This window comes from Astatotilapia calliptera, chromosome 6, assembly GCF_964374335.1.
Source record: "Astatotilapia calliptera chromosome 6, fAstCal68.1, whole genome shotgun sequence".
NCBI lineage: Eukaryota > Metazoa > Chordata > Actinopteri > Cichliformes > Cichlidae > Astatotilapia > Astatotilapia calliptera.
In genome coordinates this window covers 11,015,314-11,139,309 of record NC_137427.1, presented here as the reverse complement: position 1 = coordinate 11,139,309, position 123,996 = coordinate 11,015,314, and the positions used below count along the sequence as shown (strand labels likewise).

At 39.0% G+C, this 123,996-nt stretch overlaps 3 protein-coding genes and 2 long non-coding RNA genes across 7 annotated transcripts; 1 reads left to right on the top strand and 4 right to left on the bottom strand.

Annotated features, from left to right (window-relative positions):
• Nucleotides 1-8,455: 8,455 nt before the first annotated feature.
• On the bottom strand, nucleotides 8,456-65,333 carry LOC113023847 (uncharacterized). Its single transcript, XM_080302207.1, has 88 exons — nucleotides 65,178-65,333; nucleotides 63,019-63,214; nucleotides 62,737-62,899; nucleotides 62,042-62,136; nucleotides 61,722-61,810; nucleotides 60,971-61,053; nucleotides 60,772-60,859; nucleotides 60,554-60,659; nucleotides 60,281-60,401; nucleotides 60,071-60,186; nucleotides 59,140-59,286; nucleotides 58,652-58,751; nucleotides 58,418-58,512; nucleotides 58,105-58,296; nucleotides 57,827-57,982; nucleotides 55,313-55,442; nucleotides 55,023-55,091; nucleotides 54,580-54,777; nucleotides 54,366-54,486; nucleotides 54,193-54,281; nucleotides 53,960-54,099; nucleotides 52,641-52,853; nucleotides 51,417-51,480; nucleotides 51,240-51,329; nucleotides 50,887-51,093; nucleotides 50,662-50,737; nucleotides 50,362-50,521; nucleotides 50,101-50,196; nucleotides 49,504-49,654; nucleotides 48,774-48,859; nucleotides 48,156-48,233; nucleotides 47,889-48,044; nucleotides 47,542-47,604; nucleotides 47,337-47,418; nucleotides 47,170-47,218; nucleotides 46,966-47,056; nucleotides 46,779-46,868; nucleotides 46,573-46,675; nucleotides 43,033-43,122; nucleotides 42,093-42,185; nucleotides 41,916-42,003; nucleotides 41,364-41,504; nucleotides 41,028-41,168; nucleotides 40,177-40,217; nucleotides 33,636-33,658; nucleotides 33,097-33,191; nucleotides 32,089-32,284; nucleotides 31,807-31,969; nucleotides 31,114-31,208; nucleotides 30,794-30,882; nucleotides 30,015-30,097; nucleotides 28,010-28,097; nucleotides 27,792-27,897; nucleotides 27,531-27,651; nucleotides 27,322-27,437; nucleotides 26,391-26,537; nucleotides 25,903-26,002; nucleotides 25,669-25,763; nucleotides 25,356-25,547; nucleotides 25,078-25,233; nucleotides 20,388-20,517; nucleotides 20,098-20,166; nucleotides 19,658-19,840; nucleotides 19,444-19,564; nucleotides 18,763-18,851; nucleotides 18,528-18,667; nucleotides 17,945-18,145; nucleotides 16,716-16,779; nucleotides 16,539-16,628; nucleotides 16,186-16,392; nucleotides 15,961-16,036; nucleotides 15,661-15,820; nucleotides 15,400-15,495; nucleotides 14,804-14,954; nucleotides 13,747-13,832; nucleotides 13,125-13,202; nucleotides 12,858-13,013; nucleotides 12,515-12,577; nucleotides 12,310-12,391; nucleotides 12,149-12,191; nucleotides 11,945-12,035; nucleotides 11,759-11,848; nucleotides 11,553-11,655; nucleotides 10,594-10,683; nucleotides 9,653-9,745; nucleotides 9,476-9,563; nucleotides 8,916-9,056; nucleotides 8,456-8,720 (listed from the first exon to the last, which is right to left on the bottom strand). The coding sequence occupies exons 1-88, from the start codon at nucleotides 65,249-65,251 to the stop codon at nucleotides 8,579-8,581; spliced, it is 10,005 nt and encodes a 3,334-aa protein (XP_080158333.1). The 5' UTR covers nucleotides 65,252-65,333; the 3' UTR covers nucleotides 8,456-8,578.
• Nucleotides 65,334-70,912: 5,579 nt separating this feature from the next.
• Nucleotides 70,913-86,319, bottom strand: dennd1c (DENN domain containing 1C). Of its 2 annotated transcripts, XM_026170258.2 has the most exons (23): nucleotides 86,150-86,319; nucleotides 85,662-85,726; nucleotides 85,019-85,062; nucleotides 84,454-84,503; nucleotides 84,241-84,360; nucleotides 84,051-84,120; nucleotides 83,551-83,631; nucleotides 83,391-83,456; nucleotides 81,680-81,733; nucleotides 81,442-81,552; nucleotides 79,847-79,947; nucleotides 79,697-79,742; nucleotides 79,481-79,582; nucleotides 77,954-78,079; nucleotides 77,646-77,747; nucleotides 77,255-77,345; nucleotides 77,126-77,166; nucleotides 76,993-77,043; nucleotides 76,832-76,879; nucleotides 76,637-76,744; nucleotides 75,466-75,548; nucleotides 72,726-72,951; nucleotides 70,913-72,651 (listed from the first exon to the last, which is right to left on the bottom strand). In XM_026170258.2, the coding sequence occupies exons 1-23, from the start codon at nucleotides 86,164-86,166 to the stop codon at nucleotides 71,647-71,649; spliced, it is 2,808 nt and encodes a 935-aa protein (XP_026026043.2). In that variant the 5' UTR covers nucleotides 86,167-86,319; the 3' UTR covers nucleotides 70,913-71,646. The 2 variants fall into 2 exon arrangements, with proteins under 2 accessions (XP_026026043.2, XP_026026044.1); XM_026170259.2 differs by lacking the exon at nucleotides 83,391-83,456 and having other exon boundaries at nucleotides 86,150-86,312.
• Nucleotides 72,837-76,743, top strand: LOC145429205 (uncharacterized). Of its 2 annotated transcripts, none has more exons than XR_013909426.1 (3): nucleotides 72,837-72,977; nucleotides 75,512-75,575; nucleotides 76,597-76,743. It is a non-coding gene; the product is annotated as an uncharacterized LOC145429205 (long non-coding RNA). The 2 variants fall into 2 exon arrangements; XR_013909425.1 differs by lacking the exon at nucleotides 76,597-76,743 and adding an exon at nucleotides 75,814-75,951.
• An 845-nt stretch (nucleotides 86,320-87,164) lies between the features above and the next one.
• Nucleotides 87,165-90,514, bottom strand: LOC113023846 (tubulin beta-4B chain-like). Its single transcript, XM_026170255.2, has 5 exons — nucleotides 90,257-90,514; nucleotides 89,158-89,266; nucleotides 88,948-89,058; nucleotides 88,501-88,745; nucleotides 87,165-88,417 (listed from the first exon to the last, which is right to left on the bottom strand). Exons 1-5 carry the CDS (start codon nucleotides 90,311-90,313, stop codon nucleotides 87,605-87,607), a joined length of 1,335 nt encoding a protein of 444 aa, XP_026026040.1. The 5' UTR covers nucleotides 90,314-90,514; the 3' UTR covers nucleotides 87,165-87,604.
• Nucleotides 90,460-117,085, bottom strand: LOC145429203 (uncharacterized). The gene is made up of 3 exons (XR_013909423.1): nucleotides 116,868-117,085; nucleotides 116,618-116,789; nucleotides 90,460-90,597 (listed from the first exon to the last, which is right to left on the bottom strand). It is a non-coding gene; the product is annotated as an uncharacterized LOC145429203 (long non-coding RNA).
• Nucleotides 117,086-123,996: the final 6,911 nt, after the last annotated feature.

Genomic DNA, 123,996 nt, shown 5'->3' with positions numbered 1-123,996 from the left:
TCACTAACCTCCCTCCTAGTGCACTCCCACAAAATGTCTATTCATCCTCTTTCCAATCACACGTACACACAATTTCCCAGCAGCAGGTTGGGAAACAGTTTAGTCCTGATAAATATTATCTCTTCTCCAAAGAAACAAGTAAACACTGGAAAATCAATAAAGTTTTTTTTTGGTTTTTTTTGTGTATGTAAAAATTGTAAAAATTATGTAAAAATGATCAGACAAGTGGTCTGATCAAAACATATTGAGTAACTTTACATGACGTATTTGGCTGGGATTTTTGAAGTTTAAGCAGCAGGGATTTTTTTTTACAGTAAAATCCTGATGCCAATATCTTGTATTTTAGGATTTCAATGACAGGGAAAGAAAAGAAAGCAAAAGGGATCCTGCCTTTACCCTCAGAACAAACTTATTCTTCTCTGTGCCACATTAACCAAGGGCATAGAGCACTGTTAATGATCCTCCAAAATGCTTATCAATTAAAGGTGGTGGCATTTATATAATGGTCAGTCGATACTACGCTGTAAAATCTAATTAGTTCACAGAACTCAAAAAACTATGCAAACTAATGATGGTAAATTTGATTCTTTTTACTGAATCGAGTTTTAATGAGTCACTCACCAAAGTGAATCGAGTTTTTTGAGTCATTTGATTCACTGAGTCAGTCGACCAGAGAGTGCAAAAAATGTACATTTTCACTCGAACTTAATTTGTTTCTCTTTTCATGTAAATCCTACTGCTAAGATGAATGATTCTAAAAGAAAACAACTATTTTATAGAGCAAAAAAGAGCAAAAACATTTCTAAAATTAAGCAATTTCCTATCAAAATTGCTTAATAAACATTTATTTATTTTTATTTTATTTTAATATATTTAAATTTTTTATTTTATTAGTATTTTCCTTAAATGTGTTAAATATATATTTTCTCATCTAAATGTCCACTGAGCTGTGAGCCAGGGGGCGGTAATGCGCCTTAACATTGGTTGCCAACCAAGAAGAAGAAGAAGCTGTGAGCCAGGAGGGAGGGGATGAGTGAGTGAGTGATTCGTTCGCTCTATGATTCAGCACAGGAGGGAGGGGGTGAGCGAGTCCTGAGTGATTCGCTTAGGCTTACGATTCAGCACAGGAGGTAGGGGGTTAGTGAGTCCTGAGTGATTCGCTTAGGCTTACGATTCAGCACAGGAGGTAGGGGGTTAGTGAGTCCTGAGTGATTCGCTTAGGCTTACGATTCAGCACAGGAGGTAGGGGGTGAGCGAGTCCTGAGTGATTCGCTTAGGCTTACGATTCAGCACAGGAGGGAGGGGGTTAGTGAGTCCTGAGTGATTCGCTTAGGCTTACGATTCAGCACAGGAAGGAGGGGGTTAGTGAGTGAGTGATTCGTTCGCTCTATGATTCAGCACAGGAGGGAGGGGGTGAGCGAGTCCTGAGTGATTCGCTTACGATTCAGCACAGGAAGTGAGGGGGTGAGTAGCTCAAATGTGCTGTTATCATGTTAGCAGAGCGATGCTACTGTGAACCGAGGAGCTATTTTCTTGATGTGAGCTTCTACTCAGGGTTTTTTCTTCCAGTTCAGAGCAGAAATTTTTTTGTTACGATACTGGATGTTGTGTTTTTCTCACCAATTTTAATTATTGCTATTTAATTATAGTTATTTAATTATTTAATTATATTTAATAATTGGGGCGACCGTGGCTCAGGGGGGTAGGGAAGCGTATCTGTAACCGGAAGGTCGGCGGTTCGATCCCCGGGTTCTCTGTCCTGGTCGTTGTCTCCTTGGGCAAGACACTTTACCCTGCCGCCTACTGGTGTTGGCCAGAGGGGCCGATGGTGCAATATGGCAGCCTCGCTTCTGTCAGTCTGCCCCAGGGCAGCTGTGGCTACAACTGTAGCTTGCCTCCACCAGTGTGTGAATGTGAGAGTGAATGAATAGTGGCATTGTAAAGCGCTTTGGGTGCCTTGAAAAGCGCTATATAAATCCAATCCATTATTATTATTATTATTATTATAGCATTGCTGCTAACAGCAACAGGGATGAGTCAGTGAGTCAGTTGGGCTTGTGAATCATGATTCATGAGTCAGTAAAGTGATTCTCGAGTATTGAACGATTCGTTCATGATTCGCGCATGACTAAGGCAAACTTGGTGCCTCAAAAAAATTGAGTAAAGTTTTACTTAAGATGATTAAGCTAGGGCAACTTACCCAATTTGAGTACACTGTACAGTCTCATTAGTTCCCAGAACTCAAAAAAAATATGCAAACTCGTTGCCTCAAAAAAATTGAGTAAAGTTTCCTTAAGATGACTAAGTTAGGGCAACTTATTCATTGCAAGTATGCAGTATTAAGAATAACTTGATATTCTTGGGAGAGTCATAGGAGAGGTGGAGAATAAACTTAACCTGGGTGTCTACTGTCTTGTGCAGTCTGGGAGATGATTGAATGTTAGGGTGGGTACAGTTTCTTCTGCGGTGGGGTCGGGTGGACTGCCCCGGGTCCTGTGGGGCTGGGCGGTCCTGGTGTTGTGTTTAGTATGTTGCTCTGCTTCTTTTGCTTGTTTTCTCTTTTTTCTCTCTCAACAGGTGATCCAGGAGATTTTTTCTCGTCTTTCTCTTTTTAAGTGCCCTTTCTCACTGTCCCCCTTCCCTTCTGTTTTTCTTTTCCTTCATCTTTCTTTCTCCCTTTCCTATCCCTCACTCATGTCTGTCCCGTCTGTAACAACTGAAAATAAAATCAAATAAATAATAACAACAAAGGTTGATCAAATGGACCAATACGGCAAGGCTGTGATGATCCATTTGGCAAAGTAAATCCATTGGGTATCCTTGCTGGTCTTCAGACAACAATTCTGACGGCTAAAGAACCAAATGGGACAGGCAAAAAAAAAAAAAAAGAATAACTTGATATTTCTGACAGTACAATACTAATTATTTACCTACTGACAAACATTTCAAGTTCAACTAAATGAAAAAACAATTTGTGGTAACCTGAATATGATTAACAATAATTAACAACACTTTTTGTAATGACAACTTTTTTTTCTCAAATGCAAAAACGTTTAACAGCCAACATACTGGACACTGTTCTCTTGAACAACAAACAATTACATTGCCATCACTGTTATAATCTTACAATGAAACAAAGTCTCAGATTTAATTATTCTGAAAATAAGTTTAGGCCTACCACAAGTGTGTTTTGTACTTACTTATATAATGAAAATAAAACATATTTATTGTTCTGTCACAAATGCAGTCTAATTTAAACACCGCATTTGTTTTTCATTCCAACACAGGAGCTGGAATGTTGTATTATTTTAAGGATGCCTTGTTTCCAGTCCAGGCATTACTGCCTGAATGACTGTCATGGATCGAGGTGATCGAGTGCCCCTCCGTCAGCCAAACCCATCTGTTCTCTGATTGGATTGTTACATTTGTGATTGACATGACATTGACCAATCAGATGAAAGGAAGACAAATAGGGTCAAAATTCGTACTTGTAACTTGCTGGGTTTTTTTTGGCTAAGTCCACACACAAATCTTTTTTACACACACACAAATTCTTTTTACACATACAAATCCTGATTTACAAGTACAAAACTGATTTACAAGTACAAAATATTTATGACCACATTTTCAATAAATAAGGTGGATGCCTCATTGAATTGCTAAATCGCAATTCATTTTCATGACCTTAAGTGTTTTTTGTGATTTTTCCTTTTGTATTATTATTGTATTACTTAAAACCCAGGACATAATTAGGAGAACTAATTTATTTATAATTAAATAAAAAAATGCTTTATTATTGTGGCGGGCCGTGGTCTGCGATGCTGCTGTAGATGAGATGGACTCACCCAGTAGCGGTTTTAGATACGGGCGACACGGGCTGTTGCCCAGGGCAGCATCGTGGTGGGGGGCGGTATCACGGGCATCGGCAAAAAAAAAAAATGCTCGTACTCATGCTGCCCCGACATCAGTTAGCGCATATTGGGAATGGCATAGGCACCGATCGGTTTTCTATTGCCCATTTCCTGGGAGTAAGGGCACCCCCTCGTTTGCAAGGTGCGCCTGCTGCTTGCGGCGCAGAGAGGGGAGGGCGGGGCGGCGGGGGATTCTCTGACCGGCTGGAGCAGCATCTAATAACCAACTCGCAAAATAAAACAAAATAAAAACAAACCAACAAACACAAAAACACCAGACATTATGATACAGACTTATAATTTGCACCAATGCTTTTTCGAAATTCTATACATGAAAAATGAGCGCGAGAGCCCTCGGTGCACCTGCTTGCTGCTGAAGTCAAAGTAAACTTTATTGTCATCTCCGCTACAGTCCAGTATATAGAGAGATGAGACGACGAGGCTCCAGTTACAGCAGTGCAAGTAAACAAACAATATATATAAGAAGAGTAAGAAAATAAATCTACACTTTAGGACTAGGGGTAAAGGGATCAATAACAATTATAAAATGTAAAGAGGGAGTGTTCGCCCAGGGCGCCTGTTAAGTCTAATTGTTGAATGTTGCCATTGTGTTTCTTAAATTTGTACAGTCTTAGTTCAAGCAGTAGGATCAAAGCCATTCCTTTGATCCTGACCACCTCTCCAACCACTCTGTGCTGGGGGAGGTTTTATTGTAGATACATCCTATCTGGATGATCTGCTTCTTTTGATGTAGGCTTCCTGCGTTTACGACCAGAGATGGGCAGTAACGCGTTACTTGTAACGCGTTACTGTAATCTGATTACTTTTTTCAAGTAACGAGTAAAATAAGGGATTGCTATTGCAAAAACGGTAATTAGATTACCGTTACTTTCCCGTAGGAACGCTGCGTTACTGCGTTACTAAAACCGCGATTTTTTGCGAGAATCTCTCACGACAGTGACGTAAGCGAGTGCGCCGTTAGTGACAACAGCTGTGTGCAGATCAACAATGGATCACATATCAATTGTGGGAGAGAGTATGAGCGTGCAGCGTTTAAAGCGTGGAAGTACTGACCTTACTTTGAGTTTGATTCCATAAAAAGTGACAAAAACATTAGCGTCCATCGTGCGTGGGAAGAAAACTTTTTACAGCGAAAAAAACCCCTAAACTTCCAAGCAAGCACCGAGTGCACTATGACGTAATGGGAAATTCACAGAGAAACTCGCGGATTCTTCAACTGACCGCGGCACACCTGCACCAGGGTAAACCTCCACCTACCGCAGTCCTGCTTTACAGGTGAAAATAGAGCAACAGGACCGCTGAGTCTTTGACTTTATTTATTTTCTGTTGTGTTTTACTTGCATCTATTTGAAAGAGTGAGTGTAAACACAAAAAATACTTTATTTTATGTGCTGGAATGTGTAGAAAATAGGTTTAAATGTTAAACTAATTTATTCAAGTCAGAGAATGTTGCATACAATTACATTTTTGCTTGATGCATAAAGTTAAAAGATTAAAACTGATAAAACAAGTTTTAAAAAGAGACTTTTCCATTTGATTACATTTTGTATGATGGATTATGTAGAAAAAGTAGAATTGGGCTGAAAGATCTATCGCTTTATCACCTCTTCAGGTTGTAAATCGTGTTTTTAAAAAGTAACTAAGTAACTAAGTAATTAATTATTTTTGAAAATAAGTAATCAGTAAAGTAACGGGATTACTTTTTTGGGGAAGTAATTAGTAATTAGTTACTGATTACTTTTTTCAAGTAACTTGACCAACACTGTTTACGACCCTTTGATCAGCAGGAGGTCTAACACACACACACATTCTTCTTTTTTTTTTTTTTTTCACCTTTTATTGTTTATTTTATTTTCACTTACTGAATACGGGACAGACTTGACTGGGGGAAAGAAGGGGAGAAAGAAAGAGGGAAAGAGAAACAGCTGAGAAGAGGGACGGGGGAGAAGGGCACTCTCTGCCCTTCTCCCCCGTCACACACACACATTCTTACAGAAGTTCACACATATACATGAAATGCTTTGTCTTAGAACCAAGGGGGCGTGGCTTTGTTCTGACGTGGTTTGTGTGAACTGTCTCTCAATAAAAGGTAGCAGGAGGAGGTCAGATCTGGGGGTCATTTTCGTGGTGGACACAGACGAAATTTCGAGTTACTTTTCTCAAAATTCTGAATTAATTTCAAGTTAACAAAATTTATTAATTTAAAAATTTTTGAATTAATAAGTCGAAACTCAAAATTACGAGATATGGATACTTTTTTTTTTAGTGGCAGAAACGGGCGTTCATAAATAACAGATTAAATGCTGTGTTGAGGCTGTCATTTTTAGCATCTACATGGATGTTAAAATCACCCACAATAATTATTTTATCTGAGCTGAGCACTAAATCAGATAAAAGTCTGAGAAATCTGACAGAGACTCTGTGTAAGGCCCAGGTGGATGATAGATGATCACAAATAATCAGAATCAGAAATACTTTATTAATCCCGAAGGAAATTATAGGTTACAGCAGGCAGCACGCTAATGGCGCATGCGCACTTACAAAGGAACCCTCCGACCAAACTTTATACAAACATCACATTGGGAAGACATGTCAGAGAGGTAGGCTGATAGGAAAAAACAATGAAAATACATAACATGAGGTGAGAGGAGGAGAAAAAAACTCCACTCAGACTGAGCTCCTAATGGGAGAACAGTTTGAGAACAGAAAAAAAACACCCCAGCACAAAAAGCACATATCTGTCAATACACCATAGACCGCATGAAATGATGGTGGTTTTTCCTTTAGTGCGAACAACTGCATGTGAATTTCACAGCCTCTCTAGCAGTCCGACACTGGTCTCTCAATCTCCCATTGGAGAGCCGTGAGCTTCTCCAGGATGTTATCAATCTTGCTCTCAAAGAGCAAATTCTGAGAACTCACAACCACCGTGAGCTTCTCCAAGATGTTATCCAATTTTCGCTCAGTCTTAGTCTGAGTGTTCACAGCAGCCTCAAGCTTCTCCAAGATCTTATCCGTGCTGCGTTCAATGAGCCCATTTTGAGAAGTCATGACTCGTCCCATCGCTTCAATCACAGCAGGCAGCCTTGTGGGGTTTTGAACAGCCAATTCCACTTTCTTTAATCTTTGATAAGCCTGGGCCAAGCCAGCTCCGATCAGCAAGAACCCTGTTATCATGGTTCTGAAAAGGTAGATGTCTTCAATGTCCTCGATCGACAGTCCCGCCAGGCACACGGCCCTCCAGTTATGCCACCCGTCCATCATGTATCCGGCAGGGAACGTCCCTCCAGGACACTCAGGCTCACCCGAGCCCAGGTTCCTCGTTGAGAAAAGGGTGTCAATTGCATTCAGGGACCAGTTGATCAAATCCATAATTCCTATTTTAGGTTTTAGAGAACAGACTGTGAGAGTGTTCCAGGGCAAGAGTAGAAAAGTAGACGAGACTAGACACAAGAAGCCAAGCAGGGAAGATAAGGGTAGGGGAGAGGAGAAAAGTGCGACCGCCTTCCTCAAGAGCCAAAGAAGAATGTTTTTTGAGTTTTGCAACTGGGATGGACAAGGCTAAGCATCAGGCTTTCAAATGAATTAAAAGTCTGTCTTGGTCTTTGGTTGATTAACAGGCTGGTGAAAATTTGTCTGAAAATTAAAATAAATGTCATGAACCGAAGTTCAGTACACAAGCTGGACCCAGAAGCAGAGACAACACGGACAGGAGTACGAAAAATAAACTTTATTTCAACTAAAGGTGTCCCGGAAGGGTCAAAGGAAAACACGCGAGAAACTAGAAAAACCAAGGGACCAGGGGATGAGTTACGCAGGAACGCCGTAATCGGGACTGTGGGAGGCTGTAACAGAAAGAGGGAGAGAGTTACTGGGGAGCGGGGATAGCAGCATACGTGGGGGAGAGTATGAGTCTTACAGTCAAAGCGGGGCCGTGGGAGCCTGAGGGAGGGGTGAGGGTCCGCGGGGGAGCTCCAGGAAAGTAGAGGTGATTGGTACCGGAGGCGATCCAAACTCCAGACGGGCAGGTGGCTCAAAAACACGCCGAGCTGTTACCTGAGCGCAAAGGAAAAGATTAGCGTTGTAAATGAGGGTTTTCACAACCGCCTTCCCGTGGGTGTACGTTACCGCTGTGAGACGACTAATGGACTGGCGTGGAGCAGCTGGCTGGGCTGGATCAAATAGTCCACCTGATAATCGCCTGAGATGGGATGCAGGTGTGGAGTTAACAGCCACACCCGTGGGCGTGGGCATCCCATCAGCTCCTCGGACACTGGGCCGCGGACCATGACAATAAATGCCAACATATTTTCTTATTTCTGCAGTTATACTAACTCAGTAATATTTCTATACATCCAACCTTTTTTCTTGTACTTATCAGGTTTATAAGGAGGGCTGGGTGTTTTATCTCAAATGTTTTATTTTTTTGTTGTGCTTGTCATGGATTAGTAAAGTTTCAAATGCATTAAAAATTCGAGAAATTTATTAACCACCATAAACTTGAATAAACACAGAGCCAGTACCAAATTTTAATACATTTTAATCATTGCAGTAAAATGGTGAAACCCTTATGTTATATTGGTTTCTGTTTTACAGAAAATTGTAAAAACAGCAGAATAACAAGATTTGAAATGTTTTTTGTTTCACTAGTCGATGCAGCTAAAGAGTGAGTAGTGCATGACCATCTCCTCCAAGCCCAAGCAGGTATCCCGGTATTTGTCAGTCTGACACTCTTCTGCTGTAGGCCAATACTCAACCCAGGTTCTCTCACCAATTACGTACTCGAATCTGAAAAGAACAATTGAAAGAAAAATAGTGTTTGTGTGACCAATCAGCAAAATACAGAATAAAACAACTGTGATAAATATACACAGTTCAAGTTAATTACATTTATTCACTGAAGGTATGATTAATGAATAGAACTCTGAGATTAGTTTAAATATACACCACACACAAGCACAGCCAGACAAACAATATACTTACGTATTCTTTTTGTCATCTCTGTAAATATCTTTATCTGAGCCCATGATGAGGTAGGTTTTTCCTTGTTCCAGGCTTAAAGCTTCTCTGCAGCGTTGATAACTGAGAAATATGCGCTGTTTATTCAGTGGACCAACATCAAGACTCCCTGTAATTAAGATATGACAGTTGAGAGCAGTGATTTATGAATGACTGAATGTGTTGCTCAAACACAGTGCTGCTGTGTCCATATACATTCCTAGTTGTATCATCATAATACAGTATTATACAGATAATACTAGTATTTTGGCAATATGCTTGTGCTGAGTATTAAATGTTAAATGAGAAAATGGGTATCAGCAAGACAAGCCACACTGACTTACTGATAGTAAATGGTGTCAACCACTAAATGTACCTCTTAGTACAAAAGCAAGCAGCAGTTTTATAAAATGCTCGATTTGTCCTTCAAATTGCCTATTTTTTTTGTGGCTATAATAGAAAATAACCATCACTGCTATCTTAATGCCACAAAAAACAACAACGAGTAATTTCTCTTAAAATAGACGTTTAAAGGATGTAGGTACTTGCCTTCTTTGATGGGGTCCAGCACTTTGACTTTGTGACTGTCTGTGGATAACTCTTCTACAACCTCTTCCACCAGCACTTTGTAAGCTGTGGGCAGCCAAAGTATAGTTTTTAGCTTTTTGCATTACTATATCCTATTAAATAAAACTAAATGTAACCCATTTATGTTTGTTTACCAAAGTCTACTTTGCTGGTCTCTGTACTTTCACAAAGCTTAGCTTGGCGGTCATCATTGGGGATTTTTTCCTTCTTCTGCATACTGCAGTTCTCTGTAAGTACACAATAGGGACAGGGTAAAAATGCAAAGCTAATGTATTCATGTGTGTTGATAGGTGACTGCAGGTATATGAAGGTCGAATATACTATTTAAATCTCATTTGCTAAAATAGGCATCTTTTATAATTGTAGATTAGTGCATAGATCTAAAGTTACTAACAGCACAATAGCTAGTTATGAAGAACAAATGTACTTTCACAGGCCAGAATACTGCAGTGTGAAAGTATACCCAATGATTCAAAAGCTTGCAGAATCACCTTTAGCAGTAATAAGTTTTTTTTTTTTCTCTGAAATCAGTGTCTCACATCATTTGAGGAGTTTTAGGTTTGTGGGGATTTGCCCCTGTATAAGTCTATCATATTCCTGCCACAGCATTTCAAAGGGGTTAGGGTCTGGACATCGGCCCAGCTATCCTGTTATAGATTTGCTGTGTGCTTGTGTTTTTGTTAAGAACCAGTTTTCACCATGCTTTAGCTGTTGGTCAGACAGCCTCCTATGCGACTCAGGAATACTTGGGGATACACAGGAGTCCATGATTGATTTTTCATAACTGTATGCCAAAAAGGCACTGTGACACAGGATCAGCATATCCACAGCTTCAGGTGGCTTCCACCCACCCTCAGGTTTAACCAGTTCATTGTCAGGAAGAACTTGCACCCAAACAAAACTACATAAAAAACACATTTGCTCAAAATTTGACTATTAAAATGAAACCTTTACTTTAATCACACTTCTAATGCTGTGTTCTGTACCATTTAAAGTTATAGAAAAATGCATGAAAACATTTTAATTACTGTTGTAAAATAAGCTTTTTTAATCACATGTATATGATTGTGTTTACCTTCAGCACATGTGCATATGTTATCTCTACAGAGCTGCAGTAGTTTTCCAGCTTCCCTCTCTGGATGGTAGAATTTCACACAGCGTGTTTCTGCAATAAAAAAGAAGGTATTTCTCTATTATTTTGTGACTTCTATGGTAGATATAACAATGTATATGGCAATGACAAATCACGCACACAAATGAACTTAAGTGACATCCCATTCTTAATCCATACGGTTTAATATGATGTCAACCCAACCTTTGCAGCTGTAACAGCTTCAACTCTTCTGGGATGCTTTCCACAAGGTTCAGGAGTGTGTTTATAGGAATTTTTGATCATTCTTCCCAAAGTGTATTTGTGAGGTCAGACGATGTTAGATGAAAAGGCCTAGTTTACAATCTCCATTTTAATTCATCCCAAACCTGTTCTATCAAGTTGAGGTCAAGACTCTGTGCAGGCCAGTACATGCTGCCCGTGTGTCTGTTCCAAGAAAGACCTCACCATTGTAACGGGCTGGCATTGTCTACCCATCCCCGCACATGTATGTACGGACAGAGTAAAGCAGTGGAGACCTGGCTTGTGTGGGCTTATGTTGCTAATGTCAAATAAAGGTCTGTTGTTTGATTTAACTGACTGGCTTTGAGTTATCTGGCTAACCTCCACACAGTATGCCCGCTGGACCTGCTAGCTGCTCCTTCCTCGCCAGACTGCTGTTACACCATGTCTTGATGGACCTTGCATTGTGCACTATAGTGCAAAACCGGTGTGTTGAAACATTCTCATCCCCAAACTGTTGCCACAAAGTTAGGAGTGCGAAATTGTCTTTTTTTAACTGGAACTCCTGACAAACAACCAAACTTTAGACTTGGCACAATGTAGTCAGAAAAGTACAGCTGCTCGGCAGACAGCAGTTTGCATGTCTAGGTGCTTATTGGAACACCTGAAGGTAACAAAGGTAAGATGTTTATAAAACTCACGTTCATAGTATTCATAGACAGATACGGCTGCGGGTTGTAAGACGCCCACCGGCATTTCCTGTTTGATCCTAAAAGCAATTTCCTCTGGTCGTGTGTGAGAAACCTGGGAATTGAAATACAGACACACACAAAAGTGAAAAACATAAATAAACACCAGGGTAAAGGGGAAAGGGGGGATAAGGAGAAAGATTGGTGTGATTTCCAACCTTGTCCAAGTAAATGATGAGTGAGCCTCTTTCTGACAGGACTTTGTTCATCTCATATTTTGATATGGTGCGGCCACGTCCTCTAGACAACTAGAGACACACAAAAAGGCCAAATTTTAAACATTAAGAGGTCTTATTTTTTCTTTAACTGTAACCACATAACGTAATGTGGGTGTCTTTTCTTACCAAATCCAGGTCTTTTGTTTCAACAGCAAAACCAGTTAGTAAGCCAATATCCAAGATTGACATGCCTGCATCACGATCCCTGTTCTTATACCTGTAGAGAGAATGATAAGAATGATTCAAATGACAGCAGAGTTAAATGGACGGGAACAAAAAAATCCAATTAAGCCAAAACTATTTCTAAAGTGTAGTTTATATTGTACTTACATGACCTCTATCCTAAGTTTGTATATCTTTTCAGTTGCATTCTCTGAAAGAATAAGGAAAAAGAAAAAATGAGCACAAACAAATAAAATGCCATAAACTGAAGCAAACAGATTTAATGAGATAAGTAAAATAAAAAGAGGAGATAAAGGACATCAAAGTACCTTCTACGAGATCCACTTTGAGGGTAAAATTCTGGCAGTCACTCTCCTGTTCTTTGGGCTTAGCGTAATACAGTGATACCAACTGTTGCATCAGAAAATGTATGTTTTTATATTGTGTGATAAATAAGTCTTTGTAATACTGTTCTTTTAAGGTTTAAAAAGCCTTGTCTAGGATTCTGAAATGATCAACTAACAGATAACTTACTGTCACTGTTGCTTCTCCTGTTCCCCTAGCAGTCACTGTGATGTCCTGGTTTATATCGTTAATCTGTTGGGATTAATATGTACAAACACACAAAGATGTGTTTGTACATATTATGAGAAACAGAGATAAGCTCACTTTGCTCCCACCGACTGAATTTAAATTGCATTGAATGTCTGTTAGACAGGGAAAAGGAAATAGACCAAAAAGCTTGCAGAGTGGTGAGATGGATTGCCAAAAAGACAGAAACACTAGCAGTACTGAGATTTATTTACTGCTAGAGGACATGTTTTCAGACTGACAAATTGTGCTACATGGTGACTGTGTTTGTGTTGCTTCTTCTCACCTTAGACGTTCTTGTGACATAGTGGTTGTTCTGATTGAAATTGTACTTTTCAGGTATCAACCTTCCTGGCAACTTGATGTCCACATTCAGATCATACTGTGGTTCGTTAGCGTTGATCCAGTACTCTGCTACAGCTTGATAGACCATTATAGTAGCCTGGAGAGAAGAAAAGTGGGGGAGATAAAGAAAGGCAAAGGTTATAAGGTGGGATAATATGTATAAAATATCTGCCTATGATATCTTGATTGACAGGAAGTTTTGTGTTACCTGAGTTGATCCATAGCCTCCTCCCACCTTCTGTTGTGTGTTGAACCATCTCACAACAGGTCTGGCATCTTCAAAGTTCTTTATTAAAACAGCAAAGGACAGGAGTAGAGTGTTAAAATAAATTATGGAAAAACATTTTTCAAAGGTACTTCGGAGTTTTAGGCTTTCTGTAATTAAAGTCCAGTCCAGAAACTTGCCTAATGGAAGAAAACAGCAATGTTTTTCATAGTTCATAACAAAGCAATGTCTTATTTGTTTTCATTTGTGTTTGCACACAATAATAACACAACATAAAACTAAATGGAGAAATTTACATTAAATAAATGGTAATTCGAGTACTCTGGAATGGTATAAAAATGGTATTTTAATACTGTAGAATGAATTTTCAATGACCACATGTTGTTAGTGGGGTTAGGTTAATTGGAAATACTAAATTGAACATAGGTGTGAATGTGTGATTGAATGTGAGTGCGACTGGTTGTCCCCTGTCTATGTGTTAGCCCTGCAACAGACCTGCCCAGGGTGAACCCTGCCTCTCGCCCTAAGCTGGGTTAGGCTCCAGCGACCCTGAAAAGGATAAGCGGAAGCAAATGGATGGATGATATAATTTAGACATGCTCACCTGAGACTTGACAAGAGCAAGAAGAGCATAAGCTGTGGTTTCCAAAGTGTAAATGCCCCCTCTAGGTACAGGCCAGTGAGATAGCTCTGACAGACACAATCACACAAGCACATTTTTATTACTATAATATATCTTGAACACATCTACCTCAGTAGTAAATTTGTGAATATAGTAAAAATGTGAAGATACATATCATCTCTGCCCCTGGTTGCACCTTAGTGAGTTTCTAAGAGAGAGAGTTTCCCCTGTAAAGAGAGTTCCTGTGGATCTGTTAATATTGCAACCCTGGACACACTAACTGACAATTCCTTTTGTTGTCATCTTTGTTTGTAACTTTACTGTAAATAAACTCACTGTCGCTATCACTGGACCTGTTCTGATGTGACCCAAGAGGAACTCACATCTTGAGTCCATTTTCACTATTAACAGTGTGGCGGAGGTGTGGTCCCGGGCGCGGCTGCAGGGGAGGAGTGGTGCAGTGGGCTCAACGGGGCGGTGCTGGAGATGCAGGGGAATACAGCTGATGGCGATTTGGACTGATGATGGTTTTCCTTCCCTTTTTATAGTGAGACGGAGAGGAGTGGAGGGAGAGGGAAATCAGCTGGGACCGACAGCTGTCAGACTGTGTTCAGTCATAACCGGGGAAAACTATAAATAAATGTGGAATCTGGTGATAAAGACCTGTGTGTGTGTGTGTACCTGTGTGTAGTGCATTTCACAAACAACAATTAACGCCAAAAAAATTATTGTATTTTAGCCTATGGTTATGTGACCTGTATTAGAGAAGGACAGGACAGCAATTTAAAAGCACTGTAAATACCAGACCATTCATTTAACTAAGACTTAGAAAAAAAATCCTCATGAACATAGTACAGTTTTTACAACTGGTTTTTTTTTTTTTTGCAATGAACTGAAACAGTAAGGATCATAGTTTACATTTACTGATCTTGTAAACATTTATATAGTCTCAACTCTGTGTGTGTGTGTGTGTGTGTGTGTGTGTGTGTGTGTGTGTGTGTGTGTGTGTGTGTGTGTGTGTGTGTGTGTCTGTACAAACCTGGCGAAACAAACTTGTATAGGGTCTCTTTGTTGAATTTGTTTTCATTAGCCAGTGCATATGATGTCATGGCCACAGCATAAGGGTTGGTGAGGCTGGGCAGGCGCCTCTCCAGGTAGGCCACTGCTTTGTCTATACTGCCTGGGAGACTCTGGGCAGATGAAAAAAGGGAAAAAAAGGCAGATAATGAGTGACAGGATAACAAAACATAAGGAAATATAACATTACTATACTATTTTGGAATGTGGAGCATTTGTTCTTCGTCCTTTTGTGAGCCTCTCGAGTCTCATTAATTGAGAAAGTTAAAATTAGAAATTGTACAACTCAGTATAACATGAGCAATGCACCAGAATTAAGGCTTTTGTATATCCAAGTCATGAAGAGGTGTAGTCTGAATATTTTATGTTTTTATCAATCTATAATTTACAAGATCTTCATACAGACATGACCAGAGAACATATTTGTGAGATTAATTGAATTCTGTCTGTTTTTGCTGGTCTGTGGTTTAAATCTTCAATGCAAGTGCAATAGAAAGTATCACGGTTTGATCATTTTAGATACTTTGTAACAACAATGTTTGCAGGTGAAATACTCACATTGACAGTGTCGGAACATATTGAGCGTGACTCTTGCATTGCAATGAGGCAGAAAGCTGTCATGGAGGCGTCTGAATCTAAGCCGGCCACATCACCCTACAGATGAAGCACAAACATATTATTATTATTTCTAACAGAACTTTTTTTAATATTTATAAAAGCTGATTGGCAGTTGTATAACTGGTTTCTCATTTAGTTATAAGCCATTTTGTATTTTAAGTATAGATGAAGAACTGGTGTTAATGAAATCAGTGCACTCACATTCATCTCTCTGTGGATTACAGCTGTAAATTCTTTGAAAACACCATCAGGTTGTTGTCCTCTGAGAATAAGGTAGTTGACAGCATCACAGATCACATTATCTTGTATTGGAACCAGATGATGGGCCATTGCAAACACCTTGGCAACATAGGCAGTCAGCCTTATAGACAGGAAGAGGGGATACAATAGCTTAATATAATTTATTTGCCCTTACAATAAATTGGCTTTGCAAAATCAGAAATTAAAGCAGCATGTGCAAAATATTATGTATGAATTCATGGATGTTTGTGGGTGCCTCACCAGGTGCTAGCTGGGCGAGAAACAAATGCAGCAAACGATCCATCATTTTTACGGAAGACCAACTCGTTTGTGTAACCTTGATGAAACAATTAAAGAAATAAAACAATCTTTTTACTTCACTGCTATTCAACTTGCATCTGACTCTTATCAATTAGAAACAATTTTGAGGCGCTCTGTGTGTTTATTGTGTTACCAAAGAATTTATGTACATCTGTGAGAGCCTACCAGTTTTTATATGTTGGAGAGCTTCATTACGTTTCTCAAAGCCCACAGTTTCCCATTGGTTGGTTTTGTCCAAATACAAGGTTGCAATAAGAGGCAGGGTCATTGAGATCATGTTCTGCTCTCCAGAGCCCGAGGGTTGTCTGATTAGAGTACCCATTGAGTTGCCGCCAATGGCATTCTCCACCAGCTGAGATACTTGTTCTCTCCCTGCATGCATACACATACAAAAAAGGTTCACAACACCCATTAAGGTAGTCAGTCCCGAATGTCAACAATAACAATATATAATAGAAGCTTCAGGGTGATATAGCCACTGAATCACATAAACTGCATAAATATTAAATATTTCTCACCTGTCACAGAGATCTGTGTGCTAGTAGGTGTGTTTGGAACCAAATCTTTCCTTTGAATTCCACTGTTAAGAACTTCGTTCTGTACACCATCTAAACAGAGAAAAAAAGGTTTTATTAAGGTGAAAATCAGTGTGTGACTGAATAATTAGAATCTAGCTTTTTAATAGATAAACTCACTTTCTCCTTTCTTAACAGGATCTAAAGTCACAATCTTTGGATGTTTAACCAGCACGCCCTCAGGCTGGAAAACAGACAAACATTGGAAGTCATCATTATTTTAGCAAAGAAAAGTGCAGTAGCTACAAAACAGGAAATAAATCCATAATTAAATTAAGTCCTCAACAGTTTGTCTTTCTCAGCCTAACTGCAGCCTTTATGACTAAACTCAGTTTAACTTTGTATTCTTGTTGCTACTTCTCTCGATGTGTGAGAGAAGTAGCCACAGCAGCAAAAATGCAAATGATGTTAGTAGTTAACTTACTATTGCAGCTATAAAATATGTACTTTGTAGTTGCAATAGATACTGAAAGTGTGCTGCTGAGAATAATTAAGTGACTGTAGTGGTTTACAATGTTATCATATGCACAGAGTATTTTTCCTTTAAATTCATAAAATATAACATTATCAATATTAATATGAAGCCAAAACCCTTTACAAAATCACAATATATAAACCACAAATACTGACTTAGCTTGAACTGTCAGCTCTATTTAAATTTCAACTAAACTGTTATCCATTTTTATGCATAATTACTAAACAACATTTACATGTGACTGTAAATGTAACATTTCTCCCAAATGAATACAGTGAACGCATTTCAGTAATATATGTCAATATTGATGATGACCATGATTTTTAGAAGTAAAATATAAAAAATAAAACTGACCTACATTATCATAAGTAGTTTTTCTTTTGGCTAGGTTTTGTCAGTTTGCTGTTCAGTACTGATTGGAGTACTGTACTGGTTCTTCATCTTCCTATAGTCACACTTTAACTAAAATCCTTTTTTTACAAAATAGACACAAAAACAAGCAATGAACTAAAAATGCATTTGATGAGTATGATTATTGTTAATATTTTGATCATTTCTAAGATTATTAAGGGACATTCTTTTGGCAGTGATAATCATGTAGTATTAGAAGAAAAGTTCAGCACATATTGTTAGTCTACAAAATTATCAGTCTGATGTTTGGTCTGGGATTGAGCCAGACTCCAGTTATTGTTTCTGTCTGTTCCTTTTTGTGCCTAAACCTCAACAAACAATAACTTTCAAATTATTTTATTACTACCAATTTTAAATGGCCTTTTCACATTCAGATAAGAAAAAACATTTTTGTTTTATTTAATAGGGAATTGATAACGAACATATTTTTGGGCATCCAAATAGCAAACATTGGTTTTCTTACCACCACCCGCAACATCTTCATGACTCCATCATTGAGATATGAGTCCTTAACAGCTGCTTTAACCTCAATGCGCCGTTCTCCCTCCTTCATGGGAATAATGACAAAAGGTACAGATCGTGTGGTCTCAGGCCCAACAGTGACCTCCTGGCGTTTGGAAGCTGAACTGCACACATGCTCCTCCTCAGTCAAATCGACACGTACCTTTATAAAAGAAAAAGAGCAATGACAAAGTTGGAGAAGAGATTGAAACGTTGTATTTCAAACTGGAAGAATACAAAGATCATGAATAAATACAGAGATTTTTAAGCATTCCTTTAACTTTCTGCAATTTCATTTCTCCTTATTTATATAAAACTAAGTTAATAAACTCAACATGAAAAAGGGATTGTACTCTTCAATTTTAGTTGATGATAAACGAAATATGATAAGCCAACCTTAACTAAGGAAATGTATTCACCCTGGCAAGTGAAAATGAAAATGATTTTGAGAACACAACATGAAAATGCACATGATAAACTCACAAGATGACACTTTTGGACACCACTGTGTTTCAGTCCAGTAATTACTGTGGTTCTGTACTTACAGTGATTTGATCAGGGCTGTAGTTGTGGAGGATTGCTTTAATTTCTATCTGCTCTCCACGGACAGCAGAATAAGGCAGCCTGAGATCAATGAAGAAATCCTTCTTGACAATGACTTCAAATTGATCACCCACACAGATTCCTTAAAGAAAATATGCAGAAAAGAATGACATTTTTTAAAAAAAAAAAGTAAAGGGAAGGCGAAAAAAAAAAATATTTTAGTCACTGAATCCTCACCGTGAGTTCTTGACAGACTGATGCCGGTGAACTGCCAGGTTGTGATTGAATCTGGCAAAGTAACATTTTTCACAAATGATGTGGTGTCACTGAAATATAGAAAAATGTTTACAGTCTGAGAGATAGCTTAAGATGTAGCTTCTACCTGCAGGCGATACGGTCTCTCAATCACACCACCACACAGTACTGACCCACACATATAGTTCTTACACACACACACTGGACATTCTGGACATTGTTTTCACTTCATCACCTAAATCACTTTAAGCATATTTGCACTGCACAAGACATAATGTGGATTGCACAACACTGGTCACTACATTCTTCATTTCCAGTTAATACTTGTACAGCTGCTGTTATTGTGTATATATTTATTTATATTTCTTCATACATTCTTATATAGTTCTATATTGTGTATTTTCTTGTACAGTTATTTTATTTTCAACTTTAATTTATATATTTTATCTTATTCTTTCCTAGTTAAATTTACCCTTTTTAATTTTTCATATTTATTTCCTATCGTATTCATAGCCTTTTCCTTTTTTGTTTTCTTTAGGTCACGAGCAGTTGTCCAAGCATTTCACTACATATCGTACTGTGTATGACTGTGTACGTGACAAATAAAATTTGAATTTGAATTTGAATTTCATTTGTATGTGTTTGTGATTTACAGTGACTCACCAGTTAGGTGTGTTTCTAGGGCAAGGAGGCAATTTGATATCAGACCAGAGCCAACTTTCTGAGAAATTGGTGCGAGTAACAATATCATTGCTGTCCATAAAACTGTTGTCTTCTCCTTCACCTGGATTTTGATTAAAAATGATATAATTTTGTGAATTTTATGACAGGTAGTATGAATGAGATAACCCCTTCCCATTTTGTTTCCATCTCTTACTGCGAGCCAGTTTGAGGTCTTCCTCCCTCTTCTCTGCTCGAAGAGTTTCCACTGCCTTGCAGCAGCGCAGGAAAGCATCACGGCAGCCTTGACCATCAACAATGTACTTGCTGCGGACCTCACAGGTGGATGAAAGGAGGGTTTCCTTCATGCCATCCAGACAACACTCAGTTTCTACTGGGTCTGTATAATTTTTTTAATGAAAACAGAGACGGTTTTAGAAGAAAGTATAGGAACTCTGTTTTACTGTAAAATTAAAAACATATATTTTTAAATATGTCTTTTTGTGAACAGAAAATCTTGTAATGAAGTCAAAAGCGTAAAAAAAATACGTATGACTAATACATAGCCTGTCAAAATTAAAAACAGTGATATGTGTGAAATTATGAATTAATATGTAGTTATTTATGTAAAATATATATTTATATGTATATACTTACATAAGCTGCTTCTGACATCCATTACAGCAGCGTTGTGTTTCTTTCTGTTCACAGGCTGGCATTTAATTTCTGTAAAATGCAACACAGACAAAATATATCATATGAAACAAGCCTGAAACTGAATTTGGTTTTTGTGTTACTAAAATAGGAAGAATATAACACAACCTTTTTTTTTGGACTGTTCAAAAACATGACAGAAATAATCATCATTCTTCAAGGGTTTAACAGTGAAGCCGAAAGAAAAGTATTAGACAATGGTAAAAGAGTGGGATGCTCTGTTGCTTTGTCACCTTGTCTATATGTGGTCTTTGCATCAGTGTTGGACTCAAACAATAGCCCAGCATCAAAGAAGACACCCATACTGTCCTTTCCTCCACCAGGTGTGCAGCCTGTGTCATACTGCTCTACTATGTCCCACACCTACAGGTTAAAGTACAAAAACATACAAGAATGTAAATTGAACAGTAAACTTACAATAAGAGGACTCGAATATGGCTCACAAATAAAAAAAAAAAAGGGCTAAAAAATAAAAAATGTCTTGTTGACATTGTAAATTATTACGTTAAATTCACCGTCATATTTTTAGGGTTTTTTTTTTAATTTTAGATTCACAATAATCTGTCCTCCTCTCCACACACCCTGAGAGCAACAAATAAAACTGGGGACCTACAGGGCTGTCTGGCGTATGTCCCAGCTAGGCATAGTTGTTCTGAGGCACAGGTTAACATGCTGTAACAACATAATAAGTTTCAGGTTTTTTGTATCCATCCGTCCATTTTCTTCCGCTCTTCCGGGGCTGAGTCGTGGGAGCAGAAGCCCAAGCAGAGAAGCCCAGACCTCCCTCTCCCCAGCCACCTCCTCCAGCTTATCCGGGGGAACACCAAGGTGTTCAGCAGTGTCCTGGGTCTGCCCCGGGGCCTCCTCCCGGTGGGACATGCCTGGAAAACGACGCCCAGGAGGCATCCTTGTCAGATGCCCGAACCACCTCAACTGGCTCCTTTCGATGTGAATGAGCAGTGGCTCTGCTCTGAGCCCATACTCCCGGAGCAACTCCCACAGGACCCCTCAAGGGACACGGTCGAATGCCTTCTCCAAGTCCACAAAACACATGTAGAGTGGCTGGGCAAACTCCCATGCGCCCTCGAGTGTCCCATGCAAGAGGATAAAGAGCTGATCCAGTGTTCCACGACCAGGACGAAAACCGCATTGTTCCTCCTGTATCTGAGGTTCGACTAACAGACGGACTCTCCTTTCCAGCACGGACTCAATGTCCCCAGTCTCCTTCGGAATGCTGTTGAAGCTCTGCTGGAGGTGTGCGTTGAAGATCTCGTGGACCGGGGCCTCTGCTAGACGTTCCCAGGACACCCTCACTGTACGTTTGGGTGCGCTGGGTCTGTCCAGCGTCCTCCCTCGCCACCTGATCCAACTCACCAGCAGGTGGTGATCAGTTGACAGCTCAGCCCCTCTCTTTACCCGAGTGTCAAATTCAAATCAAATTCAAATTTTATTTGTCACGTACACAGTCATACACAGTACGATATGTAGTGAAATGCTTGGACAACTGCTCGTGACCTAAAGAAAACAAAAAAGGAAAAGGCTATGAATAAGATAGGAAATAAATATGAAAAATTAAAAAGGGAAATAAATATGAAAAATTAAAAAGGGTAAATTTAACTAGGAAGGAATAAAATATAAATTAAGGTTAAAAATGAAATAACTGTACAACACAAATTAGAATGAAGGGTAAATTTAACTGGGAAAGAATAAGATAAAATATATAAATTAAAGTTGAAAATAAAATAACTGTACAACAAAATACACAATATAGAACTATATAAGAATGTATGAAGAAATATAAATAAATATATACACAATAGCAGCAGCTGTACAAGTATTAACTGGAAATGAAGAATATAATGTCCAGTGTTGTGCAATCCACATTATGTCTTGTGCAGTGCAAATATGCTTAAAGTGATGAAGTGAAAACAATGTCCAGAATGTCCAGTGTGTGTGTAAGAACTATATGTGTGGGTCAGTACTGTGTGGTGGTGTGATTGAGAGACCGTATCGCCTGCGGGAAGAAGCTCCTCCTCAGTCTCTCTGTGTTGGTCTTCAGGGAGCGGAATCGCTTTCCTGACCTCAGCAGAGAGAACAGTCTGTTGTTGGGATGGCTGAGGTCCTTCACGATCTTCCTGGCCTTGGTCCAGCACCGCCTGCTGTAGATTGAGTGCAGGTCAGGGAGCTCGGAGCGGATGGTGCGCTCAGCTGACCGCACAACCCTCTGTAGAGCTCGTCTGTCCTGCATGGTGCTGTTCCCGAACCAGGTTAAGATGTTTCCCGTCAGGATGCTCTCTATGGTGCACGAGTAAAAGTTCCTGAGCACCTTGGAGGGCAGTTGGAAGTCTCTCAAGCGTCTGAGGTGGTAGAGACGCTGTCGGGCCTTTTTCACCACGGTGTTGATGTGACAGGACCATGACAGGTCCTGCGTGATGTGAACTCCGAGGTATTTGAAGCTGTCCACTCTCTCCACTGGGCACTCGTTGATGACGGGGGTCTGGTAGTTCCTCTCCTGCTTAGTGCTGAAGTCCACTATCAGCTCCTTTGTCTTACTGACGTTTAGAACGAGGTTGTTCCTCTGGCACCAGTTCTCCAGATTCCTAATCTCCTTCAGGTAGGCCGTCTCGTTGTTATCAGAGATCAGGCCCACCACGACGGTGTCGTCAGCAAACTTGATGATGGTGGTGAAGCTGGTAGTGGCCACACAGTCATATGTGTACAAAGAGTACAGCAGGGGGCTCAGAACACACCCCTGGGGGGCTCCAGTGCTGAGAGTGGTAGAGGCTGAGACATGTCCGCCCATCCTTACTGCCTGTGGTCTGCCAGTTAGGAAGTTGGAGATCCACTGACACATAGATGAGCTGAGTCCCAGATGCTCCAGCTTGGTGGTAAATGTGGAGGGAATTATGGTGTTAAATGCAGAGCTGTAGTCTATGAAGAGCATTTTAACATAATTCCCCCTTCTAGTGTCCAAGTGAGTGAGTGATGTGTGGAGGAGATGAGAGATGGCATCGTCTGTGGAACGATTTGGACGGTAAGCAAACACACTGGACTGTTAGTGAAGAAATGATGAAGTCTCTGACCAGGCGTTCAAAGCACTTCATCACTACTGAGGTGAGGGCTACAGGGCGATAGTCATTGAGAGAAGCAGGGTGGGGTTTCTTCGGGACAGGAACAATGATGGACTCTTTGAAGCATGTGGGGATCACCGACTGAGATAAAGAGATGTTGAATATCTCAGTGAACACAGGAGCTAGCTGGTATGCGCAGTCTCTTAGGATGCGACCTGGGATGCCGTCTGGTCCTGCTGCTTTCCTGGTGTTCACTCTTTTGAAGGCTCTCCTTACTTCATGCTCGGAGATGACGAGCACGTTTCCGGTGCTGGCAGTATCTTCCTGTCTGCAGCCGTTAGCGCTGCTAGCACTAGCATTGTTGGAGTCCTTAGCTGCAGCCTCGAAGCGAGCATAGAAAGTGTTCAGCCCGTCTGCCAGAGTCACGGCCGCATACAAACACATAATGAATTACATGACAGGAGTAGATGCACCATAAGGCTGGATAGGTTGGTTACTGTCTGGTCCTTGGTGGCATCTTCTTTTGAAAATATTAATTCCTGTTTTTGGACTGTTGACATTGATTTGCTTATGTATAGGATGCATTTTTACGTTGTATAAGATCAATGCTGACTAAGATGATTTCCAATACATTTGTTAATTATGTACTTTTATAACAACATGATATGACTGAAATTACTGACATGACAGAAGCCTGTATATAAATGCCTGCTCTGAAAATGTTAAGCAAGAGGTGTATGGCTAGAATGTACTACATAGAAATAATTGGAGCATAAAAACAACATAACAGGAGGGAATGTTAGAGTTGAATTGTTAGATGTTTGTCATTTTTATGTTTACCATTTGTACAGTGTTTTAACTGATGAAACTCCACTGTCCTTCCCCCCAGGTTCTCGAGGTTCTGGTGGGGGGCTGTAATGTTTTATTGCAGATACATCCTATCTGGAGGATCTGCTTCTTTTGATGTAGGCTTCCTGGGTTTACGACCCTTTGGTCAGCAGGAGGTCACACACACACACACACACACACACACACACACACACACACACACACACATACACACACACACACACACACACACACACACTCTTACAGAAGTTCACACATATACATAAATGCTTTGTCTTAGAACCAAGGGGGCGTGGCTTTGTTCTGACGTGTTTTGTGTGAACTGTCTCTCAATAAAAGGTAGCAGGAGGAGGTCAGATCTGGGGGTCATTTTTGTGGTGGACACAGATGAGGCCTCCCTTGCGCAAATAATTGATCGATCGACTGTCTTGTTTTCTTCATGATGAATAAGTCTCTAGAATTAGCAGGGCTTGTGGAAACACAGACCCAACAAAGTCTCTCAGTAGGACAACAGAGTCTCCAGGTGGAGCATCCTTCAGTGCCCCACACAGGGACTCCAAGAAGGTTGGATACTCTGAACTGCCGCTCGGCGCACAAGCACGGACGACCGTCAGGACCCGTTCCCTGACCCGAAGGCGAAGGGAACAAACCCTCTCGTCCACTGGGAGAAACCCCAACATACCAGCAGCAAGCCGAGGGGATACCAAGATACCCACCCCAGCCGGACACCTCTCACCCGAGGCAACTCTAGACTGAGACAGAGTCCAGCCCCTCTCCAGGAGAATGGTTCCAGAGCCAGGCCATGTGTTGCGGTGACCCCGACTATATCTAGCCGGCACGTCTCAACCTCACGCACTAACTCAGCCTCCTTCCCCACCAGAGAGGTGACATTTTTGGTATGTATGCAATACGTAAATTAATATGAAATCCAATATGTGCAATTTGTTTACTGTAGCTAAACAATTTACAAAATATAAAAAGCAAAAAATAATTGAGAAATGACCTTTTTCTGTGTCAGGCGGTGCTTGTTGTTTAGGACGTAGACACCTTTGTCAACTGCAACCAGTCCCACTGTGGCCTCTGGATTTCCTGTGACTTTCAGACTAAACATCTTGCGAGGCTCATAGGCTGGAGCAGGTCGTGAGGATTCCAGTTTCAGCTAAGTGAGGGTGACATGCAAATTTGTATATGTTAAAAAAATAAGTACTACTGTAGAAATGAGTAACATTTGTGCATTTTGGCTGTAAAGATTCACTCTTTCACAGCTCTTGAGTCTCTTACAGTGCCCATGCAGGTGTCTTTTACATCCACCCAAACAGAGTCTGATACCACTTCATTTGAACTTGTATGATAGTATGCTATGATGCGGAACGATGGCAGCATTTCTTTGGTGATTGGTTGTATCAGGGAAATCAGTACTTGGCCTCTTGTCGTATAACGGCCGTATTTCACTAGCTGACCTCTGCTCTGGATCTGGGGAAATGAAAGATTTGCATATTAATACCTAACACCTTAAGCACACATGTATGTACTATGACCAGTTGTTGCAGAAAAAATAGCTATATATACAAAAACAAATAAATACATCTCTCACCAGATATGTGATATCATGATTTTGATTTGGCTGCTGGTTGAGATTGAGGTTGATTTTTAGATTGTCTGATATTTTCAGCTCAGCTGCGTCCACACCTGCAAATATGTTTCAATAAATGTTATAGTTTGAACACATCTTTTAGTGCCTGTTTCACACAGTATACTTCCACTTCTACCTACAGTAACAATCTTTATTCTTTTACTTGATGCAATGCTTCTTCAAGATTTTTCTCACCTATGTGGATAAAAGTCCTGGTCTTGCTCTGGTACGGTCTTGCTGTCATCTCTGCTCTTGCTTGTTTATCAGGTGTAAGAATGTTGTCATTGGTCACTGCCTGTAATTAAAGACACACACACATAAGCCATACTAAGCATAAGACAAACATTCATGTGCTTTCATTTGCAAGTATACAAGGATCAGTCAGGACCTGTAATTAAAGCCCACCATACATAACCAATGAGCAACAAGTTAAATTAAGTGATAAGTAAGTGATAATCTTTATTGCTTGAGGCCAGCATTTGTGTGAGCAAGCGTTAAAGTGAGCCAGAACAATCCAAAATAGCATTCTGGCAGCCACTGTGCTGCTCTATTATTATTATTAAAAGTTATTTTTAATGCTGTCATTCTTGTTTTTATTCTAAGTAGTTGCAGTAGTAGTGGAAGTAGTGTTGTTTTTGTTGCTGGGGGTTCTTTTTATAGCTTTTTCAGAACTTTAAACTTACAGTTATTCTCAGCTCAGCTGCATTTCCTTCTGTATTGATGGTGAGCCGAGCCATGCCGTTAGCTGCAGTGAATCCCCTGACTGCCCCAGGATTAATCACTACTGGAACGTTTTCTGCTGGTGTTTCATCAGGATTTAAAACTTCAACCTAACATCAGACAAGAGAAACTGAATCATGACCAGTGATGGGCAGTAGCGCGCTACTTGTAACAAACAGCATTGTTACAGTAACGTGTTACTTGTAACGCATTACTGTTTTCCGATTACTTTTTTCAAGTAACAAGTAAAGTAGGGGATTACTATTGCAAAAACAGTAATTAGATTACCGTTACTTTCCCGTAGGAACGCTGCTGCTTTACAGGTGAAAATAGAGCAACAGGACCGCTAGTCTTTGATTTTATTTATTTTCTGCTGTGTTTCACTTGCATCTATTTGAAAGACTGAGTGTAAACACAAAAAACTATTTTTTTTAATGTGCTGGAATGTGCAGAAAATAGGTTTAAATGTTAAACAAATTTCTTCCAGTCAGAGAATGTTACATATACTTAAATTTTTGCTTGATGCATAAAGTTAAAAGATTAAAACTAATAAAACAAGTTTTAAAAAGAGACTTTTCCATTTGATTACATTTTGTATGATGGATTATGTAGAAAAAGTAGAATTGAGCTGAAAGATCTATTGCTTTATCACCTGTTCAGGTTGTAAATAGTTTTTTTAAAAAGTAACTAAGTAACTAAGTAATTAATTACTTTTGAAAATAAGTAATCAGTAATTAGTTACTGATTACTTTTTTCAAGTAACTTGACCAACACTGATCATGACACTTTGTAAAGCAATTATAATTTCTTCAAATGACACAACTGACATATCAAATTTATGACTTCACCGTGTAACATTATGTCAGACTATGCAAATGTAAATAAGTGCTTTACCACAACATCGAAGGACATTCCTGGCTTGAAATATTTTGGAGTTCTTTTAAAGTGGATCGTATAGGGTGATGTAACAATCTGGATACCTCTCAGCTCGGCCTCCACCATTTCACTACCTGTGACAGGGTACAAGAAAATAATTATACATATCACCAAAAATTGTCAGGATTCATAAAAAATAAAACAAAAAACAGTAATTTTTTTCTTACCACTTTCTGTCAGCACACTGACAGATACAAATATGGCTCCCCCTACAAGGCTGTTGATGTCCCTCTCAACTTTTGTTATGTGTTCCCTCCTCAGTGTCACCTCTCCTTCACCATTTTCAATCTAATTCAGCAACATGACAATGTTTATGTAAAAATATGTTCTACACTTATAGCACAATAATACAGTTTCTGAATAGTAGGAGGTATTTAAATTCTTATGTCAGCATTGCTTTATATGGAAAGGTATAAATATGGGCTCACCGGCACTCTCTGAAGAGAGTCTGGAAAACTCTGCTTACTTTGGTCCTTTTTGATGACCCCAAATACCACATAGGCTGTTCCATCCACCTCCTGACCAAACAGATACCTTAAACCATGAAATAAAATTGTGCTTGTGAACAACCAGTTCGAACCCAGGTCAAAATGTAACAACAAACGATCACATATATACTACTTAAATCCACAAAACAATTACATACGTAGCTTTGATTCTGACGGTGAAATCTCTGCTGTTCACGTGGAAGAACTGTGTTAATGGTGTCAGTTTCACCTCAAAACTGGGAAGAACTGCAAGATTAAAATATTTTCTTTGTCAAGTTCAAATTGCTATTTGTATGGTGTGGCGGGGCGTGGCCTGCGGTGCCGTGCAGAGGAGGCGGACGTGCCTGCACGGCATCTGCAATCACGCCCCGCCGAATTAAATATTTTACTGGGTCCTGTGGTTGTGTTGTTGTGATAGTGTTGAGCGGGCAGCGGGAGAGCTGCAGCTCTGTGAGTATTGTGGACAGCAACCGTCAAAGCTTTAATAAAAAGCATCAAAATGCCACTGGGTCTGCCGTGTATGTTTACATATGGCACATTTAAAAACAGTAAAGAAATGTAGTTCAGGGGCCTGTTCTTCGTACCGCGCTAAGTGAGTTAGCTGGATGAGATTGTTGACGATTTCGCGTGATCCTGGATCGTTCGGTTCCCCGAAGCCCATCCGGGACTTGCTGTCATAGCAACAGAGCCGTAAGCGTAAACCTGCTCGGGAGCAGGTTCACTTTATGTAAACAGGATTAGATCGCGGCCACGCAGGTATGTCCGCCTCATTCATACGAAAGCAACAGCGATATTCCACCACTGTTTCACCATAAATAAATAACATCAATGTAACTAAAGATAATGCAGCACCTGATCCATTTATTGATTTCACACAGATACATACAGGTCATTCCCTAAAAAAGGGAAATGTACTATTAACATTCTATTACATGTATGTGATTATTACAGATGTAATTCATATTTCAGAGTAGTAATTGTAAATTACTTCGTGTAATCAAGATGAGAGACCACGGCTATAAAAGCGAAGGTGGATTTGGGAAGTCTGTCGCAGTCATATCCTGTCCGTATACGCGAGCAACCCATTGCGGAAGGTGCAAGATTGATAAGGAGAGTCCTCAGAATTCAGCGTATATTGCGGGACAGACAGGATCCTTTAGCTCAGCGCGACAGTGTGCTCATAGAGAGATATCGATTTTCCCGTGAGGGTATTATTCACTTAACCAACTTGTTGACGAGGGGGTGCAGGACCACCACCTGTCTTTTTTTTTGCTCTGCCCTTTTCTTGGTTGCTGTTATGAACAAACAAACAGAGTATTCCAGGGTCTCTTTCCAAGAGACGACAAGCAATATAAGTGATAAATATTACCATTCTGTAGAATATTCTTATATTTCACTTTTACTTGTTCCCATGTTCTAGTGGGTCCTGTTGTGGCTCTAATGTGAAAGGGGATATAATATAACATATTATAATATAATATAATGTAATATAATATTGGATAATATGGTGTGATATGATAAATCTACCCTACCGCCTACTGGTGTTGGCCAGAGGGGCCGATGGCGCAATATGGCAGCCTGGCTTCTGTCAGTCTGCCCCAGGGCAGCTGTGGCTACAACTGTAGCTGCCTCCACCAGTGTGTGAATATGAGAGTGAATGAATAGTGGCATTGTAAAGCGCTTTGGGTGCCTTGAAAAGCGCTATATAAATCCAATATATTATTATTATTATTATTAAATTACTTACGAGTTTAATTTGTCAGCAACTTTCTGCCAGCCCTCTCTCCTTGCTTTTGCAGCCTTTGCAGTGTTCCCTTGCGTTTTAATTAAACTCTGAAACTCCTGAAATCCCTCACTCAAGAGTTCTTGCTCTGCTGCCGAAAAATACCGAGCGCGCTCTTTCGACATTTTCGCCGACCAATCAAAGGGTTGCCGATCAATGTTTCTACTATCGATGCGTAGCCCCTGTTGGGCCACCCAGTGATCTCACATTACTTCATCCAGCTATACTAATCGTCAACAACAGGTGTGTTCGGGGAACCGGAATAGCGAGCTCAGAGTTAGCGCGATGATTTGATCTTGGATGTTTCATTTGATCTTGGATGTAGTAAGCGACGTACGAAGCACAGGGCCCAGGTACTGTACAGATAATGGGATACTCACCATACTCTTTGACCTCAAATTCTGCAGAATAGATTTGCTGTGGGTTGCTCTGGAATTTTGCCACCACTTTCCACAGTCCAGTACTACACACACACACACACACACACACACACACACACACACACACACACACACACACACACACACACACACACACACACAGATTGTGAGAGAGAGATATATTGATCAATCAAATAGTCCAAGCATTTGTAAAACTGAAGGCAGCACATTAATCAGACTGCAGACTATATTCTACACACAGGATCTAATTAGACTACAATTACCAAATTGTGGAAGTGTATAAGTTATGCATGATTGATTATATAGTAAAATTAATCAATGTAGCACATACTAAACTTCATAATATACACTAATAATAACAATAATAATAATAATAATGTGGCCAGCTGAGTATTCTTAACAGCAAAGCACCCATGCAAAAGTTAAACTTGCTGTTCTACAAAAAAATTAGATAGGGGGAGATCTTTATTGGACACTTCAGCTATACTACACTGTGCTTCAGATGGTCAATGACTACATGTCTGAACTGAGTCATGGTTGTAAATTCTTTCCATCAACAATAACTGTCAGTGAATTTATACTGCAGCATCAACAAGAACAGTTAAGCGAACAGATAAGAGTCACATAAACTTAAACAAAAAACAATGAGCATCTTAAACAGAAACACATATTCGAAAAACATGATGGGAGATAACTAGCCACTCCCCACATGCCACAATAATGATAATAATAATCACAGTAATAATAATAATACTCACCTAACAATTTCACCAAGCTGGAAATCTCCAGAATGAATACCTGATTTTAGAGCGACTATATCAAGTGGTAAAACAATGCCTTCAGGTGTCTGGAAAAAAAATAAACCACTATTAACAGTGCAATGCTAGTGCACTAGTATTGCTAGTGGTGGTTTTGGACAGTGTATTAGTTTCCAAACTAATATGTAAATGACAATATAAAAAAATTCAAGACAAAGTTGATGTATTTTGGTTGTTTTGTTTCTTTGCAAATAAAATATTCGTTTTCCTTGCATAATGTCACTTTCAATTCTGAGCCCATGAAGAATAAAACACAATACCACAAACTCAATGGCAATGGAAGGATCAGATTGGGCTGCTTCATCCCTCTCTACAGGCTCCATCTGGGGTGTCAGTGCAAACATCCTGAAACGAACTGAAGGGAAGAGAAGATGTTATTTTTGCTGCTCGGACAGTGATGTATACATGTTGGGAGGAATATTTAATCAAGAAGTTCAGTTTAGTAATTTCATTTAAGGTCATTCATTTAAAATGTGTCTTAGTCAAACTGAGGGAAATATGTGATTTTTTTCCTTTCAAATCTTCACTGAAAATAATTATCAAACCTTTTTCCAAGGGACTGCATGGACTACACAAAGCAGCTTTCTAATTTGTGTAAGGTGATGCCATAGCCACATAATTACTGTAACAAGCAGTTTTTTGTCTCAAACTCAAAACTAAATTATTGGAGCAGCACCATGTTTCATTAAGTTTATTGAATGGTCCTGAAAAAATATTGAATCTGTATTAAATAAAATAAAGGTAGAACTATGGAAGCATGGAACACACGACACGGGAGCTCTAGTTTTCCATTCCAGCTTTATTCACCTCCATACATCAACTGAGCACATCGCACCCAAACACAACAAAAACCCCTCCTCTAAGCTTGGGTTTGAGTGGAGCCCTCTAGTGGGTCACCACAGAACTACCCTTGTGTGTGCTGTTTCTCAGTCATGAGGTAGCGGTAGACTCACCTTTGCTGTTTGGTGTATAAAGGGTCTTGTCTGTCTGAATGAAGATGTAACCAGACTGGAAGGAAACCATGACGACTTTCTCCAGGAGGCGGTCGGGGAAATGAGCATGTAGGTACACGTACTGCTTCACGTTGGGATCTTTACTGAAGTCTCCTGCAGGGATCTGAAACCAGTATGAAAAGTCTATAAAGACTTGGATGGCATATTCAATGATAATTGAATATTTAATGAAATAGAAATAACAACAATATTATCATACAGTAAACAAATAATTCAACTTACCGTTACTTTCCCAAGCTGCTGAAAGTCATTTGCATTGTTGAGGGTCACGGATGTTGTTGCCAGCCTTTTAGTTTTGGTTGGATGGTTCATCACATTGATTTCAACCCTAACGTCTCCTCCAGTGCAGTCTTGACACTCCACAAAGATGTTTTCTGCAGTTCCCACCCGCAACAAGTTTGGGGCAGACATCACTTGCCTGCAGAGTGGTGGTAACATAGAAAGATGTTAATGATTTTAGTCTCTGTGTAGATAAACACATGCTGTTACTGACTAAAGAATAAATTATTTATTTATTACGTGAAAAACATATTAATAATTGCTGAAATAATTATTTTTAATTAAAAATTAAAGATGAATTATTATTTTTATCTATTTATTTATTGTATAAAGGTTTTATGGACAAATACTTTCAAAAAAAGTATTTACCGGCTGTTTTCCCATGTGACTCTTCTTGATTATGTGATCTATTGATTATCTTGAATAAAGTCCAAAACTAAATCAATACATCTTTTCATCATGCTTCTGGAGTCTATTTGCTTTGTCTGGCGTAATGCACCACTGTGCAAACTCTGGACAAAGTTTAGGACAACTTCTTGTCATCACTTTAAATACCAGATTACCTTGACTTATGTTACATAAGCTGCAGACCTGGCTGCAGCTTCTCATTACACAAAATAACAAATAAAATAAAGTTAGCAATAAAGTTAGTTGGACTGTGGTTTCATTAATAATATTTTTTTTCCATAAGTTTTTCCTCATTCCTTTTCCTTCAAATACCACCCATGCCTTCTTGCTTAAAAAAGAATGTGAAACTATGCAAAATAAAATAATATATTCATGCAAAAATTCAATTCAATTCGATTCAATTCAATTCAGTTCAATTCAATTCAATTCAATTCAATGCAATTAAACCTTCTGTACACATCCAAGATAATAACATTGGCTTTGTTTTGCATGAATTAATTCAACCTCACTGGGAATGTGTAAAAGTACAGCAGGTCTACTTACAATGGAGCTCCATCAGCCACAGAAGTGAGAGAAACAAAGGCCAGAGAGGCCAGCAGCAGCAGAGTCCTCCTCATTATCCCGACCCTTTTCTGCTGCTAAAGTAAACTGTGGCCGTGCAGCATCCTTCTTTTATTCACTAACCTCCCGCCTAGTGCACTCCCACAAAATGTCTATTCATCCTCTTTCCAATCACACGTACACACAATTTCCCAGCAGCAGGTTGGGAAACAGTTTAGTCCTGATAAATATTATCTCTTCTCTAAAGAAACAAGTAAACACTGGAAAATCAATAAAGGTTTTTTTTTGGTTTTTTTTGTGTAATGTAAAAATTTTAAAAATTATGTAAAAATGTAAAAATGATCAGACAAGTGGTCTGATCAAAACATATTGAGTAACTTTACATGACGTATTTGGCTGGGATTTTTGAAGTTTAAGCAGCAGGGATTTTTTTTTACAGTAAAATCCTGATGCCAATATCTTGTATTTTAGGATTTCAATGACAGGGAAAGAAAAGAAAGCAAAAGGGATCCTGCCTTTACCCTCAGAACAAACTTATACTTCTCTGTGCCACATTAACCAAGGGCATAGAGCACTGTTAATGATCCTCCAAAATGCTTATCAATTAAAGGTGGTGGCATTTATATAATGGTCAGTCGATACTACGCTGTAAAATCTAATTAGTTCACAGAACTCAAAAAACTATGCAAACTAATGATGGTAAATTTGATTCTTTTTACTGAATCGAGTTTTAATGAGTCACTCACCAAAGTGAATCGAGTTTTTTGAGTCATTTGATTCACTGAGTCAGTCGACCAGAGAGTGCAAAAAATGTACATTTTCACTCAAACTTAATTTGTTTCTCTTTTCATGTAAATCCTACTGCTAAGATGAATGATTCTAAAAGAAAACAACTATTTTATAGAGCAAAAAAGAGCAAAAACATTTCTAAAATTAAGCAATTTCCTATCAAAATTGCTTAATAAACATTTATTTATTTTTATTTTATTTTAATATATTAAAATTTTTTTATTTTATTAGTATTTTCCTTAAATGTGTTAAATATATATTTTCTCATCTAAATGTCCACTGAGCTGTGAGCCAGGGGGCGGTAATGCGCCTTAACATTGGTTGCCAACCAAGAAGAAGAAGAAGCTGTGAGCCAGGAGGGAGGGGATGAGTGAGTGAGTGATTCGTTCGCTCTATGATTCAGCACAGGAGGGAGGGGGTGAGCGAGTCCTGAGTGATTCGCTTACGATTCAGCACAGGAAGTGAGGGGGTGAGTAGCTCAAATGTGCTGTTATCATGTTAGCAGAGCGATGCTACTGTGAACCGAGGAGCTATTTTCTTGATGTGAGCTTCTACTCAGGGTTTTTTCTTCCAGTTCAGAGCAGAAATTTTTTTGTTACGATACTGGATGTTGTGTTTTTCTCACCAATTTTAATTATTGCTATTTAATTATAGTTATTTAATTATTTAATTATATTTAATAATTGGGGCGACCGTGGCTCAGGGGGGTAGGGAAGCGTATCTGTAACCGGAAGGTCGGCGGTTCGATCCCCGGGCTCTCTGTCCTGGTCGTTGTCTCCTTGGGCAAGACACTTTACCCTGCCGCCTACTGGTGTTGGCCAGAGGGGCCGATGGTGCAATATGGCAGCCTCGCTTCTGTCAGTCTGCCCCAGGGCAGCTGTGGCTACAACTGTAGCTTGCCTTCACCAGTGTGTGAATGTGAGAGTGAATGAATAGTGGCATTGTAAAGCGCTTTGGGTGCCTTGAAAAGCACTATATAAATCCAATCCATTATTATTATTATTATTATTATAGCATTGCTGCTAACAGCAACAGGGATGAGTCAGTGAGTCAGTTGGGCTTGTGAATCATGATTCATGAGTCAGTAAAGTGATTCTCGAGTATTGAACGATTCGTTCATGATTCGCGCATGACTAAGGCAAACTTGGTGCCTCAAAAAAATTGAGTAAAGTTTTACTTAAGATGATTAAGCTAGGGCAACTTACCCAATTTGAGTACACTGTACAGTCTCATTAGTTCCCAGAACTCAAAAAAAATATGCAAACTCGTTGCCTCAAAAAAATTGAGTAAAGTTTCCTTAAGATGACTAAGTTAGGGCAACTTATTCATTGCAAGTATGCAGTATTAAGAATAACTTGATATTCTTGGGAGAGTCATAGGAGAGGTGGAGAATAAACTTAACCTGGGTGTCTACTGTCTTGTGCAGTCTGGGAGATGATTGAATGTTAGGGTGGGTACAGTTTCTTCTGCGGTGGGGTCGGGTGGGCTGCCCCGGGTCCTGTGGGGCTGGGCGGTCCTGGTGTTGTGTTTAGTATGTTGCTCTGCTTCTTTTGCTTGTTTTCTCTTTTTTCTCTCTCAACAGGTGATCCAGGAGATTTTTTCTCGTCTTTCTCTTTTTAAGTGCCCTTTCTCACTGTCCCCCTTCCCTTCTGTTTTTCTTTTCCTTCATCTTTCTTTCTCCCTTTCCTATCCCTCACTCATGTCTGTCCCGTCTGTAACAACTGAAAATAAAATCAAATAAATAATAACAAAGGTTGATCAAATGGACCAATACGGCAAGGCCGTGATGATCCATTTGGCAAAGTAAATCCATTGGGTATCCTTGCTGGTCTTCAGACAACAATTCTGACGGCTAAAGAACCAAATGGGACAGGCAAAAAAAAAAAAAGAATAACTTGATATTTCTGACAGTACAATACTAATTATTTACCTACTGACAAACATTTCAAGTTCAACTAAATGAAAAAACAATTTGTGGTAACCTGAATATGATTAACAATAATTAACAACACTTTTTGTAATGACAACTTTTTTTTTCAAATGCAAAAACGTTTAACAGCCAACATACTGGACACTGTTCTCTTGAACAACAAACAATTACATTGCCATCACTGTTATAATCTTACAATGAAACAAAGTCTCAGATTTAATTATTCTGAAAATAAGTTTAGGCCTACCACAAGTGTGTTTTGTACTTACTTATATAATGAAAATAAAACATATTTATTGTTCTGTCACAAATGCAGTCTCTAATTTAAACACCGCATTTGTTTTTCATTCCAACACAGGAGCTGGAATGTTGTATTATTTTAAGGATGCCTTGTTTCCAGTCCAGGCATTACTGCCTGAATGACTGTCATGGATCGAGGTGATCGAGTGCCCCTCCGTCAGCCAAACCCATCTGTTCTCTGATTGGATTGTTACATTTGTGATTGACATGACATTGACCAATCAGATGAAAGGAAGAAAAATAGGGTCAAAATTCGTACTTGTAACTTGCTGGGTTTTTTTTGGCTAAGTCCACACACAAATCTTTTTTACACACACACAAATTCTTTTTACACATACAAAACTGATTTACAAGTACAAAATATTTATGACCACATTTTCAATAAATAAGGTGGATGCCTCATTGAATTGCTAAATCGCAATTCATTTTCATGACCTTAAGTGTTTTTTGTGATTTTTCCTTTTGTATTATTAATTACTTAAAACCCAGGACATAATTAGGAGAACTAATTTATTTATAATTAAATAAAAAAATGCTTTATTATTGTGGCGGGCCGTGGTCTGCGATGCTGCTGTAGATGAGATGGACTCACCCAGTAGCGGTTTTAGATACGGGCGACACGGGCTGTTGCCCAGGGCAGCATCGTGGTGGGGGGCGGTATCACGGGCATCGGCAAAAAAAAAAAAATGCTCGTACTCATGCTGCCCCGACATCAGTTAGCGCATATTGGGAATGGCATAGGCACCGATCGGTTTTCTATTGCCCATTTCCTGGGAGTAAGGGCACCCCCTCGTTTGCAAGGTGCGCCTGCTGCTTGCGGCGCAGAGAGGGGAGGGTGGGGCGGCGGGGGATTCTCTGACCGGCTGGAGCAGCATCTAATAACCAACTCGCAAAATAAAACAAAATAAAAACAAACCAACAAACACAAAAACACCAGACATTATGATACAGACTTATAATTTGCACCAATGCTTTTTCGAAATTCTATACATGAAAAATGAGCGCGAGAGCCCTCGGTGCACCTGCTTGCTGCTGAAGTCAAAGTAAACTTTATTGTCATCTCCGCTACAGTCCAGTATATAGAGAGACGAGACGACGAGGCTCCAGTTACAGCAGTGCAAGTAAACAAACAATATATATAAGAAGAGTAAGAAAATAAATCTACACTTTAGGACTAGGGGTAAAGGGATCAATAACAATTATAAAATGTAAAGAGGGAGTGTTCGCCCAGGGCGCCTGTTAAGTCTAATTGTTGAATGTTGCCATTGTGTTTCTTAAATTTGTACAGTCTTAGTTCAAGCAGTAGGATCAAAGCCATTCCTTTGATCCTGACCACCTCTCCAACCACTCTGTGCTGGGGGAGGTTTTATTGTAGATACATCCTATCTGGATGATCTGCTTCTTTTGATGTAGGCTTCCTGCGTTACTGTAATCTGATTACTTTTTTCAAGTAACGAGTAAAATAAGGGATTGCTATTGCAAAAACGGTAATTAGATTACCGTTACTTTCCCATAGGAACGCTGCGTTACTGCGTTACTAAAACCGCGATTTTTTGCAAGAATCTCTCACGACAGTGACGTAAGCGAGTGCGCCGTTAGTGACAACAGCTGTGTGCAGATCAACAATGGATCACATATCAATTGTGGGAGAGAGTATGAGCGTGCAGCGTTTAAAGCGTGGAAGTACTGACCTTACTTTGAGTTTGATTCCATAAAAAGTGACAAAAACATTAGCGTCCATCGTGCGTGGGAAGAAAACTTTTTACAGCGAAAAAAACCCCTAAACTTCCAAGCAAGCACCAAGTGCACTATGACGTAATGGGAAACTCACAGAGAAACTCGCGGATTCTTCAACTGACCGCGGCACACCTGCACCAGGGTAAACCTCCACCTACCGCAGTCCTGCTTTACAGGTGAAAATAGAGCAACAGGACCGTTGAGTCTTTGACTTTATTTATTTTCTGTTGTGTTTTACTTGCATCTATTTGAAAGAGTGAGTGTAAACACAAAAAATACTTTATTTTATGTGCTGGAATGTGCAGAAAATAAGTTTAAATGTTAAACTAATTTATTCAAGTCAGAGAATGTTGCATACAATTACATTTTTGCTTGATGCATAAAGTTAAAAGATTAAAACTGATAAAACAAGTTTTAAAAAGAGACTTTTCCATTTGATTACATTTTGTATGATGGATTATGTAGAAAAAGTAGAATTGGGCTGAAAGATCTATCGCTTTATCACCTCTTCAGGTTGTAAATCGTGTTTTTAAAAAGTAACTAAGTAACTAAGTAATTAATTATTTTTGAAAATAAGTAATCAGTAAAGTAACGGGATTACTTTTTTGGGGAAGTAATTAGTTACTGATTACTTTTTTCAAGTAACTTGACCAACACTGTTTACGACCCTTTGATCAGCAGGAGGTCTAACACACACACACACACACACACACATTCTTTTTTTTTTTTTTTTTCACCTTTTATTGTTTATTTTATTTTCACTTACTGAATACGGGACAGACTTGACTGGGGGAAAGAAGGGGAGAAAGAAAGAGGGAAAGAGAAACAGCTGGGAAGAGGGACGGGGGAGAAGGGCACTCTCTGCCCTTCTCCCCCGTCACACACACACATTCTTACAGAAGTTCACACATATACATGAAATGCTTTGTCTTAGAACCAAGGGGGCGTGGCTTTGTTCTGACGTGGTTTGTGTGAACTGTCTCTCAATAAAAGGTAGCAGGAGGAGGTCAGATCTGGGGGTCATTTTCGTGGTGGACACAGACGAAATTTCGAGTTACTTTTCTCAAAATTCTGAATTAATTTCAAGTTAACAAAATTTATTAATTTAAAAATTTTTGAATTAATAAGTCGAAACTCAAAATTACGAGATATGGATACTTTTTTTTTTAGTGGCAGAAACGGGCGTTCATAAATAACAGATTAAATGCTGTGTTGAGGCTGTCATTTTTAGCATCTACATGGATGTTAAAATCACCCACAATAATTATTTTATCTGAGCTGAGCACTAAATCAGATAAAAGTCTGAGAAATCCGACAGAGACTCTGTGTAAGGCCCAGGTGGATGATAGATGATCACAAATAATCAGAATCAGAAATACTTTATTAATCCCGAAGGAAATTATAGGTTACAGCAGGCAGCACGCTAATGGCGCATGCGCACTTACAAAGGAACCCTCCGACCAAACTTTATACAAACATCACATTGGGAAGACATGTCAGAGAGGTAGGCTGATAGGAAAAAACAATGAAAATACATAACATGAGGTGAGAGGAGGAGAAAAAAACTCCACTCAGACTGAGCTCCTAATGGGAGAACAGTCTGAGAACAGAAAAAAAACACCCCAGCACAAAAAGCACATGTCTGTCAATACACCATAGACCGCATGAAATGATGGTGGTTTTTCCTTTAGTGCGAACAACTGCATGTGAATTTCACAGCCTCTCTAGCAGTCCGACACTGGTCTCTCAATCTCCCATTGGAGAGCCGTGAGCTTCTCCAGGATGTTATCAATCTTGCTCTCAAAGAGCAAATTCTGAGAACTCACAACCACCGTGAGCTTCTCCAAGATGTTATCCAATTTTCGCTCAGTCTTAGTCTGAGTGTTCACAGCAGCCTCAAGCTTCTCCAAGATCTTATCCGTGCTGCGTTCAATGAGCCCATTTTGAGAAGTCATGACTCGTCCCATCGCTTCAATCACAGCAGGCAGCCTTGTGGGGTTTTGAACAGCCAATTCCACTTTCTTTAATCTTTGATAAGCCTGGGCCAAGCCAGCTCCGATCAGCAAGAACCCTGTTATCATGGTTCTGAAAAGGTAGATGTCTTCAATGTCCTCGATCGACAGTCCCGCCAGGCACACGGCCCTCCAGTTATGCCACCCGTCCATCATGTATCCGGCAGGGAACGTCCCTCCAGGACACTCAGGCTCACCCGAGCCCAGGTTCCTCGTTGAGAAAAGGGTGTCAATTGCATTCAGGGACCAGTTGATCAAATCCATAATTCCTATTTTAGGTTTTAGAGAACAGACTGTGAGAGTGTTCCAGGGCAAGAGTAGAAAAGTAGACGAGACTAGACAAAGACACAAGAAGCCAAGCAGGGAAGATAAGGGTAAGGGAGAGGAGAAAAGTGCGACCGCCTTCCTCAAAAGCCAAAGAAGAATGTTTTTTGAGTTTTGCAGCTGGGATGGACAAGGCTAAGCATCAGGCTTTCAAATGAATTAAAAGTCTGTCTTGGTCTTTGGTTGATTAACAGGCTGGTGAAAATAGCCCAATTTCTAGAAATGAGAGCAGCTGGGTACTGTCTCTCCTAACAAGACCAGGTTTCCTCCAGAAAGTTTCCCAGTTATCTAAAAAGCCCACACCGTCTTTTGGACATCATTCAGAAAGACAGCAATTTAAGGAGAACATAAAACTTTGGACATGGCAAACGTCAAGGAACACGGGTTCGAGTCTGACCCGTGGCCTTTTGCCGCATGTCTTCCTCGCTCTCCCTCTGCTTTCCTGTCGTTTCTTCACTGTATTTGTCTGAAAATTAAAATAAATGCCAACATATTTTCTTATTTCTGCAGTTATACTAACTCAGTAATATTTCTATACATCCAACCTTTTTTCTTGTACTTATCAGGTTTATAAGGAGGGCTGGGTGTTTTATCTCAAATGTTTTATTTTTTTGTTGTGCTTGTCATGGATTAGTAAAGTTTCAAATGCATTAAAAATTCGACAAATTTATTAACCACCATAAACTTGAATAAACACAGAGCCAGTACCAAATTTTAATACATTTTAATCACTGCAGTGAAATGGTGAAACCCTTATGTCTGTTTTACAGAAAATTGTAAAAACAGCAGAATAACAAGACTTGAAATGTTTTTTGTTTTACTAGCCGATGCATCTAAAGAGTGAGTACTGATTGACCATCTCCTCCAAGCCCAAGCAGGTATCCCGGTATTTGTCAGTCTGACACTCTTCTGCTGTAGGCCAATACTCAACCCAGGTTCTCTCACCAATTACGTACTCGAATCTGAAAAGAACAATTGAAAGAAAAATAGTGTTTGTGTGACCAATCAGCAAAATACAGAATAAAACAACTGTGATAAATATACACAGTTCAAGTTAATTACATTTATTCACTGAAGGTATGATTAATGAATAGAACTCTGAGATTAGTTTAAATATACACCACACACAAGCACAGCCAGACAAACAATATACTTACGTATTCTTTTTGTCATCTCTGTAAATATCTTTATCTGAGCCCATGATGAGGTAGGTTTTTCCTTGTTCCAGACTTAAAGCTTCTCTGCAGTGTTGATAACTGAGAAATATGCGCTGTTTATTCAGTGGACCAACATCAAGACTCCCTGTAATTAAGATATGACAGTTGAGAGCAGTGATTTATGAATGACTGAATGTGTTGCTCAAACACAGTGCTGCTGTGTCCATATACATTCCTAGTTGTATCATCATAATACAGTATTATACAGATAATACTAGTATTTTGGCAATATGCTTGTGCTGAGTATTAAATGTTAAATGAGAAAATGGGTATCAGCAAGACAAGCCACACTGACTTACTGATAGTAAATGGTGTCAACCACTAAATGTACCTCTTAGTACAAAAGCAAGCAGCAGTTTTATAAAATGCTCGATTTGTCCTTCAAATTGCCTATTTTTTTTTGTGGCTATAATAGAAAATAACCATCACTGCTATCTTAATGCCACAAAAAACAACAACGAGTTAAAATAGACGTTTAAAGGACGTAGCTACTTGCCTTCTTTGATGGGGTCCAGCACTTTGACTTTGTGACTGTCTGTGGATAACTCTTCTACAACCTCTTCCACCAGCACTTTGTAAGCTGTGGGCAGCCAAAGTATAGTTTTTAGCTTTTTGCATTACTATATCCTATTAAATAAAACTAAATGTAACCCATTTATGTTTGTTTACCAAAGTCTACTTTGCTGGTCTCTGTACTTTCACAAAGCTTAGCTTGGCGGTCATCATTGGGGATTTTTTCCTTCTTCTGCATACTGCAGTTCTCTGTAAGTACACAATAGGGACAGGGTAAAAATGCAAAGCTAATGTATTCATGTGTGTTGATAGGTGACTGCAGGTATATGAAGGTCGAATATACTATTTAAATCTCATTTGCTAAAATAGGCATCTTTTATAATTGTAGATTAGTGCATAGATCTAAAGTTACTAACAGCACAATAGCTAGTTATGAAAAACAAATGTACTTTCACAGGCCAGAATACTGCAGTGTGAAAGTATACCCAATGATTCAAAAGCTTGCAGAATCACCTTTAGCAGTAATAAGTTTTTTTTTTTCTCTGAAATCAGTGTCTCACATCATTTGAGGAGTTTTAGGTTTGTGGGGATTTGCCCCTGTATAAGTCTATCATATTCCTGCCACAGCATTTCAAAGGGGTTAGGGTCTGGACATCGGCCCAGCTATCCTGTTATAGATTTGCTGTGTGCTTGTGTTTTTGTTAAGAACCAGTTTTCACCATGCTTTAGCTGTTGGTCAGACAGCCTCCTATGCGACTCAGGAATACTTGGGGATACACAGGAGTCCATGATTGATTTTTCATAACTGTATGCCAAAAAGGCACTGTGACACAGGATCAGCATATCCACAGCTTCAGGTGGCTTCCACCCACCCTCAGGTTTAACCAGTTCATTGTCAGGAAGAACTTGCACCCAAACAAAACTACATAAAAAACACATTTGCTCAAAATTTGACTATTAAAATGAAACCTTTACTTTAATCACACTTCTAATGCTGTGTTCTGTACCATTTAAAGTTATAGAAAAATGCATGAAAACATTTTAATTACTGTTGTAAAATAAGCTTTTTTAATCACATGTATATGATTGTGTTTACCTTCAGCACATGTGCATATGTTATCTCTACAGAGCTGCAGTAGTTTTCCAGCTTCCCTCTCTGGATGGTAGAATTTCACACAGCGTGTTTCTGCAATAAAAAAGAAGGTATTTCTCTATTATTTTGTGACCGCTATGGTAGATATAACAATGTATATGGCAATGACAAATCACGCACACAAATGAACTTAAGTGACATCCCATTCTTAATCCATACGGTTTAATATGATGTCAACCCAACCTTTGCAGCTGTAACAGCTTCAACTCTTCTGGGATGCTTTCCACAAGGTTCAGGAGTGTGTTTATAGGAATTTTTGATCATTCTTCCCAAAGTGTATTTGTGTATTTGTGAGGTCATTTTAATTCATCCCAAACCTGTTCTATCAAGTTGAGGTCAAGACTGTGTTCAGGCCAGTACATGCTGCCCGTGTGTCTGTTCCAAGAAAGACCTCACCATTGTAACGGGCTGGTGTGATCCACACAGAAATGTGGTCACAATTGTGAGTTAAGTGTTGTGATATATGGAGATTATTATGCATGTTTTATTTTGCTGGTTTATTGGTGTAATTTAAATCCACAATGTCATGTAAGTTCCCTGTTGCCAGGAGAGTGTATAACACTTTGGACAGTAGGGGGCAGCAGCGTGCTTTGGGAACTGAGTCGAGTGCATAGCTGCCGTAAGCAGTGTTGCCAACTTAGCGACTTTGTCGCTATATTTAGCAAGTTTTCAGACCCCTTAGCGACTTTTTCTCTAAAAAAAAGTCGCTAAAAAAAGACGTGAAAGCGAGTATCGCTTTTACTCTCAACAAGTAGCAGGTGCTGTAACGCAGTCAGTTCTTCTTTTACTCTTATGCTGTTTTGTATGGAAGCATAGCGCTGCCACCCAGGCAAAAGAAAAATACAAGTGTATCACGTTATAACGTGAAAAGTTTATTGTTCTAACAATATACTATCATGTTTGTACAATATACCATCATGTTTGTACAATATACTTTTCACGTTTGAACAACATAATATCACGTTATTACAATATACATAATTATCACGTTTGTACAATATAAATATTATATTGTACGAACGTGATCATATATTGTACAAACGTGATAGTATATTGTACAAACAGGAAAAGTATCTTGTTAGAACAATAAACTTTTCACGTTATAACGTGATACACTTGTATTTTTCTTTTGCCTGGGTGGCAGCTCTACGCTTCCGTAGTTTTGTGGATCACAAGGTTTAAAACTACTTATAAACACGCACACAAACACAAAGTAACTCCACCAGAGTGCCTATTTCGGGTCCAAGCCCAGGTAAAGGAGCAGGGTTGGAATTGTGACATTAAAAAAACAATAATTGCTAAAATAAATTTAATTTGTAGTTCTAAATAAACTCTAAATGCATTTAGGACGTTTTTTACTCACTTTATTTCTCTTCCACGATGTTATTTCTCTCTCCAACAAAATAGGTTACAATTAGATCAGCATGACCAATTATGCAAATTAGGCGATGACGTCATTTAGCGACTTCTAGCGACTTTTAGGACACCCAATAGTGATTTTCCTTACTGAGGAGTTGGCAACACTGGCCGTAAGTTTTCCATTCTGGCAAGACTGACCAGGCGAACGGCAGCGTGTCTCCTGTGTTCACTTTCTCTCCTGTTTTACAGGATCGTAATCTGGCTACGCGCCCATCATAGTGGGGCCTGTAACACTGGCATTGGTATCTACTAGAGATGGACCGATCCGATATTACGTATCGGTATCGGTCCGATACTGACCTAAATTACTGGATCGGATATCGGAGAAAAATAAAAAATGTAATCCGATCCATTAAATATCACGAAAGCACCTCACAAAACTTGCAACACGCCGTAACTCACCTCAGAACGTATGCATCACGTGATAGAGCAGCTGTGGCATGCAGGACCTGTCAGTGGTCTGGATAGCATGTGGAGCTTCGCTAGCAACCTGGCATTTCATCTCCGACAAAGTTATCCCCGAGAGAAGCAAGTGTGTAAGTCCATCTCTGAATGTTTGTAAAGCATTCCCACGTTAAGCTTAACAAGCGACTGCCTCTCGCTCTCCGGCTGCTACTTCAATCGTGAAACTGCTTAAATCAGCTGATCGGCTTTTCTGTCACGAGTCTGTCTCTCGTTTGTTTTTGGTCCACTTTGCGCCAGAAAGAGGAAACCAGCGGCTGAACAACAGCAGCACGTTTAAGCTTGATCAGCTATTGTTAGAATGTATTTAATATTACTTTCTACTCCAGGATCTTTTTTCTACGTAGCTGACGCTGGTAACTGTGCAGGGGCGGATCTAGCAAAGTTTAGCCAGGGGGGCCGATAGGGCATTAACAGGGAAAAGGGGGCACAAAGACATACTTTTCTTTCTTATTCTCATTTAAAATGTCGAGCTTTTAATAAATAATTATCTGACACACAAAGTTTTAATTTGATGTAAAATGAATAGAAGTCAATTACTGTATATAGTGACTATTAAGTCTAATATATTTACCCTAGTAAGCTATAGTACTTTTTCCTTTGGGAAGGTACCATCTGTGCAGTCTGCAATTTTGTTGAAGAAAGATGTTGAATCTATTTAATATTTCTTGAAAAATAATTGATTTCTGTTCATTTTTTTTCACACTGCATCAAATTAAGGTTGATTACGTCGATTAAGCATCATGAGGTGGCGCGTGAGGGGTGGTTCCCTATTTTTTATTTATTTATTTTTGTTGTTGCTGGGAGTTGGAACCCTATTAGTTAGGTTGCTTAATATTTACGCTAAGTACTCTTTAAAATACCAGAATAGGGAGGATGGTGTAGGTCTAAGTTTATTAGATTGATCAGTATTGCTGAACTATGAAATATTTTTTTTGTATACAGGTATAACAGAATAGCTTTAGTGTAGTTGTTGTTTTAAACTTGAGTATGAACTTATACAAAATGCAGCAAGATATTTAAAAAAACAGTTTTGTTGATTAAAAAACACTATATCGGATTCATATCGGTATCGGCAGATATCCAAATTTATGATATCGGTATCGGTATCGGACATAAAAAAGTGGTATCGTGCCATCTCTAGTATCTACCCATCCCCGCACATGTATGTACGGACAGAGTAAAGCAGTGGAGACCTGGCTTGTGTGGGCTTATGTTGCTAATGTCAAATAAAGGTCTGTTGTTTGATTTAACTGACTGGCTTTGAGTTATCTGGCTAACCTCCACACAGTATGCCCGCTGGACCTGCTAGCTGCTCCTTCCTCGCCAGACTGCTGTTACACCATGTCTTGATGGACCTTGCATTGTGCACTATAGTGCAAAACCGGTGTGTTGAAACATTCTCATCCCCAAACTGTTGCCACAAAGTTAGGAGTGCGAAATTGTCTTTTTTTTATCTGGAACTCCTGACAAACAACCAAACTTTAGACTTGGCACAATGTAGTCAGAAAAGTACAGCTGCTCGGCAGACAGCAGTTTGCATGTCTAGGTGCTTATTGGAACACCTGAAGGTAACAAAGGTAAGATGTTTATAAAACTCACGTTCATAGTATTCATAGACAGATACGGCTGCGGGTTGTAAGACGCCCACCGGCATTTCCTGTTTGATCCTAAAAGCAATTTCCTCTGGTCGTGTGTGAGAAACCTGGGAATTGAAATACAGACACACACAAAAGTGAAAAACATAAATAAACACCAGGGTAAAGGGGAAAGGGGGGATAAGGAGAAAGATTGGTGTGATTTCCAACCTTGTCCAAGTAAATGATGAGTGAGCCTCTTTCTGACAGGACTTTGTTCATCTCATATTTTGATATGGTGCGGCCACGTCCTCTAGACAACTAGAGACACACAAAAAGGCCAATTTTTAAACATTAAGAGGTCTTATTTTTTTCTTTAACTGTAACCACATAACGTAATGTGGGTGTCTCTTCTTACCAAATCCAGGTCTTTTGTTTCAACAGCAAAACCAGTTAGTAAGCCAATATCCAAGATTGACATGCCTGCATCACGATCCCTGTTCTTATACCTGTAGAGAGAATGATAAGAATGATTCAAATGACAGCAGAGTTAAATGGACGGGAACAAAAAAATCCAATTAAGCCAAAACTATTTCTAAAGTGTAGTTTACATTGTACTTACATGACCTCTATCCTAAGTTTGTATATCTTTTCATCTGCATTTAATTTTTCTGAAAGAATAAGAAAAAAGAAAAAATGAGCACAAACAAATAAAATGCCATAAACTGAAGCAAACAGATTTAATGAGATAAGTAAAATAAAAAGAGGAGATAAAGGACATCAAAGTACCTTCTACGAGATCCACTTTGAGGGTAAAATTCTGGCAGTCACTCTCCCGTTCTTTGGGCTTAGCGTAATACAGTGATACCAACTGTTGCATCAGAAAAAGTGTGTTTTTATATTGTGTGATAAATAAGTCTTTGTTATGCTGTTCTTTTAAGGTTTAAAAAGCCTTGTCTAGGATTCTGAAATGATCAACTAACAGATAACTTACTGTCACTGTTGCTTCTCCTGTTCCCCTAGCAGTCACTGTGATGTCCTGGTTTATATCGTTAATCTGTTGGGATTAATATGTACAAACACACAAAGATGTGTTTGTACATATTATGAGAAAAAAACAGAGATAAGCTCACTTTGCTCCCACCGACTGAATTTAAATTGCATTGAATGTCTGTTAGACAGGGAAAAGGAAATAGACCAAAAAGCTTGCAGAGTGGTGAGATGGATTGCCAAAAAGACAGAAACACTAGCAGTACTGAGATTTATTTACTGCTAGAGGACATGTTTTCAGACTGACAAATTGTGCTACATGGTGACTGTGTTTGTGTTGCTTCTTCTCACCTTAGACGTTCTTGTGGCATAGTGGTTGTTCTGATTGAAATTGTACTTTTCAGGTGCCGACCTTCCTGGCAACTTGATGTCCACATTCAGATCATACTGTGGTTCGTTAGCGTTGATCCAGTACTCTGCTACAGCTTGATAGACCATTATAGTAGCCTGGAGAGAAGAAAAGTGGGGGAGATAAAGAAAGGCAAAGGTTATAAGGTGGGATAATATGTATAAAATATCTGCCTATGATATCTTGATTGACAGGAAGTTTTGTGTTACCTGAGTTGATCCATAGCCTCCGCCCACCTTCTGTTGTGTGTTGAACCATCTCACAACACGTCTGGCATCTTCAAAGTTCTTTATTAAAACAGCAAAGGACAGGAGTAGAGTTCAAAAAAATATGGAAAACGTTTTTCAAAGGTACTTCGGAGTTTTAGGCTTTCTGTAATTAAAGTCCAGTCCAGAAACTTGCCTAATGGAAGAAAACAGCAATGTTTTTCATAGTTCATAACAAAGCAATGTCTTATTTGTTTTCATTTGTGTTTGCACACAATAATAACACAACATAAAACTAAATGGAGAAATTTACATTAAATAAATGGTAATTCGAGTACTCTGGAATGGTATAAAAATGGTATTTTAATACTGTAGAATGAATTTTCAATGACCACATGTCGTTAGTGGGGTTAGGTTAATTGGAAATGCTAAATTGAACATAGGTGTGAATGTGTGATTGAATGTGAGTGCGACTGGTTGTCCCCTGTCTATGTGTTAGCCCTGCAACGGACCTGCCCAGGGTGAACCCTGCCTCTCACCCTAAGCTGGGTTAGGCTCCAGCGACCCTGAAAAGGATAAGCGGAAGCAAATGGATGGATGATATAATTTAGACATGCTCACCTGAGTCTTGACAAGAGCAAGAAGAGCATAAGCTGTGGTTTCCAAAGTGTAAATGCCCCCTCTAGGTACAGGCCAGTGAGATAGCTCTGACAGACACAATCACACAAGTACATTTTTATTACTATAATATATCTTGAACACATCTACCTCAGTAGTAAATTTGTGAATATAGTAAAAATGTGAAGATACATATCATCTCTGCGCTTGGTTGCGCCTTAGTGAGTTTCTAAGAGAGAGAGTTTCCCCTGTAAAGAGAGTTCCTGTGGATCTGTAAATATTGCAACCCTGGACACACTAACTGACAATTCCTTTTGTTGTCATCTTTGTTTGTAACTTTACTGTAAATAAACTCACTGTCGCTATCACTGGACCTGTTCTGATGTGACCCAAGATGAACTCACATCTTGAGTCCATTTGCACCAACAATTAACGCCAAAAAATTATTGTATTTTAGCCTATGGTTATGTGACCTGTATTAGAGAAGGACAGGGCAGCAATTTAAAAGCATTGAAAATACCAGACTATTCATTTAACTAAGACTTAGAAAAAAAATCATCATGAACATAGTACAGTTTTTCCACTTTTTTTTTTTTTTTTGCAATGAACTGAAACAGTAAGGATCATAGTTTACATTTACTGATCTTGTAAACATTTATATAGTCTCAACTCTGTGTGTGTGTGTGTGTGTGTGTGTGTGTGTGTGTGTGTCTGCCTGTCTGTCTGTACAAACCTGGCGAAACAAACTTGTATAGGGTCTCTTTGTTGAATTTGTTTTCATTAGCCAGTGCATATGATGTCATAGCCACAGCATAAGGGTTGGTGACACTGGGCAGGCGCCTCTCCAGGTAGGCCACTGCTTTGTCTATACTGCCTGGGAGACTCTGGGCAGATGAAAAAAGGGAAAAAAAAGGCAGATAATGAGTGACAGGAAAACAAAACATAAAGAAATATAACATTACTATACTATCTTGGAATGTGGAGCATTTGTTCTTCGTCCTTTTGTGAGCCTCTCGAGTCTCATTAATTGAGAAAGTTAAAATTAGAAATTGTACAACTCAGTATAACATGAGCAATGCAACAGAATTAAGGCTTTTGTATATCCAAGTCATGAAGAGGTGTAGTCTGAATATTTTATGTTTTTATCAATCTATAATTTACAAGATCTTCATACAGACATGACCAGAGAACATATTTGTGAGATTAATTTAATTCTGTCTGTTTTTGCTGGTCTGTGGTTTAAATCTTCAATGCAAGTGCAATAGAAAGTATCACGGTTTGATCATTTTAGATACTTTGTAACAACAATGTTTGCAGGTGAAATACTCACATTGACAGTGTCGGAACATATTGAGCGTGACTCTTGCATTGCAATGAGGCAGAAAGCTGTCATGGAGGCGTCTGAATCTAAGCCGGCCACATCACCCTACAGATGAAGCACAAACATATTATTATTATTTCTAACAGAACAGTTTTTAATATTTATAAAAGCTGATTGGCAGTTGTATAACTGGTTTCTCATTTAGTTATAAGCCATTTTGTATTTTAAGTATAGATGAAGAACTGGTATTAATGAAATCAGTGCACTCACATTCATTGTTGACTGCAATACAGGTGCAAATTCTTTGAAAACACCATCAGGTTGTTGTCCTTTGAGAATAAGGTACTTGACAGCATCACAGATTACATTATCTTGTATTGCAACCAGATGATGGGCCATTGCAAACACCTTGGCAACATAGGCAGTCAGCCTTATAGACAGGAAGAGGGGATACAATACCTTAATATAATTTATTTGCCCTTACTATAAATTGGCTTTGCAAAATCAGAAATTAAAGCAGCATGTGCAAAATATTATGTATGAATTCATGGATGTTTGTGGGTGCCTCACCAGGTGCTAGCTGGGCGAGAAGGAAATGCAGCAAACGATCCATCCTTTTTACGGAAGGCCAACTCGTTTGTGTAACCTTGATGAAACAATTAAAGAAATAAAACAATCTTTTTACTTCACTGCTATTCAACTTGCATCTGACTCTTATCAATTAGAAACAATTTTGAGGAGCTTTGTGTGTTTATTGTGTTACCAAAGAATTTATGTACATCTGTGAGAGCCTACCAGTTTTTATATGTTGGAGAGCTTCATTACGTTTTGCAAAGCCCACAGTTTCCCATTGGTTGGTTTTGTCCAAATACAAGGTTGCAATAAGAGGCAGGGTCATTGACATCATGTTCTGCTCTCCACAGCCCGAGGGTTGTCTGATTAGAGTACCCATTGAGTTTCCGCTAATGGCATTCTCCACCAGCTGAGATACTTGTTCTCTCCCTGCATGCATACACATACAAAAAAGGTTCACAACACCCATTAAGGTAGTCAGTCCCGAATGTCAACAATAACAATATATAATAGAAGCTTCAGGGTGATATAGCCACTGAATCACATAAACTGCATAAATATTAAATATTTCTCACCTGTCACAGAGATCTGTGTGCTAGTAGGTGTGTTTGGAACCAAATCTTTGCTTTTAATTCCACTGTTAAGAACTTCGTTCTGTACACCATCTAAACAGAGAAAAAAAGGTTTTATTAAGGTGAAAATCAGGGTTTGACTGAATAATTAGAATCTAGCTTTTTAATAGATAAACTCACTTTCTCCTTTCTTAACAGGATCTAAAGTCACGATCTTTGGATGTTTAACCAGTACGCCCTCAGGCTGGAAAACAGACAAACATTGGAAGTCATCATTATTTTAGCAAAGAAAAGTGCAGTAGCTACAAAACAGGAAATAAATCCATAATTAAATTAAGTCCTCAACAGTTTGTCTTTCTCAGCCTAACTGCAGCCTTTATGACTAAACTCAGTTTAACTTTGTATTCTTGTTGCTACTTCTCTCGATGTGTGAGAGAAGTAGCCACAGCAGCAAAAATGCAAATGATGTTAGTAGTTAACTTACTATTGCAGCTATAAAATATGTACTTTGTAGTTGCAATAGATACTGAAAGTGTGCTGCTGAGAATAATTAAGTGACTGTAGTGGTTTACAATGTTATCATATGCACAGAGTATTTTTCCTTTAAATTCATAAAATATAACATTATCAATATTAATATGAAGCCAAAACCCTTTACAAAATCACAATATATAAACCACAAATACTGACTTAGCTTGAACTGTCAGCTCTGTTTAAATTTCAACTAAACTGTTATCCATTTTTATGCATAATTACTAAACAACATTTACATGTGACTGTAAATGTAACATTTCTCTCAAATGAATACAGTGAACGCATTTCAGTAATATATGTCAATATTGATGATGACCATGATTTTTAGAAGTAAAATATGGATAAAACTGACCTACATTATCATAAGTAGTTTTTCTTTTGGCTAGGTTTTGTCAGTTTGCTGTTCAGTACTGATTGGAGTACTGTACTGGTTCTTCATCTTCCTATAGTCACACTTTAACTAAAATCCTTTTTTTACAAAATAGACACAAAAAAGCAATGAACTAAAAATGCATTTGATGAGTATGATTATTGTTAATATTTTGATCATTTCTAAGATTATTAAGGGACATTCTTTTGGCAGTGATAATCATGTAGTATTAGAAGAAAAGTTCAGCACATATTGTTAGTCTACAAAATTATCAGTCTGATGTTTGGTCTGGGATTGAGCCAGACTCCAGTTATTGTTTCTGTCTGTTCCTTTTTGTGCCTAAACCTCAACAAACAATAACTTTCAAATTATTTTATTACTACCAATTTTAAATGGCCTGTTCACATTCAGATAAGAAAAAACATTTTTGTTTTATTTAATAGGGAATTGATAACGAACATATTTTTGGGCATCCAAATAGCAAACATTGGTTTTCTTACCACCACCCGCAACATCTTCATGACTCCATCATTGAGATATGAGTCCTTAACAGCTGCTTTAACCTCAATGCGCCGTTCTCCCTCCTTCATGGGAATAATGACAAAAGGTACAGATCGTGTGGTCTCGGGCCCAACAGTGACCTCCTGGCGATACCTACCACGTTTGGAAGCTGAACTACACACATGCTCCTCCTCAGTCAAATCAATGCGTACCTTTATAAAAGAAAAACAGCAATGACAAAGTTGGAGAAGAGATTGAAACGTGGTATTTCGAACTGGAAGAATACAAAGATCATGAATAAATACAGAGATTTTATAGTCACTATATACAGTAATTGACTTCTATTCATTTTACATCAAATTAAAACTTTGTGTGTCAGATAATTATTTATTAAAAGCTAGACATTTTAAATGAGAATAAGAAAGAAAAGTATGTCTTTGTGCCCCCTTTTCCCTGTTAATGCCCTATCGGCCCCCCTGGCTAAACTTTGCTAGATCCGCCCCTGCACAGTTACCAGCGTCAGCTACGTAGAAAAAGATCCTGAGTAGAAAGTAATATTAAATAAATTCTAACAACAGCTGATCAAGCTTAAACGTGCTGCTGTTGTTCAGCCGCTGGTTTCCTCTTTCTGGTGCAAAGTGGGCCAAAAACAAAGACGGACTCGCAACAGAAAAGCCGATCAGCTGATCATTAAGCAGTTTCACATTGAAGTAGCAGCCGGAGAGCGAGATCATTAAGCAGTTTCACGATTGAAGTAGCAGCCGGAGAGCGAGAGGCAGTCGCTCGTTAAGCTTAACGCAGGAATGCTTTACAAACATTCAGAGATGGACTTACACACTTGCTTTACTTCTCTCGGGGATAACTTTGTCGGAGATGAAATGCCGGGTTGCTAGCGAAGCTCCACATGCTATCCAGACCACCGACAGGTCCCGCATGCCACAGCCGCTCTATCACGTGATGCATACTGCTCCGACATGCTAACGTTCTGAGGTGAGTTGCGGCGTGTTGCAAGTTTTGTGAGGTGCTTTCGTGATATTTAATGGATCGGATTACATTTTTTATTTTTCTCCGATATCCGATCCAGTCATTTAGGTCAGTATCGGACCGATACCGATACGTAATATCGGATCGGTCCATCTCTAATGATAAATGAATTATGATAAGCCAACCTTAACTAAGGAAATGTAATCATCCTGGCAAATGAAAATGAAAATGATTTTAAGAACACAACACGAAAATGCACATGATAAACTCACAAGACGACACTTTTGAACACCACTGTGTTTCAGTCCAGTAATTACTGTGGTTCTGTACTTACAGTGATTCGATCAGGGCTGTAGTTGTGGAGGATTGCTTTAATTTCTATCTGCTCTCCACGGACAGCAGAATAAGGCAGCCTGAGATCAATGAAGAAATCCTTCTTGACAATGACTTCAAATGGATCACCCACACAGATTCCTTAAAGAAAATATGCAGAAAAGAATGACATTTTTTTTAAAAAAAGTAAAGGGAAGGCCAAAAAAAGCCATATTTTAGTCACCGAGTCCTCACCGTGAGTTCTTGACAGACTGATGCCGGTGAACTGCCAGGTTGTGATTGAATCTTGCAAAGGAACATTTCTCACAAATGATGTGGTGTCACTGAAATATAGAAAAATGTTTACAGTCTGAGAGATGTTAAGATGTAACTTCATTTGTATGTGTTTGTGATTTACAGTCACTCACCAGTTAGGTGTGTTTCTAGGGCAAGGAGGCAATTTGATATCAGACCAGAGCCAACTTTCTGGGAAATTGGTGCGAGTAACAATTTCATTGCTGTCCATGAAACTGTTGTCTTCTCCTTCACCTGGATTTTGTTTAAAAATGATATAATTTTGTGAATTTTATGACACATAGTATGAATGAGATAACCCCTTCCCATTTTGTTTCCATCTCTTACTGCGAGCCAGTTTGAGGTCTTCCTCCCTCTTCTCTGCTCGAAGAGTTTCCACTGCCTTGCAACAGCGCAGGAAAGCATCACGGCAGCCTTGACCATCAACAATGTACTCGCTGCGGACCTCACAGGTGTATGAAAGGGGGGTTTCCTTCATGCCATCCAGACAACACTCAGTTTCTACTGGGTCTGTATAATTTTTTACTGAAAAGTAAAGAAGAAAGTATAAGAACTGTGATTTACTGTAAAGTTAAAAACATATATTTTTAAATATGTCTTTTTGTAAACAGAAAATCTTGTAATGAAGTCAAAACCGTAAAATAAAAAAAATTCTTTTTGTCTGTTGACTAATACATAGACTGTCAAAAGTAAAAACTGGGATATGTGTGAAATTATGAATTAATATGTAGTTATTTATGTAAAATATATATTTATATGTATATACTTACATAAGCTGCTTCTGACATCCATTACAGCAGCGTTGCGTTTCTTTCTGTTCGCAGGCTGGCATTTAATTTCTGTAAAATGCAACACAGACAAAATATACCATATCAAACAAGCCTGAATCTGAATTTGGTTTTTGTGTTACTAAAATAGGAAGAATATAACACAACCTTTTTTGTTGGACTGTTCAAAAACATGACAGAAATAATCATCATTCTTCAGGGGTTTAACAGTGAAGCCGAAAGAAAAGTATTAGACAATGGTAAAAGAGTGGGATGCTCTGTTGCTTTGTCACCTTGTCTATATGGGGTCTTTGCATCAGTGTTGGACTCAAACAATAGCCCAGCATCAAAGAAGACACCCATACTGTCCTTTCCTCCACCAGGTGTGCAGCCTGTGTCATACTGCTCTACTATGTCCCACACCTACAGGTTAAAGTACAAAAACATACAAGAATGTAAATTGAACAGTAAACTTACAATAAGAGGACTCGAATATGGCTCACAAATCAAAAAAAAAAAAGGGCTAAAAAATAAAAAAATGTCTTGTTGACATTGTAAATTATTACATTAAACTCAACTCACCGTCATATTTTTAGGATTTTTTTTATTTTAGAGTCACAATAATCTGTCCTCCTCTCTACACACCCTCAGAGCAACAAATAAAACTGGGGACCTACGGGCCGTCTGGCGTATGTCCCAGCTAGGCATAGTTGTTCTGAGGCACAGGTTAACATGCTGTAACAACATAATAAGTTTCAGGTTTTTCGTATCCATCCATCCATCCATTTTCTTCCGCCCAAGCCCAAGCAGAGAAGCCCAGACCTCCCTCTCCCCAGCCACCTCCTCCAGCTTATCCGGGGGAACACCAAGGTGTTCGGCAGGCCAGACGAGAGATATCATCGCTCCAGCATGTCCTGGGTCTGCCCCGGGGCCCCCTCCCGGTGGGACATGCCCGGAAAACCTCGCCCAGGAGGTGCCCAGGAGGCATCCTTGTCATCCTTCCGGTCACTACCCACAGCTCGTGACCATAGGTGAGGGTAGTGCCGTAGATCAACTGGTAAATGGGTAAGTAGTTTGTTCACCACAACAGACCGGTACAGAGGCCGCATCACTGCGATGGCAGCACCAATCCGTCTGTCGATGTCCGGCTCCCTTCTCCCATCACTCGTAAACAAGACCCCAAGATACTTAAACTCCTCCACTTGGGGCAGGGTCTCGTCCCTGACCCAGAGTGGGCACTCCACCGTTTTCCGGCCGAGGACCATGGCCTCAGATTAGGAGGTGCTGATTCTCATTCCCACCGCTTCACACTCGGCTGCGAGCCGTTCCAAGGCAAGCTGGAAGCCATCACCTGATGAAGCCCACCGGACAACATTATCTGAGAAAAGCAGATCCTGAGACCACCAAAGTGAAAGCCTTCCGCCACTTGGCTACACCTAGAAATTCTGTCCATAAAAATTATGAACAGAATCGGTGACAAAGGGCAGCCCCGGCGGAGCCCATCACGCACCAGGAACGAATCCAACTTATTGCCGGCTATGCGGACCAAGCTCTTGCAATGGTCGTATAAGGACTGAATGGTCCGTAGCAATGGGCCAGACACCCCATACTCCCGGAGCAACTCCCACAGGACCCCTCGAGGGACACGGTCGAATGCCTTCTCCAAGTCCACAAAACACATGTAGAGTGGTTGGGCAAACTCCCATGCGCCCTCGAGTATCCCATGCTAGAGGATAAAGAGCTGATCCAGTGTTCCACGACCAGGACGAAAACCGCATTGGTCCTCCTGTATCTGAGGTTCGACTAACAGACGGACTCTCCTTTCCAGCACGGACTCAATGTCCCCAGTCTCCCTCGGAATGCTGTTGAAGCTCTGCTGGAGGTGTGCGTTGAAGATCTCGTGGACTGGGGCCTCTGCTAGACGTTCCCAGGACACCCTCACTGTACGTTTGGGTGCGCTGGGTCTGTCCAGCGTCCTCCCTCGCCACCTGATCCAACTCACCAGCAGGTGGTGATCAGTTGACAGCTAAGCCCCTCTCTTTACCCGAGTGTCCAGAACATATGGTCACAGGTCTGGTGATACGATTACAAAATTGATCATCGACCTGTGACCTAGAGTGTCCTGGTGCCACGTGCACTTCAAACACTCTTATGTTTGAACATGGTGTTCATTATGGCCAAACTGTGGTTTCCACAGAAGTCCAATAACAAAACACCACTCGGGTTCAGATCTGGGAGGCCGTTCCTCCCAATCACGCCCTTCCAGGTCTCACTGTTGTTGCCCACGTGAGCATTAAAGTCTCCCAGTAGGACAACAGAGTCTCCAGGTGGAGCATCCTCCAGTGCCCCACTCAGGGACTCCAAGAAGGTTGGGTACTCTGAACTGCCGCTCGGCGCACAAGCACGGACGACCGTCAGGACCCGTTCCCTGACCCGAAGGCGAAGGGAACAAACCCTCTCGTCCACTGAAAGAAACCCCAACATACCAGCAGCAAGCCGAGTGGATACCAAGATACCCACCCCAGCCGGACGCCTCTCACCCGAGGCAACTCCAGACTGAGACAGAGTCCAGCCCCTCTCCAGGAGAATGGTTCCAGAGCCAGGCCATGTGTTGCGGTGACCCCGACTATACCTAGCTGGCACCTCTCAACCTCACGCACTAACTCAGCCTCCTTCCCCATCAGAGAGGTGACATTTTTGGAATGTATGCAATACGTAAATTAATATGAAATCCAATATGTGCAATTTGTTTACTGTAGCTAAACAATTTACAAAATATAAAAAGCAAAAAATAATTGAGAAATGACCTTTTTCTGTGTCAGGCGGTGCTTGTTGTTTAGGACGTAGACACCTTTGTCAACTGCAACCAGTCCCACTGTGGCCTCTGGATTTCCTGTGACTTTCAGACTAAACATCTTGCGAGGCTCATAGGCTGGAGCAGGTCGTGAGGATTCCAGTTTCAGCTAAGTGAGGGTGACATGCAAATTTGTATATGTTAAAAAAATAAGCACTACTGTAGAAATGAGTAACATTTGTGCATTTTGGCTGTAAAGATTCACTCTTTCACAGCTCTTGAGTCTCTTACAGTGCCCATGCAGGTGTCTTTTACATCCACCCAAACAGAGTCTGATACCACTTCATTTGAACTTGTATGATAGTATGCTATGATGCGGAACGATGGCAGCATTTCTTTGGTGATTGGTTGTATCAGGGAAATCAGTACTTGGCCTCTTGTCTTATAACGGCCGTATTTCACTAGCTGACCTCTGCTCTGGATCTGGGGAAATGAAAGATTTGCATATTAATACCTAACACCTTAAGCACACATGTATGTACTATGACCAGTTGTTGCAGAAAAAATAGCTATATATACAAAAACAAATAAATACATCTCTCACCAGATATGTGATATCATGATTTTGATTTGGCTGCTGGTTGAGATTGAGGTTGATTTTTAGATTGTCTGATATTTTCAGCTCAGCTGAATCCACACCTGCAAATATGTTTCAATAAATGTTATAGTTTGAACACATCTTTTAGTGCCTGTTTCACACAGTATACTTCCACTTCTACCTACAGTAACAATCTTTATTCTTTTACTTGATGCAATGCTTCTTCAAGATTTTTCTCACCTATGTGGATAAAAGTCCTGGTCTTGCTCTGGTACGGTCTTGCTGTCATCTCTGCTCTTGCTTGTTTATCAGGTGTAAGAATGTTGTCATTGGTCACTGCCTGTAATTAAAGACACACACACATAAGCCATACTAAGCATAAGACAAACATTCATGTGCTTTCATGTGTAACTGTGCAAGGATCAGTCAGGACCTGTAATTAAAGCCCACCATACATAACCAATGAGCAACAAGTTAAATTAAGTGATAAGTAAGTGATAATCTTTATTGCTTGAGGGCAGCATTTGCGTGAGCAAGCGTTAAAGTGAGCCAGAACAATCCAAAATAGCATTCTGGCAGCCACTGTGCTGCCCTATTATTATTATTAAAAGTTATTTTTAATGCTGTCATTCTTTTTTTTATTCTAAGTAGTTGCAGTAGTAGTGGAAGTAGTGTTGTTTTTGTTGCTGGGGGTTCTTTTTATAGCTTTTTCAGAACTTTAAACTTACAGTTATTCTCAGCTCAGCTGCATTTCCTTCTGTATTGATGGTGAGCCGAGCCATGCCGTTAGCTGCAGTGAATCCCCTGACTGCCCCAGGATTAATCACTACTGGAACGTTTTCTGCTGGTGTTTCATCAGGATTTAAAACTTCAACCTAACATCAGACAAGAGAAACTGAATCATGACCAGTGATGGGCAGTAGCGCGCTACTTGTAACAAACAGCATTGTTACAGTAACGTGTTACTTGTAACGCATTACTGTAATCCGATTACTTTTTTCAAGTAACGCGTAAAGTAAGGGATTACTATTGCAAAAACGGTAATTAGATTACCGTTACTTTCCCGTAGGAACGCTGCTGCTTTACAGGTGAAAATAGAGCAACAGGACTGCTAGTCTTTCATTTTATTTATTTTCTGCTGTGTTTCACTTGCATCTATTTGAAAGACTGAGTGTAAACACAAAAAACTATTTTTTTTAATGTGCTGGAATGTGCAGAAAATAGGTTTAAATGTTAAACAAATTTCTTCCAGTCAGAGAATGTTACATATACTTTAATTTTTGCTTGATGCATAAAGTTAAAAGATTAAAACTAATAAAACAAGTTTTAAAAAGAGACTTTTCCATTTGATTACATTTTGTATGATGGATTATGTAGAAAAAGTAGAATTGAGCTGAAAGATCTATTGCTTTATCACCTGTTCAGGTTGTAAATAGTTTTTTTAAAAAGTAACTAAGTAACTAAGTAATTAATTACTTTTGAAAATAAGTAATCAGTAATTAGTTACTGATTACTTTTTTCAAGTAACTTGACCAACACTGATCATGACACTTTGTAAAGCAATTATAATTTCTTCAAATGACACAACTGACATATCAAATTTATGACTTCACCGTGTAACATTATATCAGACTATGTAAATGTAAATTAGTGCTTTACCACAACATCGAAGGACATTCCTGGCTTGAAATATTTTGGAGTTCTTTTAAAGTGGATCGTATAGGGTGATGTAACAATCTGGATACCTCTCAGCTCGGCCTCCACCATTTCACTACCTGTGACAGGGTACAAGAAAATAATTATACATACTCACCAAAAATTGTCAGGATTCATAAAAAATAAAACAAAAAACAGTAATTTCTTTCTTACCACTTTCTGTCAGCACACTGACAGATACAAATATGGCGCCCCCTACAAGGCTGTTGATGTCCCTCTCAACTTTTGTTATGTCTTCCCTCCTCAGTGTCACCTCTCCTTCACCATTTTCAATCTAATTCAGCAACATGACAATGTTTATGTAAAAATATGTTCTACACTTATAGCACAATAATACAGTTTCTGAATAGTAGGAGGTATTTAAACTCTTATGTCAGCATTGCTTTATATGGAAAGGCTAAATCTTAAGTATAAATATGGGCTCACCGGCACTCTCTGAAGAGAGTCTGGAAAACTCTGCTTACTTTGGTCCTTTTTGATGACCCCAAATACCACATAGGCTGTTCCATCCACCTCCTGACCAAACAGATACCTTAAACCATGAAATAAAATTGTGCTTGTTAACAACCAGTTCGAACCCAGGTCAAAATGTAACAACAAACGATCACATATATACTACTTAAATCCACAAAACAATTACATACGTAGCTTTGATTCTGACGGTGAAATCTCTGCTGTTCACGTGGAAGAACTGTGTTAATGGTGTCAGTTTCACCTCAAAACTGGGAAGAACTGCAAGATTAAAATATTTTCTTTGTCAAGTTCAAATTGCTATTTGTATGGCACATTTAAAAACAGTAAAGAAATGTTGTGCAGGTACTGTACAGATAATGGGATGCTCACCATACTCTTTGACCTCAAATTCTGCAGAATAGATTTGCTGTGGGTTGCTCTGGAATTTTGCCACCACTTTCCACAGTCCAGGACTACACACACACACACACACACACACACACACATAGATTGCGAGAGAGATATATATTAATCAATCAAATAGTCCAAGCATTTATAAAACTCAAGGCAGCACATTAATCATACTGCAGACTATATTCTACACACAGGATCTAATTAGACTACAATTGCCAAATTATGGAAGTGTATAAGTTATGCATGATTGATTATATAGTAAAAATAATCAATGTAGCACATACTACCCTTCATAATATACACTAATAATAATAATAATAATAATAATAATAATAATAATAATAATAATAAGGCCAGCTGAGTATTCTTAACAGCAAAGCACCCATGCAAAAGTTAAACTTACTGTTCTACAGAAATTAGATAGGGGGAGATCTTTATTGGACACTTCAGCTATACTACACTGTGCTTCAGATGGTCAATGACTACATGCCTGAACTGAGTCATGGTTCTAAATTCTTTCCATCAACAATAACTGTCAGTGAATTTATACTGCAGCATCAACAAGAACAGTTAAGCGAACAGATAAGAGTCACATAAACTTAAACAAAAAACAACGAGCATCTTAAACAGAAACACATATTCGAAAGGCATGATGGGAGATAACTAGCCACTCCCCACATGCCACAATAATGATAATAATAATCACAGTAATAATAATAATACTCACCTAACAATTTCACCAAGCTGGAAATCTCCAGAATGAATACCTGATTTTAGAGCGACTATATCAAGTGGTAAAACAATGCCTTCAGGTGTCTGGAAAAAAAATAAACCACTATTAACAGTGCAATGCTAGTGCACTAGTATTGCTAGTGGTGGTTTTGGACAGTGTATTAGTTTCCAAACTAATATGTAAATGACAATATAAAAAAATTCAAGACAAAGTTGATGTATTTTGGTTGTTTTGTTTCTTTGCAAATAAAATATTCGTTTTCCTTGCATAATGTCACTTTCAATTCTGAGCCCATGAAGAATAAAACACAATACCACAAACTCAATGGCAATGGAAGGATCAGATTGGGCTGCTTCATCCCTCTCTACAGGCTCCATCTGGGGTGTCAGTGCAAACATCCTGAAATGAACTGAAGGGAAGAGAAGATGTTATTTTTGCTGCTCGGACAGTGATGTATACATGTTGGGAGGAATAGTTAATCAAGAAATTCAGTTTAGTAATTTCATTTAAGGTCATTCATTTAAAATGTGTCTTAGTCAAACTGAGGGAAATATGTGATTTTTTTTTCCTTTCAAATCTTCACTGAAAATAATTATCAAACCTTTTTCAAAGGGACTGCATGGACTACACAAAGCAGCTTTCTAATTTGTGTAAGGTGATGCCATAGCCACATAATTACTGTAACAAGCAGTTTTTTGTCTCAAACTCAAAACTAAATTATTGGAGCAGCACCATGTTTCATTAAGTTTATTGAATGGCCCTGAAAAAATATTGAATCTGTATTAAATAAAATAAAGGTAGAACTATGGAAGCATGGAACACACGACACGGGAGCTCTAGTTTTCCATTCCAGCTTTATTCACCTCCATACATCAACTGAGCACATCGCACCCAAACACAACAAAAACCCCTCCTCTAAGCTTGGGTTTGAGTGGAGCCCTCTAGTGGGTCACCACAGAACTACCCTTGTGTGTGCTGTTTCTCAGTCATGAGGTAGCGGTAGACTCACCTTTGCTGTTTGGTGTATAAAGGGTCTTGTCTGTCTGAATGAAGATGTAACCAGACTGGAAGGAAACCATGACGACTTTCTCCAGGAGGCGGTCGGGGAACTGAGCCTGTAGGTACACGTACTGCTTCGCGTTGGGATCTTTACTGAAGTCTCCTGCAGGGATCTGAAACCAGTATGAAAAGTCTATAAAGACTTGGATGGCATATTCAATGATAATTGAATATTTAATGAAATAGAAATAACAACAATATTATCATACAGTAAACAAATAATTCAACTTACCGTTACTTTCCCAAGCTGCTGAAAGTTATTTGCATTGTTGAGGGTCACAGATGTTGTTGCCAGCCTTTTAGTTTTGGTTGGATGGTTCATCACATTGATTTCAACCCTAACGTCTCCTCCAGTGCAGTCTTGACACTCCACAAAGATGTTTTCTGCAGTTCCCACCCGCAACAAGTTTGGGGCAGACATCACTTGCCTGCAGAGTGGTGGTAACATAGAAAGATGTTAATGATTTTAGTCTCTGTGTAGATAAACACATGCTGTTACTGACTAAAGAATAAATTATTTATTTATTATGTTATATGTTCATTTTAGACACTATGAAAAACATGTTAATAATTGCTGAAATAATTATTTTTAATTATTTAAAACAATTAAGTTTTCAATTTTTATTCACGTATTTATTGTATAATAATAAATGACCGCGACCGTGGCTCAGGGGGTTGGGAATCGCATCTGTAACCAGAAGGTCGCCGGTTCGATCACTGGTCTCTCTGTCCTGGTCGTTGTGTCCTTGGGCAAGACACTTTATCCTACCGCCTGCTGGTGTTGGCCAGAGGGGCCGATGGCGCGATATGGCAGCCTCGCTTCTGTCAGTCTGCCCCAGGGCAGCTGTGGCTACAACTGTAGCTTCCTCCACCAGTGTGTGAGAGTGAATGAATAGTGGTATTGTAAAGCGCTTTGGGTGCCTTGAAAAGCGCTATATAAATCCAATCCATTATTATTATTATAAAGGTTTTATGACTGAAGACTATAACAAAAAAGTATTTACCAGCTGTTTTCCTATGGGACCCTTAAAATTATTTTAAAAATAGCTCACATTTTTAAATGCTTTATATGTAAATGTTGCATTGCAGCCTGATGTCTGACAATGTTGTTGCGTCTGTCTTTCTTATCCTCCCTAGCTGGTGTCTGATCTTCTTTTCTGTGCCTCTTTGCTGACTTTATGAACGCCCAATTAGGATAACTGCATGTTTTGAGTGCTTCCTTTACACTGGTCACTGTGAGCGACCATCTTTGAACAGAGGCGGTGGTTTACGACACCAACTGCCTGCCATCTATAATCCAATTTTGAATACCCTCCCAGATGCCTTAACGCCCACTCACATCCTGGGCCATCTGACCTCAGGAAATCGCATGATAGGGTGGGGCCAGGTTTCACAATGAGCTCACCCGAAACCCTGGCTGATTGTGACCCACACCCTGTTTTCACACCTTGGCTCATGTGATTAGGTAGAGGATCATCAGGGGTCTTTTTGTCCCTCTTTGGGGGGGAAACTCCAACTGGCTTTAAATGTGGGACTCTCCGCCATTTGACCTTAGAACTGAAGAAGCTTCTCGGATGAGAGGCGAAACATCTTCAAGCAACTTAAAGAAGTCCAGATGCTTTTCTTTCCAAGCTCCTTAGACTATGATGACCTGGATGACTGGTCTGTGATGACCTTCACAGACAATTTAATTTAATTTAATTTAATTTAATTTAATTTAATTTAATTTAATGCATGAATTAACCCTTTCACTCATAGTGGTCACTACAGTGGACAGCTATTCAAAGGCTGTTTTCTTGTATTTCTGTCAGTGTTGATGGTATGCTTCCATATAAACCAGTACATTGGATACTGATGTGTCAGTCCATACCGTGTCACCCACTGGTTGTTTAAAGTTACTGTATGGCTGTATGGCGTGTTTCATTGTAATTATTGTTATTTAACTTTGTCTTGCATGAATTATGATAGCCTTGATCAGGATTTTTTCTTAAGCATGAATTATGACAACCTCAATCAGGATTTTTTTCTTAAGATGAATTATTCTAATTCATCTTTAGGCATGAAAAGATGAATAAAAATAATTAAGAAAAAGTCCTGATTGAGGTTGTCATAATTCATGCATGAAATGATTAATCATAATATTGGATTGCACCCAAAACACTTTACAATGCCACTATTTATTCACAAACTGGTAGAAGCAAGCTACAGTTGTAGCCACAGCTGCCCTGAGGGTGCCATATCACTCCATCGGCCCCTCTAGCCAACAGGAACACAAAGACCAGGACAGAGAAAGCAGGGGAATCAAACCGGAGCTTCCCAATCCCCTGAACCACGGTCGCCCCTTAATTCAACCTTACTGGGAATGTGTAAAAGTACAGCAGGTCTACTTACAATGAGGCTCCATCAGCCACAGAAGTGAGAGAAGCAAAGGCCAGAGAGGCCAGCAGCAGCAGAGTCCTCCTCATTATCCCGACCCTTTTCTGCTGCTAAAGTAAACCGTGGCCGTGCAGCATCCTTCTTTTATTCACTAACCTCCCTGCACTCCCACAAAATGTCTATTCATCCTCTTTCCAATCACACGTACACACAATTTCCCAGCAGCAGGTTGGGAAACAGTTTAGACCTGATTATCTCTTCTCTAAAGAAACAAGTAAACACTGGAAAATCAATAAAGGTTTACATGTTTAAATTATGTCTTACCATGCAGTTTAGTAATTAGTTCACAGGATCCAATAAATATTCTTTTCTTTTCTTTTTTCTAAAATCTCATATTATTGCTCATATTATTGTTTTGCCTCTTTTGAACCCAAATATTCACCAGTATGTAAAAATAATCACACAAGTGGTCTGATCAAAACGTGTTGAGTAACTTTACAGGACATATTTGGCTGGGCTTCATGGATTTATTTTTTTTTACAGTAACAATCTGACATATTTAATATAGTGGATATGATATCCTCTATTTTAGGATTTCACTGACAGGGAAAGAAAAGAAAGCAAAATATATCCCGCCTTTACCCTCAGAACAAATGTAATTCTCTGTGCCACATTAACCATTAAAAGAAGGGCAGAGCATCGTTAATGACCCTCCACAGTGCTTATCATTTAAAGGCGGTGGCATTTATATAATGGTCAGTTGATGCTGTGGGGTTCAAAGTATGCTAAAAACAAACAAAAAAGGAAAAAAACAACTTAATACCAAAAGCAGCCTGGATTTAGCAGGGGTTTTTTGGTTTTCATTCTCTTAAATTCATGTGTAAATTCTGACCATAAGCACATTTTTCCATATTTTTTATTTTTTGCATTTCTATTCATCCATCCATTATTTTTCCCTTATCCAGTTATATGTGTCCTCCAGTCTGAAGTATGCCGTTTACACTAATAGTTCAAGTTCAAAGTTTATTCGCCACATGCAGTGGAATGAACCCGCATATTGTGATATGCAATTGAACATAATGAAATAGAGCACATTTTACATACAAACATGTTGGACTCCTTACAGTTTGCCTGAAGGGCAAAGAGGGGAGTGAAGTATACTCCTGCTGCTCTATTAAATCTGTTATGTATTGCACACAGACTCCTACCTAATTTTAATGTGTGGTTTTTTTGTTTTTTTTTTTGTTTTTTTTTTAGCAAAGTGTGTTGGCTCACTGCATTTTTTTTTTTTTTTAAACAGAAACAAAAGAGTCTTGGCTAATGAAACTAAGGGCTGTGTGTGGTCACCACTTTGGTTTGATTTATGGTCTAACAGCAGCCGGATCAATCAGATATCAATATTTTCAATAATCAATAATTTTCATTTTACTTTTTCATAAGATTTAATTCAGGCTATTTATCTGGCATAATGTGTCTTTGTTTTGCACACCAGGACTTCTGGTAATCAGAGTTTTGTTTGTTCAGTAATAACGAAAGTAGGCCACAGGGTAGATTGTGCACAGACAAACAGCAGCTTTGTAAACTCACACAAGGACTTTTCTATTTAATTATTAAGCCTAACCCTCTATACATCAACTGAGTGATTATTTGTATTTGTCAAAGCAAATAAACCAAATATTACCTACTTTTGGTTGTAAGCTTAGTGACTTGTGCTAAAAAAAAAAAAACAAAGCAAAAAATATAGGATAGGAATATATAGGAGATAGGAAAATATAGAGGCAAGGCAAGTTTATTTATATAGCACAATTCAACAACAAGGTGATTCAAAGTGCTTTACAGAGACATTAAAAAACAAAAAGAATGATTTAAAATTGATTAAAAAAAACAGTAGATAAAATCAGTAGTTAAAATATAAGTTTTGAAATTTAAGCTTAAAAGTGTGGATTTGGAGCTTTATTCAAATGCAGCTGAGAATAGGTGAGTCTTCAACCTGGATTCAAATAAACTGAGTGTTTCAGCTGATCTGAGGCTTTCTGGGAGTTTGTTCCAGATATAAGGAGCATAAAAGCTGAATGCAGCTTCTCCGTGTCTGGTTAAAAAACTGGATCAGATGACCTGAGGGATCTGGAAGGTTCATACTGGGTCAGGAGGTCACTGATGTATTTTGGTCCTAAACCATTCAGAGCTTTATAGACCAGCATCAGAACTTTAAAGTCTATCCTCTGACGGACAGGCAGCCAGTGTAAAGACCTCAGAGCTGGACTGATGTGGTCCACTTTTTTGGTCTTAGTGAGGACTCGAGCAGCAGAGTTCTGAATGAGCTGTAGATGTCTGACTGATTTTTTAGGTAGACCTGTAAAGATGCTGTTACAGTAGCCAAGCCTACTAAAGATGAATGCATGGACTAGTTTTTCCAGGTTCTGTTGAGGTCCTGAGGGGAAAAAAGCAAAAAAAAGGGGGAGTGTGTTTCTGATTGGTGCAGAGAGGACATGTGACCAGGCTCATTTGAATACGACAGGTGAGTGGGGCAGAATACTTTCAGTATGCTTCGAACACGTCGACATCTGTCTCTCAGACTATGAGCATTCTCGGTTTCCGGGAGCGTGTTACTTTGAACAGGGTGCCACTACAACGTTGATCGTCTCACCTGGATACCCATTAACCGGCAGGTAAATACCAAATTTCATCCTTGGCCTATGAACGCAGCTGTAACCCCAACGGTCTGAGCTTCCTCGTGAGGCTGCACGCGCTCCTTCATTCCTTTGGCTGTAAGCGGTTTCATCTGTCACAGTTCAGAGCAACAGCGGGCTCACCTGAGCCGGAAGGACACCGGTTAAACAGGTGTTTCGGGATCTGTGACATACCGCCCTGGGCAGAGACATACGTCAGCCCGTGGCAATGTTAAACTTTGGTGGGTGTGTCAGTGTCTGTTGGTCTAAGTGGTTTATGGGGAGCAGACTTTTTACACTTTGCAGACTGAGGTTTAAGATTGGGAGTTGTTCGGCATCTCCTGTCTATACATATATGGACATTTATGGTGAGTTCGGGACATTTTCTTAACTACCTTTTCAGTGTGTAATGCTTAATCTTCCACGGATTTTTTTTAGAATAGTTTTTTGTAGCCTAGTGTCCCAGTCTGGTATGATTAAGGATTTTCTATGAGGGCCATAGATCCAATTACAGCAAAGTCCATACACTGGATTTGCTCATTGATGCTTTAAAAGTGCGAGTGAGAACTAGGTTAGGCCCAATTTGACCTATTTTTATATTCCGAATAATAGGTTTATTATCACGTAACAAAACCAAAGAAGGCAAACATTCCTCACATTTGAGAACCTGGAAACAATGAAAGCGCAATAAAAAATTCAGTTCCTGTTGTTAATATTGGCCACTACTAACACAGTATTGTTAGTAGAATAGCACTCTAAATTAATAAGCTGGTTGCACAGTATTCTGGGAAGAAAAAGCAAATCTAAATTGCTTCCCTTTCTGCTAACTTTCAGTGGCTGAGGTCCTTGTTTGCATAGTGGTAATAATACACTCCCAAGGAATGTAGTGGAAGTCAGTACAATGGCATTCCTGTAACATGAAGTTTGCGGGGGGTTTTGGCTTGTAAACCACACATTTTGGTGTGTGTCTGTATGTCATAATTATACCTCAAGTTGATCAAGTAGTTTTGTATTAGACTAAATTGGTTAAACAGCAATGCTTTAGTGTATGTTTTTTTTTTTCTTGATTAGTTTATTAGTTTATTAGTATTTCAAAATCATGCGATTCTTGCCATGAAAATATAATCGCAAACATGAGCTCATCCAACACTTTGTGATAAGCTCTTTCTTTTGGTATTCCAAGTGGTTATGGAATGAAAGAGGAAGATTTCCTTGAAAGGTATGTGCCTGTCATGTCACACAGGTTTTCTGGCTGCGGTGTTTTAAATTGAAGTACATTTGAGACTAAGTATCTCTCTCTTTCCTCCCACAATCTAAAGACATGCAGTTAGGTTCACTGATGATTTTACATTGCCTGTAAGTGTGAATGTGAGTGTGGATGATTTTGTCTTCTTGTGTTAGCCCTGCGACAGATTAGTGACCTGTCCAGGGTGTACTCTGCCTCTCACCCTATGGTAGCTGGGATAGGCTCCAGCACTCCAGCTACCTTGAATTGGATTCAGGCATTCAGCAGGTTGGATGGATGTGCTGCAGCTTGGGATTTTTTTGTAAACAGTTTAAACCCTTCTTACAATTTGTTTTTCAGGCAAATAATGACTTGTGATCACAAACTCGTAAATACAAAGTGTTAAACATGACAGTCTCTTCTATTTTATATATATGTTTTAAATGTATCTGATCTGCCACAAGAGTAAAAGTCCTGATGTGTAAAGTGGAACAATAATGTCTTTGCAGTGTGGGGCACAGCTGGGAAGGCCTTGGGTCCTGGCACTTATGTAAATGTTATGTTTACTTATAGCATCCACCAAAGCATTGGCACAGATCAAGCACTCTCCAATGTCCTGGTGCACAGGACACATGACCCAAAAGACACAGTATTAAGGAGGTGTCTTTAATGTTACGGCTGAATGATATATATATATAATTTTTTAATGCTCCACAGTTACATGGTGCAAATGTAAGAACAGATCCTGCAGACCTGAATGATCCTTTCTACTCTACTGGGAGGTGAGCTCATTTTAAACACTCTCAACTTATTTTTCAACTGACCCAATATGCGGTTTTCCTCTCAGCTGATCATTAATCATACAGTCTAAATTAACATTTTCACTTTTGTTTGTTTCTGGTTAAAGAAACAAAAAACAAACAAAAAAAACTGTTGTGCATCCCCACTAGGGTGCCTGAATTCAGTAACTGAGGTAACTGCCCTCCAGTGCGCAAATGTGAAACACTTGTTGGAACAACTGACCCTTAGAGGTTGTAACAACTTCTTTCATGTTGATGTTATAAATTACGTATTGATGACTTTAAAAGTTTGTGATTTCTCTCCTCAGCATGGCCACGGAGGTGTCGATCTCACCCATGGTGCCAGTGTTTGTCTCCACCGTGCTGTCCCTGCTCAGCTTGACTACGCTGTTGCTACTTTGCGTCATTAGGAAAAAAAGAAGCATGGAGGGAACATACAAGCCCAGTGCGGTGGAGAAGAAACAGTCAAGGTCAGCGGGTTGTGAAAAACCTGGCTTGCCCCTACCATTGCCCAAAGAAGAACGTCTGATATGAGTCCTCACATACTTTGTCACTTTGTAAGGCTATGAACTTATAACTGATAGCTTCCTGTGATCCTGTGCTTAGAGATCATCATGTTTTGCAGCAGCAGTTTGTAAGTAAACTAAACACTATTTGTGCTGCAGCTTCTAATAGCCAGTGACAACAAAAGACTGATCAGACCTCTAAATTTATTCTATCATTTGTTTCACTGCACGAAGAGAAGAGAGAGGTTTGTGCATTGCAATGTAAACAAGTCACTCCCTTTTATTCCGCCACATGAGCAAGGAACATGAGTTAAATAACACTTTGTATTTGTACGCAGGTTAGTATTTTTTCTGTGCGGCCTGTTCTGTGTATTTATATATAAAAATGTATATTTTTACACGTTTTTTGCATTTATAAGAAATATTGATTTAAAAGATTGACTGTGATGCACTTTCATATAACTTAGGAAAAGCTCAACTTAATCTAAAACAAATCAAAATGCATGTTTCACAAGGTGTTATGTAAATAAACTGCAATGTGCACACCAAGTATTCCTGCTTGTTGCCCATCGTCTTGGAGCGTTGAAGCAGTTTTTAAAGTATTTATTTTATTCAAGTTCAGGTTATTCAGATCGTAAGTGAAATGGTCGCAAAATGTAAATACCCAGAATGCGTCAGTTTTTATTAAAGAATCTGATGGATAGCATGCCTTTTCCACACAAATCCCAGCAGGCAACAGGAAAAACATTTTTCATGCATTTTTCTTACTTTCTTCTTATTTATTTCAGCCATGCTGTCTTAATTCTAAGTAATTAACCATTTCACCAAGTATAAAATATACAAGCAATAAAATGTGTTTACATACTAAGAAAACAGCCAGTTTGTAAGAGTGTGGCAGTATTGTTTTTGTTATTGTAGAGAGACGGCCTTTAAAAAGTCCAAAACTACTTAAAATGGGAACATTGTTCTTTTTTTCATTACTTTGTGTTTGTATACACTGCAGCTTGTTATATTCATAAATACTAATGCACAAAATGTTCATCTGAAACTTATCCCCAAGTGCAACATTCACCATCATTTGAGTAACATTTGCTACAATTTACAGAGGTCAGCCTTTAAATAACACTACATTGTTGACTTTTATTTCATAATTTATATTTTCAGTAAAACCAAATGGGCTTGGGATTAAGAGTAACGGAGAGGCAGGGGAAATGCAGAGAGAAACCAAATGTATCAATTTAATTGGATTTTAAGTAACAAAAACTAGAATGTAACCAGCATTGTTTAAGCTTCAAATCTCTTCTTCAGTTCTGACACTTTGACTGGAGGTCGTTCTTCCTCTTCAGCTTCCTCCGTGCGGTTGTTTGTTTCTGATGTATTTGAGTCACATGGCATTTGTGCATTCTCCCTGTTTCTGAACACAGTGCAAGGTTTCCCAGGTTCAGTGAAGGCCTTAACCCTGGACTTTACCTGGAAGCTTTGGGTGGATCCTTGAGACTGAAAGCGTGCTGCAGCAGATAGCACTTTAGGAGGAGAGGGGGTCTGCTTCACCTCTTGCTCCAGTTTTTCTGTAGCTACTTCAATCTTTTTTTCTTGAACTGATGTAGGGTTAGGGTCAACAGCAGGAATCTGAGGCCCAGGAGAGACTGTAGTATCTGGAACGGCCTCCTTCCCTTGATTTTGCTCTTCTTCAACAGAGTTGGGATGTTTAGGATTTGGGTTTATAAGTTTGCTTAAAGATCCTCTTACCACCTCATTTTTCTCCAGTTGGCTCTCTTTTTCTTCTTCTCTTGCTTTTGGACTTTCATGTGTTTCTCTTTCCATCTCAGGTTCTGCAATTACCTCCTCTGTCTGATTTTGCTCATCCTCTTTGTTTTCTTTTAAGCCTTCATCGCTCTTGGCACATATTTCATTAACCGGGTCCTCCCATAAACTTACACCCTCTCCCGGATCTTGTTTCTCTATATTTTCCTCTAACTTTACTTCCTTAAACTTATTTTGATCATCAGTTTCCTCTGCTTGATTCCCATTTATTGCTCCTGTCACTTCTTCCTGTTTTTCTCCGTCCTGCCTCTGTCCATTTTTTGGCTCTTCTATTTTGTTTTCTGACTGCATATTCATATTCTCCAACCCTTCCTCCTCTGGTACACTAGTGTCCATGCATGGCCAGTCAGTGTCTGCTGTCAGGTCTGATAACTCCTCTGTTGTTTCCAGATTCCAGCTGTGCAAGCTGCCACTGCCACTGATGGACAGAGACAAGCTCTCTTGGCTTGGATTGGTTGGAACACGCTGGAAAACACAGACAGATCAGAAATTGCATTCACTTGTGTGTGTGTTAGGGACACGTGTACCCGTTTTCTTACCCGTGTGATAAAGTCATGGCTGTCTGGCCCAAACAGATCCAGGCTGCGGGTGCCGTACAGCAGGCCACGGTCATGGGAGCTACGAGAGCTCAGTGTATCAAAGATCTCCCCAAGAAGATCCATCTCTTCTTCATCACACAGCAGTGCATCTTCCTCCTCCTCATCTTCTTCTTCTTCATCCTTCTGGAGCTCAGAGTCAGGCTCAGTCCTGGACCCAGACATAGCTCTGAAATGATAGCAACAAACAAAACGGTATGAACAAAAATTCTCCACTGTAAAGATACAGTATATTATCCAAATGATAATTAGTGCCCGATGCTCTTCTAACATATTCTTGGAGTTCTACACAGTTTTCTTTCCACATGCTGTTTGATAAACTCTTCTCCGCAGTTTATTATTTAGGTCTTCAGAGAGTTGCTTAGATATGAAGGCTTGGTTTTGACTATGTGAATTGATGGATTGTCCATAAACAACATGTCTTTCTAAACCCTTCCTAACCTGTAAAATTGAATGTTAAACTTAGAGTTTTACAAACATCTAAAATGTAATTAAAACATACAATTCACATCAAAACACATGTGTGGATTGTAAAAGTCTGAATGTTAATGTAATAATATTTAGTTATTTATACACTTGTTTTTACTTGCAGAGTACAGCTTTAAGGACTTGATATTTCCATTTAGGGCTGGGCGATATGGCCTAAAATCCATATCACGGTATAATTTGAAGCATGTGTGGTAACGATATATATCGCGATATATTCTTTTCTTCTGTATAACGTATTTTACACACTATAAGGTTCACTTAAAATCCTTTAATTTTCTCAAAAATCGACAGTGTGCCTTATGTCAGAATTCTGGTTGTGCTTACTGACCGTGAACTGATTTTATGTAGTACACGGCGCGCAGAAATCTGTCAAAAACGTTTTAGTACGACTTTGGTAAGCTATGAAGGTGCACCGCTTGATGGATTGTTGGAGTATTACGGCTACCGTAGTCAGGAGCCTCGCGGAGTAATCTGGGCCCTACACTGCGGCATCACTGAGAGTTAAAAACTGTCTATATTCTTTCATCTTAAATCAAATGATCAGCTGCTGCTTTACCAGGTGTAACAATTAAGTTTAACATCCAGGCATCCATGAAAACAGAATGTATTAAATTTAACGGAGTTAGAAGTTAGCAGGACATTAGCTCGCTAGCTCCGACCTAAACATGATATGACATGTTCTGACTGAGAGATTTCTGGAGAAATTCAAACGTACAGCTCTGCTATCACTTCCAACATAAATGAAGACAGAAAACTAAACAGCAGTGATGTTTGTAGGTTTACTGAAGTCGGACTAGCTGGTATGTATGGTGGTATGGATGTGCTACGTGATCGCTAGCAAAACAGCTATGTTAGCATAACATTAGCACAGTGAAGCTGACGGATGGCCGCTAATGTTTTTCCACTCGATAAAAGTTAACGTGAGGGTTTCTGATGGTTAGGGACAAATGCAATTGCATGGCAGGATGATATAAACGGACCAAACTTCAGTCAGGAGAACAATTGAGATAATCCATGCACAATACGAGGTTAGTCATTAATATACTGCAACAACATTGGAATAGAGCAGCTGCGAGAGAATTCAGCAGTAATGAATCAATGGTAGGGAAGTGGAGGAAGCACAGTTTTTGGCTTTCCCCATATTCCAAAAGTGCTTTGTCTCTTTGCTATTACTGCCGCCAGGCATAATTTGCAGATGATGTTGTTTGCAGCGGCTGCAATGCTTTTGACCAAAACAGGCGCAGCTTGATGACACCATCAACATGCGCTATCGCGGTAGAGCGATATAGTCAAAATCTCTATCGTTGGCCAAATTTATATCATTTCTACCATATACCATTTATACCGCCCACCCCTATTTCCATTTTATTTATTTAAAGTCAAAAAATTGGCAAAAGGGAAGGAGTCTGAATCCTGTTTGATCTGGTTTTATCCGTTTTTGTTTTAAACCCTAATCTGAAAAGCAGTTGGTGAATGGTACATTCACTCTATTACTTTGTGTTCCTGTCATGTTCTCCTTAAACCTCTCACTGTCTCAGTGGTGTCCAAAAATGGTGTGTGTTTCATAAATAACTGGGAAACATTCTGGAGAAATCCTGGTCTTGTGTGGAGAACTCCATCCCGTCCGTCTCTCCTAGACTTTTCAAAAGTAGACTGGGAGGCAGAGCTTTCAGCTATCCCTCTTCTACAGAACCAGCTCCCAGTTTGGAGACAGCACACAGATTATTTATTAGGCTGCTGGGGGACATCCTGTGATACACTGAGCGTTTCTTTTTTTACTCACTTTTTTTTTTTTTAAATTACTCCTTTATAAACAGGACTACTGTATTTAATCATTGGTAATTATTGCACTCTGTCTTTTTCTCTCATAGTGTTTCTTTTATGCTGCCCCTACCTGACTTCCTGGGAGGTTTCTTCCTGTTAAAAGGGAGTTTTTCTTTCCCACTATTGCCATTTGGCAAGGAGCTGTGTGTTTGCTGGGGTTTCTTATTAATATTGTAGATTCTTTACCTTACAATATAAAGTGCCAAGAGACAACTGTTGTTGTGAATTTGCACTACATAAATTGAACTGAACAAGTACAGCTACATTTAGTACAGCTAGGCAGTTAATACAATGCTGGCTTAAGCTGTAACAGCCTCAGTGTATTCTAAAACACTCTGTAGATGAGTGAATATATTTCATCACAGCTTACCCATCCCATGTATCTTCACTGTCTTTCATGATGTCCTTGTCTCTAGGAGTCTTAGATTTATGAGCAGGTCGACGGGGACGTGACTGACATGATGGAACAACAAAGCAAAGGTTTGGTAATACAATTTTTCCACAAGAAAACCATTCAGATGTTATAAGAATAATATAAAACAATACAGAAGCAAATGAGGTCACAGGGTTATATTTATATTATATCTTGACTGGCCACTTTATTAGGTTCACCTTGCTAGTACTGGGTTAGACTCCTTTTTGCTTTCATAACTTCAACAAGGTGCTGTAAACATTCCTCAGAGAATTTGGTCTGTATTGACATGATAATATCCTGCAGTTACTGCAGATCTGTTGGCTGCACACAAGTGCTGGAAATCCATCTCACTACATCCCTGAGATCCTCTATTGGATTGAGATCTGGTGACTGTGCAGGCAATTTTAGCCTGAACTGTTGAAAAAAGGCAGGATGGATCCATGCTTCATGGTGTTTATGCGCAATTCTGACCTTACCATCCAAATGTTGCAGTAGAAATGAAGACTCATCAGATTAGTCAAGGCCTTTCCAATCATCTCTTTCCCAATTTTGGTGAGTCTGTAAATTGTAGCCTCAGTTTCCTGTTCTTAACTGACAGGAATAATACCGTGTGGTCATGTTCTGCTGTAAGATTTTTTTTTAAATCTGCTTTAATGTTTAATGTATTGTTATTTCAGACATGCTTTTCTGCATACCTTGGGTGTAATAAAAGGTTATTTGAATAATGGCTGCCCTCCTCTCAGCTTTAAGCAATGTGGCGATGTGACAACAACAAGCAATTTTTACGTGGAGCATTGTGACTCTCTAAATATTTTCTCTTTGTCAGACCATTAAAACTGGACAGACAGCTGTGTGGTTTCTGAAACACTGGGGTGCCCATCTGACACCAATCTACGCCATCTATAAAGCCACTTAAACCATCTTCCTCTTCTATTCTCATCCTGGGTTTAAACTTCAGCTGGTCATCTTGATCACTTTTACATGCCTAAATGCAATGAGGTGTACCTAATAAAGCCAGTGAGTGTAGATATCTAGATTTTAAAAGAGTGATTTTTTTTTTTTTTTTTTTTTTTTTTTTTTTTTCAGATGTGGGTTTGGTGCATGAGATTAAATTGTGGTATCTCACCCTCCCGAAGTGCTGTGTGATTGGTAGGCGGTTCTGCAGGCAGTCAGATTGGGCACGGCGGTGTGATACCGATCCACCTCTCTGAAGGGTGTGCTCTTCATCATTAACCTACATCAAACACAAAACAAAAGTTTATTAAAAACACAGTATAATTTTTATCCATCAAAGCATTTGCCCACATGAACATGCGCTCACCTTATGTATCAGCAGGTTTTTCAGACCTGACTTGGCAAGAACTTTGGCCTAGAAGAGATAAGCAGATAAACAGATTAGTAGCAGACCTACAGCAGCGCAACATAATCATAGTATTAGTTCAGAATAATAATTAAAAAAAAAAAACACAACACTGTACTCACTCTCATGTTTGCTTTGGACTTCATGTTGAGGATGAGAGCACCTCCTCCTTTCTGTCAAAAGTACAAATGCAAGAATTTTTGCCAAGATGATGCCAAATGCATTAGTGTTTCTTTGAAGATTAAGTGAACTTACCTTTAAATTACCAACTAACTGTTGATAGGATTTACCTCTTCCTACATAAAGAAATAATTTCATAAGCAAGCAATGAAAAAAATGGACATACACATGCACAACCACACAGGTAAAGATACAGATACACACCTGCTGTGGATTCACACTTTATAATCTCCTCCTCAAAGAGATCATCTGGTTCATTTTTATTATTCAGAATATCCAGACGAGCATCGATGAACTGAAAAAACGAACAAATATACAGCATCAATAAAACAGCTCACTCATTTATAGTGACATGAAGATGCTTGGCCTGACTTCACGCCAAATTCAAAATCTTTTTTGTTAATTATGTAAAAAATAATGATTATTATTATTTTTAAAAAATAGTAATCTGTTTAGCATAACACAATCTATCAAATTACACATCTCTATCAATGGCTGTTATACAATCACCTCGAACATTTTCTAAATCTCTGTCCAACCACTGCTCAGCTACTATTACAATTGCATTAAGTGTACAGCAGAGGGCAGTGTTTACCTGTTTGAAGCACTGCAAATGAACAGCACTCTGAAGAAACTGCTTCATACTCGGAGATTTGTGATCTGAAAACAGGTTTTCGCAGAAACATATTTCTCCTTCCTGCAATAAGCAACACATAGAGACGGCCATGAACAACAAAAGAAGAATTACTCCTAAAAATAAATACTGATATAACAGATGTGCAGAGCTGCAGAATACTTAGAGAATTTAAATTAAACATGTTGGGAAATGTGGAAATAAAAGTGCCTAAATTGATTTTCTAAATACATATATAAATACCGATATGTATTTCATGTATGACAGACCTCATTAGGCTGCAGTGCATCCCTGTAGCCTCCAAAGAGCAGAGCCTGAGCCTTCAGGAAGGCCTGAGAAACACCACATCCAGGTGACACCGCTTGGCGCTTCAAACACATCTTCAATCCGGACATCTGGACACATACAGCATCTGTATTTATATCTGTAATATGTTTATTAATATATATGCGCTCAGGGGCTTAAAAACTATTTGAGCAACTCGACAATCTTGCATGGTGTAAATTTTGTTCTTTTAGCACAGTTTCTGGGCCCAGTATGTCCCTGCTCAGAGATAAAACTTTGTGATTTTCCAGTACCCAAGGCAGTCTAAAAAGCACTGATTGGTCCAACTGTAATGTATACTGTGAATTAAATGTATTTAAACCATAACTAGTAAACTATGTTTATTAGTGGTCTTATTTGTCTCATGTTCTTCACATGTAAACACTATTTCAAATGTGTTAAGAGGACTCTTGTTTCCTTTTTATAGGTTTTGAGCCTAGTTTTCATCATAACACCTGTCCCCTAAGTAGCATCATTATATTCTATTGTCATTTTTACCACTAAAAGGGAGGTGAAATCAAGAGAATATGCTGGGGAATTGTCCAAACCTGCCCGTCCTTACTTTAGTACATAACGTGAGTTAGTTCGCTTCAGAAATGTTTAAAATAGTTGGATGGGATATCAAACGTGTGCAATTATATCTATCTCTCGCTGTGCTTTGATACCAGTTTCCCATAAAAAAATTGACAGTGATGTTTCCTGCTTTATTCGCTTGCTTATTACAGTTCACCATTGTGAACAGTGTTGTTGGCCACTGAGTCCCCCCCAAAAAATATAACCGCTGACATGAAAGCCTAATTTCTGCTATTCAGTACTGAAGAAATTTCAACTTACAAAATTATGCTAAATTGTAAAATGCTTAGCTATGTCCCTAATGAAACCTCGGTAACTTTATGAAAAACATAAAAGTTTCTGTTTTTCACTTTTTCAGATTTTAGTATAGAAATTTCAGTTTTTAAGATTACAGCTTAAAACAAAAATGTCTGGGCAATAAAGCTACCAGAACTTTTAATGTGATTTTATTTCTTTCACTTTAAGTCTGAAGAGTCGTGCTGACAGATTTCCTTTTTTTTCTTCATCGTGGAAAAACAAAGTTAAATATGTAATTGACACTGACAGAAAGGGGAGTTTCATTGATCTAGCTCGCTTAAGATCAAAGTAGGCTATATGCGGTCCACCATGTAAAATGAGTTTGACACCCCTGAAATAGTCCAGTGTTTGATTTCAGCCAGGATGCTGCCTGATTGTCAGATTTTGTAGCAGGCAAATCAAGTTTACCAGACAGTCATCTAAGCTATTCTCACATGGGTCCAGTTGAAGATTATGAATGTTGAAGATCAAAGTAGCGTGTAGGGCTGCAGTGAATGGGCGAAAATAGTTAGTGAAATCACACTTTCCTGCTTAAAATAAAAAAGTGTGGAAACAAAAGAAGCAGCTTATGCATCATCACACAAACTAAGACTATTTATTACCACATCTGAAGGTATCCTTTTATGGTCATCAAAAGGGGTTTCCAGGGTGTTAGTATCCACATTCAGAATAACAACTTCCTCCAACCCACGACTCCTCACCCTCTGTCAGACAGACAGTAACAGATTAGGCTTCAATATCTCAAGACAAATCTGACAGATTTGGAGGATTTGAGTTTAGCAGTGGCTTTATATTGAAGTATAAGGTCAGCAGTTTACCTCAGATAGACTGCTGTGGACTCCTATCAGGTAAGGCATGGGTGCACTGTGACCATTAAAAAACAAATATCAATTAAACAGCTGTGGGCAGGAAGGCAGATTTGTAGATAGATAGGTAGGCAGTTAAACACGTAAACAGACAAATCTCACCAGCAGTAGTCCAGTAAGTGCGGTGGCAGGACAGGTATGAAGATGTGTTGCCAGTACATGGGGTATAGCACAGCACTGAGTGCATGCACACAGGATGTCAGCTAAACGCACAAAATGGAGAAAAGCTTTAGCACACAAATCTTCCTGTGTGGTTTGACACATGCCAAAAATAGTGGTCAAGGTATGACTACAAAACTATAGATTCAAACATGTTCTAGCTGCTCTACGTCTGACTTCCAGTTACATGGATTCAGCAGATACTAGTGTTGCTACTGACTTTAATGGCAGCTGACCAAACATAGTTGTACAATCATAAAGGGAAAGCACAGCCCCTCTCCATCCTAAGCTTTAACATATCAGAACATTAAACATAACCTGATGAACATCAACAAGCAACATGACCTGCCATTATTTATTTACAACAAACTAAGCTTAAACGTAGAAGCATTGTGTGAAAAACTACGTATGTTGTTAAATTAAGGGTTAAGTAGCCTGCAGATGTTGCTTCATCATCAACAAAATCAGAAGTTTGGGCAGTTTGTTGGAGTGGAGTATTTAAGTGTGTATTAATACAATGCCAAAAAACATAAGACATCATCAATGATCATAGTGAGGCAGCTATTACTGCCCATGAGCTTGGGGAGACTTATGTGGCCATTTCCAAACAATTTGACATCCATTACTCAACAATGAGACACGAGAAATGAAAAATATTATTCACAAGTGGAAAACACTTAAGACAAAAAAGAACATGACGGCATGAGTGCAAAACTGCACCTAAACAAACCACAAGACTTCTGAAACAATGTCCTTTGGACAGAGTAGACATAACTGGAGATGTTTGGCCACAACACTGCATACCAACCCAAACACAAACACATTATAGCAACTATCAAGCACAGAGATAAAATTGATGATTAGAGCTTTTTTGCAGCTGCAGGGCATGGGAACTTTGCGGTCACTGAGAGGACAAAATTAGCCAAAACTGGGTTATGGAACCGAACAACAGTACATGCGCAGTAGAATGGATAAAAAATAAAAGAGTGAAGGTGTTGTCATGGCCCAATCAAACTCCAGCACAAATTTTAATTAACTGAAGCAATGTTGTATAGAAGTCTGGGCCAAAACTCCTCCACAATCATGTGAGAGACTGACAAAGTCATACATAAAATAATTCCTTCAAGTTATTGCTGACAAAAGTGGTTAAACAATCTCTTGAATCACTGAGTATAGTTCGTTTTTCACACACGCTGCTTCTGCATTTTGGCATTTAATATCCTCTTGAGATCCGACCTACTCATCATGTCCTCTGTAGTGGACAAAAACAGTTCAACTGAAAGATACTTTTGTTTCCTCGGTTCTCTGGAGGATATGGCATGTGTTTTTGTTCGTCTGAGCTGGTAATTATATCATTTTAAGACCTGATAAGGCCTAGTTACTTTTCATTATGCTTGATGTGTGAAAATTAATTCATGTTAGTCATGTACCAAATGTGATGGATGGGTTAGGGGGATGGGAGTTCTCTTTTATACCACAAAGTTGATGTAAATACATTTAAAGTAAAGCAATGGATAAAAGAGAATTGTGTAATTTACAGTGCTGAGTTTGCTGGCAAAGATGAGGATGCGTCTCTCAAACAGCATACTGGCATACAGCTGAAGCAGGTTCCCCACGTCTACTGCCACAATCAACTCGGTCAAGTTCCTCTGGTGTATAAAACAAGAAACAGATAGAAATATTAGCTTGAAGTGGGGAAAGGCGTGTTCACATAATCCATCACTGCTTGTTGAAATTTAAAATTTAGCCTTAAATTTTTAACCTAACCATGCTTACGTTTTCAGGTATGGAAGGGAGACTTCTGGGGTCTGGAGCGATGAAGTATGGAACCTGCCAAAACATATGAAATAAAACATTGCTCATACTTTATCAACACTATCAGTAATCCTTGAGATAATATCTCTGAAATTTTTGGGAAGTGTTTTTGCATTTAGCAACACGGTTTAGTATGCTGAGTCTTCCACATCATATATGCACACATCAAAGGTTATAGACATATAATTTAGTATTTCATTCCAAAATTCCCTCTACAGCAATCAATTACACATGCACACACAGTTATGTGAGCTAAAAAATAATCACTGACTGTATATAAAAGATGGATGTAGCTTCATGGTCTTAAAAATGAAGCCAGTGGGGGGAGGGTGGGGGCAGCGGACATTGGCACATCTGGCTGCAAAATGAAATCATTTATGTAGGATTCTTTTTGAAAGTCATTCTGTTACTTACTCAATGCATGACCTCAGAGAACATGTTTCTAATAGGTTTGTGGCCACAATCACCAGTTTCACATCATCTTTAATAGTTTTAGGTTTAGTTGCATTTTGTATTTGTCAGGAACTTTGCACAAACTTACTGACCTCACATGCCATTACCATATTTAGTTACTACCTATGTTCCACTTGCAGTCCCTAGGCAAGTAAACAATATTTAACAGGCTATAAGATACAAGTATATGTCTGAGATGCACGATACAAGCAATATAATCAAGTATACACAGCAAGCCTTAAAACTCTCCTCCCCCAATCCAACCACCCATAAAGCAGGCACATACAGCACTGATTAAGCATATAAATGCAAATACATATCTGAGGCTGATACAAAGCATCATAATCAAATATAAATCCTAAAGTCACCTAGGAATCCAATATAATAATAAAAATAATCAGCATATGGTTTGGCATTTGGCTAGTATTTGACAAGACACTATTTTACAAGCGTGGAGATTCTCATAGGGTGTTGTTGAAAAACTAGGACACTGATGAAAAATGATTAGCCTGAAGTTTCACAACAGAAGTCAACAAACCAATGGTTTGTTGGTTTGCGACAGCACGGTGTTTTTGTCCATCCTTTATATACAGCCTCTGACTCAACTCAAATCTCAACTCTTGAAATCCTTCATGAGATTTAAACTTAATTTTGTTGCTCTTTAAGATTAGCATTTTTCTGCAAAAGCAATGTATTTAAATTGACTTAACTCAACTAACATTTAGAACTACATAAAAAAATGCTACTAATGTAACACCTGCTTTTTCCATTGTAATCATAAGAGTTTCCCCATCAACCAGGACTGAAACTTTCTAAATATATTCTCCATTGCAAATGCAAAGGAATTGCACAAGGTGAGTAAATGTGTTTTTCAGGTAACCAATTTATTTTGGAATGAAACTCAAAAAAGCACAAACATTCATAAAATAAAACCTGTTACAGCTTTCGGCCACACAGAGGCATTTCTTATAAGACAAAACAGTTGTTGGGGTCAGTAACATAATGGCATGTTTATGGCTTTTGGATTAATAAACAAATTGTTCCAAAGGCTATAAGGAATGCCAGATATTAGTGCATGTTGTGCATGCTTTGGTTTAAACACAAGGTTTTAGTCTGCAGCTGTAGCCACCAAGCACAGACAACTGTAGTTTTCCAGCAGGAGTTAGTCTGTATCTACAAAGCTGTGATTCCAGACCACATGAACTCCTGTGGGACTCACCCCATTTTGTCTCTGTGAGTGTCCAACAGGATGGGACACTTCTGTGCTGACCAAAACCTGCTCTCCCTCAGAAAAAAACAACAACACACTAACCACTGACAGAAAACAGCAGTATAGTTTTGTGTGACTCCAAGTTCTTGTTGGCTAATTAGAGACTTACCATCTGCAGGGTGACGGATCCAGCAGCCAGTGGAAGGGGCTGGTTGTAGAGTGATGCCAAAAGAACTTTCATTTCACTGGTCTGTTGAAGAGATGAAGTGGTCATGTTAAGCATACTGAAATAGATGCTACATGGACACAGATGGACGAAGCCTCTTGCTTGGAAATGTGAAGCTAATGTAGAACTGCTTTAAACCTGCATTCTTTTATTTGATACAGAATTATTCAAGAATCCTGTGAGAGTCGAATACAATACAGCAAGTATATTTGCTACGTGTAACTATGTTGTAGTTGACAAGTTACTACCATAAGAGTATTCACTGTCCTTGGTTTCTCAGTCAAATCCTTGTGTAGGAAAATGGAAATGGACAAAACGCTCAGCTATTAGTCTCAATATACGATCTTACAAACCAACAAATGCTTTGTCCATCTTTTATTAACAGTTTAACTGCGGTTAAGAGACAAGTGGGAGAAGATAAATATTACACATGAGAATCTTACCTGCCCTTTTGAGAGATAGTCAGCCAAGTTGTTGAGTAGTTTGTAAAACACTTCAAACCATGGAAGATAGCTGTAATAACATTGATAAAAATAACACAACCACAACACTTTTTAACAACGGTATCCTGAAAATGAAAGTAATGCAAATAGAATTGGTGTTAAAATATTTTTAACACATGTTGAAATGTACCTTAGAATGCAAAGGCAGGTATGTGTGCTGTTGGTGAGACGGCAAAAGCCAAAGCGTTGACATCCCTCAAGGTCAGTTAGAACAAAAGTAAAGTGCTGCACAGCCACCCCATCTCTCACTCTGAGTAGACAAATGTAGAGAGAAGACAACATATGAAACACAAATGATACAGAAATGCAGTCTGAAGTAAACCAACAAGTTTATTCTACTCACCTTTGTATATCATACGGGAAGCAGAACCTGGGCAATGTTTGACAGGACTCCTAGAAAGTGGGAAACAATTTTGAAACAGGACAAATAATCTAGATGCATACTGTGATCTCTGTCAGGGTGCATAGCAGAAAGTAATCTAACTACAGCTTGGCCACACAAGTGGAGCACTTTAATTCATTAAATTTCAATTTGGAAGTGCTTTTGCTGTTGTAAAGATTTAAAAAAAAATTGTGGGGCATGAACCTTTTTTGTGCTTGTTTTCAGGCCTGAGTGGGGGAGGGGGGCATGCCATCGAAGTTTAGAGGACCAGTAAGTTAACAAGCACATACAATGTTATGTTATGATATGATTTTAAGGTGTTCCCCTATTGTAGATGAGAATGTCAGTAAGCTGATGTTTCAGGAATTTAACTGAAACAAGAAGTAAAGCTTCATATTGAACAACTTAAAACACTGGTTCTCACTTTGTGTAAAAAAAACCCCACAAACAAAACAAAGGCTATTTTTTTTATTTAAAGCATAAATATTATTACGTTTGTTCACAAGGGCAGGAAAACACAAGCTACCTCATCATTGAAGTCTTCTGGAAACTGAAACAGCAGTCCAGGATCTGTAACATTAAAATAAGTGAGTGGACAAATACTAATGCTAATTCTACATTTAAAATGTATTTAGAAGTTATTTTGTAGCAGCCTTTTAAAAGTTTAGAAAATAACTATGGTGAAAATAAAGAAAATAATGAGGTAAAAGTAGTGGCAAATGATTCCAAATGTATAAATATAATGCTTTTTAAACATTATTTAGCATTTAAGGTCTTCTGCACATGCTCAGCTGCTCAGTCAGAGGGATCACTACACCATCTTTCTATGTAGTTCATGTTTGACTACACAGGCTGTGTGGGTTTTTTTGATCACATGACAGGAAGCATGAACAATTCTCAGTGCAAGCAGAAACACCTTTATAAAGACTAGCGGTGACGTTTTAATGATTTTATAATACATAAATAAAAAACATCATCTTTTATTTTTGAAGCCAAGTGCTTGAAATTCAAATCGGTGCTGTGTGTCATGTAGGAAAATGACAAAAGGTAGGTTTATACAGTTACAGAAAATAATGGAAGAGCAATTTTAATCAACTTGTCCAGTGCTGACAAATCACTCTGCGTAGCTAAGTTGCTCTGCAACAGATGATAAACCACAGAGGCCTCACCTTTGTCTCTGGCTACAGGGCAAGTTGCTTCAAAGAACCAGTAGAAGGTTCGCTCAGGGTTTTGTCTGACAGGAAAGAGATTTAAGAGCAATGACACAAATTTATTCTTAAAACCCATTAACCACCAAATATAGTCATATACATGTTGAGACAGTGCTTCGAATTGACACCACGTCTAGCATAAATTTTCTCAAAACGAAGAAGATTCTGAGCATAAACAAAAATAAACCAGGTGTAATGTTGAGAACAAATCAACAGCCAAGTAATACAAACGAGTCATATGTGTGAACGAAAGAGGAACTTTTCTCTTTGCTGTGAACAAGAACAAATGTACCGTGAAGCATATGGCAACAGATAGAAGGCGACAGAACTGCTACAGGAAACTTCCTGTGCAGTTGCGAGAGGAAGTAATAGAAACCGCAAGAACAGACTGACGGGCATACTGATGGTGATGGAAGTCGACACACAAAAATGACATAATTACTTACTTCAGTCTGGAGCCCATACTGTCCAAATGCGACTGTGTCCATGTGTGGCATCCAAGAGGAGAGAGGTCTTCAGCAGGTGTACTAGTTGACAACCATACCTCTGATGTAACAGTGACAGAGACTGCAACAGTAACAGCAGCCTGCTCAATCAGCACTGGAATGACAGAACACTTCCTGATCTATGTCAGTATGTGTGGTTTTCGTGTGTGAATGACGTCTGCTATAAGACCACCTATCAAAATTCAGGCCATTTATAGACACTTGGCTTAAAATTCCTTTATCTTTTAATGTTTTTTGTTCTTCATGCATTTTAAATGCAAATTTGACTTTTAACAAAAACCACATATTCACATTAGCAGCTGCAAAAGTAAAGAACTTACAAAAAACTTTGGGAAATTTGCATATTTAAGTTTTTAAAATGGATAAGTCTTTACTTTAACATTAGAACAGTTGCCAGGAACCTGTTGATAAATCACTCTGTATTAAACCTTTCCCCGAGTGCCAACGTAATGGCAGCCTTTACTGAGGAACTGAAAGGTGCTGGTTTCACTTTAGTATAAATCATATAGCCGACATAGAAAGCTAAATATGTTTCTTGATACTGCTCACATAAGCAGGAATTAGAACTGAACACCATAACAAAATACTGAAGTAGTGAGGCGACAATAACACATGCACATCCTGCTCAGACAAGAACCACACTCACAAATGTCATACTGCCTCCTTGTGTTGCTGCAGCCACACTGCCTAAATCTGTTGTAGGGCTCCATTTTGATTTACTTCCTGTGACATCGAGGCTGAAAGTTAAAATCAAGTTCTTTCTCTTCCAGACTGAAGTATTATTTTAATAATAGTGTATCAGAGTGAACTTGTGTGAATGTGTGTGTGTGTGAATGGGTGGATGACTGGGTGTGTAAAGCGCTTTGGGGTCCTTAGGGACTATGTAAAGCGCTATACAAATACAGGCCATTTACCAACTTCAAATGTGAGAGAAAAAAGTAAATACACAAATGGATATTTTTCCCACAAATGTATTTTAATCAATGTCAAATTACACAAGTCATAATATTTGATTGAAGTGAATGTGTTCCAGGTATGCAATTGTTTAACCGATGATAATTAACAAACACTAAGCAAAACAAACCCTCCAAAATAAAAACAATTTAACAAATAACCCACAAGCACACATCTGTGTTAGCTACCTCTAAAAGAGCACTGTGTTTACATGTTTAAAGTGTGAGTCCTACTCTGGCAGGAAAGGGGGACAGGGGTCAAGAGATATGAGGAGAAGAGGCAGACAGAAACGGGAAGAACTAAGAAAATACAGGAACAAGAAAACTGGGAAAGGACAGTGCTCTAGGAAAAGAAAAAGAGAGCAGAGTAGGACCGGAATGAGCGGATGGATGGTTGGATGGAGTCATGAGTGCAGATGAGAAACAATGAGTGACTTCAGCCTTAGGCCACCTCCTCCTCTCCCTCCTCCTCAAACTCTCCCTCCTCGGCTGTAGCATCCTGGTACTGCTGGTACTCGGACACCAAGTCGTTCATGTTGCTCTCCGCTTCAGTGAACTCCATCTCATCCATACCCTCGCCAGTGTACCAGTGGAGGAAGGCCTTGCGGCGGAACATGGCCGTGAACTGCTCAGAGATGCGTTTGAACAGCTCCTGGATAGCAGTGCTGTTGCCGATAAAGGTCGCGGCCATCTTGAGGCCACGGGGCGGGATGTCGCACACGGCTGTCTTGACGTTGTTGGGGATCCACTCCACGAAGTAGCTGCTGTTTTTATTCTGCACATTCAGCATCTGCTCATCCACCTCCTTCATGGACATGCGCCCTCGGAACACAGCGGCCACGGTGAGGTAGCGGCCGTGGCGTGGGTCGCAGGCGGCCATCATGTTCTTGGCATCGAACATCTGCTGAGTGAGTTCGGGCACAGAGAGGGCTCTGTACTGCTGGCTACCCCTGCTGGTGAGGGGAGCAAAGCCGGGCATGAAGAAGTGCAGACGAGGGAAGGGAACCATGTTGACAGCCAGCTTGCGGAGGTCAGCGTTGAGCTGACCGGGGAAACGAAGGCAAGTCGTGACCCCACTCATGGTGGCGGAGACCAGGTGGTTAAGGTCTCCGTAAGTGGGAGTGGTGAGCTTGAGGGTGCGGAAGCAGATGTCATACAGGGCCTCGTTGTCAATGCAGTAAGTCTCGTCTGTGTTTTCAACCAGCTGGTGGACAGACAGTGTGGCGTTGTAGGGCTCCACCACTGTGTCTGACACCTGGAGACAGAAAAGGCAAAGATCAGGAAAACCAAAGGGAGACAAACGGATGCCAGCAAAGATGGTTTGCATAATCACTCTACCTTAGGAGAGGGCACCACACTGAAGGTGTTCATGATACGATCTGGATACTCCTCACGGATCTTGCTGATTAGCAGAGTTCCCATACCAGAGCCAGTACCGCCACCCAGAGAGTGTGTGAGCTGGAAGCCCTGAAGGCAGTCGCAGCTCTCAGCCTCCTTCCTCACCACATCCAGAACAGAGTCCACCAGCTCGGCTCCCTCCGTGTAGTGGCCCTTCGCCCAGTTATTACCCGCTCCACTCTGACCTGGAAGGAACAAGTTCATTGTGATCGGCTGAGCTAGGGTTTGTTTGTCTAGAAGTATATTTAGCTATCAAAATGTCAAAGTTTGTTATTTAAACTGTTTACTTGTCAAAGCCAGTACTTCAGCTATCATTATATTCTGTATAATCAATAAGGCATGTAATTATGTGTGTTTTTGTGTGTGTCTGTGTGGTTTATCCCATACCAAAGACAAAGTTGTCTGGCCTGAAGATCTGTCCGAAAGGCCCAGAGCGGACAGAGTCCATAGTGCCTGGTTCCAGATCTACTAAGATGGCCCTCGGCACATATTTTCCACCTGCAATACAAAGTCACGTGTTAAAAATGGTCAAATATAGACCATTCGAAAGCAAAGATCGACACATACAGTGAATAGCTGCCTTTCAAAAGTTCCAACCTGAAGCTTCATTGTAGTAGACGTTGATTCTATCCAGCTGCAGGTCACTGTCTCCGTGGTAGGTTCCTGTTGGGTCGATGCCATGCTCATCACTGATCACCTCCCAGAACTGCAGACAGGTCGATTAGAGACAGACAAGCCAGAGAGCAGTTAAATGCGTGCTGTGGCAGTGTCGAGACATTCAAATGCCGACAGCTAAATTCAACGCTATTTATATCCTGCTGTACTTGTTAAACCATAGAAGCTCAACCACGTGATTAATTGCTTAGAAGATTGACAACAAATTTAATCAAAGGGCAAATATTAAAGAGTAAATATTTCCTAAGGTGTGACGTGTGCTGCTTTTGCTCTGTTCTGATGGTATTTGGGAATAATGAATTGAAAAATTAGAAAAAAAAAAATCAGAATTAAAATCATTATCCTTGTTAGTATTTTTATCAATCCAACCTCAGAATCTTGTGTAATACATTTCTCAAGCCATCTTACATCTTTGGTTCACAGACACCTTTAAAGGACAGGTTTAAAAGATGGGTAATACAATATCAGCCTAAAGCGCTACTTATTATTATAATTAAATATGATTGCATATGTGGAAAAAAAAATTGCACGGCAGCACGTCTGCCGGTGTTCCTGTCAATTCGCTGTCTGAGCCACACCCCTCTCAGTGTGTCCCCCCCCAAACACACACACACACACACACGATTGCTGTCAGTTCATTCATTAAATTCCCGAATAATGATTTGTCAGCCTAAATCAATATATTCTCACACACAGATAAGCTTCATCCAGCATGCTGTGTTACACCGATAACACCCCGTGGTCCCCGTTTATGTGCTGTCGTTCATTTAAAAGTGCATCAAGTGACAATAATGGGGACGTCTCGACTTGCCACCGCCCATCCTGAGGGATGCTTTTGTACGCTTATTCAAGACTTTCCACCCCACTATGTTGACCTATTTAGTATTTCCTGTGAGCAGCATGACCTCTTGCTTGGATACACGTCAGCAGCAGCAAGGATAAACTTGTGTTTCGTTACATAAAACCGACTACAGTTAACAGGTAGACGACATGCCAACAAGGATCCGTTTGTTTTTCTCACCTTGGCTCCAATCTGGTTCCCGCACTGCCCGGCCTGCAGGTGCACAATCTCACGCATTTTGTCGCTGCGGTGTGGGGTGTCTCACAGAGAGCTGCTGCTGGAGAAACAGGGGGAAGCTTGCGGTGGGCTCCGGATTTGCAATTGAACAGTCCTGGCCCTCCAGGATCAGTCGGCAGTCTGGCTGAATGGCGGAGGAGCTGTGGCTGCGGTTTAAGCTCCTCGTCCCCTCCCTCCGTCCGCGGCTGCGCCGTTCCTCCCGGTGCTGCAGCATGACGTCATCTCCATGACAACGGGAACCGGGCACAGCCGGAAAATTTGGCTCGCCTGTGCTGGCTGGTTAGCTGGAAGTTGAAAAACGAGGATAATACACCGTTTGTTGTTTCGGTGGCATGCCTGTGAGAGATAACACTGCACAGAATAAACTACAGAGATTGAGTCCTAAAGATCGAGTCAAATGTTAAAGGCCGACACCAAGGGTAAAGTCTAGGTTAGCTTGCATCATGTAAAAGGAATAATGAATTAAATGTAGCCTGAGAGTGATCAAAACGTAGATGAAAATGGGTAAGATGGGTGACAAATACAGTTTTGCATGTTGCACTGCTTGTTTAGCACAACTGAGAAACAGTGTGTGTTTGTCTGTGTGTTAGCATTCAGTACCAATTTCCTGGGTAATAAAGAATAACGGTGCTCAGAGATCTACTTGCTGGGACTTGCAGAAAGAGTTCAGCTGCACTGAGCCAAGATCAAGTCATAAGCTCTTTTGTGGCTCACAATCCATAATCCAGTAAACTCTCCCTCTGACCCCCAACCTTTTGCTCTCTTTAAAAACTTCAGGGGCTTTAACTAGTTAAATGGTCTCTGATTTTGCTCTTATAGGTCACTAGTTAACTTGTCAATAACTTGAAAATGTCAGTGTGTCAGCATTAGCAGCACATCCTGAGGGTCAGCTACTTTTCAATATAATATATTACTGTAGTCACATTGGATTATGATTTAATTTACAGGGTGTATTGTGTCATAGTAAATTAAGTGAATAAATTATAACATAAAGGTTGAAAAAAATCTTGATAACTGTGCACAGGGTTTTAAGTCAGACATGAAGAAACTGAGCACTTAACCTATGTTGGATAACAGGCCACCAATCACAAAACACAAGTTTGCCAGCATTTTCAGATATGGCCTTATGCATAGCCCCATTCACCATCCATTCAACGTTGATTTATTCAATGGGATGATCCTGGCTCTTGGTTAAGCTAATCGAGGTTTGGTTCTTCAAAGGCACAAGAGAATTAGGTTACCAAAACAGAACTCAGTCACCTGAGATAATTGCATGCTGTTGTGATCACTGAGTGAAGTACACCAAAAATGCAACCATAAAAGTACAGACCGTTGCTGCAGTAATTCACGTTTCATTGTTTTTAACGCTTTTTTTCACTTCAGCTATTTGTAAATCCATTCCTCTCCATGGTTGGCCGATTGACCACTAACGGCACAACCAGGAGTAGTCCACAGACTGGCTGTACCACATACTTTTATTTCTGCCTCCACTGATAGCAAACACTATACGTAGACAAGCAGCTTGCGACTCCCTGTGGACTTCCTTTCCGGTCCCCCACTCAAGCACAAAATCGAACATAAGCCTTTTGCAGCATAACTAAGGTATGTTTCCGGCTCATCTGATCCTAACAAAATGTCAAGCTTCATTGAGGCCTTTATGAAGCCACAGTATCCAGAGTCATACACCATGAGGATCAATATGTTGGCACCTAGCACTGTACAGTAAATACCACCATCACCACCACCATCACCACCATCTACAGTAAATACTGTCTTCAGTCCCTGGATAGGAAAAAATCTGTTAAGTTTAAATGTAATTAAGAAATGGTAAGATAAAAGATGTTTTTCGGGAACTATTGTTAAATGTTCAGTTTCTATGCCATACGTCAGGACAAGATCAAGAATGCGATTAAAACTTAGTACATATAATATGATATAATCTTATCCTATATATTCAGAGATGGTACCAGTGCATCGCATTTATCTTGTTTGTGTCATATCAAAAGTCTGTGATTGCATTTCTTTTGTTCGTACTGCAGCTATGTTATCGAAGTGCACCAATCAAAATACATTCTTTGTGCAAGAATGAAACAGTTTTTATATTAGATGCTTAACTTCTTCCTTTAATCTTGTGTAAATAAACTTTCTCCAGAGTAGGTTAGACCATATGAATATGCAGTTGTCACAACCAATCTGTAATAGCCAAACCCATGGCCACACTTTAAAGTCGGTAACTTCTATGTATTTTTATTTTTTTATTTGAACACAATAACACACTTAAGTTTCAATAAGTTTATTGTTTGGTTTGGATACATTTCTTCTTCAAAATGAGCCAGCTGAAGTGGTTCAGGCATCTGACAAGGATGCCTCCTGGGTGAGGTGTTCCGGGCATGTCCCACCGGGAGGAGGCCCCGGGGCAGACCCAGGAAACACTGGAGAAATTATATCTCTCGGCTGGCCTGGGAATGCCTTGGTGTTCCCCCGGATAAGCTGGAGGAGGTGGCTGGGGAGATCGAGGTCTGGGCTTCTCTGCTTAGACTGCTGACCCCACGACCAAGAAGATGGATGGATGGACATTTCTTCTATTTGTAAGCGTGCACATTTAGTTTACTTATGTATTCATAATAGTTCATTACTTTGTTTGTTTGTTTTTATTTCTTACCTGCCATGATCCCTGGGAGTTGTCAGACAAAAGGCAGTGGCTTGGGTTTGAAGCTGTTAAATACAAGAGGGCTAGTTGGACCGTACCACCACTTCCTGCTGAGGGGGAGAATGTGTGCTTTCTTTAATTAAAAACAAAGTATTTGTACTTAATTAAATATTTGAGATTAGGGTTCAGTAGTTTTGATTGTCTTCTTTAGTGTTTAGTTTATTAACAAACCAGACTGTACTGCATCTTTTGTTGTTTGCGATTGTGTTTTGTGTAGTTACCCCTCGTGTGTCATAGTGGTCTGATCAGACATTATATATATATATCCCTATGTGTCATTTCTTGTATAGGTCAGTTGTGTTTGTTTGGGCAGTCATTTGGTTTGTTAAGTTCAGTTTTTGCCTGAGTTTAGTTTAGTTTCTTTGACCTCTTATATGAGTTCAACATTTATTACTTTTGTAAATATAATTTTTGGGGTTAAATAAATGAAAACCCTAATTTTCTAATAATTCCTGACTCCTCCTGCTTTTTCAGCTCGGTCCATCACACAATCCAACAACTACTGTGAAGAATCAAATAATTCAGGATCATGCTACATCACATCTGTTCGATCTTATTAAAATGTACAATGAACAGGCATCAGATTTGGAAATCCAAAATATGTTTTCACTTCCAAGAAATAAATGAATAAATAAAAATGAAAAAAAGTTGATTTATGGTTATTTCATGCACACGAAAATAATCCCTCAGAGATGAAGGAAGTAAAGCTCCAATAAAATTTTTTTGAACTTCTTACACAATGTCTCAGCAAACACTATATTGTGAATGTCATACTAACATTGGGCTGAACTTTAAATGATGTTGCCACTGAAGTTCAATAAAAGCACTATCATTTTGAAACTTCTGTGGATGCTTTTGGCATGCCACATTGTCATTGCTAGAAGTAGCTGTAAGAAGATGGCCGTAAGGAGATACTGCACACATGGCTGGCTTCATTATTCACACGCATTCAGTCCATGACTGATGGTCTTAAGGGCTCATGGTTTGCCAAGAAAACATTTTCCACACCATTACACCACTACCAAGCAGCCTGACTGTTGACACAAGGACACATGAGGTCATGTTGTTGATGGCAAATTTGAGTCATACCCATCTGTAGCCTGAGCAGAAGGAAAACGTCATCAGACCATAGTATATTTTTTTCATCTGCCTTGTTTGGATGGACATGTGCCACTACAGCCTTAGAGCCTTGGTTCCTGGAACACAGGACTTAAACCTGAAATCTTAAGACTTCTGGTGTTGTTTGCTTATTTGAGGTTGAATATGTTAGATGTGCATTTTTTCTGTAGTTGCTGTAGTCATTATACGGGTTGTGAGCATCTCTGTCAACACAAATGTTTAACAATCATACCACAGTCAAAGCTCACATGAGATGGCATGATGAGACCATTAACCCCTGTTCTCATCACTAAGGCTACAAAGCTTTTATTTTCCTTCCCTCCTCTCTGTACATCTTAGCTTCTCCAATAAGAGATGGAAGCGGAAGTGTTGATGAAGAGATCCAGACAGAAGCCAACAACATCAACAACATGATAAATCTTTTCTCCTTAATTTAAACATGATGTTTGGCACAGCGCCATCACCTGTGGATTTTCTTTGTTTTTGTTATAGCCTAATGCTGAATGCAGGACTGTCCATGACAACTAGGCCACAATATGAGGAGAATGTGCAGATATATGTACATCTTTTTATTTTACAATGTAGGGGAGAAGTTTGATCATGCAGCTGATAAACTTAACTAAAAATAAGTTACACATACAAAATACATTTAGTCCTGTTTGCATAATGATCAGTGATGTGCAACACTGCAAATTTTAGTAATGATCCAATACCAAGTAAATACAGTATTGCTGAGACTGATACAGATACTGTTAAACTGTAAAGGCAACTTAAGGAAAGCAGTGTCATGACTTATGAGAAGAAAGAGGCTGAGACATTTTTTCCATAGTGCACGTTTGAGGTATATTCATTTATTAATATTGTTAGATATGCTAGAATCTACTTTTCATCTGTAATCCATGGCAGCTCAAAATCAGAGACAGCAGGTTAGAAAACTACAGTTTAAAAAAACAAAATCAAAATGAACAACAGATTGACTCAGTTGTCAAACTCAAAGAGTCAGAGGACGGTATCCATGTAGTGGAAGACATTGTGCATCTGTAGGCTGCCAACCCAGTCAACATTTAGAAATGGTACCTGTGTTTTTTAATTAATAAACAAATACATCATACATTTCTAATATGCCCATTTAGGTGGGCTGAGCCAAAACCTGTTCATAGTTAGAGCTGGTCAGGCTCATTATAGGAACTTAGGTATTCATTAATGTAACACACAGAGATTGGTTTCCTAGTCACGGGCAGGAGGACAGATGAGATGAAAGGGTAATTAAAAAAAGCTCTAACTAAAACTCTTGACTTATATTTGCATGATGTCATGCATTGTATTGTTGCCAAGAGTGATGAGATACTAGGCCTTCTTCATAGCAGACTTGTAACACTAGACACAGTTCAGGTGTATTAATGTTTCTGCATTCCAAGCAGTGCAGGTTCTTGTGTTTGCATGTGCTGTTATGAACTGGAATATCTATTGGAACTGAGCCATCATTAATTCCATTTGGTTATGTCGTGTTGTGGCATTTGAAACTGTGAAAATGGTATACTGAACGAAGACGAAGGTTTACATGTGCCTAGAATATGGTGAGTGCACATAGCTTTCACAGTACATTGCACTGTCCTGTTCTGATGGATTTCCTCTTTTCTTCTAAAAGTTTTCTGGTTTGAATGTCATTTGTACAAAAAGTATGGAATCATTTTATAAAATTACTCCTAAGTGTATTGTATTCATTGTTTGATGTTTCTCCCTGCAGTAGAATTCCTAAGAAACATTACATGACGTCAGTGTCTTCAGTGGCAGCTTTGGGGCTGAACATTTGTCCATCATTAGGAAGCAGCTTGTTTTGTTTGTGCTGTTGCCCATAGAGACAGGAAGTTAGAAAACAGAGACTGGAAGGAAATAGGAGCTGTATGAGATACTCTGCAAAAGGAATGCATTCCTCAACCTTTTGTTTTTCCAACAGTCATAGTTTTCTAAAGAAAATGCTGAATGTGAATGAGGTGGTGAAATCTGGTGAGAAATGGCACTTAGAATCAATTGTGATAAGCTGCATGAAGACTGGGTTCAAGATACTATTGGGAAACGCATGAGAATATAAATATTATGGCTAGTTTGGTTGTTGTAGGTCCTTTTGTGCTTCACATTGTCTGTCTTTCCCTCAGATGACCTTCAGCTACATGATTCTCACTGGTCAATAACATTTCAGTTACCCGTCAGTGAGGCAACCAAAGCCAGGAACACACTGAAACAAAGCCAACAGACTAACAAATAACATCAGCCTGGATCATTGGTTAGCTTTGATTACATGGTTTAATCTAACCTTTGGTCTAACCTTGTTTGTCTGGGTTTATTAGAGTTTGTGAAAACAGCTGCTTGCAGTTTCTAGAAAAAGGGTTGTATACTATAACTGCAGAGATAGTGCTCATTCATTGAGTTTCATATGTGAGCCTGTCCAGATTGTTACTGGATCAGATGTTAATATAAAATTAATGATTACTATATATCATGTTACCTTTTGCATGTTTTTTGTAACACACCTGAAAGTAGTCAGGCGATTAGAGGATCATCAGGGGGTCCTTTTGTCCCTCTGTAGGGGTTACTCCCACTAGGTTTATATCTGGGACTCTCCACCATTTGACCTTAGAACTGAAGAAGCTTCTCGGATGAGAGGTGAAACGTCTTCAAGCAGCTTAAAGAAGTCCAGACGCTTTTCTGTGCAAGCTCCTTTGACTACGATGACCTGGATGACTGAGAACCTTCACAGACACCTGAAAGTACTGTTATCCTCTTTTTCTTTTTTTGCCAACCTACAATGCACTCCATTCAATGTTTCTGATGTCCTTTTATTGCCATTATTATTATTGCCCAAAGGTGATGCTAGATTATTAATTAAATTGTTAACAGTTAGGTTTACTGCAGTCTTAACGGTCTAGGTTGGTTTTCAACTTAGCTAAGAAAGGCAGCTACTCCAGTCTTACAGTGTTCCCTGTTTTACAAACTACAGAAAAGGTTTTAGGATGCAACAATACCAATTTTCCAAAATATAATATTTTTAGAAACTGCACACAGTATACTTCATATACAGTAGGCAATCTAAAGAAATTGAAAAATATGTTGAGGATTTCTTTTAATGCTCATCTTGACCTTCATTTTGCGCTCAACTACTGCAAATCTGTGAAGTTTCGTGAGTATTTCTATAGCTTCTCTTTCAGTTTGAAAAGATCTGTCCAGAGATATACAGCTACACACCTTTGTAGCAATTCCTGCTGTGAGTTTTCAGGACCAGGTTTTGCTGTGATGATACACACCCACGGAGGCAGGCATACAGAGTGTTGACTGTTTGTATTGTTCGTAGCTTAAGATGGCAAAATACAAAGTGTGTTTATAATGGTTGTACAGTGGGGCAAAAAAGTATTTAGTCAGCCACCGATTGTGCAAGTTCCCCCACTTAAAATGATGACAGAGGTCAGTAATTTGCACCAGAGGTACACTTCAACTGTGAGAGACAGAATGTGAAAAAAAAAAATCCATGAATCCACATGGTAGGATTTGTAAAGAATTTATTCGTAAATTAGGGTGGAAAATAAGTATTTGGTCACCTCAAACAAGGAAAATCTCTGGCTCTCACAGACCTGTAACGTCTTCTGTAAGAAGCTTTTCTGTCCCCCACTCGTTACCTGTATGAATGGCACCTGTTTGAACTCATCATCTGTATAAAAGACACCTGTCCACAGCCTCAAACAGTCAGACTCCAAACTCCGCCATGGCCAAGACCAAAGAGCTTTCGAAGGACACCAGGAAAAGTATTGTAGACCTGCACCAGACTGGGAAGAGTGAATCTACAATAGGCAAGCAGCTTGGTGTGAAAAAATCAACTGTGGGAGCAATCATCAGAAAATGGAAGACATACAAGACCACTGATAATCTCCCTCGATCTGAGGCTCCACGCAGGATCTCATCCCGTGGGGTCAAAATGATCATGAGAACGGTGAGCAAAGATCCCAGAACCACACGGGGGGACCTGGTGAATGACCTGCAGAGAGCTGGGACCAAAGTAACAAAGGTCACCATCAGTAACACACTACAACGGCAGGGAATCAAATCCCGCAGTGCCAGACGTGTTCCGCTGCTGAAGCCAGTGCATGTCCAGGCCCGTCTGAAGTTTGCCAGAGAGCACATGGATGATACAGCAGAGGATTGGGAGAATGTCATGTGGTCAGATGAAACCAAAGTAGAACTTTTTGGTATAAACTCAACTCGTCGTGTTTGGAGGAAGAAGAATACTGAGTTGCATCCCAAGAACACCATACCTACTGTGAAGCATGGGGGTGGAAACATCATGCTATGGGGCTGTTTTTCTGCCAAGGGGACAGGACGACTGATCCGTGTTAAGGACAGAATGAATGGGGCCATGTATCGTGAGATTTTGAGCCAAAACCTCCTTCCATCAGTGAGAACTTTGAAGATGAAACGAGGCTGCGTCTTCCAACATGACAATGATCCAAAACACACCGCCCGGGCAACAAAGGAGTGGCTCCGTAAGAAGCATTTGAAAGTCCTGGAGTGGCCTAGCCAGTCTCCAGACCTCAACCCCATAGAAAATCTGTGGCGGGAGTTGAAAGTCCGTGTTGCTCGGCGACAGCCCCAAAACATCACTGCTCTCGAGAAGATCTGCATGGAGGAATGGGCCAAAATACCAGCTACTGTGTGTGCAAACCTGGTAAAGACCTATAGTAAACGTTTGACCTCTGTTATTGCCAACAAAGGTTATGTTACAAAGTATTGAGTTGTATTTTTGTTATTGACCAAATACTTATTTTCCACCCTGATTTACGAATAAATTCTTTACAAATCCTACCATGTGGATTCATGGATTTTTTTTTTTTCACATTCTGTCTCTCACAGTTGAAGTGTACCTCTGGTGCAAATTACTGACCTCTGTCATCATTTTAGGTGGGGGAACTTGCACAATCGGTGGCTGACTAAATACTTTTTTGCCCCACTGTATCTGGCTGTAGTATTAACAGTCATCCACAAAGGGGCGGTAGATATCTTATAATGGTCAGCTAAAAGCTTTTTTTTTTTTTTTTTTTTCCTCCATTATGAGATCCTAAACTCTTGGGCTGATTAAATTATGGTGAAAAATGTAGCCTCTGGTTAACTGAGTCTTATCTCTTCTTACATTGTTTCTTTTTTAAATATACCATTATTTTTGTAGCATTGGCTGCCTAAGGAGAGAAGTAGCACATTAAGAGACTAACACTAAACACATAAGCTCACACTCTCTCTCTCTCTCTCTCTCTCTCTCTCACACACACACACACACACACACACACACACACACACACACACACACACACACTTAGAGGGAGAGATCATCCTGCCTCTGTAAATGCCTCCTCGTATATTGAAAGCATTCCAACACACATACATCACCTCAGGTCACAATTGTCTTTCTCTCTTAGTCTCACCGTTCACTTCGCAGCTGTTGCCATCATCAACAGCATCTCCTCCACATTTATCTGGCCTACCAGCCATTCTCTCCCATAGCGCACTGGTCAAATCCCACATTTGAAACTAAATCCCAGACCTTTTAATCCTTCTAATGGCTCATGAATTTAATTGTTTAAATATGGTACACTGAAATGAACACTTGACCAGCCACTCCTTTTTTGATGCATGAGCTGGTGGATATATTACCTCTCGTTAATGAGAGTCATAAAAGCTAGTCTGTCGGAAACACATAGATAACTGAAGAGGGCATTCAGCTCTAAGGACACACACTCACACATATATACGCACACAAAATGTGCGCATACATACACACTAAGACAAAATAGAGAAGATCACCTGATTTCTTGGTATAAATTGGATTGGGTAAAAAAAAAATCTGCTATTTATCTAAATAAGATAAAATAGATAAGAATATGGTAACTGGTTTTGGCTTTTTGTTTCTCACCACTTACTCTAGCTATTTCGTAGTATTCCTTCAGATTACATCCACAAAAATACAAACAAAAGAAAATAGAAAAAACTCTGAAGGTGACCCAGTGTGCTTTTGCTTTTTTCTGTTACCCTATTACAGTGATTGGATGTTGGTACTGTATTGAACATGGACAAATTTTCAAATAATGGGTAATCATATCAGCAAGTAATCTATATGAGGCTAACGTTTAGGTTTTGGATTGGTCTGAACTCTCAGTTGGAGCCATACGATAACAGGGAGAGCAGCTACCTTTAATATGGTGATCTCAGGGACAGCTCTGGCTATGAGTACATTAGCTTCATCTATCTGCTCTTCCAGCCTTCTGTTTGGGAGTGGCAGTCAATGAGAAGACTCTTAAAAGAAAAGGAGCTAATACAGGTAGAAAATGTTTGTTCTAAAGCCATTTTGAGTCACTACCATTGACTACTTCAGTTGGACTTTTATGACCTAACATTTTAGAAAACAAATTAGAGTTATTTTTTTGAAACTAATAAAGCCTGACTGACTTTGGTGAGAGACAGCTAATACTGAGGCAGGCAATCATTCACACTTAGATTAACTTCTATGGTAAACTTCCGAATTATGGATTAAATAGAGAGATCCCACAAACAGAGAAATTGCCCCAGCTGGCGAGTAGATTCTTACCCAGAAACTTCTTGCTAACAGTGCTAACCAATGAAAATATGTGAAATTTGACAAAATATGTGAAATGTAACAATATGACCTAAATCCTAAATTAAAAAGGCATATTGCTTTGGAATATACATTGTCGGAATATTTCATAAAATAACATTTTATTACATAAACTATAACAAAACATCTCAGCAACATTCTCAGGATGTTACAGTCAAAACATTACGTTTTAGTTTTATGTGGAAACATTCCCTTCTATTTTTTTTTTTTCTAAATTTTCTTCTCTCTCTCCTCCGGGGAACCCCCCGACGCCCTAAGCCTGTCCCTACCCCCACACCAATCACAACAGTGAAGGCGGGACCAAACCATGAACCCCCACCCCCACTAGGCGATGGAGCTGATCAAAGGAGCCCAGAGCAATTGATCTGATGTGGTGGCAGAGGCTGTATCAAGACTAATGTAATCTAATAGATAATTTCTATATTGGTTAGAATTAAGATTGTTTTTATTTTTCCAGTTCATGAGGACTGTTTTCTTGGCTATGCATAGGGCAGTGAAAACCATATGGGCTATATTCTTTTCTGAAGTGACATTATCTAAGCTGCCCAACAAACACACTAAGGAGGAAGTTGGAATGTTACATTTCAGACACTTTGATAAGTCTTCACATATCTCGCGCCAAAACTTCTGCACTGGTGGACAGAACCAAAGAGCGTGAATGTAATTGTCTGGTGTATTGCCTTGACAGTGTGAGCAGTTGTTGGAAGATGTAAAGCCCATCTTGAACATCCGATGACCTGTATAGTGCACTCTATGTAGTATTTTGTATTGTATTAATTGCAGACTGGGATTTTTAATCAATTTAAAGGTTTTTAAGCAAATCTGAGACCAGAAGTTTTGGTCTAAACTGACTAATAAATCTGCTTCCCACTTTGCAATAGGAAGGAATATTGATTCATCTAATTTAGAAAGTGTTCTGTATATTTTAGATAATAATTTGGGGGATTTAAGAGTAAGAAAATGTGCCGCACTTAGTGGTGTTTGTAATTCAACTTGACTGAGGTTAAATTTCTTTTTTACTATGGATTTAATTTGTTGATATTCTAAAAATCTTTTCTTGTTGATCCCATATTGTGCAACTAGTCTGTCAAATGGAATAAATTCTGTTCCCTTTAATATATGTTCTAAGTATTTAATTCCTTTACAACTCCATTCTGGGAAATTAATCATATTATTGTTTTGTAATATGTCAGGGTTATTCCAGATAGGTGTACATTTGCATGAGATTAATGAAGACTCCGTTATTTTTAGAAACTCCCACCATGCTGTTAGAGAAAAGCTGATGTTGATACTTTTAAAGCATTCATGTCTTTTGATGTTTGAGCTAATAAATGGTAGGTCTGAAATCTCTAGATCCTTGCATAGTGCCTGTTCAACATTCCCTTCTAGCTGGAAACCATTTGGTGCTCTACCAAGATAAATACGGATTTTTTCAATTTGACTTATTTATTCTATTTCAAGGGTTCAACTGAAAATTGGAATAATAAGACCCTTTAAAAAAGGAAATAAAAAGTGCATGGCATGAACAATATCTTCATAATATTTGTCAGCTAATGATTTTTTTTCCCCTTTTTTTCTTCTCTTTTGGCTTGGATTCTGACTCATAGACCACATTAGGTAATATGATGATATGCAATACACATGGACTATCACAGAGATTACTGTTTTAATATTCCCAGGTTTTGTAGGCAATGATGGAAAAATCAATGACTCCTTCAGAGCAAGTATTTTACATCAATGCTATTTGTTTCTTCAGCATTGAGGTCAATGTATGAGTCAGAAACAAACTCTTCAGTCTATTTTATCTTAAAATATCAGAAACCAATACTGCATTATCTGGTCATTTTGTACTAGTCATCTAAATAATCAAGTCATATGTTTTGGCTACAGTGGATCTGTTTAAAATACAATTATCTGATTTCTGATGTATTTGCTCTCAATTTTTAAATTTCAAGTCCTAACAGATGAGAAAACGACACGCTGGAAACTCTTATTTTTTCATTAGTGGATTATGGGTTCAGTCCAAGTCTTATGTCTTACAGTACTTGACTTTTCATAAACCATCATTATGTAAATAAAAAGTATCCTTGAGTGTGTTTAAAGCCCAACGTGTGTTTCAAATATAGCTCACTTTAAATGGTGATATTGTGTGGCACTATACAAACCAAGGAAAAAAAGGAAGAGAGGAGATCTATGAAACTGTCAATCATGTGACAAAAGTGACAAAGCTGCTCGTTAGCACACACATGCATCAAGATGTTAACTGGTTCCCTACCAAATTCATCCTCTGTTACTCGCAATAACCATAACAACAAAGAAAAAGACAGGTAGTAATTCAAACAGCTTGACGTAAAATTTTCACCTGATGAGACTGCCTTTTTTCCTGTTCTACTCCAGAAGGCTTTTTTAACTGTTAAAATAACTTCCATATGTTCTTGTAATTGGTATTTGTTATAAATAATTGCTTTTGTTGTGTTGTTTTTTTTTTAAGGCGGGGTAGCTGGTGTGATTCCTTCACATTTTTAAATTCAGTCAGTTCAGTCAAAATAGTCATTTTAAATTCTCCATTTGATTGGATTAGTGGACAAGTGCAGCACATGAAAGATCCACCTAGGGGGTTATACACAGTTTACACAGTTATTTATAGGTTTTTAACATAAATCGATTAGACACTTTTCTGACTGTAGTATTTTTTTTTTTCAATCAGACTCAAGCCACTTTTCACATTCACACATGAACTACAGCTCTGAAGCCAAAAGAGGAGCAGAAGACAAATGTAGGATTGATGTCAATCCTTTATATTTTACATCCAAAGAGCTAAAGGTCTTTCTCTGTTATTAAACCAATGTTTTTAGAAACATTTTCAAAACAAAAGGAGTGCACAATAAGTCCACCATATATCAGAATCTGGATGGCGTCTTGAGTGGGAACAGATTCTTTTTTCAACAATACAATGCTTCCAAACAAACTTCCGATGCAGTAAAAGTCTACCCAGATTAAAAAAACACAAGGAAACACTATCAGTCATGAATTGGTCTCCCGGAGACTGGATATCAATGTTATTCAAAAGTGTGGGATCATATTGACAGAGAATGAAACAAAAGGCATTCAACATCGAAAGAAGAGTCTGGTAACGTACTTAGAGAAGCCTGGAGACCTATTCCTGAAAACTACTTGAATACAGATTGCTTATCAGAGGTCAGTTTGTGCTTCAGCATAAATGTGCTCATTAAAATTGTAAAAAACTTTTGCATAAATACTACATATCCATGTTTCAGTATTTCAATAACTTAAATGAAGAGGGGACGCTCAAGACTTAAGCACAACAATCTGTGTCCTGACTTGATTCTCCCACCATGTTTTGTACTTCATGCAGTAGGGCTGGCTCATTTGTCCTTGAACCATGGCTTATTTATTGGTGCTATATCATCAGACTGCTGGGGGAGATCCTATGATGCACTGGACAGCTCATCTCTAAATCCTTTTTTTCACTCTTTATTCATTTATATGCCCCTATTTCATGCCATTAACCTTCTGTGCTTTTTCTTTTCGCTTCACCTTATTATCTTTTCCCTCACCCTCCAACCACTTGTGGCAGATGATTGACAAATGGTTTGACTCCCTGAGCCTAGTTCTGCCAGAGGTGTCTCCTTGTTAAAAGAGACTTTGTTTTCTTTTTTCAAAGAGTGGCCAAGTGGTAGGCCATAGTGGTTGGAGGATTAAGCTTGGGTGGGCTTTGATTGTGTATTGAGATGTAATGTTTTATGTTTGTAGAGTTACATAGTGTACAGCTGCTGAAAGTAGTGAATAAGATGCTATTGAGGTGGGGGCCTCCAGGCACATGTGAAGCACATTGGTATATTATCATAATTGCAGCCATTAGGAAGTCAAAACCTACAAAATTAACATCCAACTAAACAACCCAAAAGCAAATAGATGGAATTAATTGTATGATGAAGAATGTTTTAAGGGAAAGTTTATGTCTATACAGAATACAAACACTTTCTCTTGTTTACTGGTTTTTTCCCCCCGTCTCTTTTGTCTTAAAGAGAAGAAACAAATGAATTTTACTCAGGGTATATCACTGAGAAAAATGTGTTGTGCCCATGAGCGAGTGTGCAGCCAGATCTGTGCTCACGTAATTCACTTTTCCAAAGCTCAGATTTCAAAATGGCATGTTTCTCTTATTTATGCACAAGCACATAAATTATTCAGTGGGTTTTCGATAGCCTGCAGCATTAAACCTGATGGCTAATAGAAACACCAAACTAAAAACAAACAAACAACAACAACAAAAACAAACTAAAAAAATATCTTCATAGCGGTCTGTTGCTTTAATAAAAAAAAACAAAACGTACATTTGTAATCTGCTTTAGATCGCTCAATGTCTGCTGTTGAAATGCCAAATTCGTCTGCAGTCTCTGTGTACTTGTTTGATGTGTATTCATTCTCTTCTCTTTCAGGTGTTTCACTGAAAGTGAAAAAGTACACGAAAGAGCAAAAAACAAATGCATAGTGTTTCTTCCTCAACCTTCTCCTCCTCTCATATTTGTGTTTTAATGATTTCTGTAGACACAGCTTTTATTATGAACAGTCAGACAGACAAAAGAATAGACAGAGAGGACAAAACACTGAAAATATGAAGATGGCATGCTGTGAATACCAAGGGAATCATTTTACACAGCTAATCCCAGCCACCTCAAATGCATCATGACTGACTTGACTGGCATGAATATTATATGTTTCAGTAACATAATGTGTGATACATTATGTTTCTTTAACACATGAAAAATTTGGTCATGCTCCTAAGTGTATATGTGTGTTTGGGAGGGGCCGCTACAGCAGCATGAGCTGTATAAGGTCACTGGTACCAAACGGAGAGAGTATATAACCCCAGTTTTAGCTTCTTTACACTCGCTTCCTGTCTCCTACAGGATCCAATTTAAACTTTTACTTTTTGTTTTTAAGTCACTTAATGCCCGAGCCCCTCCTTACCTGTCTGAGCTCCTCTCTGCCTATGCTCCAGTAAAAAACACGAGGTCTAGCTCAAAACTAATGCTGTCCATCCCACGGACTAATCTCAAATGCCGTGGTGATATTTCCTTCTCTGTGGCAGGTCCCAGACTTTGGAATAGTCTGGGATCTGCACAAACACTTGAGCAATTTAAATCATTACTAAAGACACATTTCTATGCCCTGGCTTTTAACACACTATGACCCAAGCATTTTGGTCTAATTTGAACTAGTTTAGTTATTGTTTTAATTCTTTTATTGTCCTATTATTGTTTTTTATTGTTATTATTATATTACATTGTTGCTTTTTAATACCATTTTTATATTGTTAAGCACTTTGTGCAGCATCGGCTGTTTGAAATGTGCTATATAAATAAATTTGACCTTGACCTTGACCATGTATGCGTTCTGAAATTGAATAAATGTGTTTTTCCAAATGTCAAGTTTCTCATGTCCTTCCTGAATAAACATAAGTAAAAGCATAAAAGCAAGTAAATCATCTGTCGTCTTCATTATCAGATACTTTCAACATCTCTCTATTTAACTTCTGCTTATCAAAGATACAGTCACTTTGATTTTCAGTTGTTATGTGGCCACAATTACAGATACTGCTGAAAGAACGCTGTTGACATTAAATCAGATTTTTATCAGGACTACTTGGGAGCTTTACATTTCATGGATTTAGCTGAATAATATCAGCATTTAGGTTTGATGAGGATACAAATTCAAAAGGAAAATTGAAAGAACAAATGTGACTGAGCCATGGAAATTGTTTTGCCCCAAAAAGTCAAGTCTATGTCAAGTCCAGCCTCTAAAGTTGTGTTCACAGATACCCTGCAGCTCTGAATGCAAATGTGCAATTAATTCTAATTGGAAAATGAACTTATTATTTTCCAGCGACTGTCTGGGGCTCATGTATGAAAATGGTTTACAAACAGAGACAAACAGAAACAAACGACAGTGGACAGAGCTAATTAACAAATTTAAAGCTGCTGCCTAAGTCAAGATGTTTTGGCCACAAGATGAAAATGAAATCTAAGTGTTGAGTATGCTCATGGGATCATGTGCTCTTAGAAAAAAATGTTTTGTCACACTGTGCACTTTACTGTGAAGATATACAAACAGTTGTACAATAACAAAATCAAAAAGATACAAGTCACCGTCTAACCAACATTTCAATAACCACTCATCAATGAACTGCTGCCTTCATCTCCATTTTTAAGTTATTCGAATAAAGGTTTGCTGCTGTGCTCGACATCTGTTTCCATGTGTGAGAAGTGCTATAACATAATCCTACAAGGAGTAAGAACCTCTGCTGTAGCTTGGCTGTGCACTCTTTCTTTGATTTACGTGACAAAAATTAATGAACTGCTTCCAGCAGACATTGTAGATTCTGAGTGCAGACAATTCATTGGATATTTTACCAGCCAGTATGAAATAGCTAAATCATAAACGAAACAACATAAAGGATTATTCTCACTATCAGGCTAAGGTGAAATTATTCTGGAATATAATGTAATAATATGTATAATATAAGTTTATATTACAATAAGTAATATACAGTATGGGTGGTAGTTTATCTCGATGGTTGAGCAGGTATGTAAATACCTCAGGTTCAAGTCTAACTAATTTCTCCCCTACACTCTCCCCTGTTTCCTTTTTTTTTTCTTTACTGCCAATCTGTCAATAAAGAGGGAAAAAAGACCATAGATAAAGAAACAATAAAGTACTAATATACAATATAAGGTACTGTTGGGTAGTACTGATTCTTGTTAGTACTGTTGCATCCAGTATTTCAGCATGGACTGATGATGAACTGAACATGACTCTACTTTCTATTACTTGTCTATTAATACCACCAATTTCTGTTTTTTTTTTTAACTTATTGCATGTTTTCCATTTTATCCTTATTTTCCTTTTAGCTATCATTTTTATTTAGGGATTACTGCCAGAAAACCTTTCCAGGGAATGGCTGACACTGTTAATTATCCATTTTAAAGAAAGATTTCTTCCAGAAACTGGTTCATTCAGATTTAGCTCACTGGCTGAGCTTTATTTTTCATATTCTGGTTTTTGTTTAGCTAGTTTTTTAATAGTTTCTTCTTTTAGTCTAATGCCTTGCTAACTTTAGATGTAGTTTTGATAAAATATAATTTTGATTGCATGCAATTAGGTTGCAATTTTAGACTTTAGACAGCATCCTCCAAACACCCACACTCAAAAGTGGGTTTAGCATCAGTATGAAATAAAACTTGGAAAAAGAGAATAAGTTAATGAAACAAAAATGTTTTATTAAGATTTATGTGGCTATTTCACAGTGGTTCTTTCTCATATGTAGGACAGCAGGAAATCGTACCCTTGAGACACATTTTCACTGCTGGGAGCTTTGTGTGGTTTAGGCAAGCGAGCTGTCTGGATATACTAAACAAAACAGCAGATATTAGCATCATCGATGATATCAATCATCAGACTAATTTTAATTTAGTTTTGTAATCTAATATTTGGCTAGTTTTGTTATTTATTAAAATAATATAATGTGGTAATAATGTGATATATTTCAAATGAAAAGTAACAAGTGGTGTGGTGAAATGGTCCAATTAGCATCACTAAAAAGGTCAGTGTCATAGACAACAGATAAAAATCAGTGAATCAGTATTACAAACAGTTCAAAATTTAGATAACAGAACATACTGCACACATAATGCATTAGTGTAATTAAAGAAATGAAGGTGTTATTTAAATAATCTGAGTATTAGCTATCTCTGCTGAAGATGACTAACAGCAGGTTGTGTACCTCTAAAGTTTACAAATTTACAACCCCAGCTCTTTATTTGTATTCAGTGACAATGCAGCAGATAAACATTCAAAGCGTGTAAGACTGTTGTCAAAGCCTGCTGCTAAATTTTCCATTTTCTCTGAAAGATATTTTTCAACAGAAGAACAAACAAAAGAGATGAGGAGTGAGTGCGTCGGCGGATGCGTTCATGGGTCACACTGGGCGAGAGAGAAATTAAGACAAAGACCCAGGATCAGAGGTGTGACACAAAATTCCAGCAGATATTCAAGCCTCCACTGTGGTCTTGTTTTAATACGCCAACGTATTCAAACACGCAATATTGCACACAAGAGCATACCAATGCAGAGGTCCTAATTACACAAGATCTAAAATTAAAGCTGCCCTTTAATCAAAACCCTGCTTTCTGTTTGTAATGAGCATGATTTCACCTTTCATGCAGAGAGGAGGTGGAGTGAGATCAGAGGAAAGAAAAAGAATAGATTAGAATATATGATCACTAATCTATAGATAAAGTAGAACTAAAACATTCAAGTGAGGTTGGCTAGCACAGTGAAGGAACGAGAGGCACAATAGAGATGATGAAGAGGAGGATACAGGTGTGAACACATAGTCCAGCTGAACTTTTCATCTGCCTCTCGATGAGGGGGTGCAAACAGAAAGAGCTGCAGGCTTCCTCTTTTCTCCTCAGTGCGCTCAGTTCCCTTTGGACACTGGGTACTGAGAAACCGAGGCGAGAAAAAATAGACATTAAGGGAGAGAGTAGCAGAAGTAATCAAGTGAAACAGAGAGGGGATGATGGAATGAAGAGGAGGAAGAGGGATGGCTTCTATCCCACAGGAGCTTTGGGTAATAAAACTCGCCTGCACGCTCTGTTTATCTCTTAATTAATTCATGTTGGTTTGGCTCATTGGTGTTTTTTATTTCTCTACAGATTTTTGTTCTCTTTATTAGTCGCTGCTAACCTTGGAGCTGTACACTTACAGAAATCTTAATTTTCACACTTACATCTTTCTAAAGGGCTACACAAACACAGACAAAGCATGTACAACAAATAATCAGAATAAATGATAATAAACCACTGATTTTTGGTTTGGTTTTATTCAGCTGTGAAGCGCTTTGTAACTGTGTGTTTTAAAAAAGTGGCATACAAATAAAGCTAAAAGAAAATACTAATAATTAAAGTCCAGTCAGTCTCACTGTACGGAAGTGCGGAAGAGTCCTGTGGACACTGAAGACCCCTAAAAGATTGTTTACTGCAGTAACACTGCTTAATTAGTGTTTACACATGATGAGGACCCTCATTTTTCTCTGCACATACACATGGTGAGAAGCTCCCACTCCTACACTACTGTGATTAACAACACTAAGTCCTTCTTATTGCATAGTTACAGTAATGAACTTTAAATCTTTGCCGTCTCAGGTGCAGGTGTTATACTCGGGTGGATGGGTATATATTAATTATTCATGCTTTCTCATATACCTGAGATTCGAATGGAAACTGCATTAACATTAGCATTTTGTGCAGGTGTTCAAATGCATGCCATCCACAGGCAAAGACCAAAGCACACAAATACACTATGGATCTCACTTGAATGAACAGCAAAACGTTTTGGTAAAATTCTTTTTATTTCGATGCCGAACACAGGAATACTCATATTTCAGTTGTCCAAGGTATATAGAAAATCAAGGAAAATCTGAATAGATGGATTCCAAGCATTCATTGTTGTGTCAGGATTGAGATTAACTTGTGTTATGTGTCATGCTCTGGCTCATGTTATACTAGGAACAGTGACTAAAGTTAAAATTCCATTTAGAATTATGAAAAATGCATCAACAAATACAGTCAAAGAATGTATATCACATGTATAGTAATTCAATATATGACTCAAACAGAAAGAGTAACTCTTCCTCTCTTAAATTGAGCTTTTTGGAGTCAGCAAGAACAATCCATTAACAGTTATAAAAAACAATATTAGTGTAGACCTGCAGTGCATTCACTCCCCACTACAAAGATAAATGCACATTTGAGAGCTTACTGGTGTGAAACCATAGAAACTAGTCTAAAGAGAAATAAAGAGATATGGTCAAATGAGTCATCTCCTACTTTTGGCAACTGGCCATGTGCATTTGTAGTGTACACTAGAAGAAGAGTACAGGTCTGAATGCACTAAGAGGTTCCACTGGCTCTGGATAGTTAGATACCCTTGTTTACATTGCTGCCGATCAATACAAAATGTATTGCCCTCATCCATAGGGCACAAGGGGTCACTAAGTAGTTTAATAATAATGGGAGTGATATCCTAGCAAACATTTCGGCATAGATTTACTGTTGGCTCACGGTCCATTTTAGATTTCAATATTGGATGGATAAAAAGTCCTAAAATGCAACTTGTGCTTACATCCTTGGCTTCATCTTACCCTCTCAACATTTTTATGTTTTACTTCCAAAAAGCAGTACACAGAGATGTCAGGCATAGAGCAAATGTTGCAGGTTGCAAGCAAGGGAGTATGCAAGCACAAGGCAAGTGTTGAACAATAAGCGTGCTAGTCAAAGACCCGGTGGCTGCACCTCTGGAAGGGGTCACATCCACAGACTCAGATTTAGAACGCTGACAGAAGAAGAAAGGAAGGTGGCGGGCCAATATCAAAGGCATGCAACAAACCACTTTCTCAGTTTAGTAAGTTTATGTATCACCAAATATTAACTGCACTAATTAACACATTATGCATATCTTCCAATAACAGTGTGTGTTTAAATAAAAGTCTGGTTGCAATCTAATGTTTGAGCAGGAGAAAATCTTTTGTTTATAGGCCTGTGTCACGACGAGTTGCACCGGTGTGTTTTTTGAAACAGGACCCAAAAGCAGTTGTGGACAAAGAGTTGCAGGTTTAAACAAAAGCAATCCTTTACTTGGATGATGGCAGGAGTTAAACATGTAACCCTAAGCAAACTAAAAAACACTAAACAAACGCTATGAAGCTCTATGACTGTGAGTATAACAATGACTAAGACAATGGTGGGGATAACAGACTAGACTTGTAGTCAAGACCGCCTAATCCGAGACCAAGACAAGACCGAGACCAGAGGGTATCGAGACCAAGACAAGACCGAGACCAGAGGGTATCGAGACCAAGACAAGACCAAGACCAGAGGGTATCGAGACCAAGACAAGACCAAGACCAAGTTGAGACGAGACCGAGACCGAGTCGAGACGAGACCAAGACCGAGACAAAAAAAGGCTTTAAACTGCAGCCAGATGCTGCTTCGTTTACAGGTGTCAGGCATATTTATGTGTTTTTGCTTTCGCACAGCCCTCCTCACCGCTGTCTACTGTCTCACTCACTTACTGAGAGTACAGACGGATGCTCCACTTGACTGTTGCGTCTCTCACCCTCTCTGTTTTTCACATAATGATATTATCCTATATCCTCGCATGTGATTGGCCACAATATAGAGTGATTGGAGCATAACTGAGCCACTTTGTGAGAGCTGAGCAGCGAAAGGAAATTAAGTGAGGGTAGAAATGACTGAAAGATTATTATGGTCTGTTTTGAGTTTTGTTCAAAAAAGAATGACTTCATATATATATATATAGATAGATCTATCTATCTATCTATATCTATATAGATATAGATAGATAGATCTATCTATCTATCTATATCTATATAGATATAGATAGATAGATCTATCTATCTATCTATATCTATATAGATATAGATAGATAGATCTATCTATCTATCTATATCTATATAGATATATATAGATAGATCTATCTATCTATCTATATCTATATAGATATATATAGATAGATCTATCTATCTATCTATCTATCTATATCTATATAGATATAGATAGATAGATCTATCTATCTATCTATCTATCTATATCTATATAGATATAGATAGATAGATCTATCTATCTCTATATAGATATAGATAGATAGATCTATCTATCTATCTATCTATCTATATCTATATAGATAGATAGATAGATAGATAGATAGATAGATCTATCTATCTATATCTATATAGATAGATAGATAGATAGATCTATCTATCTATATCTATATAGATATAGATAGATAGATAGATCTATCTATCTATCTATCTATCTATCTATCTATCTATCTATCTATCTATCTATATATATATATATATATATATATATATATATATATATATATATATACACACACACACACACACACACACACATATTAGGGGTGCAACGATACACAAAATTCACGGTTCGGTTCAGTTCGATACTTTGGTGTCACGGTTCGATATTTTTTCGATACAAAAAAATGTTCATGCATTTTTAATTTGTCATTTATTAAAATTATAAATATATATTTTAACTCAAAAGTACAGTTTTTAAATTTAACCCTAACCCTTGTGCGTGTTTTTTATTTTGACAGCGAATGCGCACCTGCGGACCACTTATGTGCAGCCCTGGTTATTTAGCTCATCATATCGCAGCCACAGAAATTCTTTTGTCCATGAAACCATAAAGCTGCACTTTCTTTTTGCCTTATAGTCTGATTTGTCATAACTTCTCCGTTTTGTGGTAAGCTTTTCTTTGGCTGTCACTTCTTCACCCTGACCTGTCTTATTTGGCTCAGCAGAACTGAAATGCTTTTACACGCTCACTCACATAAGCTCAGCGATTCTCTGCGCGATCAACCTCTCACATGTTTAAGCTGCGGAGATTTCACTTGTCATGTTTGCATAGTAAGCTAACGATTAATAAGACGATGTCAGAGGAATTGGTGCACAAATTATCATCACTCACAGATCAGTGCTGTCGCTCTCTATACACAGTTCGCACGATTGCAAAGTGAAAGCAAAAAAACAAGCGCAAATTCAAACGCGACTTCAATATGTCACATATTGACAGTGGCTCACCGATGCCAATGACATAATTACCCAGCTACATTTCTGAAAGAATGCAAAAGCATTGACATATATTTTTCCTACAATAGCCCGACGGGCAGGGAAGAGATAGATTTTGGTAGCCCGTCTGAAAAAAATCGCTAGCCCCAGGACGTCGGGCTAGCGATATTGCAAGCCCTGTATCTGATTGAGGAATCATGCATCTTTGGAAAAGAGAGTTTATTGCAGAGAAATGGCTCTTTCCAAAATAAAAGCTATACTATCCGCTTCTTCTGGGCTATATTCTCAGCAGCATAAGGAGAATCATGTGCTAACAGCTGTCTAAATGACTCGGCTAAAGTTAGTAGCATGCTTGCTTTTTTTTGTCTGCTTCCACTTGTCTTTGCACTAGGATGATGTCGGCGTAAATGTGCAGTCATATTCGTTGTGTTCCCACTAGTGCTTTCAGGTTAATCTCGTTGAAATGACCTTAACGCCACAACACGGCAAATCTCCGTTAACGAGCTACCGCCGATCGCTCCGTGCATGGGGCTAGACGGCCAACACGTTAACGAGCTAACTGCGCTAACACACTAGTTCACACCAATGTAATTGAGCATTGCATGGCACATCCAACATACTGTTTTACTTTAGTCCATGACTCGCTTACCTTCAGGGTCATACGTCACATGAAAACCAAAATAATTCCAAACGCCAGATCTGAATGAGGTTCAATTTGCCTGTTGCAAGTAGAGCTTAACTTCTGTCTCGCTAGCTTGCCCTGCGCTCTTCCTTCTGACTATGCTGTCTGTGTTGAGCGCTCAGTGGATCTGCGCTCGACAGTGCAGCCTAGGCGGAGTAGTCGAACACAGATTCACTGAGCGCTCAACACAGACAGCATCGTCAGAAGGAAAATTGATAAAATAAATTACAAATGTTGTATTGTTCGATACATATGCGTACCGAACCGAAAGCACTGTATCGAACGGTTCAATATCGATACGAATATCGTTGCACCCCTAATTTTATATTTATATTTTTATTTATATATATATATATATGTAGTTTTTTAATTAAGCAGCAAGGCAGAACAAAGTCGGGCCTGTATCAAGACACAGGGACTGAACCCCAATTCAACCAGACCCAGAACTGATCCGGAATTAAAACAGGACTACAACAGTAACCAAGAGAGAACCAGAATCAGAACTAGATGATAGTAGCACTAAAAAAATCATCATAGACCTGCACTACACTTATTTAATTCTACCAAAGTACAATATTTAGATTGAGAAAAGTTTATATAATTATTTAGCCTTGTTGTGCAAACAAGCCTGCACAACTTAATAAATATGAATTTGAAAAGTAACAAATGGTATCTAAAAAGAAACACTAGGTACGAGATACATGTTCTGATGAGTTTTGGCAAACAACCATTTACATATTTACATTATTAGTTCAGTACGAATGATTTGCTTTGGTACCTGGTCAAACTTAAGCTCTCCTCTGTCTGCAGCAAACTCGCAGGCAGCAGCTTCTCCCCCCTCGCTCACATGGGTGCTGTGCTCAGTCGCCTAGTGCCTGAGCTCGGATCATACCAAAATTAGGGGGAATTTACGACGGTGCGCTCTGTGCTTCGTGTGTTGTTTTTGTTTTATACAGTTGTCAGTCAGGCATCTAACTAACAAATTACACTCCAAAAGACCCCATGCTTCTGAAAAAATGACCCGGGCTTAAGCCCAGTAAGCCACCCCCCTGCTCCGCTGATGGTTGACTCCAAATCTCCCGAACACTATGTCGATTTGAGAACGCAAGACCGAAACAGCGAGACCAAGACCGAGACCAAGACAAGACAAAAGTCTGTCGAGACCAAGACCACTTAAAAGTGGTCTCGAGACATCCAACTCTATAACAGACGACCTGACAATGACATTCAGAAAACTGAGGACTTAAATACACACATGAGGCGATCTGGGGAAGTGGAGACACATGAGGAAACGGCTGATTTGGATATACATAATGATGCACAGGAAAGAGTAAATAACATGCAGTGAACAAAGAACAGACTCTTTCAAAATAAAACAGGAAACACAGAGACATAGACATGAAACGAACTAGACAACAAGAGCCACACAGACATGACACATAACGGGTAGGTGCACGAACCAGGGAGACCGAGTACAGGGGAAGATGACAGAAACGACAACATGAACTTGACAACATAAGACACACAGACATAAACACATGAAGGGCAAGGGAGACTTAACACAAGGGTAATATAATAACAAATGAGCTAGAATAACTTAATGAACCTAAACAAACAATAAACATCAAAATAGACTAAAACTCAAAACACTGGGTCGCACGACCCAGGACCATGACAGGCCTGAATATAAGGAGAGAAAACTACTCACTATTTAATTATCACGGGAAAAACGTTTCAGTAAGAAAAAATATTTACATTTTCTGCAAGTTATGCAGCACATATTAACTCCTTATATATTTAATAACAAAAATATATGATATTTTGTGCATATCTCCCTTTGAACTGCTACTATGCACTTCTTTTATGTATAAATATAAAAACATATATAGATTTGTTTTCTGAAAACGGTGTCACTGTCTGTTTATATGATAGACCTGTTCATGCAGGTTTCACTCCAGCAGAGATATTGCTGTTGGAGTGTTTGTAGTCCGAATGCAAACATTCAATACGTCTCAGCTGTAGGGATGGGTATTGATAAGATTTTCACGATTCCGATTCCATTTTTGATTCTGTTTAACGATTCGATTCTTTATAGATTCTCTTATCGATTCTTTTTTTTTTTTTTTTTTAAAAAGGAGAACACTAAGGTCGATTAGCTTAGAACTTGTTTTATATCTTCTCTTTGAACAAGGTAGACATTTAGGAGTAACATGGCCTTACAAACCCAACAGTGAGATCTTAAGAGATCCAGCCTACGGCTCTTCAATGGGGTTACATTTACAAAAAAATTGTAAATGTAAAATAATAAAATAAATATTCGTCTGTAGCAATAACAAAGTATAACATAAATTGTTCTGTGGCAATTACACAAGAATATCCAGTAATGTCCCTGCCTACAATTAAACACATTCACTTACCGAAAATCGGGGGCAACTGCTGTGGCAAATGGGTTCAAGCCTTTGACCACAAACTCAGTCACTGCTCGGTGACATTCGTCTATCCTGGCCTGAAAGGATAGACGAATGTAGACTGCAGCGAGAACTGGCAGCATCTGAGCCAGACTCTGTCTGTCTCTCTCATCACGGTCACCTAAATGCACAGTAATGGCAGGTTTTGTAATAAGGCAGATCGCGCTAACATAATATGCACTGTTAGTTGATTATTTACCTGCCGCATTAACGGGAGAGGACGTGCAAACGTTACCGCTGCTGCTGGGTTGAGATTCACGAGTCCGGAGCAGAATTAAAAACACGACATTCATTTAAGTTCATCGCGTGTTTTGTGAGCAAATGCTTTTGCATATTCGTAGTGTTTCCTCCCTTAAACGAAGTAACTACTTTGCAAGTATTGCAAGTTGCCCTGTTGTCATCCGTTCTCGTAAAGTATAATCAAACTTTTGAGCGTTTGAGCCGCTTAGGTGCTGTGTTTCCTGCCAGGTAAATGACGCTCCGCAACGTGGTGACGTCATTCGGGGCGACTGGAATCGATAAGGGAATCGTTTGCAAAAATGGCAAACAATTCCAAGGAATTGAAACAGTGGGAACCGGTTCTCAACAAGAACCAGTTTTCGATACCCATCCCTACTCAGCTGGAGGCACAAAGTCAAGGGGCAGCACAAAAGCAGTTAATGCTAGAAGAAAATATAGGATATAAATAACACACACACACACACACACACACACACGCATTATTTTACTTATCAAATATGTTGATAACTTGTCTTAGAAAAGCACAGGGATTTGTGCTACTTCTAAAGCTAATTTTGTACCCTCAAGGCAGAGCCAAGCTAGCTCTTTTTCCATATTTTAAACATCATACTAAGTATAGTAATTTCTGAGTACAGCATTTTGCATGTTGTTCTGCATATTGTTGAAATAATTATTAGATTTTTATATTTATTTGATCCAGCAGAATCCAGATATTTCTTCAAACTCAGTTCTGTTCATGGACTGTGATTCTGTTTCTTGCTGTTACTCTTCAAAATTCAAATCATAATTGTGCAGAATTTGACTTTGCATCACAAATTATAGAATTTGCTTAATCCACAAAATATGCTGCGATGATAAACCATGAAACAGGAAGCAAAAATTCTGAACAAACATATAAAGTTTACTAGACTTGTTGGGAGTTTCCACTGTTTACAATAAGCCCCCAAACTGAACTTTAACTACATCATGTCTTAGCTTAACCCTGACCCTTGACATGCACAGATGCACACATAAACAGACTAATGGGGTAATTGATAATAGGGCTAAACTGCTTGTCATTAATAAGACATTGAACAAACACTGCACAGTCTCTGTGGACAGATTGTTCCTAAAATGTGCCACTGTTTATACAGACCACAGCATGAGAGAGGAGATAAGCACAGTGATTTAACACAGCAGAGGCCTGCATGGGTCCTAGCCCCATCTGAGATCTACTGTAGTTTAATTTATAACTCATCATCAAAACAGGCGCACCATGGTTATTAAAATAAACAAAAACTAGATTAAAACTAACTAAATGATGCATCGAGTTACAAAACCAAAATCAAAATGTTCTCTGGATGAAAATGAATTGTTGAAACCAGAGGCTCGAGGACAATGGCTTGACTGCTTTGAGCGGATAGGAAGACGACAGAAACACGCAAAAGAGCATCTCTGAATGCACAACACGTCAAACCTTCAAGCTGCTTCTGATGGTTGCTCGCAGCATGATTTGAGCATCATGTCACGAAGCCCAGATCATGTGACGCAAGGTTTCTTGAACATGACATTGAGTTCACTGTACTCCTCATAATTCACAGATATGAATCCAATAAAGTGTCTTTGGAATGTGGTGGAATAGGAGAGTCACAGGGTCCTGATGATCTTCTCCACAGGTGTTATCACTCTCTGCAGGTGTTTGGTCCATAGCAGTAGTGCTGCTGTACCATGCAGTGATGCAGCTGGTCAGTGTGCTCTCCACAATGCAGCTGAAGAACTTGCTGAGGATCTTGGCCGACATACCGAATTTCCTCAGCCTCCTCAGGAAATACAGCTGCTGCTGAGCCTTCTTGACCAGCTGTGTGGTGTTCAGTGTCCAGATGAGGTCCTCAGTGATGTAGACGCCCAGGTGTCCAAAGCTGCTCACCCTTTCCACTTCAAGCCCCGGATAAACAGCGGCTGGTGAGGCTTCCTCTTCTTCCTTGTGTCCATCATCTCTTTTGTCTTATCAGTGTTGAGGGTGAGGTTGTTGTCCTCCCACCATGACACCAGACCGGCCACCTCTGCTGTAAGCCACTTCATCCCCTCCAGTGATGCGACCAATCACTGCAGTGTCATCCGTGAACTTTAGTATGGTGTTTTCCCTACTGGAGGCAACACAGTCGTGGGTATCTACTTAGATACTTAAATTCAGAGTCTATTCAAGTACACAGTTAACAGGAAGATGTTCAGCTCTTTTACTCAGACAGTGTAACACATGAAAACAAGAGTTAGTTTGACAGAAGAGTACAGCATCAGGATGAGGAAAATTCATTTTACTGGTGAAAAGTGAAGCAATGGCTCTTTTTTGGCAGATGAGCCGACAAGTTATGAGTGGTTATCAAAGTCTGAGCCAAGAGTGGAACGAATCAGCATCTACCCTTGTCTTCTCCATTTGCTATTATATATATTAAGAGCTGTGAGGCGGCACGGTGGTTAGCACTGTTGCCGCACAGCAAGAAGGTCCTGAGTTCAATTCCACCATTAGGCCGGGGTCTTTCTGTGTGGAGTTTGCATGTTCTCCCCGTGTTTGCGTGAGTTCCCTCCGGGTACTCCGGCTTCCTCCCACCGTCCAAAGACATGCAACTTGTGGGGATAGGTTAATTGGATAATCCAAATTGCCACTAGGAGTGAATGTGAGTGTGAATGGTTGTCTGTCCCTGTGTGTTAGCCCTGCGACAGACTGGCGACCTGTCCAGGGTGTACCCTGCCTCTCGCCCTATGACAGCTGGGATAGGCTCCAGCGCCCCCCGCGACCCTGAAAAGGATAAGCGAATGGATGGATGGATGGAAGAGCTGTGAGGCATCGACAGAGCAGTTTATTCAAGGTCAGTCTCACTTCTTATTTAAGGGCCCTGGAAGAGGGGTAATAACCACATAGAAAACTCTCCATTTCAAAATTCAAGCTGCAAAATACTCTCTGAAATGATAAAACTGGATATATTTTCAGGAAAAAGTGTTGAGAGGGTAAAACCTCTATGAGATAAAACTATTTTTCTGCAAAAGAAACACATTTATTTGGTGTTCATGGTTGGACTGTCACATTTCTTAAACCTTTACTGCATGACTCAGTTGAAACCTATCAAACTTAAGAAATGTTCTATGAGTTGGACGTATTCAAAAAGAAAACAGCACAACATTAATTTAGAAGAGATCACAGGTTTTCTGTATTAGATACACCCACATACAATATAATACAATACAGTTTTATTTATATAGCACGTTTAAAAATCCGGAGGCACACCAAAGTGCTTCACAGTAATAAGGAGAAACAACATAAGTCAATAACAGGGTACAGATCAGCACTAGCACAGACAGAATGGAGGCACTAATAGACCAAAAGAGTTAAATAAAACAGGTATCAAACCTCAATACAGAAGGAAGGTCAGGTCATGAATACAAAACATCTAGTAAGAAGATAAAAACAGCAGTAAGATTAATAATAAAATAATACATTTAATAAAATGTTTTTATTGCACTTCTTTACATCCTCACACATCTATGCGTGGCATCTGTTTTTGAAAACTATTTGTAAGCTAAAGCTGTTTGGGTCCTTGACAAAAAGAGAAAACGATCAGATCATTTGTTTCCTATAAAACGAAAATGTCCTATCTTTAATTACACCTACATACTATATATCTGCATTTTGTATTACTGTAAAAAGTGAGAAAAGGAAGAGTGAGGTCCAATTGAGAGCAGGATAAAAAACAGAAAGGGATGCCAAGGAATACTACAACTCTGTAGTAGTTAAGAACACATTTACAATAACAACAAGCCCAGGGCCTCAAAAAATAACAAAAACTAGCAGCCCAACTGCATGGGTGTAACATTATTAAGGCAAACACTACACAAGCAGCCAGTACAGCAATCAGTCTTTTTATTGGTTGTCTCTCACTGGTAAAAGTCTTTTACTGGGTCCAAGTCCTACACATCCAATTGTCTACCAACAATTCCAATCTCAGGTCTCTTTGGCATCAACCTGTACTGCCCATGTTGTTGCTCTGCTGTTACCTGCTCTCTGACCCCCCACAATCCTTTTGTGTAGTGAGCAGGTGTTCATAATTTCTTGGATTAGAAAAACATGGGTAGGAAGTAAAAACATTTCAAAATAAAAGCATGCAAACTTCTAAAAACATGCAACTACAAAACCAAGCTAATAAAATACATGATAAAACATTAACACTGCCATTATCCTATTATTGTAATAGAGCACCATGCCAGACTACAGGTTTCAAAACAGATTTTATCTGTTTTGATTTTATATACTGTTGTTTGTTTGTTTGTTAATTAGTTAGTTAGTTTATTTGCTTGTTTTATTCAATTTTAAATCATGCTTTTTATTTGTTCTTGTTTCTAATGTCTCTGTAAAGCACTTTGAATCACCTTGTTGTTGAATTGTGCTATACAAATAAACTTGCCTTGCCTTGCCTTGCCTATGTGCGGTTCCAAGAGTGTCTAAAAATAGAGTTGGCAGGGTCTTCAGCTGTAAGGTCCCTCGCCTGTGGAACCAACTCCCAGTTTGAATTTGACCCATAGACACCCTCCATACCTTGATTAGGCTTCAAACTTGCCTTTTTGGTAAAGCTTATAGTTTAGGTTGGACAATCAACCATCCCTTAGCTACCTTGCTGCTATAGGCTCAGACTGCTGCAGGACTTCACTGTGATCCACTTAGCACTTCTTTGCCTTTCACCTCTTTCCACTGCTCACATGCAGCATGTCATTAAATATTTTCCCCTCGCTCCCTTATTCTCTGTTTCACCTTGTCTCCCCAGGCTCTTTTTTTCTTTTTTTTGTGTCATCTTTGCTTTTTCCTCTCACCCCACATCCATTCTCAGCAGATGGCTCCCCCTCCCTCATCCTGGCTCTGCTGGAGCTTTCTTCAAAATTCTGTATAGTCCTTACAGTAAATGAGTGCCCTGAGTTGACTGTTATAATTTGACACTATAGAAATAAACCTGAATTGAACCTGAATTGAATTGTACTGGTGAGTAAGCCTGCAGTACCAACACTGTCAAACCACTTCATGCAATGACATTTCAGGATCTCAGTACTCAGGAGAACAGAAAAAATGGTGGATAAAGTAAATAAAGTTCACCTACACCAGCCAAACCTCTGTACAAACGATATAAATAAAGCCATTAAAACACAATTTTGAGCCCACAGTTTAAAACTGCTTTATGCAGCACACAACAATTACAAAAACACATTAATCTCTCTTTATCTCTGAAAGGCTTTAGCTTTGTTCAACATCTGTTGAGTCACAGGTTAACTGTAAAAATATCAGATCTTTTGTACAATAGCAGGAACAAGGATAACTCTATGGCAGTGGTTTCATTTTGCTATCATACTGTAACTGATTACAGCTACAGTATGACGTTTCCTTTAAAAACAAGGATAGCTCTCAGAAAGACCAAATCTGGCTGTGTAGCTATTAAACACAAGAAGAATGATGACAGTAATTACAGTGGGAAAACAGTTTGATCCACATGAGACCTAAATGCTTTGTGCTCAAGAGGCAGATAATTATTTTTCTGCAATATCTACACCCCTCCCATTATAGTACACACAAACATATGGTCTTTTATTCTGTACACATGTGAGCAGTGTTTTTTCCTCTTACTGCACTTTTGTGGGACTGTAACCCAGCCTGTGCCTGTTTTTGGACTCAAGTACTTTTCACAATAGATCTGTCACGGCTGATTGATTCCCGCGCCACGTAGCTCCTCAAGAAGTTTTTGTCCTGATCTCAAAATAATGTCTCATAACTTTGTGTACTGCATGTACACTACTTCTTGTCCAGTGTAAACTCGGAGACTTCAACAGCACAAAAAACAGATAAAAATTAGATTATAAAAACCAGTTTCGCAGATTCTAACACCCCCCCACACACACACAACGCAGACACACAGCACAGATATAACGAAGACTGTGATTTCAAATCTAATACCAACCACAAAAGGTCAGTGAACCCAGAGGAAAACTGATTTTAGCCTTTGGATATTTATTCCTTCAGTATTAGATATAACTTTATTTCCTATTTTATTAAATAATTACTGCAGCCTTGTCTGAGATTCTTTCTGCTTTAAGGATTTTCATAAGATTTTTATTTTGAGGGTTAAAAAATGATACTGAACTAGAACGCAGACTAACTGTAGTTAAAAAAAAAAAAGGTAGATAACAGTTACTGCGCTTATTTGAATTATATCCTTTTTGAGTTGCAGCAATTTTATTAGTTCCAGAAATTGTTTTGTACCATCTACAATCCATTTGCTATCATGGGTTTGTGGTTTGGGAGTGAAATTCAGATTATTGCTGTAAGATTTTTTCACAGTCAGCTGAAATTACACACAGATGGTTTCAGCATCCTGTGGGGAAGCTTTGGGGAGGATGTATGGAAGAAGTTTGACCACAGTAATATGTTTTCAGTGACCCCAAACATATAATGTGTTTTCAGACATCCTCCCTGTAGACTCGCAACATCACAAATGCCCATCTGGGATATTATTGGGTCCCACTAGTTAAAATATTATAGGAGTTCTTAAAACAGACATTTTAAGAACTGTGGGCCGATCCGAGAAAGCGTGAGTATTTGTTCTGTTTTTGTAATACATTTGGTCTCGCTTTATTTTTGCATCAATTAACGAGATTATGGTTGCAATTTAAACACCAATTAGAGACAAAAGCTTCTTTATCAGAATTTGAAAGCAAATTTTGGGCTTCAAAATCCAATTAACGAAATCAATTTTGTGATCAGTCCCTGTTTGCCCCTATTTCCTCTGTTTTTCTTATCTTTTCCCTTCACCTCCACCCAGTCATGACAGATGGGTGCCTCTCTCTGAGCCTGCTTCTGCAGAGTGTTGCTTCCTGTTAAAAGGGATTTTGTCCTTCCTTTGCCAGGTGCATGCTCTCAGGGAATTGTCTGATCATTGGGGAACATTCTCTACATTCTTCACCTTGGATTATAAAGCTCCCTGATGATGAGGGTTGTGAATCGGTGCTGCTTAGATAAAACTAATTCTATTCTATTCTACAAACTGTTTGCCAAATCCAGGCCTCAAGTGCCGGTG

What these genes read in the sequence shown, in the direction of transcription:
- LOC113023847 (XM_080302207.1), bottom strand. Translation starts at nt 65,251, where the DNA reads ATGAGGAGGACTCTGCTGCTGCTGGCCTCTCTGGCCTTTGCTTCTCTC. An exon ending in TTATACACCAAACAGCAAAG is followed by an intron (nt 31,209 to 31,806) that starts GTGAGTCTACCG and finishes TCTTCCCTTCAG; the next exon opens with TTCGTTTCAGGATGTTTGCA. An exon ending in TCATCATTTACTTGGACAAG is followed by an intron (nt 11,656 to 11,758) that starts GTTGGAAATCAC and finishes TTCAATTCCCAG; the next exon opens with GTTTCTCACACACGACCAGA.
- dennd1c (XM_026170258.2), bottom strand. An exon ending in CCCTGTAGCCAGAGACAAAG is followed by an intron (nt 85,063 to 85,661) that starts GTGAGGCCTCTG and finishes TTAATGTTACAG; the next exon opens with ATCCTGGACTGCTGTTTCAG. An exon ending in TTCCCGTATGATATACAAAG is followed by an intron (nt 84,361 to 84,453) that starts GTGAGTAGAATA and finishes TTGTCTACTCAG; the next exon opens with AGTGAGAGATGGGGTGGCTG.
- LOC113023846 (XM_026170255.2), bottom strand. Translation starts at nt 90,313, where the DNA reads ATGCGTGAGATTGTGCACCTGCAGGCCGGGCAGTGCGGGAACCAGATT. An exon ending in CTACTACAATGAAGCTTCAG is followed by an intron (nt 89,059 to 89,157) that starts GTTGGAACTTTT and finishes TTTGTATTGCAG; the next exon opens with GTGGAAAATATGTGCCGAGG. An exon ending in GTGTGGTGCCCTCTCCTAAG is followed by an intron (nt 88,418 to 88,500) that starts GTAGAGTGATTA and finishes TTCTGTCTCCAG; the next exon opens with GTGTCAGACACAGTGGTGGA.